Source organism: Vanellus vanellus (genome assembly GCF_965231255.1).
Source record: "Vanellus vanellus genome assembly, chromosome: 14".
NCBI classification, from domain to species: domain Eukaryota; kingdom Metazoa; phylum Chordata; class Aves; order Charadriiformes; family Charadriidae; genus Vanellus; species Vanellus vanellus.
Genome location: NC_138919.1, coordinates 2,207,579 through 2,340,933, shown reverse-complemented (window position 1 = coordinate 2,340,933; position 133,355 = coordinate 2,207,579). Strand labels below are relative to the sequence as shown.

General features: G+C 58.5%; 5 protein-coding genes and 1 pseudogene across 8 annotated transcripts in view; all 6 read left to right on the top strand.

Moving 5' to 3' along the window:
- Window positions 1–3,049: 3,049 nt before the first annotated feature.
- Window positions 3,050–5,504, top strand: NME4 (NME/NM23 nucleoside diphosphate kinase 4; the record flags this gene model as incomplete). The annotated part of the gene is made up of 5 exons (XM_082490639.1): window positions 3,050–3,140; window positions 4,783–4,913; window positions 5,012–5,113; window positions 5,189–5,301; window positions 5,376–5,504. 5 exons carry the CDS (start codon window positions 3,050–3,052, stop codon window positions 5,494–5,496), a joined length of 558 nt encoding a protein of 185 aa, XP_082346765.1. The 3' UTR covers window positions 5,497–5,504.
- Window positions 5,505–8,480: 2,976 nt separating this feature from the next.
- On the top strand, window positions 8,481–15,619 carry DECR2 (2,4-dienoyl-CoA reductase 2). 3 transcript variants are annotated; one of them, XM_082490605.1, is made up of 9 exons: window positions 8,481–8,619; window positions 8,757–8,825; window positions 9,294–9,345; window positions 10,887–11,022; window positions 11,441–11,565; window positions 12,465–12,558; window positions 12,828–12,932; window positions 13,531–13,719; window positions 14,282–15,619. In XM_082490605.1, the coding sequence occupies exons 1-9, from the start codon at window positions 8,522–8,524 to the stop codon at window positions 14,572–14,574; spliced, it is 1,161 nt and encodes a 386-aa protein (XP_082346731.1). In that variant the 5' UTR covers window positions 8,481–8,521; the 3' UTR covers window positions 14,575–15,619. The 3 variants fall into 3 exon arrangements, with proteins under 3 accessions (XP_082346731.1, XP_082346730.1, XP_082346729.1); XM_082490604.1 differs by having other exon boundaries at window positions 8,482–8,619; window positions 14,540–15,619; XM_082490603.1 differs by having other exon boundaries at window positions 8,506–8,619; window positions 13,531–13,748; window positions 14,540–15,619.
- Window positions 15,620–59,649: 44,030 nt separating this feature from the next.
- Window positions 59,650–105,121, top strand: RAB11FIP3 (RAB11 family interacting protein 3). The gene is made up of 13 exons (XM_082490281.1): window positions 59,650–59,721; window positions 76,430–76,617; window positions 79,688–79,861; window positions 84,055–84,189; window positions 87,760–87,795; window positions 90,522–90,615; window positions 92,335–92,438; window positions 95,106–95,246; window positions 96,317–96,398; window positions 99,093–99,230; window positions 100,113–100,268; window positions 100,652–100,792; window positions 102,379–105,121. Exons 1-13 carry the CDS (start codon window positions 59,653–59,655, stop codon window positions 102,490–102,492), a joined length of 1,572 nt encoding a protein of 523 aa, XP_082346407.1. The 5' UTR covers window positions 59,650–59,652; the 3' UTR covers window positions 102,493–105,121.
- Window positions 105,122–108,806: 3,685 nt separating this feature from the next.
- On the top strand, window positions 108,807–121,208 carry SEPTIN12 (septin 12; the record flags this gene model as incomplete). The annotated part of the gene is made up of 11 exons (XM_082490679.1): window positions 108,807–108,861; window positions 111,901–112,953; window positions 118,010–118,210; window positions 118,869–118,997; window positions 119,126–119,207; window positions 119,312–119,449; window positions 120,013–120,130; window positions 120,214–120,309; window positions 120,401–120,497; window positions 120,707–120,758; window positions 120,859–121,208. 11 exons carry the CDS (start codon window positions 108,807–108,809, stop codon window positions 121,001–121,003), a joined length of 2,166 nt encoding a protein of 721 aa, XP_082346805.1. The 3' UTR covers window positions 121,004–121,208.
- Window positions 121,209–122,170: 962 nt separating this feature from the next.
- On the top strand, window positions 122,171–123,034 carry MYADM (myeloid associated differentiation marker; the record flags this gene model as incomplete). The annotated part of the gene is made up of 1 exon (XM_082490832.1): window positions 122,171–123,034. One exon carries the CDS (start codon window positions 122,171–122,173, stop codon window positions 123,032–123,034), a length of 864 nt encoding a protein of 287 aa, XP_082346958.1.
- A 2,614-nt stretch (window positions 123,035–125,648) lies between these two features.
- LOC309677871 (cytoplasmic phosphatidylinositol transfer protein 1-like) overlaps window positions 125,649–133,355 on the top strand; it is a 9,203-nt pseudogene continuing 1,496 nt past the window's right edge. The window contains exons 1-8 of the transcript XR_014270596.1: window positions 125,649–125,738; window positions 127,134–127,252; window positions 128,464–128,612; window positions 131,316–131,598; window positions 132,294–132,365; window positions 132,482–132,577; window positions 132,685–132,840; window positions 132,953–133,016. The product of XR_014270596.1 is annotated as a cytoplasmic phosphatidylinositol transfer protein 1-like (transcript). The remainder of the gene's footprint in view (window positions 125,739–127,133; window positions 127,253–128,463; window positions 128,613–131,315; window positions 131,599–132,293; window positions 132,366–132,481; window positions 132,578–132,684; window positions 132,841–132,952; window positions 133,017–133,355) is intronic.

Genomic DNA, 133,355 nt, shown 5'->3' with positions numbered 1-133,355 from the left:
CACAGGGGTTCTCCTGGGCGCATTCATAGATGTGGAGTCCAAGCGTAGACGGCTGCACGTGGGCAAGTGGGGGTATCGGGAGGGGAAGATGGAGTGTGGGGAGCGCTCGCGCCGCAGCTCCTCTAACTATGGTTTTGTAAAAAAAAAAAAACAAAAACCAACCCAAAACCCACCATCCTGTGACGCCCATGTTTGCTGTTTGGAGATAACGCAATGCTGTTTGGATAACCTCCGCGCAGAGCTTTGCGTGCAGGCTGGCTGAACTGGGACCAGTTGGATGTTTGAGTTTCGTACCCCTGCAGTGAGCAGCTCGAGGGGAAAGTTGCACGTGAACCGGAGCTCAGCCCGCCGAGGACGTGCCTCACCCGGTACAGGTCCTTGCAACCGAGGGCTGGGAACCACGTGCCCGTCACCTCTGCCGCCAGCGAAGACCAGCGTGAAGGTGGGGGATGATCTGCCACCCGAAGGGCACCGAGCTCTCCGCCAACCAGAACCTGCACCGGGAGCACGTGGCGCAGAGCAGCCAGCTCTGGAGTGACTCCAGGCACTTGTCTACACTTGAAATTTGGGAGTCCTCCTTTTTCCTGGTGTATGAAGACACGGGGCAGGCTCCAAACCTGTCCACGGAGCCTCTCCCTCCTCCTGAGCTGCCACCCTGGTACCTCCTAGCCGCAGTGGGGGACAGCAATAGCTGTCACCTCTCCCACTCCACACCCCGGCGGTGGCTTCCTTCCGAGATGGGCTGAGGGAACGCCACGTGCTCCGGGCACGGCATCCCTCTGGGCTGGTTCTTGCAACACGTTTGGTTGAGAGAGGGTGAAAGTGCACATTTTTCCATGTTTTTTTTTTTTCCCCTCGCTGGTCAAGGGCAGCGGCTGGAAGGTGGCCAAAGCCCAGACTGGAACCCACCAGCCCCGCGGCTAAAAGCTGATTCTCCTTTGCCGGCCCCGGCCCCCGGGGTGAGCAGGGCAGCGCGCTGGGTAAATATTGAAGGGCACTGATTTCTGTGTATGTGACGGCCTTAATCTTACCCAAAGAAACCCCTTTGTACCGTCAGCCACTGGAGAGGGGCCGTTCCCCCCCCCCCCCCCCCCCCCAGCCTCCCGTTTGCGTGGGTGCCACCGGCTTCTGGCCAACAAGAAGTCCATTTTGGTAAGAGCTGGGGCTGTCTGTGCCTACGGAGAAGCCACGTGGCGTGGTTTTTGCAGCCACGCTGAGTTCCTGGGAAGCCCCTGTGTGCCCCCCCCCCCCCAGGCTGTGGCTATCGGTAGCCCCAGTCCCTGTGCTTTGTGGGGCCAGGAAGGAAATCAGAAAGGAGATGTGGGGATCAACTCATGTTGGAGACAGGGTCAAGTCAGCCCTCGCAGCCATGTTAATCCCTCCGGGCATGTTCCTCCGCTCATCCTTCAAATTATCAGGGGTTTAGAAAACGGGCTCGAAGCGATCAGGATTTTCCATGAACTTGCAGATATTTTAATAGCAATGTTGGCGTCGAGCTGCTCTCCCAAGAGGTCGGGAGCTCAGTAACGAGCGGTGTGCCAGCGTGTGGGGTCTGGGATTGGGGCTTTTTCCACCTGTGGGGCCGCCCATGCCCCTGGGGAGCAGGCACAGCTCCCTCACTCATCTAATTCAACCCTAAGGAAAACTGGAATCTGTGCTGGAGCGGTGCTGGGATGGGGAGCATCCTTCTCCTGCCTGTCGCTGCTTCGCATACTCCCCCTCTTTTCTGCCCCCTTCATCACAGGCTGGCGCGAAGGAGGGGACCCTGCTGCTTCTGTCCCTGTCACCTCTGCCTGTGCCGGGCTCATCCCTCTCCCCGCAGCCTTCGGTGATGCTTTAAAGCCAATGGGGCTTTGAAGTCCCCCCCCCGGGGCCTTGCACCCCCTTCCCAACACCCGCTACGCATCCCAGAGCGGGGGTACCCCCCTGGGTGCTCCCCCCACCGGGCTACCCAGCCCCCAGCTCAGGCTGCCATGGGCTCACCCGGGTCCAGACCATCGGGACAAAGCACAAAATAGATCTGGGTTTTGGGAGGGTCTGAGGGTGGGTGTCACCCGTGGGATGGGCGCAGGCTCTGCTCCCACGGTGGCAGGGCTTGGGGCTCAGCCCTGCCAAGGGAATGGCTCGCTCTGTGCCAGGGGATGCTCCCTATCAGCATGTTCCATGCTGGGATGCTCCGTACCTGGGATGCTCTGTGCTGGGGGAATGCTCCGTGCCAGGAGGATGCTCCATTCTGAGGATGCTCTGTGTGCGGAGGATACTTTGTGGCAGGAGGGGATGCTCCATTCTGGGAGGATGCTCAGTACCAGGGATGCTCCGTGCCTGTAGGATGCTCTGTTCCAGCAATGCTCCACACTAGCGATGCCTCATGCCGGGGATGTTCTGTACCTGGGATGCTCTGTTCTGGGGACGCCCTGTACCGGGATGCTCCATGCTGGGAAGATGCTCTGTGCCCGGGGTGCTCCGTGCCAGTAGGATGCTCTGTACCAGGGATGCACCGTACCAGGGATGCCCCGTACCGGGGATACTCCGTGCCGGGAAGATGCTCCATTCCAGGGATGCCCCGTACCGGGGGTACTCCGTGCCGGGAGGATACCCTGTTCCAGGGATGCTCCGCACTAGGGATGCCCTGTACCGGGGATACTCCGTGCCGGGAAGATGCTCCATTCCAGGGATGCTCCGCACTAGGGATGCCCCGTGCCGGGGATGCTCCGCGCCGGGAGGATGCCCCGTTCCAGGGATGCTCCGCACTAGGGACGCCCTGTACCGGGGGTACTCCGCGCCGGGAAAATGCTCCGTTCCAGGGATGCTCCGCACTAGGGATGCCCCGTACCGGGGGTACTCCGTGCTGGGAGGATGCCCCGTTCCAGGGATGCTCCGCACTAGGGATGCCCCTTACCGGGGTGCTCCGTCCAGGCGCGGCGGCCGCCCGGTCCCGGCGGCTGCTTTAAGGGGAGGGGCGGAAACCTGACCCATCCCCGGGCTCGGCCCGGGCCTTTAAAGCCTCCGCGGGGCGGCAGAGCCCCGCCGCGGCCAGGTCCGACCCGCCATGGGCTCCCTGGGGCGCTGCCTGGCCCGGAGCCTGCTGCGGGGGCAACCGGGCCTCAGCCGCCCCCCCGGGCCCCGCTGCTACGGCTCCGGTGAGACACCGCCCCGGCCCGGCCCCGGCCCCGGCCCCGGCCCCTTCCCCATCCTGTCCCTGGGCACCCCGTCCCCATCCTCGTCCTCCCCTGGGGACCCTGTCCCCATCCCTGTCCTGCCCTCAGCCCCTGTCCCCATCCTGTCCCTGGGGACCTTGTCCCCATCCCCATCTTGTCCCTGGGGACCCTGTCCCCATCCTCATCCTGTCCCTGGGGACCCTGTCTCCATCCTCGTCCTTCCCTGGAGACCTTGTCCCCATACTCATCCTGTCCCTGGGAACCTTGTCCCCTTCCTTATCCTGCCCCTGGGGACCTTGTCCCCATTCTGCCCCCATCCTGGCCCCGGGAACCTTATTCCCTTTCCCATCCTGGCCCCGGGGACCCCGTCCCCATCCTCATCCTGCCCTGGGGACCTTATCCCCATCCTCGTCCTGGCCCCGGGGACCCTGTTCCCATCCTCATCCTGCCCTCAGCCCCTGCCCTATCCTGCCCCTAGGGACCCACTCCCGATCTCTGTCCTGTTTCTGGGCACCCTGTCCCCATCCTTGTCCTGTCCCCATCCTGTCCCTTGGGGTTCCCGTCCCCATCCTGCCCTCACGGTGCCCGCTGCTCCATCCCCTCCCAGTGACCCCAGTGCCCCCAGTCCCTCCACCCCGGGGGCAGCCCCCCAACAGGGTGTCCGACTCGTGGGCTCCTTCGCTTCTCCGTGGTGTGTGTCAGCACCGGGTTCTCATCCCGCGTGTCGGGACGGGGCAGAGACCGGAGCTGGTGGTTCCCCTGGCACCGTCCTGCGAGTCCCGAGGGTTTTGGTGTCCCCAGGGCCGGGAGGGGACAACCCCTGCACCGTGCCCAGGGATGAGCCACGCGAAGCCGGGCCACATCCAACAGCATCCAGAAAAGCGGGTGAAATCGTGGGGTCTGCTCCCCGCCCGGCACCGGGGCCAGCTCGGCGTCCTCCGTCCCTCTCCCTTCCTCGCCTTCCTGTCCTCTTTCTCTGGCGGACGGGATGTGCTGTCCCTTGGGGGACTTCTGTCCCCTCCTGCTAGCGCGGCTCCAGCAGGGCCAGCGGCGGGGACGAGGGGGGTGGCGGCGACACCGGATGGACACTGCCGTCCCACGGTGGCACGGGTGACGGTGATGCCAGATCCTTCCCTCCCACGGTGCTGCTCCTCACCAGTGGAGGGCTGTGACTGGGAACCCGCTTTGTGCCAGGGTGGGGGGAAGCACCCGAGGACCCGCAGGAGCGATGGCACGCGGGGTGACACCGTGCTGTGGGGACATGGCAGCGCAGTGCGCTCAGCTGAAACCAGAGCCACGCTGGGTTAAGGAGTGTTTCCCACCCGTGGACGTGTCCCCAACGCCCATCAGGGCTTTGCAGCGTGTCCCTCACGCCCCTACCAGTCTACGAGACACCGCTTGGCTGGGAGGAACACAGCCCCGGGATGGGGGGACACAGCCTGGGATGGGGACAGGGGTGGGGACAGGGTCACCCCGCAGCAGCCGCTGCCCGCCGGGACCGAGCAGTGACCCGTAGCACCCCGAGAGCAGCGTGGGGTCCCACTGCCACAACCCACGTTCCATGTCCGGTGGTGACCCGTGCGCCACGCTCAGCGGTGACGCTGACCCCTCCATCCCCGCGCAGCCCCCCCGGAGCTGCAGGAGAAGACACTGGTGCTGGTGAAGCCGGACGCGGTGCAGCGGCGGCTGGTGGGGGATGTCATCCAGCGCTTCGAGCGGCGTGGCTTCAAGCTGGTGGCCATGAAGCTGCTCCAGGTACCCGTCCCCCAACCCGGGGGGGAGTCCTCGCTCCCTGTATGCCACCCAGCTGGCTCAGGGGGGGTGTCCCCACTGTCACCTCACGCTGCCCGCAGGCGGACCGGGGGCTCCTGGATAAGCACTACCAGCAGCTGCGGCAGAAGCCCTTCTACCCGGCGCTCCTCGCCTACATGACCTCGGGGCCGCTGGTGGCCATGGTGAGGGGACGGGACAGAGGGGGTTTGGGGGTGCCGGGGGGGGCCCGGGTGGCTCAGGCGTCTCCTGTCCCGCAGGTGTGGGAAGGCTACAACGTGGTCAGGTCCACGCGGACCATGGTTGGGGACACCAACTCGGCGGCGGCGGCGGCGGGCACCATCCGGGGGGACTTCAGCACACACGTCAGCAGGTAGGGGCGCGGGGGCGGGGGATGCCGGCGCTGGCACCCCACAGGGCCACGGCATCGTCCCCGTCCCCGCGCAGGAACGTGGTGCACGCCAGCGACTCGGTGGAGACGGCCCAGCGGGAGATCGGCTACTGGTTTCAGCGGGACGAGCTGGTGGCCTGGGAGAGCGGGGACCGGGACTACATCTACGGGCCGTAGGGTGGCCCCGGCCCCGGGCGGGACCCCAGACCCACCATAAACCCCAGTGCCTTCAGCCATGGCTCCGGTCCCCTCCCTTGGACACCGCTGGGAAGCGCCATGGGGCTCTGGGGGGCACTGGGGAAGGACTAGGGGGGGGCACTGGGAGGGTACTGGGATGTCCCTAGAGGTTACTGGGGCATACTGGGAAGCTCTGGGAGGCACTGGGGTGTCCCTGGAGGGTATTTGGACCGTACTGGGAATCTCTGGGAAGCACTGGGCAGCTCTGGGATCCTGTGGGTTGTCCCCAGAGGTACTGGAATGGTACTGGACAGCTCTGGGAGGCACTGGGCTATCCCTTGGGGAGAACTGGGATGGATCTGGGAAGCACTGGGATGTCTCTGGGGGGGCACTAGGGTGGCACTGGGAAGCTCTTGGAGGCGCTGGAAACGTCTGGGAAGCACAAGGCTGTACCTGGAGGGCACTGCATGGTACTGGAAGATCTTGGGTGAATTGGGACGTCCCCAGGGGGCACTGGGATGGTACTGGGAAGCTCTGGGAGGCTCTGGGCTGCCCCAGAGGCACTGGAACCTTACTGGGAAGCTGCGGGAAACACTGGAATGCCCTCAGAGGACACTGGGGTGGTACTAGGAGGCTCTGGGAGACACTGGGGTGTCCCTGTGAAGTGCTGGTGTGTCTCCGGAGAGGACTAGGGTGGTACTGGGAAGCACTGGTCTGTCCCCAGGGGCCATAAAGGCAGTACTGGAAAGCTCTGGGAGGCACTGGGATGTCCTTCGGGGTACTGGGATGGTACTGGGAATCTCTGGGAAGTACTGCACAGCTCTGGGAGGCTCTACGCTGTCCCTGTAGGCACTGGAGGGCTCTGGGAGGCACTGGAAAGCTCTGGGAGGCATTAGTGCAGTATTGGGAAGCTCTGCGAGGCACTGGGAAGTTCTGGGAGGCACCGGGCTGTCCCCGGGGGCACTGGGATGGTACTGGTAGCTCTTGGATGAACTGGGATGTTCCCAGGGGGTACTGGGACAGTACTGGGAAACACTGGGGTGGTACTGGGCAGCTCTGGGAGCCTCTGGGGACAGCCCAGAGGCACTGGAACCATACTGGGAAGCTCTGGGAAACACTGGAATGCCCTCAGACGACACTGGGATGTTACTGGGAGGCTCTGGGAGACACTGGGGTGTCCCTGTGAAGTGCTGGTGTGTCTCTGGGGAGGACTAGTGTGGTACTGGGGAGCACTGGTCTGTCCCCTGAGGGCATTGGGGAAGCACTGGGCAGCTCTGGGAGGCAACGGGCTGTGCCCAGGGAGCACTGGGGTGGTACTGGGAAGCTGTGGGAAATACTGGAATGTCCTCAGAGGATAGTGGGGTGGTACTGGGAGGCTCTGGGAGACACTGGGGTGTTCCTGAGGGACACTGGGTGGTACTGGTAGCTCTTGGATGGACTGGGATGTTCCCAGGGGTCAGTGAGACAGTACTGGGCAGCTCTGGGAGGCTCTGGGCTGTCCCCAGAGGCACTGGAATGGTACTGGGAGGCTCTGGGAGACACTGGGGTGTCCCTGTGAAATGCTGGTGTGTCTTTGGGGAGGACTAGTGTGGTACTGGGAAGCACTGGGATGTCCACAGAGGCCATTGAGGCCGTACTGGAAAGCTCTGGGAGGCACTGGGGTCTCTAAGGAGGACACTGGGGTGGTTATGGGAAGCTCTGGGAGGCACTGAGATGTTCCCAGAGGGTACTGGGGTGGGACTGGGAAGCTGCGGGAAATACTGGAATATCTTCAGAGGAGACTGGGGTGGTACTGGGAGGCTCTGGGAGACACTGGGGTGTCCCTGTGAAGTGCTGGTGTGTCTCTGGAGAGGACTAGTGTGGTACTGGGAAGCACTGGGCTGTCCCCAGGGGCCATTGGGGCAGTACTGGGCAGCTCTGGGAGGCACTGGTCTGTCCCCAGAGGGCATTGGGGAAGCACTGGGTAGCTCTGGGAGGCACCGGGCTGTGCCCAGGGAGCACTGAGGTGGTACTGGGAAGCTGTGGGAAATACTGGGATGCCCTCAGAGGACACTGGGGTGGTACTGGGAGGCTTTGGGAGACACTGAGGTGTCCCTGTGAAATGCTGGTGTGTCTTTGGGGAGGAGTAGTGTGGTACTGGGAAGCACTGGGCTGTCCCCAGGGGCCTTTGGGGCAGTACTGGGCAGCTCTGGGAGGCACTGGGATGTCTATGGGGGACACTGGGGTGGTTATGGGAAGCTCTGGGAGGCACTGGGAAGTTCTGCAGAGGCACTGGTGTTCCCCTGGAGGCACTAGATGGTGCTGGGAGGCTCCTGGAGTCACTGCGATGCTCTGGGAGGCACTGATATGTTCCCAGGGGGCACTGGTGTGGTACTGGGAATGTGTGGGAAAGACTGAGCTGTCCCTGGAGGCACTGGGGCGGCACTGGGATGCTCTGTGAGGCACTGGAATGTCCCTGGGGGGCAGTACGGTGGTACTGGGAAGCTCTGGGAGACACTGGGCTGTCCTTGGGAGGCACTGGATGGTACTGGTAGCTCTTGGGTGCACTGGGATGTTCCCAGGGGACACTGGAACCCTACTGGGAAGCTCTGGGAGGCACTGAGATGTCTCCGAGGGGCACTTGGGAGTTACTGGGCAGCTCTGGGAGGCACTGGGCTGTCCCCGGGGGGGCACTGGACGGTACCGGTAGCTGTTGGATGCTCTGGGATGTTCCCAGAGGCAGTGGGGCGGTACTGGGCGGCACTGGGAGGCACTAGGATACCTCCGTGAGGGCCGGGGTTGACTGCGCTGTCGCTGTCTCACCGGTGTGTCACTGGGGACACTGGGCGGCGCTGTGGGACGCCGTTCCCGCCCTGCGCCGTTGCCTGGCAACGCCTGTCGACGCCTGCGCATGCGCATTGCCCGCTATGCGGGCGGGACTTCATCTCCCGGCAGACCTTGCGCGGCGCGCGCTCCCGGCCTGCTCCGCGGCGCGGCCGCCGCCGGTCACGCTGCCGCTGGCGGTGCGGGGGGGTATCGCGGCGCCATGGCGGAGAGCGCAGCAGCATCCCGGCCCCCGCTGGACGTGGACACCGACGACTGCCTCCGCGAGTACCGTCACCTCTTCAGCCCCGACCTCCTGGCGTGAGTGCCGGGGCGCTGAGGGGCAGGGCCGCGGCCTGGTGGGGGCAGGGCCTCCCGCGGCCTACGCGCTGGTCGGGGCCGCCCAGGCCGGGGGCCGTGCACGGTGCTGGGCTCTGAGCGTCCCTTTGTTCCCTCAGGGGCCAGGTAGCGTTCATCACTGGCGGCGGCTCAGGCATCGGTTTCCGTATCGCCGAGATCTTCATGAGGTACGGGGAACCCGGCGGGGCTGCGGTCGGTGGGAAGCGGTGGCGGGAGAGCGGCTTGCCCGGCCTCTTCGGGCGCCGGTGGGACGGAGCGGGTAGAAGTTTCCCCTCCCTTGAGGCGGCTGTGGTAACGGGTCTGAGGAGAGGGGGGGTGCAAAGCCCCACAGAGCCGTCATGAGAGCTGTGGGCAGGAGCTGCGGGCAGCCCTGCCTTTGGCAGGCTCTGGTGGTTCGTGGGAGCGCGGGAGGCAGGGGCTGGCACTGTCACAGGGCTGGGATAGGTCTCTAGTGCGCTGGGACTCTCGCGCTCTTTGAGTCTTGCAAGCCTGGAGGAGCAGCAATGCCTCCCCTGCAAGGGCGTTGTGTCACCTCCCACCGCTCACCCACTAAACTCCTGGTAACCCTCCGTGGTCCGAGGTGACTGCGAGGAGCTGGCCCTGTGTGATCCTTCTCACCAGCCCCTTCTTTGCAGGCACGGCTGCCGGACGGTTATTGCAAGCCGGAACCTGCAGCGAGTGTCAGAGGTGAGTTCTGTGGGCTCCAGTGGGACAGGCAGGCAGAAGGGAGAGCTGTGAATGCCTGGAAATCCTGCCCTCTCTTCTGGCTGAAGCTGGGAGCCCTGGGAGTAGTGCAATGGGAGAGGTGGCTCACCTGTGCTACTCTGTCTTCTCTGAATGCTCAGGCACGAGCAGGGAGTGGTGATGGGCAGGATGGGTGTGGGTTTAGGGTGGGCTGCACCCACTGCACCTCACAGCAGAGGTCAGTTAATCGTGATGATACCTTCCCCTGGCAGCTTTGGGAGTGTCTGTTTCAGGTATCACATCGCCTTTTTGTTGATGACACAGAAACCAACTGTGGTGAAGGTTTTTCAGCAGGGAAGCGGCACAACCCAAGGTCAAATGTGAATCTCAGCTTCAAGTAGGGCAAGACCCCCTTGTCCAAAGGTTATGTGGGTTGAGATGGGTACTCTGAGCCCCAAAATCTCAGTTACATTGCATCTTGAGACGGAGGGGAGGACGCGGGTCTGGAAAGCAGTGACTGTATTAGACTGTAGCTACCCTGTGGATCAGCTGGGCAGAACAAACACCCACCCCTGCGTGTCTGACCCCGGGCTGGAGTTTGGCTGGTCACGGTTTCTGTTCCTCGCCGTGACTTGTGCTGCAGTCTCAGGCTGAAAGCGGCTGTGAGAGAGCTTTGCAGCAGCTGTGCGTGGAGTTCACTGAAATATAATAAAGATCAAAATCGGCACTTGGGAGTGAGCTGGCATGACCCAGCTGCCTCCGGGTTGGGGTTAGTGCTGTCATTTCACATGCTCATGTGCCAGAAAACAAGCTGCAAAGCTCAGCAGCTTTTCAGTCCTCAGGGGCTGGGGTCTTCTGAGTACACAGGGGCTGCTTGCCCAGGCTCTTGATGTTCAGTGTGTGTGTGTGCTGGACGGGGCTCAAAGCTCAAAGTGCCTAGCGAGCCCGAGCAAGAACATGGAACGTTGCTGGGTGTTGCTGAGTTTGCATGTCCCCTGTGCTTAATTTGCTGGGGAAAGTCATGCTCTTAACACCACCTTGGGGGTGGTTTGCGGCAGAGCTGGCCCACTCTGCCTCGCGGGCAGACTGGACAACTGCTGGTCTGCGTTTGCTCTTTTGCCTACTGACATTTTTGGATCTAAAGGTTAATTATGTCTGGGCTCATGCCAAAAATGTCTTGTTGGGGTCCAACCTTTGTACTTGCCCTGCAGAGATGTTGCTCAGGGTGTGCTGCGGGCATGACAGGCCGCAGAGATAACTGGGCTCAGCCAGTTGTGGCCTCGGGGCCAGCCTGGTGTTCAACTAGGACAGGACATGCAGGAGCTTTCTCTGGCTGCCCCAGGGCTTTAGCTGCAGGGTGCTGCCCGGCTGAAGCTGGCCGTGTTTAGGCAGGTCTCTCCCCCGCCCACAGTGGTTGCTGCGTGCTGATAGGGACATGGCTCCTACCTGACTTCTTGCACACCTGTTATGTGGTCTGGGTCTAACCCTTGCAGAAGGAGAGAGTTTCAGAAAGAATTTTACTTCTCTCTGTTTTTTTTTTGTAGGCTTCTAAAAAGCTGGTGGCAGCCACAGGCCAGCAGTGCCTGCCTCTGTCCATAGATGTCAGGCAGCCCCAGACCATCGTGGCAGCGGTGGATGAGGCGCTGAAAGAGTTCAAGCAGATTGACATCCTCGTTAACGGTGAGCTGCTGGAGCAGGCAGGGGGAAGATTGGGTACAGACTCACTGCTAGGAAGGGCATTTCCCTGCCTGGCGGTTGTGTTTCCTTAGTGTCTGGCTTCTGCTGCTTTGGCCTCGAGCATCTAGGCAGCCCCTGAGACCGCAAAGGGGACAGTCTCAGAGGAAGCAAAGAACTGTTCTTAATGTGTGGTCATCCAATCACCCCTGCTCCCGCTGCACAGCACCCTCCCGCCCTCAGACAGCTGTGCTGCTGGGCACCCAGACCTACAAGCTGTTTATCCCCTTATCAGGGCTGTTTCCATGTGCTGTCCGGTCTACCCAGACAGTATCGCTTGCCGTCCCTCTCGCAGAATTTCCCTGAACCTGCCCGATCTCTTTTGGCCCCGTCCTGACTGTACCCTCGGCTGCTTTTTCTTCAGGTGCTGCGGGAAACTTTCTGTGCCCAGCCAGCGCCCTGTCCTTCAACGCCTTCAAGACAGTGATAGATATCGACACCATTGGCACCTTCAACACCTCCAAAGTCCTCTTTGAGAAATATTTCCGAGTAAGTAGAACAGGAGCCAGAGGACTTGCTGGGAAGGCTCCTGGTGGGCACGTGGTTAGTGTCAAACGAACCAGACTTTGCTCCTGAGAAATTCAGGGAAGTGCGAAGGGCAGAAGGGATGCACAGCACCCGTGTACCCAGGGCCGTGCTGCCGGGCCTCTGCCACCCACCCTGCTCAGATGCAGCCCCTGTGCAGGAACTGGGAATCCCACCTGTCCCTAGCCCTGGGTCTTTGGCTGTTGTGGCACCTTTCCATGCTTAGCCACCTGCCGGGAAAGCAGCTGTGATCTGCGGCTCCTTTTTTTGTTCCTCTGCTTTCCCTTGGCCTTTGTGTGTCCCCTGCATTTCCCTCCGCTCTGGAAGGGCCCCGCTGGCTGCCCCAGCTCAGTGAGACCAGGTGGGCAATGCAGCCTTGGTGATGGGTTAGCAGTATCACAGTATCACAGTATGCTAGGGATTGGAAGGGACCTCAAAAGATCATCTAGTCCAATCCCCCTGTTGGAGCAGGAACACCTAGATGAGGTTGCACATGAAGGCGTCCAGGTGAGTTTTGAATGTCTCCAGAGAAGGAGACTCCACAACCTCCCTGGGCAGCCTGTTCCAGTGCTCTGTCACCCTCACTGAGAAGAAGTTTCTTCTCAAATTTAAGTGGAACCTCTTGTGTTCCAGCTTGAGTCCATTACCCCTTGTCCTATCATTGGTTGCTACTGAGAAGAGCCTGGCTCCATCCTCATGACATTCCCCCTTTATAAACGCTAATAAGATCACCCCTCAGTCTCCTCTTCTCCAAACTAAAGAGACCCAGCTCCCTCCTAGCCCATCTCTCTTGTCCCACCACTCTCTTACGTGACCCCTTGTGCTGCTCCCTGCCTAATGCCACATCTCCTTTTCTTCCCCAGGATCATGGTGGGGTCATCGTTAACATCACGGCAACACTGAGCTACCGAGGGCAGGCCCTCCAGGTGCATGCTGGTACTGCTAAGGCTGCCATAGGTACCTAAATGCTCCTTGCTGGGGCTCTGCGAGCTGTGTGGGGCCAGTAAGGAAGCCGGTTCTTCCCAAATGTTGGGATGGGAAGATGTCCGTGGGAGAGGTGAATATGAATCGGTGTAGTTACTAAGTGCCTGAGTTTGGGATGAGGCTCTTCTCTCCCCGAGGGCTCTTTGCTCTTGGCCAGAATCTCCTGTGGCTTTTTGGCCCCTAAAAAGCTCCTGGAATGGCTTTGCTTTCCATTTCTTATTCCTATTGTAATCCTTTCCCAGATGCCATGACCCGTCACCTTGCTGTGGAGTGGGGACCCAACAACATCCGAGTGAACAGCTTGGCGCCAGGCCCCATTACAGGCACCGAGGGCTACCGGCGGCTGGGTAAGACAACCCGGGGCTCCTGTCTCTGCCTTGGTGGTGGCTTGCTGGTGTCTGTCTGGGAGGGGACCGTGGTGGACCACCAGTGCCATGCAGTTCGTGGGGCGTGTGATGCAGCCAGGGCCATTGCTGCTGGGCACAACTGTCCCGTGACTCAGCTGGCATGTCTCTTTTGGGGGAGCAGCCCTTCCCACATCCTCGGTACCTCTCAGGGCACTGATTTTTCTGTTGACTGGCTGCTTTCTGTGCTCTCTGACACCATGATGTAATGTGCTGTCCCAAAACTCAGCTTGGCCAGTTGCCTTGCCTGATGATGTAGCTTTGGCAGTCCATCAGCAGTGTGCTAATTCAGCCCTGGAAGCTGGGAAATCTCTCCGAGGTCCTGTCTTAAACTCCCCGTTGCAGTACAAATCCCACCGCTGGGTTTGAGCTTCCCTCCTTTAACTCTCTTCTCAGGCTTTTGTCTCTGGGCTGTCCCCAGGGCTGTACCGGGATCTCATCTAGGTTCCCTGGGGGATCTCGGCACACCCCGTGCAAGACAGGCAGCAGCGGTGGGTAGGTGGTCCCATGGTCCTAGCTGACTCTTTCTTCTACCGCTCAGGTGGGAGATTTGCCGAGGAAGCAAGCCAGTTCGACACGATCCCCCTCCAGCGCGCAGGAAACAAGACTGAGATCGCCCACAGCACGCTGTACCTGGCGAGCTGCCTTTCCTCCTACGTGACGGGCACCACCCTGGTTGTGGATGGCGGGAGCTGGCTGACCTCTGCCAACAACTTCCCCGCCTTGCTGGGTATTGCTTCATCCTCTGCTAAACTCTAGGTGACGTGCATTTCCCCCTCTGTGGGATTAGAGCAGGGCTCGTGTCGGAAACCCTGTTGCCCCACGGTACAGGGGCATGGCTGCCATACCGACGGGTATGGCATTACCTCCTTTAAGTGCCTTGGTCACCTCGGACTGGTACCAGGCTCTGCCCCTCCTGAGGCGGCTGCGTGGCGCGTACCGTGTTGGGGAAGAGGGGGCAGATGCTGGGTGTCAGGGTCTCTGGGTGAGGGCAGCCAGGCCAAGTCTCGACTTGGCAATGCTTTTGTCAAGCTGCCTTCTGCTTTTGGGAAGGTGGAGCAGGGTCACCCCCCAACTCTGTTGTCAGAGCAGGCACCAAGCAACATGGGGAACATCTCTTGAGTCCTTGTGGACAGTCCTAGGAGTGATTTGGGAAAGAGAACTTGCTGGGTTTTTCCTCTAAGCCTGCGGTTAGCGTGGTACCTCTTGTTGTTCCTGCTGGAGGATGCTTGTCTGGACACCTCTGAGTGTCCCCCGAAGCGATGCGGTGCCTCTTTTCTGTGCCCCACCAGCAGGACTGGGCACAGAGAGTCCTGACAGCTTCTGCTACCCCTTTCTTCATTGCATGAGTTACTGCAGCGTGTCTTGTGTTGCGGTTGAGCTGCACGCAGGACTCGTGTTGGCTGCATACGCCTGCAGAGGTGGGAAGGGAGCTGGCGCCTGGGGCCTGGTGCTTTTTGGGAGAGGGGTCGCCTTTCCTTCTCTCTCCCCCTGCATGGGTCCAGCCTCCACGGGCAGGACTGTGTACCCACCTCCCTGCTGTCTTGCAGATTTCTGGGCTGCAGGAGCAAACAAAAATCAATGATGGACAGCCTGGGATTGACCGATGGACAGAAACATGACCGAATGCTGCTGTTCTGGGACATCTTGGGGTGACGTCTCCCAGAGTCGGAGCCGATAACTGGTGGTGGTGGTGACGCTGCCGATCCTGCCTCCGCCTGGGGGAGGGAGCACTGGGGGTGCTGGGCAGGGAGCACCCCCATTCTGTGCCGTTACTTTCTTCTGAGCTGACGTGGTGGAGGGCGCAGGGACAGCCCGGGGTGTGCCAGGCTGGGGTGTTCACTGCCTGTTTGTGTCTCCCTCCGAGTTACTCTTCCTGGCCTTTCCCGAGTCCCAGGCAGTGCCGCCTGTGGATATCTGTCCTCTTCCTCCCCTCTCCCCCATCTCAGCCTGAGAGCTGCCCGAGACCCCCAGCAGCAGCTCCTTTTTGGGAGGGGGGAATAGTTCAACCTGTCCTGGGTTAAGATTGGCCTTGTGCTGGGGGCAGCTCTCAGGGCAGGGGGGAGGAGAAACATGGACCAAGCTGTCCCCTGGTAGGGGGAAACAGCCCCGTCCCCTCCGGGGGGGCTCTTGGATGGAGCAGCAGTCATCCACTGAGCAGATTCAGCTGGGATGTCCCTGTCCCAGGAGCAGAAGTGGCGCGAGGTTGAAGCCCACCAGAGCTGGCTCTCTACTGCTGTGGACCGTGGCACTGTATCTGTTGGGAGCCCGAGATGTCCAGTTGTCTGTCAGCGCCCCCTCCCCCCTCCCCCGTCTGTCTGTCACGCTGGTTTCATGCTGTCCCCTTTTCTCTGTACAGACACTACAGCTGAGGGTAAATCAAGGGCTAGCTGGAATTTGGGCCTTTTCCGTGCAGGGCGCTGGGCTGCTGGAGCCAAACGCGTCCCCGGTGCCAGCGCCTCAGGAGACACACACTGCTCGCGTGCAGCCGCCTCCTGCTGCTGACGGCAATTTTTAAGCTTATCCTGAATTCCACGAAGCTCGTTTTCCTACTTGTGATTGCGTTTCCTACTTGATTGTAGCCTTGCCAGGTTTTGCTCCTTCCTCCAGGCCACGAATAAAGAACATCCACCCTGAGCTGCGATGCTTCCCGTCTCTTCGCCTGCGCGGGGGCTCGATCCGCAGCCTCTGACTGTTGGGAGCTCGGGAAGGTTTGCGTGCGCTCCTTGTCCTCTTGAGAGGGTGGAAAACCACCATTCCCACTAGCAAAGCCTTGTGTGTCCCCAGTTCTTGGTGGCAGTTGGGCCATGGCACCCTAGAACCATGATGGTGTTTGGGGAACTGCCACCTCCTGGGCCCCAGATGGCTCTGGGGATGTGGTTCCAGCAGATGTTTGGTCCCTCAGCAGAGGTGCTGAGGGACTCGGTGAGAGATGTGCTGACCCCTTCAGAGGGGATGGGGTGATTGGACTGGGATCTGGGATTGGAGCTGGATCCTTTGCCCGGGTGTCTCCTGGGATTTGCCTCCAGCCACAATATCCCTCTTTCCCCAGATAACAGGACAAAGTGTTTTCTCCTGGAGAACGTACTTGTGTGATGTTTGTTGGTCCCAGCTGCAGTCTTCTCTCTCATCTTCATCCCTTGTTCTTGGGAAGGTCCCACGTATTTTAACTGCGTCTTTGTTGAACCACTACTGAACGTGTTGGGGACTGTGTGTCTGTCCCTGCGTGTAGTATCAGACGTGGTTCCTCCTGGAGGCTTAGCTTTAGCCGAACCCCTGGCAGCCCCTCGGTGAGGACCGGGGGAGACACGGAGACACTTCACGGGCTCCAGTGGGGAATCGGCACTGTGACGTGCTGACCTTGGGCTGGGGGGACACGGGGCAGAGGTGGAAGGGAGCAAGGTGAGGTTCTCGCCTTCCCTGCAGCAAGAAGAGCTGCACAAAGGGAAGATGCTGCCAAACCCAGGCTGTGCCACGCTGCTCCGGGCTCAGTGCTGAACTGGACTCCTGGCCCAGCTGCTGGGGGGGCCACCCCATGCGGTGAGGATGGCTGCCTGCCAGTGTGTGGAAACCTGTGTGGTGGCCACAGCCTGGGGGTGACAGAAGCAGGGGAGAGCTCCTGGCCCTGTGGCCGCTGAGGGTGGTAGCCTGGCCGTATGTTACTGGCCCCAGGGGAAGGAAGGAGCTCCAAGCCCAGTCCTGACCTCCTGGAGCTGCAGGAAGCTACGGTGGGTTGCAGAGCCGCAGCTCGCAGTGTCAGGCTCGTCTCCAGCCCTGCCGGCGCAGTGTCCCCCCTGCCGGGGTGGTGGCAAGCACAGGCAGGAGACCCGGTCGCTTGAGCTGTCTGGAAACTGGGGGAATTATAATGCCGAGGGGATTTTGCAGGGGATGGTTTAGGCAGATGTCGCCCGGGGAGTGTCAGCCGGTGCAGCCGTGAGCGTTCCTCCTGTGGGACTGAAAAACGAGCACATTCCCACCCCGGTGAGCTTTGGGGATGGCTACGATGAGAAAAAGGGTTCGGAGCGGAGGTGTCAATCCTTCCCAGCACCGGCCTGATCAGATGGGAGTGTGGGGGAGTATTTTTTTTCCTCCTTCCCATCCGGGGATGCTGCTGACCTCCAGCTTTTGGGGCTGAATGTGCTGGGGCTCCCCAGCTTTGGGAACCGTGCCCCAACCCGGCTTGTCCTGAGATGTCACACGTACCCATGGCCCGGGCAGGGTCACCATGGCGGGGATGCTCAGTGACACTCCCCCCGCCCCCCCCCCCGGTGGGATGCACAGGACCCGCTTTACAGTGGTCCCCAGTGTGTAGCGACCTCCGGAGGGGTGCACTGCCCCCGGTGCACGGTGACATTCCCCCCAGTGGGGTGCACAGGACCCGCTTCACGGTGGTCCCCAGTGTATAGTGACCTCCTCTCACCCCCCCCCCTTCCCCGAAGGGGAGCGCGGGTCGCACGTGCTCGCGCGCCGCGTGGCCCCTCCCTTCCCGCGCCGCGCCCGAGCCGGGGGCGGGGCAAGGGGCGTGGCGTCCGCGCGTCCCGGCGCCGCGTCGGGGCGGGGTCGGCACTGGCAGCCGAGTGACGTCAGCGCCGCGGCTACTGCGGCGGGTGCCGGGTTGGATCTGGCAGTTCGCCGCGGGCTGCCCCGGAGCGGCGGCGCGGGCGGGCGCGTTTGTTTATCGGCGCCGCCGCAGCCGCCGCCTCCCCGCCGCTGCCGCCCCGGCTGCGAGGAGCACCGCGTTCCCCCCGGCGGGGCTCGGAGCCGCCGCTCCCGGTCCGGCGGGGCGGGGCGGGGCTGTGGAGCCGCCCCCGGTGGCGGCGCGGCGGGCGGGGCCGCCGCCGCCGCCACCTCCTCCTCCTCGCACAAAGCCGTGTGTCCGGAACGCGGGCGGAGCTACCGCTGGAACCGGCACCGGCATCGCCGCACCCGGTTACCGGCACCGCCCCGCCGGGCGGCCGCGATGTGAAGGGGTGATGGCGGCGGGGCATGGCTGCAGGGCAGCGGCGGGGCGGGCGGCGGCGGCGGCGGGCGCTGAGCGCCGCCGGTGAACATGGAGCCGCGTCCGCCGGCGGCCGTGCCCGAGCCCCCGCTCCCCCGGGGGCCGCGGCGGGACGGGACGGGGCCGGAGCTGGAGCCGGGGCCGGAGCTGGAGCCGGCTCTCTGGGCACCTGAAGCCGCCCAGCCCGCCCCGGGGCCGCCGCCGTGGTCCGCACGGGAGCAGGGGGACTTCCCGGCCCTGGAGGGCCCCACCGAGCCCCCGGCCCGGTGCGAGGAGGAGGAGGAGGAGCCGCGCCTCCGCCCCGTCTTCGACGCCCTGGACCGGGATGGCGACGGCTTCGTGCGGGTGGAGGAGTTCGTCCAGTTCGCCACGGCCTACGGCGCCGAGCAGGTGAGGCCGGCGGCTCCCCGGGGCCTTGCGCCCACCCCGGGGCCCGGTGAGGCCTGCGGGGCCCGGCCAGGCCCGGGCCTCCCCTCACACCTCGGGCCCGGCGGTGGGTGTCCGCGGGGCTGTGTGCCCCCCGCCGGGCGCTGGGTGTGAGGCGAGGTGGCGGTTCCCCGCGGCGGTTGGCGTAACCCAGCGGGGAGACCTCCATGCCGGGCCTTGGGTGGTCCCCAGGCTGCTGAAGGGGTGGTGGTGGTGGGCCAAGGCGGCTCCTGTCAATGGCGGCAGCCACGGGAAGAGCCTTTTAACACCGGCAAAGGCGGCGTCTGGGTCGACCCGGGTGAAGGGCACTTGTGGGCTGGAATGGATGCAGGAGGTAGGGATGGAGCCAGGCCAAGCTGGAGCTCGCGTTTTCCTGGTCCCGATCTGGTGGGAACAGAGCATCCCAGGGGCGCCGCTGGGAGCCCGCATCCCTTTCTCTTTGTTCTCCATCGGCAACACATTTAGGTTTGTCTGAGCAGCTGCCGGGTGTTAGGAAGGGACCAGCAGCCACATCCCGACAGCCCAAGCTGCTCTGTGCCCTTTTTGGCTCGCTGCTGCGGGTCCCTGCGGGGGCTTGCTGGCACCGCGCTGGGCATGCAGGAGCTCGCTTGTTACGGGCTTGACCATCCCGAATGTGCTTTTTTTTTTTCCTCCCCCCTCCTTTCTGCTGCTTTGTGCCACGGTGAGGTTGTGTTTCCTTGCAGCAGATCAGATGCGATGTAATTTGAAGCTGCCTGGTACGACCCAAAATGGAGAGAGCTCCAGCAGCGTGCCAGGGGATGGAAATGAATTTGTTGATATTTTTGTACCTTGGCCTGTGCCGGCGTTGCTACAAGAAAATAGGTTTATTTTTTAAGGCGTGCAGGTATTGTTAACGAAGTTTCTATGTTCTCACCCAGGAGATCTGCTTTAATTCTCCAGCTGTAGCTGCTATGCCTGCATTAAAGTGGCATGACAAAGCAAATCATCGTGTGTGAAGGAGTGTTTTGGTGGAGGATGATTTTTTTATCTCTGTCCTTGTGGTATAAACACCTTTTAAAGACAAAATAGTGTCATTTCTTTTAGAAAGCACCTCTGTACAGTGGAAATATGTAACTTCTTTGTCAGTTGATTGCTGGTAATAGACACTGTGTGTGCAGACGGCATCGCTTACTGCCTCGTTGTGTGATTAACCGGGTAGCGTCATGGCACAGGGGGGGAGTTACGGGATCATCTCGGCAACATGCTGCCGCGTCTGCCGGGTGAGAAAAGCTTTATTCAACATAAAGCCTCTGACTTGCACCTTCCTGCTGTGGTCCAGGCGCTCTGTGCCGCTCTCGTGTGTGTGTGTCCTGTTGCCAGCAGAAAAAGCAGAAGCGGTCGGCCCATTCACGTCGGCGTGCGAGTCGCTCTGCAGAGGCTCACAGACCATGAGCGCGATGGCCATCACCTTGGGGCACAGTGGGGGCTTACTGGGGGACCCTTCGCCTTAGCGTGCCTCTCCCTGCGCATTTGGCATGGAGCAGCCCAAGTGCATGGGAAGTAAGGGCCAGCAGACTGTGTATGCATGGCCGGTGGATCCGGCGTTTGGTAGTGCCGGCAGCTTGCGTGGCTGAGCCCAGACCTGCTGCTCCGGCCCCGTGCAATCGCCTTGTGCTTCGATTCCGATGTGGGAATTGTGCCAGCGCTTCAAAGGTGCGACGGTAAAGTGCTTGGAGATCTTGGCCTGAGGAGTGGTCGCGAACTATTGAGGTTTCTCCTAAATGCAGCGGGGCGTCCAGGGAGCTTTTGTGCCACTAAAAGCTGTCGGTTCATACGGCCCCAGCTTAAAGTGGATGTCTGCAGGCTTCTTGCCTGGCTGTCCCTTTAAAGTTTCTTGTTCCTTCCCACTGAGCCCAGCTGGTAGCTGTAATGCTGTCCATGCTGAAAAATACATTATGCTTTTTTATATATGTTTATCTTCAGCAAGAGACTCGTATAGCTAGCGCTTGGCGTGCAGAACAGTTGTCTCTCGGTACAGCAAGTGCTGAACACCCTGGCGAGGTTGATGTGACAACGGCTGCGCCAACAGGTAATGGGCACCTCAGGGACGCAGCCTGGGACCTTTTGCAGAGGCATGCCAGAAGCGGAAAAGTCATGTTTGTGATGTCGCTGCGTGCAAGAGGACTTATTGCGAGCCTGCAGCTTAGAAAAGCCAGAAGGCGGAGGGGTTGGTGATGGGGTCTGTAAGCTCCCAGCAGGTGCGCAGAGTAATACAGGGAGGAGGAGTTCTGGGGAAGTTTCTTCACCTATTTTGTTTTAAGCAGGTGTAACTTGGGCGAAAAAAACTAGGTCTTTTGAAAAATAGAAATCCAGCTCAGGTGAAAGTTAAAGGATAGGGAACATCACCAGGTGGGTAAAATAGTGTTAAGATTACTAAAAGGAAACTTCAAAAGTAGGAAGTCCTACTACTACCCGTAGTAGGACTGGAACTGGGATGCTTGCAGGAGAGGTGCCAGGGTTTGGCCGATGAGGGTATCGGGTAGCAATCGGCAGGGAGTTAACGAGGAGCAAATTCCAGTCGTCTTACTGTCCTCTCTTAGGAAGAGGAGGAGGTAACTGCTTCCTCTTCTCCCTGTCCTTCCTCCCGGCTCTGCCCACAGGGGTGGATGCGCGGAAGGTACGCGTGGGGTGGTGGAACAAACAGCTAAATTTAGGCACAGCAAGTCATTGCAGCCAGCTGATTCATCTGAGGGTTTGGAGAGGGTTGAAGGGTTAAGGAAAGCATTTGTGTGTGTATAACCACATGTACTGGGGAGCTGGAGAGCAGCAAGTGTTGTCTTTAGCATTCACTAAAACACCAGAGGCGTTTACGGGCTACTGAGCTCAGCGTTGTCGGATTATTTGGCTGAAACGATCATTAGCTAAATGTCAAAAGAAAGAGACCAACTGGCATTTTATTCTATAAAAATGACATGGTTGTGAATGTCTGTTGTGATTATTTTTTTTTTTATATATGTATTTTATTTTTTATTTCTCTGCATGATGAAAACCACGGGTAGAAAACCTGGGGAGGTGGCGGGGTTGGTTGGGTTTGTTTGTTTTAAGTAGCTCGGGTTGTTGAGTGACTGTCCTAAAGAGCTTCATGGCTGTGGTGTTGGCAGTGCAGTGCCGGTATGGACTAGAAGAGATGAAGGCATGGAAATAAATCTAAAGGCAGTTGGTTTGTCCTTCTGTGAAACGATGGCAGTGGCTAGGGATTGAGGCTGTTGCCTTCAGAAGAAAGGATGATGCTGAGGTCCCAGCGGCTGGGGATGACACCCCTAGATAGGGGTAGCTTTGAGCGGAGAAGACACAGCCGTGTGACTGTCAAACACGGACTATCGTGCCGCTTGAAAAGCTTGCTGGGACCCATTATATGCTCTGTGGACTGTAAACGAGATGTACGTGGCGGGGGAAAGGTCTTGAGGACGGCTTGACTCCGTGCAAAAACCTCTAGACCGCTCGCTAGTAGCATGTGAGGCAGTGTCTAACGGTGTTACGTTTTTGTTGTCTCCTTTCCCTCCCCTTTATTGCCACCTTTCACCGGGGATCTGATGTTCCCTCGGAGCCTCTGTGCGTGCAGCAGCGGCGGAAGGGGCTGCCGCTGGCTGGCCCCGAAGGCTGGAGGAGGAACGTTGGTTTGGACGGCGAGTCGGGAAGTAGAGGCACACTTGACGTGACTTTTATGTCACCTTGTAAAGCGAGGGAGGTTGCATCTTGGAGTTCTGCGGGTTATACAGAACCAAAGGCCGCTGCGCGATGTTTTTAAAGCAGCGCATACGTAATTTGTGTTGCCTGTTGGACTGTTTGCAGTGTGCCTGTCCGATTGCGGTGACAGAGGCCAAGCCTTTCCGCACTGGATTTGGTACCGGCTAGAAATGCAGGGTCACGGCAGGGTGGCGGCGAACCGAGTGTTTGGGAGGCATGAGGAGAAACCATCCTGCTGCTGGCATCTTGGGTTGTGTTGTTGGTTTTGGTTTGTTTTTTTTTTTCTTTTTCCTTTTTCTCTTTTGATCTAGAAGACAATCGGAGGTGGAGAAGCCTCTAACACCGCATGATCTCGCTGCCTCTGCTCAATTAAGACAAGTCCCAGAGTTTGTCTAACCTATTTTCAAAGGCTCCAAGCTCTATGGCGTCTCAGTCCTCTGACAGACACCTTCAGCTTTTATTTTTTTTTTTCCTTTTGATGATCAGCTCAAGCTTCGTTTGTTTTGCTTTCTTTAACACTTACATCGCCCAAATCTCTGTCCTTGACTACAGCCTTCCTCTGCCCCAACGTCAGCTGTCCTCAACCGAGCTCTCCACGTTCAGCTTTACCCTTTTCCCTGCGGGATGGTTTTTGCCGCTTTTTCCCGGGTTTGTTGTGCTTTTCTGACCTTTTCAGCTTGGTGTAATGAGGTGCCCAGCCCGAGCTGGGTGCTGCGGAAGGAATTGCGTTTTGGGGGTGGCAGGTGTCACCCCAGACAGGGGCTGCAGAGAATCATGGGGTTCGCTTTTTATCTTTAAACAGAACAATCTGCAAGATTTGGCTATTACCTTCTGGAACGAAGTCTGCATAGTGTGAAACCGCAGTTTTTTAGTGGCTCCCCGGCCCGCCGGTGAATCCAGGCTTCTTTTTCCTGCTTACCTCTGATGGATCCCTTGGGAATTGCGCACAGACCCTGGATCAAATCCTCCTTACCTCCAGCGTAGTCTTCTCTTGGAGTTGCTGACATTGCATCTGATCTTGGACGCCCTCCCCATTCCCCTTAGTCTTCTCCCACTTCCCTGTGAAATCTGATAGTTTGAATCTCTGTCACGAGGAAACCTCAGGTTTTGGGGGTGTTTTAATCTTTTTTGAGGGTTCTTACATCCTTTGAGCAGAAGAAATACTGGGCTTTGCCTCTAAAGAGATTTCCAAAAGTATCCTGCATGGATTTTCCGGCCACATAAATGTGAGTGAAGCCTTAAATTGTCTCCAATGGTGCTGCTGCTGCTGCACCTTCCGCAGCGTTTAATTGCTGTTTAACTTTGGTGTCTGTTGTTGAGAGCGGAGCTGAGATTGCGGTGAGGCTGAAACTGTGGGTGTATGACCATTTGAGCGTGCCTGCGGACGCGCTCACGTGGATGTGTGTTTTGGAAGAGGAGCGGATCTGAAATATTTTGCTTGCTTTGACCAAGGGCCCAGTTTTTCACCGTAGAAATTCATGGCAAAGCTCTTTTTTTTTTTTTTTTTTTTTTTTTCGTATCGCTGGGTCAGGCGTGAGCCCTTCCTCACCTCAAACACCGGGGCTGGCTTGGCTGGGAGCAGATCCCGGCGCTCGCTCTGCCTCTTTCAAAGCATGTTTTATAGAATCATCGAATTTAGCACCGTTAATAACACATCTGTATTCTGCGGGAGCTCCAAGATGGGAGTTTTTCTTTCTCCCTCTGAGAGGAAAAAGCTCCGGAGCCAACATATTTCATGCAGTGTATTCTGGGCGAGGTGGTTGCCGCTTAGCTGAAAATGGAATTTGCAAAGAAGTTTATTCATTTGTAAATGTCCCAAAGACTCCGCTGAAGGCGTGATTTCCGCGCTCCCGGGATTTTGCTTCTCCTGCTAAGCTTTGGCTTTAAGCTTCTCGAAGGCGTCCCTTCTCGGAGCGGCTGGGAAGGGTTGGGAGCGTATCGTACCGCAAACAGATCTTTTCGATGATATGCTTTATACTTAACATTTGCAGCCGTAATCAGATTGACGGCTTATCCGGGCTGGATGGAGTCTGGCAGGACCGTGAATACTCAAAGGCATGGTTTGTCTGCATGGGCTGGGAGGAGGGAGGCGACGGTAATTTTATCCCAGCTACTAGTTTATTTGAGAAAACCTTTTTTGTTTTTTTATTATTTTATTATTTTTTTTTTTCTCCTTAAGCTTGAGAATGCAGCTATTGCTGAGCGGCGTGTTGCTTTATTTTAATTACAGATTTGGATAAAAGTTAAGATGTGTTTCTGGAATTTGAGATCGTTTCTGCGAATAAAGAAGCGTTCTCCCCTCCGCTTCCCAGAAAAAAAAAAGAGGAAAAAAAAACAAAAAACCCCATGAGTGCCACCTTCGTAGCGCTGGCGAATGCTGCGGGCGAGGAGGCAAACGTGGGATTGCCAGGGAAGCGGGCTGTGGATGTGGCACCCAGTAATCCCCGGCTGGGAGACCAGTTTGTACTGGGTGAGCGCTGCCAAAGGCTGGGTCAGGAGCCCTGGCCGGGGCAAAGGACCCCATCTAAAGGTTTTCAGGGTTGTTCTTTTGGGGTTTTTTTGTTTTTTTTAAATTATTTATTAAAAATGTTTGCGAGGGCTTTTTCCTGGGGTGGGTTGTTTGTGTTTTTTCTCATGCAATAAAAATTCTTCCAAAGTTTTGGGTAACCTTTGCCACGCGGTGCGGGGTTTCCCTCTGTAAGGTAGAGGCGGATGCACGAGAGGCTTTCTGCCTTCTGGGGAGCAGGATATTTTCTAAGGCTATGACTAATAAAAAATTGGATTGGGGTCATCCTAATTAACTGACTGGAATGTGCTACTGCACCGCAACGCGGTGATTCGGCTCTTTCAGAGTCGTTTCGACCCGGTGCTGCGTATAACTGAGCGCTCTCAAAGCGCTTCAGCGTTGCTTATATCATTATGTAGCTCAATACAGCCAGTAATTGATAGTCATTACAACAATTGCCTACATAATTTCTCTCAGTTTTGTTCCTGTTTTCACTTTCGTTCGCCGCTTCTTGTCAGACCAGATCCTCTTTGGACTTGGAGGCTTTTTTTTTTTTCCCCCCTCCCCTTCTGGCTTTCAATTTTGCAAAAACATTAGCCACAGCCTGTGGCTCTGCTTGGGCATGATGATCTACTGGGCCACCCTCACTGGGACCATCGGGTTCCCAGTGCTAGAAAGCTGCTGGGACAGTCTGGGATGGACCATGGCTTTCCCTATTTCTCCTGCCTGGCTCCATCCTTCCAAAATCCTGCTTGGGTTTCTGGTGTTAGGGCACAGGACGGGTTCCTCCACGTGAGCTTGGAGTGAGCAACACCGGCCCTTCCCTCTCCTTGTTTGCTTAAATTCAAACACCCGTGGAAAACGTGGGTCCAACGCTGCCAGACTGGTTTTGATGAGCTTCTCCAGCAGCGGTGTTTCACCGGTTCATCTGGTGTGCTGCAGTCAGGGGAGCGCGGTGCCGGTTGGGGACACGGCAGAAGGAACTCCGACAACCTGAAGCTTAAAATGCCGTCTTACTCATCGGGTCCGAGCCCGTGGCTTCAGCCGGAAGGCGCGTTCATGGGGCGGAATGGGATTAAGTGGCGATGGGAGATCTCGCTACTGTGTTCGCAGCGCGAAGCGTGCCTGCCGACATGGGCAGCAAATTTGGCCTTGGGGGAACTCTGCGTTTTGTACTCGCGGCGACTCTCACCGCTCCCACATGCCGAAAGCGTTTTTTCCCACCTCCTCTCGGACTGTAATGCGTATTCTCAGTGCTGCGTTAAGCTGCCCGGAGCCGCTCTCCTGACGGTGCTTTCTTTGCAACATCTGCAGTACAGCTGTTGGCTTAACTAGCCCAACCAAGCCTGTGAGACACACTCATCCTTCTCTAGCTGTCTGGCAGACCCCCCCCAAGCTCCTCTCAGCCTTCGTTTTTCCACTTTAAAAGCATTGCGTCTTTCATTTCCCCTTTCAAATGAATCTTTTAAGAGGATGCTTCTGCCTAGAGGAGGTCTGTGCCGTAGTGTTGCTGGTGGCAGCAGGTCTGTGGTGGCCTGTGCGTGGCTGGTGACATGGGTGGAGGGCAGCAGGGCGGTCCAGGCATGGTCGGGGCGTGCGATGATGGCGAAGCACGCGTGGGATGCTGCCGAAGGCTGATGCTTGCCCCTGGTGCCGCTTAGCCGTAGGTCCTGCTCTGAGGCTTCCTGGTGGACACAGGACTTTAAGCAACCACAGTGGTGGATTTCATAAAGCATAAAAATCACTGCTTCTTAATATCTTGGTGTGTTTCTGTTTGATAGCAGGAAGATCCTGGAATGCTTACAGGCTCAAAGGGAGCTCATACTCCATATGTGTGTGGTGGGGTCACAGTTAATATCGGTGGTGCCTGGCATGAACCTTGTTTTGGGAACCCAAAACACCCAAGCCCAAAGAATAGCCCTGAAGATGGAATGGGGCAGTGGAAATGCCAGCTTGGGCTTTCGGCACGGCTCTGACTTCGTCAGAAATTGTCTCTTCTTCCCAAACTTTGGTTCGTCATGAGGTTTCCCCTTCTCTGTAGTCTCTGCTGGAGTCGGTGTGGGGCAGAGAGTATGTTATTAATGGCTTTATGGGCTGTCGGGGAGGAGGGAAGAGGAGGAAACGCAACCAAGGGCAGCCTCGGGGACAGTTTCTGCTACCAAACTGCTGCTACCGCCAAGCTCGAGTGGATGGCGTTTGCTCCGCAGGGGAAAAGCAGGCTGAAGGTGAGTTTAAGCAGAACCCAAATCGGTGTAAGTGGCGGCAGGTACTTCCGCAGCATGCCGCTGGTGCGGTTTTGGGGCTGGGCTGGGCTTTTCCTCAATGGAGGTGGGGAAGTGAGAGCCCCTGTGAGCTGTAGGTCTGGGACGGGGCTCCACCGCTGCCGGCGTGCGGCTGTGAACATCCCGAGGTCGATGCCTCCTTTTAGCCCGGGCTTTGGTCAGGGTTTTTCCCCTTCTCTAGGGAGAAAACTGCTCTTAAAGCGCAGGGAGATGTGAGGAGGCAGCTTGGTGCTCGGTGTGCGCCGAGTGCCGCATCTCCCCGTGCAGCTCTTCATGTTGTAAAAGCAAAAAAAGCCTTGAAATAGAAACACCAGTGATACCAAACTGCAGAATTTGCTCGCTGAGTGTTATCTTATTTGAGGCGACTAATTAAGCTGAAGCAAGCAATCAGGCAGCAGTGGTGGTTGATGCGAATTTGAGCACTTGCTTAAATGACGCCAGTTCTGGTGTTGCCTGTGTGTGTCCTGGCTCTGGTGTGTCCCCGGCGCTGCAGGGGCCACCAGGGTCCTGGCATGGAGCTCCAGTTCTGGAGCCCCCAACATAGAAAAGACATGGACCTGGTGGAGCAGGGCCAGAGGAGGCCCCGGAGATGCTGGGAGGGCTGGAGCCCCTCTGCTGGGAGGACAGGCTGGGAGAGTTGGGGGGGTTCAGCCTGGAGAAGAGAAGGCTCCGGGGAGACCTTTAGAGCCCCTTCCAGTGCCTAAAGGGGCTGCAGGAGAGCTGGGGAGGGACTCCTTACAAGGGCAAGTAGTGATCGGATGAGGGGGAATGGCTTTAAACTGGAAAAGGGGAGATTTAGATGAGATATGAGGAAGAAATTCTTCACTGTGAGGGTGGTGAGCCCCTGGCGCAGGTTGCCCCGAGAAGCTGTGGCTGCCCCATCCCTGGAGGTGTTCAAGGCCAGGTTGGACGGGGCTTGGAGCAACCTGGGCTGGTGGGAGGTGTCCCTGCCCAGGGCAGGGGGGTGGGAACTTGATGATCTTCAAGGTACCTTCCAGCCCAAACCATTCTATGATCCTATGGGACAGTGAGAGCTCCAGGGATATCCCGTGGTGCTGTAGGGGAAGAGCGGTGCTGCTGTCCCTGTTCCAGGGGTTGGTTGCAGCTGGTGGCCAGGCTTTGTTTGCAGGCTGAATGTCCCTCTGTTAGGTTACGTTGTGAGCAGCCTGGTAGCCTCCTGATTTTATTTGTTATTTTTTAATAATGCATTGTAGATTTTTCAAGAAAAAAAAAAAAAAAGAGCTACTGTTCCCTCTGCTACAATACCCCTTGGTGAAATACCAGTAGCAGTATGTTGAGGTTGAGTCACTGCTGGTTCTGGAAGGGGTTTTCAGTTTGCAGACTGCGAGACTGTTCCTGCGTATCCTCTGCCCTGAGAAGGAGTAAAACCGAAGGGTGAGGACCTGGTGCTGGGAGCCACGTAATCTGGCAAGACTCAGCGGAGCCGACTGCCGTCAGCCCTGTGGAAAATCCATTTGCCGGAGTCCGATAGGAAACTCGGCTCGAGCGACATGCGCGGGAGGTAAAAGGAGCCCAAACCAACAGTTTTTAGAGACCAGAAGCTGTCAAAGGCAGGAAAGAGGTGGTGAGCGTTTGCTGCGGTGGGGTGCAGGGCACGATGCTGGACCGGGGATCCACGCGGCTGCTCCGTGGTTCTGCGGTCCCCAGCAAATGCGGCGTGAAATTTGGGGCTGCTTGAGGGGCCCTTCTCCTGCTTGGGGAAAGTATAACTGTTGAAAGTGAAACCCTTCTAATGGCAAAATAATGTTCAGTTCCACTTTGGCTTTAAAAGCTGCTCAGGACGCTGTGGCTTTCACCGCCACCTCTACCTGTGGAAGGATTAAAAAGCGTCTGTCGTCTCCCTTTTGCGTGGCCACGTTCCGTATTTTTTCCCGGGGAATGGCAGTTCTTCACCCTGCTCGCTCTATGTGCGTGAGGACATTACAGCTGGGGAAAAAAAAAAATAAAATTTGGATATCCTAGTGGAATTTTTTTTCCCTATGCCTGCTAAATGGATGCAGTGACTACTATGGAGATTTGGGACTACTGTGCTGGCAGGAGCACAGCAGAAGGATGCAGAGAGCAGAAGCATGGCTTGTGGGAGGCTCCTTGCCCTGAAAGGACCAAGGGAGATGCTGGAGACCTTGGGGTGTGACAGCGGGGTGCTGGAGACTGTGGGGTGCTGGAGACCTTGAGGGGCGACGGGAAGGTGCCGGAGACCGTGGGGTGCGACGGGAAACTTGCTTTTGGACTTTGAGCATCCATCCCTTGGTGGCATGGTGGGGGCAGGCTGACAGTGTGGGTGGCGTGGCAGAGGTGTAGAGGATGAAGGAGGGATGCTGGTGGGAGAGGTAGGACTGAAAGCCCAGAGCACAGAGGCATGTCCCCCTCTGAAGGGTAGGTGACTTGGCTGCCGGCCTGGCAGAGACCTGCAAAGCCCTGGTGGAGCGTGGGGAGCAAAATCCAGGGCTCTTGTTGCTCCTCTCCTTGGAGGAGGTGATGGGTGCTGGGCATGGTGAGATACCCGGGCACACGGTGGCTGCCGGAGAAGCATTAACATTGTCCTGGGTGTGTTTTTCTTGTTGTAGCAAGGCTTGTGAGCCCAGTGCTTACAATCCCACCCAGATGTCCTGGGCTTCCCAAGCTATGCAGTGCCATCTCAGCCTCTTCTCCCTTCTTCTGAGCCTATAAACCATTCTGGGCATTCCCACCACCACCACCTCCTCCTCTCTGGCACGTCTGCTTTGTGGACTTACCTTTGCACAAACGGCCCTTTCTGAAGGCTGTGCGAAAGGTTGCCAAAAGGAGGGAGATAATTTGGAGCAGTTTGTAGGAAAGAAATGAGTCTTTATGCTTTGCTGGTCTCTGAATCACGCTTGTTTGCGTTACGATAAACTTAAATTTTGACAGTGTGGCAGGCTCAGCCTGGCTGGGGGAGGCGAGGTGGTTCTCTCGCGCCGGAATATCTCCCGTTTTCCTGTGCCTGGTCAGGGACAGGCTCGTGTCTTGCACTTACCTGGACGCCACCTCTGCGCCCCGAGCAGCTTCTTGTGCTCCCCAAATTCCCAGGGTTTGCGAGTTAAGGGGCAGCAAGTGGCATCTCTCGCTTTCATGGCTTGCTTCTTCGTGCATCGGCAGCGATAGGTTCCTCCTGTTTCTGGTTATTCTGATCTTGTTTTAGAGATTATAGCACGTACCTCGTATTTTGGAGAGGGTGAGTTAGTACAAGCAAGTCCTGAGCTAGTGAGTGGGTTTACGCTGGAGTATGTCCTGGGGGTTTTTGTGCTGTTTTCTAACCTGGTTGGGAGGAAATAGAAGCAAAAACGGAATTTATAAGCCCAGACAGCGCCTTCTGTAACCAAACCGCCCCCATCACAGAACTACCCGGGTTTGTTGCAGGGGACTTTACAAGAAACTAGACCAAGCACTGCAAAACGTTCAGCATCTTAAAATGCTTTGTCTTCGGCGTGTGAACTCCTGGCACGTTTTATTGGGTTGCTTTTTTTTTGGCTGTTGGGATCAGCTGTGAAATCCTGCGTAGGTTTTCCGCCCCGCTTCCGTGCTCCGGCAGGACGCAGCCGTCCTGACGCAGCCGTCCCGCCTGCAGCCCCCGGGGTGACTTCGGTTGTGGCGCTTGGCTCTTCCTCCAAAAGTGGCTCCAGCCTACGTTAACGGGTGCGTTTTATATAAGAAGTAACCTAGCACTAAACCTTTTCTTTTTTTCTTCTTTTTTTTTTTTTTCTTTTGATCCAGTCTCCTGCTTCTGGGCTGTCTGTTTGGAAGGGTGAGAACGAGTTTCCCGTGTCATTAGAGGAACAAAAGCTAGGAACAAAGCCTGCGAGGTTTTGGAGGGCGGAGGAAGAAAGCTTTACAAGTTTCATTAAACAAACGAATATGTTTATAGTAGAGCGTCACTGCTGGAGCCTTTGAGCCTTTAGGTAGTGACAGGAAATGTGAAACACTTGAGACAAATGCAATAAATTTGGATAAACCCATTGAAGTGTAACTTAGGTTCCTCTTGATGTCTCCAAACCGTCCTTGGAGTTGTTTCTTTAAATTTTTTTATGCTTCAGTGACAACAATTGATGGACAGTTTGAAAATAGTCATACTTGATGTTTGAGAACACACTTAATAGGACAAAGCGAGGCTCTGGAAACCGTGGTGAGCATAGAGGTATTACGGCTGCCTGCAGATAAACCTTGGAGCTGGTGGGGTTGGTCCAAAAAAATCCTGTACTCACGCCTGTTAACGTAGTACAGACCAGAGGGATTTCTACCAGCAGGTAAAAAAAACCAAAACCCAAACCTACTGAGCGTGAGTGATGTGGGCTGGCAGAGACATCCTGCCGTTCGGCCCCACGCTACGCACCGAGTGTCTGGCTGGATGCACTGATTTGTTCTGGTTTCTTGTGAGGGTGGGCAGGAATGGTTTGGGTCCTCTGGCTTTTCTGGCTGCCAGCTCTTTAAAAACAAATTCTGGCTTCTCCTTCCTGTTGAATTTTGAGCGTTGGAAGGAAAAGCGTTTCCTTTGCACGCTCCCCGATGCGCGTGGCGCTCGGCGGCTTGGGGAGCGAAAGGCAGGAGACTTTGCTCCTCTGCATCAACTTTGGGTTGCTTCTTGGTTCAGGGTTAACTTGGAGACTTCTTCCTTCCACTTCTAAAAAGGGAAAGTAATACTTTGCCGGGGATGGAATTCTCTCCTGTTAGTTATGTATTCACGTCTCTCTCCGCTGGTATTTCCTGTGCCTGCGAAGAGCCCGCTGACCCTGGGGGAGGCTGGCGAGCAACATCCTGCCTCCTGCTTCAGGGCCAAAGTCGGCCGGGTGCAAGGCTGGTGTAGAAACTGCCCAAAGTAGGTGACACGCATCAAAAAGTCGATGGCATGCTGAGCAGCTTTTGTCTTGGAGGAACAGGAGGAAGGAGGATTTGTTAGGCAGTCGGACGTGTTGAATGGTGAGGATATCATCAACTGGAGCAGGTAGGAAAGGAGGGGAGAGTGTTCCCCTCGGGGAACTTGCTCAATTTGTTTCAGGGAAATGGTTGAGCTGCTGGAGCTTCTCCCCCCTGGTTTGTGGGCGATTCCTCTCCCGTTCCAGTTCTTTAAATACTTGCAGGCCGATGGAGAAACATGGGAGGCTTATTCCCTTTTTGCCTTACGTAATAGGCTTCATTATTTCTTCTGTAGCAGGAAGAGAGGAGAATAAACCAGGCTGAATCTTCTTCTCTTTCTCCTTCTCGGAAAGATGTCTCGATTCTTGGTTTCGGGTACTAGACTGATAGCAGAGGGCCCTGCGGTGTTTGAATGCCCTGGGACTGAAGTGACAGCGAGGACGGGGGGGATCTGTCGAGTTAGGGCGCGAGGTTAGGGATGGACGTTGCAGAAAGCATCTTCGCCAAGTGTTGCTTGTGGTGGACCTTTAAAGAGAGACTTGACGAGACACAACCTGCCCGTTCATCTCCTCCTGAAGCTTCTGAAGAGGCTCCGAGCGCAAGACGCGCGCAGCAGCCCTGGATAAGTGCCACCGCTTGCAAAATAAATAATGCAGCTCTCTCGCTGCTTACTCACAATTGACCACCGCTTCTCCCTGTAATGAGATCTGCTCCCTTGAGGGTGTTTTAAAGGTTACTTAATTAGGTGTAATTGCAGCAGAATAGAAACCTGCTCTGGGGTTCTGCCTGCTTTCTGTAGTGCCAGATCCTTCAACAAATTACAGAGCCGGTTCCTATAAACATTGCTGGAGCCAGCGTAATCCTGAGTTACCAATTTTCCACTCAGCCTGCTTGTTTACATTGACGATGCCGTAGAAGTGAAGCGCTGGAAAGGGTGTTCCTGGCTTTGGGATCGGTGCGACCGCGGTCCAGATCACAGCAGCAGTCTGGGAAATACGTCGCGTGAAGCAACGTCAAGTTACGCTCGCATTGTCGGCGTGTTAGTGCTCTCTCAGCACCCAGCACGGGAGGGGATGGATGTGGGTTTAGCCCAGACAAATGCTGCATTAACGGGGATCAGTTCGTTTCAGCTGATCGCGTCGTAACCCATTGATTTAGCGACGGCACAATCTAAAGAGAACGGCTGTATAGGGACAGCTCTGTCTTTGGCAAGTTGCACGGCTGCTCCGCTATTTGGCTGCATGTTTGCACATTTCCCAAAGATAAAAAAAATACGACTACTCCGACTTCTGTAATTAGCATTTAAAAAATATTGCTATTTGTTTTCTTGAAAGGATGGGGTTTAGCTTTGAGAGGCAAAGTGGGTTTTTATAAACAAATAAGTACATTGGCTCGTACCCTTCGGTTAAAACGCGGAGGGTAGAGATGCTGCATCCACCTTTGCGTAACCACAAGAGATTTTTACGTTGCGTGCGCTCGCTCTGTTAAATTCCCCTTCAGGCCAAAAGACCTGGCTAAACGCAAAGAGGAGAGCATCTGGCGTTGAGCCCTCTCCTGCACTTTAGAGTGTTGCTCGCTAAAAAACCCCCTCTGTTGGGGCAGTTATGCCAACGTGGCACTCTGCTTTCTCTCCACTTGAGTTCAGGGATTGTGTGACTTCGAATACTGTTTTTTTTCCTCCCAAAGATAGAAGGTGTTGAGAGCAGCTTTGGGCTTCTTGCAGACAGAAGAGGGTGGTCAGGGTTACGTGGGAGGTGCCTGGATTTTTGTGTCCTGTCTCACTCAAGCAGCCTTTGTGGACCCCTTTATACCCAGAGTCGGTCTGGACCTGGTTATTCGACGTAAATGAGTTTCCTACGTTTAAAGCTCCAAGACCCACTGCGTTTTTAGGACATTTGTGGTCCTCTGTTTTGTTTGAAACTCCCCAGGTTGTAAATTGGTGGAGAAAGTGTGCTGGTACATGCTGGCTACTGGCTCCTGCATCCTTCTTGAGACCCTTCTTATTGGTGGTACGAAGGAGGCGAGGGACTGCTGGACACGGCAGAGTCTCGTAAACCAGACTCTGCTGCAATCCTTCAACTGAGGTGGATTGAGCAGCCTTTTTTAAGGCCAAACAGAAGATCGAGGCTGGCTTCGGCCGTGTTTCACGTAGCGCGGAGCCTTGCACCGAGCCGGGCAGAGATCCAAGCGGCAGAGCGTGCGGGCAGCGAAGGGGAGCGCGGTCCAGCCGGAGAAAAAGAAAAGCAGAGGCCAATAGAAAAAGCTTCAGCATTGGATTAAAAGTGAAATTTTATTTTCTTTTTGTAGTGCTTCAGGGTCCACGTCCAAGCCGAACACCCAGAGGCGTGGGGAAGGACGTCTGCGTGCATCGCGCTTAATCATGCAAAGCTGATTAAACAGCTATGTAAATGTTTTGGAAACCTTTCTGGCCTGTTAGCAGAGCTGGTGAAAGGCTGCAGTGACTCTCTTCCCCTTGTCCCTGCCCGGGGTCCTCGCCCACCGAAGGGCTGGCTGCTTTCCTTCCGTAGACCCATCCTCAAAGGCACCAGGTGGAAACTGGTCCTTTGGAAGCTGATGCTGAAGCTGCAGCTCTTCTAGAGTGGACTCTGCTGCCTTGCCTGCTCCTGCCTCACTCTGTGTTTAAATTGTTGTTTTTTTTTTTTACGGGGGGGAAGAGACAAGGGTAAGGTCCTCAAACCTGTTAGTCTCCTGTAATATTCCATTGAGGCGAGCAAAATTTCCTATTGATAAATAGTTTGGGAAGAGGTGGTAGTAAGACGTGTGTGGGACTGGTGGGGGTTTGTGGGAGGGGGCTGTGAAGGTGGCAGGGGCAGAAGGTCTCCCTGTTCTTGTTTCATCTCTCTGTAGCGGAGCTCTGCTCTGCTTGAGCCGTGCAGTGGGGTGGTCTTTCCCTGCCCCGGTCCCTGCCTTGCGACCTGCTGACATAGTCATAGAATAGTTTAGGTTGGAAGGGACCTTGAAGACCACCCAGTTCCCACCCCCCTGCCCTGGGCAGGGACACCTCCCCCCAGCCCAGGTTGCTCCAAGCCCCGTCCAACCTGGCCTTGAACACCTCCAGGGATGGGGCAGCCACAGCTTCTCTGGGCAACCTGCGCCAGGGGCTCACCACCCTCAGAGTGGAAAATTTCTTCCTATATCTAACCTAAATCTCCCTTCTTTCCGTTTAAAACCATTACCCCTCGTCCTATCACTCCCGTCCCTGATCAGGAGTCCCTTCCCAGCTCTCCTGGAGCCCCTTTAGGCACTGGAAGGAGCTCTGAGGTCTCCCCGGAGCCTTCTCTTCTCCAGGCTGAACCCCCCCAACTCTCCCAGCAGAGGGGCTCCAGCCCTCCCAGCATCTCCGGGGCCTCCTCTGGCCCTGCTCCAACAGCTCCGTGGCCTTCTTGTGCTGGGACCCCCCGAGCCGGAGGCAGCACTGTGCGGGGGTCTCCCCAGAGCAGAGCGCAGCAGAGGGGCACAATCCCCCCTCGCCCTGCTGGCCACGCTGCGGGGGATGCAGCCCGGGATGCCGGGGGCTCGCTGGGCTGCCAGCGCACATCGCCGGCTCGTGGTGAGCTTCTCACCCACCAACACCCGCAGGTCCTTCTCCTCAGGGCTGCTCTCCGCCCAGCCTGGATTTGTGCATGGACATCTGCACGTTCACGTCGGGGAGGGTTGTGGGCACAGCCCGGCTTGCCGAGCCTGGCAGTCGGAGGCAGAGGGGCCGGTAACCAGAGCCGCTCAGGATGTAGACGTGCGACCACATATTTTCTCTGCCCACCACAACCTCCTTGCTGGAATGTCGGCCTGAGGTGGGGGTGCCCAACCCACCCTCGTGCTGAGCAGTTGCTTTTAAAGCTCCAGTCCGAGTGCCTCAATACTCACTTTTTAGGTTAAAGCTTTGCCTCTCTGGAGAAATCGTTTTTCAATAAGTGAAATGCGAATGTGTTTTTGAGCTGCTCACAGGTAACTGCTGCCATCAGGCAACAGGTTGGCAACAAGTTCCCTGGTGAAGGTCTTCCTCTGGTGGTTGTGTTAACGGTTCATCTGATGCGTTGGGCTAAAATCAAGGCCCAGCCAGCAATAAGCATGCTACGTCACCCAGTTCAAATCTGGACTGGGCTTAGTGGTTTTGTGGACTTTTTCCTGGATGGGCTGGTCTGTCCCTGTTGATTGCTCAAGTGGCCAGAACAATGCTGAGCCAGATGCCCAGTTCCACCAGTAAGTCTCTGGCATGTTGTTCTTTATCTGGACAGGTTTCTTGGTGCCTTTTTAACAGCCCTCTAGGTTCTTTGTGCACATAATCCATGTGGTTGGTCCCTTTGGAGAGTAGAAGTCATCTGTTGAGCAGACCGGATCTTCACCCTCGACTTACCTCGTCTCTTGTCCAAGTAATGGAAGACTGAGGCGACGTGCGGAATCCTTTCCAAGGAAAGAAGGGAGCAACTTGAAGGCAAAAGCATCTGTCTTTGCTCATCGCAGCATGTGTGAGGCTGCAGGTGCTCAAGTTCTTGGTGGGAGCTGCAGCCTGCTTGCTGGCCTGCCTCGAGTGTTGGGGGATATTGTGTTGTGAATATGTCAGTGTTGATTCCTCCTCTCTGTCTCCTTTGGATTTGCTTCTGGAGTTTGTGGAAAGCAGTACTGAAATGCCGCTTTATTTATTCTCGCTGTGGTATCGTCATACCATGGCTTGGAGGACAAGACGTGGCCCTGGTGGTATCTAGGCTGGAAGCGTCATCCCCGTGAGACACCATACGACCGCAGGAGCTGAGCTCCACCGGCCCTTCCTTTAGGGGTGCCTGACTGCTCTGGCCACTGGAAAACTCCCACCCTCGTTTCACCCCATAGAAGAATTTCTTTTTGGAAGCCGACTCAGCCCCAGTCTCTGCCAGAATACGGAGGAAAACTTCTGGCAGGCTCAGGGGTTACGAGGAGGGTGTCCGCTTGGCCAGCGCAGCCCTCCCTCCCTTCGCAGATCAACGCTTCAAACGAGCACAGGGGAATATGTTGTTCTGCTGGATCCATCTGCTGCGTGGTGGAGACGTGGAGCATCCGTAAGGTAAAGAGAAAAGGCCGGGAGCTTCCTTTTCCTTTTCCTCTTCCTCCAGCCTGCTTAACAGGGCCACCCACTGCTGGGGAATCCCTCACCTCCCTGGGAGAGCCTCTCATGGTGTGCCTGCCCAGCCTTTGCGTTAATTTGAATTCGGAGCTGTCACCGGTGGCTCAGCTGAGGCTCCACGTCGCTCGCTGAACTGATTTCCCTGCGTGGAAGCGAGGGAGCTCTTTGAGTTGTTGGTCTGTCGTCGATGCCAGATGACCTCCCTCCTCCTCCCCGGTCTGCTTCCCTCTCCATCACCCTTAGCAGGAGAAATCCCTTACGGACTCATCCCAGGAGCTTGTTACGGCTTCGGTCCAGGCTGTGCCTCGTCCCCGGCACAGGGGTAAGCGCGGCCCCTTCAGCAGCTCTCGCCGCCGGTTCTGCTTCCGCAGGTTTGTGTCTGTGCTCGGCTTAAAGCAGATTGACTTGCGGTCATTGAAACCTCTTGCTTTCCACCGGGATTTATATCAGCTACTTAAACCACGTCATCCTCTCTGACGTGTTAATGCTCTGTATTTCTAGCTCCTCGCTCTTCTTCGGGAAGAGTTTATAAGCAGCTACAAACACAACCTTTATTTGGAATATTTCTTGTTGGCCAAAAGAAGGTATCTCCCCGTGACTGTGGTTTATATCCACCTGTGTTTAGTTTAATGCTGGAGTTTGGTAGAGCGTTAACTTTTGCTTTTGTGCTAATAGGCGTGCGGCGTTACTACTCCATTCTTGCAGATTAGTCTTCAGCTAAAAGCAACAAATCTGTGCCTTCAGAACTGCCAAGGTTTGCTAATCTAAAACCGTTTGAGCCATAATTCTTGTTGTTATTTCTTTTTTCCATCTGGCCTAATAAGGTAGGGATTTTAGCCTAGTCATGGAAATGGAGAAAACTTGCAGCCACCACCCAGGAGTGAGACGCTGGAGCTGTCCTTGGCCGTTCCCGATGTTTTTGTACGGAGCAGGGAGCGAGCTTCAGGAGCTTGCAGCCCTGGAGGCGGTGGAGGCTGGCTGTTCGGGCGCTGGTGGGCACTGAAGGGCCTGGGCAGGGATGTCCGTCCCCTCCGGCATCTCCGGCTCCCTCGCTGGGCGTGCTGGGAGATGCTGGGCACTGACCCGCAGGACACAGCCTCTGCGCTCCCCGGGCAGCTTCTCGCAGGGGCTGCGGGGACCAAGCAGGTCTTCCGTGTGCCGTGAGCTCTTCTGAGCATCAGTGGCCACTCACACTCAGTCTGGCGATGCTGGCTCAATCTGGTATTTAATGATCAGAGTTCTTTTTAAGCCGGGACAGCAAATAGAGGCAGGTTTGGGTCAGCACAGATGTGCCAGAGTGGGCTTGAGTTTCGTGAGTTGCTTGCCTTTTGTTTGTCTCTGTAATGTCAGGGTTGTGAAATTTTTAAGAAACATTTCCACTCATTTCCCCCCAGAAATTTGAATACATAGGTGGCTCTTTTGCATAAGCAAAATACTTGCCTGGCTGCTCTGTGTTTTTTTTGTTGGTTTTTTTTTTTTTTTTTTTTTTTTTTTTGCATGAGAGGTGCCTTACTGGGGTATTGGCAGGAGGGCCGGAGGCTGCCCGCACTGCGGCAGCGCTGGGAGCAGCCCTGCCCGGCGTGTCCCGCGTCTCACCGTGGCCGGATCTTTACAGAAACTATACTTGGGAGCATGTCGTGATAATCACTTACAGGTTCATCGAGTCTAATTAAATGTCACTTGTGTTTCTGTTATCTGTATACACAGATAACAAATTAAGCTACAGCTTTTGAACTCAAAGAAGCCGCCAGATGCGTTTACCGGAACCGACACGTTCCTGAGAGTTATTTTTATTAATCTAAAATGCCTTTGTTTAACGTACGAGAAGCCTGACTCATCCAAGTCATCGTGTGCCGTTTGAGTTCAGCCGTTTTTGTCGTCTGTCTACCCAAAAAAAGTTCCCCAGAAAACTGGAAAAGGTGCGTGTGTTGTCTTCTCCCCAGCGGGGATGGAGTGAGCCGGCAGGCGGGCAAGCCTGTGCCGTGCTGGGCCTTGGGGATTCCTCTCCTGGCAAGCGCGTAGCGGCACAGCCGAGTGGGTTTTATACATCTCCGTGGTTTCCTCCGTGCCGGCAGCGTGCTCACCGCTGCTGCGGGGAGGTGGGATGTCCGAAGCGGAGCCGTCTCCTGCCTCTCCCCATCCTGTTCGAAACCACGTGGACACGCGGGTGAACAGCCCTGAGTGTGTCGTAGATGTGATTTTTATTTTTCCTATATAAATGCCGACCTGGGTTTAAGAAAAACAAAATCAAAGCAAGCAAAGCAAACCCCCTGCTGATGCGTAATGAGTCAGGCAGCTCTGAGCACCGTGGCTGGGCTGGGTTGTCCTCCTCGCCCTTAGATGGTTAAGTTTCCTCTTAGATGGGAGGTTTCCTTCCCTGGAAGCTGAGGTTTGGTGAGTCACCATCTTTTTTTTTTTTTTTTTTTCCTCCCCAAGAACAAACCAAAACCGAGAGATCGCCCGAGTGAGTCAAAAGGCAATGGGTTGTGCTCGTGAGAACTGAACAAATCCAGCACTGCAGACCGCCTGAAGGCTTCTCCTGTGCCTTGGCTCCGGAGGAGGAGGAGAGGTGGATGTGTTTGGCGGGGCCAGGGCAGCCGTGTGGGCAGCCTTTGAGTACGGAGCTAATTGTGCAATTCCCTCTTTCGCCTCTTACACCCTGCTCCCTGCTGGGCTTGCTTCTGAGCCGAAGGATGCGGCTCTAAAATACACAAAGGTGCCTCAGTATCTCTTAAAAACAGGCTCCGCGTTTCTTTTTAAAGCAGGAAAAAAAAAAAAAAAAAACAAACGTCTGATCGTCTTCGCTTGCCAAGCATCGGTGGTGTAAAGGGTTTTCTGAAGGGCAGGCTGCTGGCAGCGCCGGAAGGGGGGAACCGAATGGACTTTTCCAAAGGCTTTGGTTGGACCACGAGGAATGACTTCGGTTTGGCCCTCAAACTCCCGCCTGTTCTGCTCGAAGTGCCCAGATCATCCTCGCCAGGTCTCGCCCATGTCCCTTGCTCCGCGTGCGTGCCTGCTCCGGCACCCGCATCCTAATCCTCGCTAGCTGACGTGATTCCTTCCCCCCTCGGGCATTGTCTAATTGTGAAAATGTTTCAATTATATAGCCTAAATTTGTAACGCGGAGCAGTTCATTATCACTGAATCCTCTTAATTGGGCCCTCCTACTGGGCAGCCTATTACTGAGTTTTCCCAATTAAGATAGGACCTCTTTAAAAACCATAAAAATAAACAAATCCCTGGCGGAGAAGGACCGCATTGCAAGAAATACTGCCCTAACTTATGTCTCAAGACTAAGCAATAGTTTCAGCACCAGCCAAGTACTAATTAACCCCTCTGTACTGATTACTTATGTTCCCTTCAAGGAGAACAGCCGGAGTTTGGTGTCGATTTAAGAAATTCACTTCTATTAGCTCAAATCTTCCTCGGAAGGAGGAAAAGTTTGTTACAAGGTGTTTCTCTGATGGAAGATGCGATGTGGGTAACGCTGCTTTTGTGGTTGCAGGTGAAGGACCTGACCAAGTACCTGGATCCGAGTGGACTTGGAGTCATCAGCTTCGAAGATTTCCATCGGGGGATCAGAGCTATCAAAAATGGAGGTGAGTTTGCCGCTGTGCTGCGAGGGAGGACAGGGCGACACCGAGTTTTAACGCCGCGTGGGTCAACCGAGCTGAGAAGTCGCTTGACAAAAACAAGCTGGGGTTGGTCAAAGTCACTATTCTGTGTTGGGAGGAGGGCAAGGGGGGACACCGGTGCGTTTCATAATGGGGTCGGTAAAGGTGGAACAGCAGTTGTGGTGGTGGTTGCGTGTTCTCCTCTTTATCAGGAAAGTTCCTTCCCAAACGTACATTGGAAACAGGGGGGGGAAATCCCTTGTGGTTTGGTGTCTGTTCTCACCTGTGGTTTCATGGGGGTTCAAGAAGAGCGTGGCCAGCAGATGGAGGGAGGTCATCCCCCCCTCTACTCTGCCCTGGTGAGGCCACATCTGGACCACTGTGTCCAGTTCTGGGCTCCCTGGGTCAAGAAGGACAGGGAACTGCTGGAGAGGGTCCAGCAAAGGGCTACAAAGATGATGAGGGGACTGGAGCATCTCTCTTATGAGGAAAGGCTGAGGGACTTGGGGCTTTTCAGTCTGGAGAAGACTGAGGGGGGATCTTATCAACGCTTATAAATCCTTCAAGGGAGGGTGCTGGGGGGATGGGAACGGTCTTTTTTCAGTGGTTCCCGGTGACAGGACAAGAGGCAATGGGCACAAATGTGACCATAGGAAGTTCCATCTAAACACGAGGAGGGACTTCTCTCCTGTGCGGGCGGCAGAGGCTGCCCAGAGAAGGGGGGGGGAGTCTCCCACTCTGGAGCCATTCCAAACCCGCCTGGATGTGTCCTGTGCCACTGCTGTAGGTGCCCCTGCTCTGGCGGGGGGTGGGACTGGGGGAGCTCCAGAGGGCCCTTCCAACCCTGACCAGTCTGGGATGCTGTGATTCTGTTTGCTTCTCGGAGCGACTCTTGGCTGACACACTGCTGGAGATGTCCATCCGTCTGTCTGCTGTAGAGCGTAACATCTTCCGAATGCTGGGCACTGATGCATTTGCCTTCACTCCCAACTATTCGGAAGATCAACATGCTCAGATGATTTCTGGCAAGAAACACGTTACACGAGAGCTTTGAGCTCGCTGACTGGTCGGGAATCTTTAACCAGGCCCCCGACAATCCCCGTGTTGCTCTTGATGGGCTTATTGTACGCTCTTCCAGAGCAATAGCTCGGGGAAATGTGAAGTCTCTTTCTGGCTGGTTGGCGTTCAAGCTGCTTTGCTGTAGAAAAGATGTTGTTTGTGGGGTTTTGTTTTGTTTGTGGGTGTTTTTTTTTTTTTTTTTTCAATTTTGGATTCATCTCTAATATGAGTGTTAGAGGGTCATTTGGGGGCAAGCGTGTTTTGAAGGACAGGGCGTGAAAAATATTGAAAGCCGCCTGCTGAGCAGATGTAATTTTAAATGTGGAAATATTGAATGATCGCACTTACACGTGAATCGGTTCTGTTGACAGCAATGCTGATCCCAAACTTCGGCGTTGCTTTCACGCAGCCGTGAACGCACACCGCCTTAGCCCCGCGCGCCGAGCGTGCTTCCGAGCGCCGATACGAGCGGGGAGGTGGAAAAGACCGAGTGATTACTCCTATACGAACCACGTTGTTTCACGAGTAGACATCCCTCGAGGTAGAAGTGACTTCTGGTTTTCTCAGTCATCCATCCCTCCTCCTGCTCCCCTTTCCCACCCCGCAGTTTATTCGTCCTCGGGATTGGAGCGTTTGCTGGCAGCTCCCAAGGTTTGGTGGTTGGTGTAAGCGCGAGGGTGCAGCTGATTCCCGTTTCTCGGGATGCAGGAGGAAACGCGGCGTGCTATTAATTTGTAATAAATCGCTATTGGAGTAGAGCGTGTTTGTGAAAGCTCTGGCTTGTGTTTCTCTTCAATAATTCATCGCTCTGGTGTTGGGTTATATTAATTGAATGGAAAAAGCGGATCCAGACAAAGCTTTTAGCATCCCTATTTATTCAACTTGAAAGAGATTGATATGTATTTATTACAGCGGTTCAGAAAGGCAGAGCTCCCTAACATTGCGCAGCATGAAACAGCTATAAAAGAAACCCAGGACGGGGTACAGAGAGAATTTCTTTGAGTCTCACCGGCCGAGCTCACGTTGAAGTGATCTTGAGGATTTGCTGCTGAGACAGTCAATATTGATCATCCCTTTGTAAAGAAAGAAAAGGTTATGCTTGCTGCCGGGTGGCCCTTTTAACGAGGTTTTGTTAATTAGCTTGGCCTATTTTTAGCCAGAGGTCATTCTGTCGCGGTTCTTGGTACTCCGTAGTTTTTTGGTCAGTGGCTGAAGTGAGACCTGATGTAAGCCTGCGCCCCGCAGCGTCTGTCTCGGTGCGGGGAAGGGTTTATTTCTGAAGACGCTCCGCTTTTCTCTCCCTCTTCCCCCCTCTCTTGGAGACTGTCTGTGACTTCACTCGAGCTCGTACGGTCTCGCTGGGCAAACAGAAGGCGCAGTTACAAAACGAGCGAAACTTTGCACAGTCCTTTCCTTACGACCGCTTTCGTGTTCAGTTGGCCCTTACGGCCATGGAGGATACGAAACTCCCCGGTCCTATCCCGGCGCCAGCGGTTCGAGCTATGTTCCTGCTGGCTGAGGAACACGCTGATTTCAGGACTCCTCGAACTCGCCTCCGCCTTCAGCGCGCAGCGAAGCGCCGTTTAACCACTCGGACAGCGGTGAAAGCCACGATGCCACCTCTCCGCTGCCGGGAAACAACGCTCGGCTCTCTGCTGCTGTAACCTTCCGCCTGCCCGGGTGACGGTGGCAGTGGCGGGGAAGGAGCAAAGTCACTTGCGTGCTACAGAACCTGGATTTGAGACTTTAATGAGGCTCTTTAGCCTGTTGCGGCTGACTTATCTTCTGTTTTTCCCAAGGAGGGGACTTAAGATGAAAATGCAGTCGTCGTGTGTGTGTGTACATATATATTTTATATATATATATATGTTATTGCCATTAGAGTGCTTCGGGCGGTGGTATCTGGAGGGCTCGGGGGGTCTCCCCTGTGCGGGAGGTGGTGACCCCGTGACTCTCGGGCGGTTGGGCTCAGTTCTCAGGCGCAGCTCCGAGCCGATTGCCGGGAGCAGGCTGGCATGGGGACCGCAGGGGACAGCCCGGCCTCGGGCGCGGGGAGGCAGGCTGAGACCCTGCTGGGACAGACGCAGCTCCTCGCACCCTGCTGCGTCCCAGCCCTTCTCGCTGGTGGGGTGGGGTGGCTGCTGGGCCATCCTTGTCCTCCCCCCGTTCCCCGAAGCGGGTGGTTTGCCCGCTCTGTGGGAATGGTGCCCGGACAACCGGCCAGTCCTGCAATAGGTAATTAGCAAAGCAGAGGGGCAAACCGTGGAACAAACCTTGTTGGTGAGTCGGGGGTGGAAAAATAACTCCAAAAAGTGAGATTTTAGGGCCCTGTATTGTATATAAATACAATTTTATATTGTATCTAAAACTTGGGAAGCTGATAATGTAGTGGAGGCAGTAATGATTTGAATTTGAATAATTTGAAGGAGGAGAGTATGTGAAAGAGCATGGTTAAAGAAGCCAGATAAGGTGGAATCCACAGCCAGGGGGAAACCTGGTGCACCTGCCTACCGTCGGCAAGATCCAACAGGACCTCTTTCCAGTCACCCTGCAGGGGAAAAGAAATGGGGAGCCGGCACGGCTGCTGCGTTTGTTGTGCTTAGAAGCTACAGCTCATGAGGGATCTTCTCTGTAAGAAACAGGTATGAGGGGTTGTACGCAAGGCGCTTAGGAAGCTCAGACCAGGAGTAAGATCTCTCTTTGCGCGGGACAGGGGGTGGGGGGGTGGTGTGTATAGTTCGAAGCCAAGGTGCCTGGACCAAAGAGCAGCTCCAGTCTGAGCGGGTTGGATGCAGGAGTTGGATGCTGGAAGGGGAGTGAGTTGGCAATCCCAGAGTCTGGGTGGTATCAGCCACAGCTGGATGCAACCAAACACCACGGGTTGGGCTGGCGAGCAGATTCCTTTCTTTGTCAGGATATTTCAGAACCGTTTAAGCTTCAGACACCCGCGTTTCTAGACGCCTCTCAGCATCCAGTAGGACATGTTTAACGTCTCCTCTTTGTAGCACACCCGTGCTTTCACTCCAACTCAAAAGCAGTAATGAACAAGGCGTGTAACCACGCTCTGAACAGCTGTAACATCTGTCTTCCCCAAAAAAAAAAAAAATATACAACCAACCACTAGAAACAGGCTCTGTGCAGGTACCCTCCTGCCCGCAGGGGCAGTGCTGTTGGTGTCGGTTGGAATAACCGCTGCGTCAGGGAGGGGAAGGCGCGTTCCTCCCAGCCGCCTCCATCCCTTCTGCCTCGGCTTCTGATCCCCGAACAAAGGGGCCCCTGTGCGTCGAGAGCAGACAGTGCGTCCACTGAGGAATAGATGCGTTCACGAGCTCAGGGGAGGGCCTGAGGATGGAAATAGTCAAATTGTATTTTTTTTTATTATTATTATTTTTATTTTTTTTCCAAATGCTTCAACTGAAAGAACTTTGGATTTGGGAAGATGGAAAATACAGCTCCAGAGCCAACACCCAAACCTGGAAGCTATAAGGGAGTTCTTGTTTGCAGGGACGGCAGGAGCGAGCGGGGACGGGACTGGGGGAGACCCCTGGCAGTGCTGGCTTTGAGGGGGGAGTAACTGGTTCGGGTGTAGACCGCCATGCCGAACGAATGAGCCGCAGCTCAGTGGGGATAACCCCTTGGGGGGAGTTGAATAAGAGGTATTCAGGAGGACTGCGATCATCTTCCCGAAGGCATTTGCTGGGTTTCCAAAGGACAGGCTGAAGGGGAAGGCGCAGGGCTGGGGCGGGTGGAGGGCAGGGTGGTGAACAACAAATAAAGGGCTGGCTGGTTTTGGCAGGCGGCTGCAAAGAGCCCGTGTAAAAGCAGCGTGCCGTTGCTAATTGGAGCTGGCAGCAGCGTGAACGGGAGTCGGTCGCAGGTTTTTTTTGTGGGGCTGCGTCACTCGGCTCCCCGAAGCAGCCCTGGGAGGGTTTCGATGGGTGTATCCTCGGAGCAGTGGCTGCAGTTTCTGCAACCGGCATTCCGTGTCCCGAAATGGTTGGTGTGTTCCTGGTAGCCGAATGCCGAATTGGGAATTTCTTGAAAGGAAAAACAAACCCCCCAAAAAAAACCACACGTATCCAGGCCTCCCCCGGGATGAAGGCTGTGAGCGTTACATCCTAAAAGCTTATGGCCAAGAGGGGGAACTGCGCATCAGTTCTCAACACCGGATCCGAGTAATTATCCTTATTGCTCGCCCCCATGCAGGTCGTGCTCTCCATCCTCGCTGCCAGGGGAGCAGCAACGTTCCCTGCTCCCGCACCGCTGACTTGCTGATCCGGCGTCTCGGAGACGCCTCTGGATCTGATAGCGCTTAGACGGCATCTCCGAGCCCATGGCTTTGGGTACCCCTGAACCGCTTAGTGCTCGTATGAGTCTGTTAGATAGCACGTGGTGGCTCTGGATTAATTTCTGGAGAGCCAGGCTGGCTGCTGCCCTGGTGACACGGATCTGCTAGGGCTCCGCAGAGCGTTGGAAGGTGCGGAGCGTGTTGGATATCTGGCTCCGTCTGGTAACATAAACCGCCGTTTGGTTTGTGTGTCGTTCCGCCCCCCCCCCCCCACCTCCCTCCTCTGTAGGATCTGCATTGCAGATGGCTTTTACTCCGCAAAATGCAAGCTTTCCTTGCACGGGGATAATTCCAGAAACCAAAGCTTGCGTTCCCTTACGTGCTCCCAATCCAGTAATTATTTCTGAGGCTGCGTTTGTGTGCGTCTTCCGTGGTCTCTCTTCCAGACCGACGCTGGAAATATGGTGGTATTCGCAACAGGCTACTGCTGACATCTAAGCAGGCTGTCTCGGTGGGGGTACCCAAGCCCAATTTATTATTCAAGGCGTTTGCTTTTTTAAAAGGAAAGTCTTCGCTGAAGCTTAGCAGATGGAAGGAGGGCTTGTGTGCGCGTTTGACTAAACTCGGTGAGTATCTGGCACTGGTACGAGCGCTTCCTACGTTCCCATCAGATCTGCTGATCTCTTTATTCATGCGGCATTGATGCAGCGAAGACTTTTTCCCCGCTGATCTTGCCGGTTCCTCACCCCGGCTTAAACCATCACCGATTAGGGAGGCAGCTCATTTGATGGCTGAAGGTAGGACAGATGCCTCCTTGTGTACAGCTGTCGTTCAGGGAACAGGGACTGCTGTGAATGGGAAATCAAGATTGATTCATCAGCAAGAATAAACCCAAAATTGCTCTGATTATATCTTCTGCATTTTATTTTATTTTTTTTTGTGTTGCATCTTGCTCTGCTCTGCCGCATATATATATCTCTATGTACTATATGTACTGCTTGTTGGGATAAGGAGTTTATGAAGATGAGTGTTAATTCTGCCCCTGAAAGGAGTGAAGACTTAAATGTGGCTTTAAAATTTATATGTATACTTGAAGAAAACAAAACAAAAAAAAAATCCCCCTACTGTTCTTTGTAGTGCTGTTTGTAGATGAGAGATCTCATCCCTGTAGGGCAGAGGGACGCTCGTAGCACCATTACTGTGCTTTTTAAGTTCGGAGCCCGCATCATCTGTGACCCCTTCTGCTAGGGACAGAAGCAGCCAAGCCTTTCTTGGAAGTACTGAACTTGTTGGGTTGGTTTGTTTTTTTTTTTTTTCTTGAAATAGTGGTATTTAAACGCTTGTCTTGGAAACCACTGGGCCTACCCATGAAAATGCGCGAGGGTTGTCTGTTGAGTCTGTGTAACTCTCCCTGCTGGCAGGGGATGGGGAATTAGGAGGGTGCGCGCTAGTCTGTGATGGAGGTGAGCCGCTTTGGTGGTACCCTGCGGTCCAGATGGCCTGAGGTCTCTCTCCATCCCTCTCCTGCAGTGGCATCTCTGAGAGGAGAGGGTCGGAGGGGGGAGCTGGGGGCACTGAGGCACTCTTTTGTGATAGGGATGGGATGGAGGTCACCTGCGTGAAGGCACAAACGGCTGAAGAACCGAGTCCAGCCCAACTTTCATCCCCAGAGGCTGTTCCTGGGTGAGCGGAGGACACAGGAGAAAGCCTCAGGGCAGGCGGCACTGGGGTGTTTGCTCTCTCCCTCCAGCCCACATCCCACTGTGTCTTTGGAGAAGAAAAGTCAGTCTTTTGCTCCCAGGAGCCCCAAAATGCCGCACGGCATGAGCAGCTCCTAGCCCAGCCTCAAAGACGGTGCCTCCTCGCACGCCTGTCGCCAAATCCCTTGTTATCACACCTCTTGAAACAAGGGGACAGCCGTACCACTTGGATGCCTACCGCTGCGAATGTAGCTTTGTGCTCCATGCTTGTATCCCAGCCGAGGGGGCTGGAGGGCGAGGAGGAGGATGAGGATGCTCCTCGGCTCACCCGCGGCCGCCGTGGGGCAGGGAGCAGCTCTGCCACCTCCGAGAGCAGCAAAGAGACGGGAGGAGGTCAGTGCACGGCTCTCCCGCTGCACGCGCTTATCCTCTGTTTTGGAATGCTTTCACGCTGGAAAGGATAAACTCCAAACTGGCTCAACTGGGAGGAAGGCTATTTACTTCTTAAAAGCAAAACCGGGAACAAAAACACCACCCGCAAAACTATTTATCTCCGGCCGTGCAGCTGCCAGGATTCCGCAAGGTTAACTCTGGCGGCAAACTTTCCCCGCGTTAAGCGGGAGCAGGGAGATTTGGATGAGTTCCCTGTCGAGGCGGGAGCGGCGTCGGCGGCGAGCGGGGAGAAGATGCTTCTCAGCTGCGAAACCCGTCCCGCTGCCGAGCTCCGGAGCAGCACCGCACAGCCTGCATCGCCCTTGAGCTCTTTTTTGAAAATCACTATTTATTTCTGCTGTAATATGCTGGGGGAAGGACTGGGATGCTGGGGGAAGGACTGGGATGCTGGGGAGGGGTGAGGGGAGCGCTTCTGGCTCGCTGTGGCTTTTGTTTTTTTTAAATTTTTTTTTTCTTTGGTTTGCGTTTCTCTTGTAATTTATGTAAACGATGGGTTTTATTCATTTTTATAACTTGGCAGCTGGGTGAAGGGTTACATCAGGGATGAAGCTGGCCCGCTCCATGTGCGCCATGCCTGAGCAGGGAGCGTGTCTTCCCAAAAAAAAAAAAAAAAAACAGCCTGGCAGATGACATACTGCATTGACCTACTTTCAGGAGAAGCGCAGAAGTGGCGGAGAAACCATGTCCGTAGGCCTCCTCGTGACTCCGGGGATGAGAACGGCGGGGAAATTGCTCCAACGCGCTGCCGTAAAACCGCTGCGAAGGCTCGGCAGCCCTCGGGGCTCCCGGGGAACGGGGGATTGGCACGAGCATCTCTCCCATTGCGAAGGATTCTTTCTTTGTGAATAGTTTTGAAGCGTACGCCAGAACAATCTTGCCGCGGCCGGTCACCGTCACGGCGTGTAACGGGCTGCGGGTCCAAAATCCAGGCGCAGTTCAAAGCTGCCCCTCGCTTGTCGCCGCAAGCAGCTGCCCTGCGATTAAATGCCCGAAGCATCACCGTCTGCACACGATTCCTTTTGAGGGGAAAGCATTAGCCAGATCTCTCGCAAATCACAGCAGATTACACAGTGGACGGACTTCTGTGTGTCCCGATGAAGTAAAATCAAGGACACCTGTGGCTGCTTAAACCCTCAGACCCTAACCCAAGCCTGGGGTGAGGTTAAATATCAAAGGAAAGGCCTAAGTTTGACACCCAAAAGAAAATTAATTTCTCTGGCAAAGGAGAAGGAAAAACTCTGCAGGGACTGCCTGTTTTCTTGGGGAGGTGGTCAGTATAAAAATAGAGAGCCGTGTTTTATTAGAGCCTCGGAATGATTCTTAGCACAGTCTCTTCTACGGGGATGATGACTAAAAAGAAAACAAAGGCGACTTCAGTTAGAAAATAGATGTTTCTCATCGTCCATCTGCCTTCTCACTATTTCTCCATCGTATGTTTTATTTTCTGTGTCGGGAGTACGCCGTTTCGTTCCACATCTGCTGCTGTTAATGCTTTTGGGAGACGGGGCTAGCCTGCGGTTTGGGGAGCGCGTGGGAGGAGGCTGGGCTGAGCTGGTGGCTCCAGATGGGTGGTGGTGGCGGTGGTTTCGGTCCTGCCTGTTTTGATTTCTCAGGTTTGGATGTTAGCTCCGGAGCGAGGGATTATTGATGCTCGGCTCAACCCAGGAAGGTGGGAAACGTCTCCTCCGTCCTCGGCGGAAAGGTCTGGCCAGAGATGGGGCAGGGTTGGCTTCCCGAGCTTTGGGAAAAGAAAGCCGTCCTGCCTCTGCACCAGCAGGCAAGCCAGAGCCGTCAGACCATTTCTCGTTAGGAATCCAGTCAATCTGGTGTTACTAATTGAAGGGGTAATTACTCACCTACGACTTTTGCTCCTCCGAGAGCCCTGCTCGGCTCTGTCCCAGCCTGGAGGCTTGTGACTCTGCGGTGAGCGTACCCTTGCGACGCCCTGACAGATTGATGTGGCAAAAGCTCTTTCTTCTGAGCGTTTCCCGGTCTCGCTCGTAGCCAGGAGAAGCTGCGTGTGATGGGGCTTTGCTGGGAAATTGGTCCTAATTGCAGAACCGCTGGGTTGGGCTGTGAGCAGCGGGTGGGCTCCGGTGGGCATCCCCTGTGGTGAGAGAAACCTTTCCTTGGTGTTCTGCCTAACCACAGCTCCCTTCGTCTCAGCCGTGTGTCCCTCGGATGTGTTCCTCCTCGATGATCTGTTTTTCCAAGTGTGTACGGTCCAGGACTGCTCCTGTAAATCCATCTAGCCACTGGGCAGCTTATTTCTCTGTCGGATAGGAAAGACTCCCGCTAACGAGGTGACCTGTGCTGAATTCGCCCATTAGGGTTTCACAGGACGGCAGTGAAGGACTACTGGCACCCGTTGCAGCCCAACGCCTGCACGGCAGGACGGCTTTGCTCCTGTGCCGCTCTTGCGACTTCGAGAGCGGAGCTGTACCGAGTCACCGATTCGCCTTCTCCCATCCCTTCTCCGCTTGCTTCGTTTTGAAGCCCGTTTTGTTTTGCGTGTAATTTTATTAACGCAGTCGGTAGTTACAGAGAGGTCAGCAGAGGTCATGCAGCGACTTCTAATAAAAACGGAGCTGTTTAGGCGGTAGGAACTGTGCAACATCATGGCTGCATCCCCCGCAGCGTGGCCAGCGGGGCGAGGGGGGGGATTGTGCCCCTCTGCTCCGCTCTGGGGAGACCCCCCCACGGTGCTGCCTCCGGCTCTGGAGCCCCCAACATAGGAAAGACAAGGACCTGGTGGAGCGGGGCCAGAGGAGGCCCCGGAGATGCTGGGAGGGCTGGAGCCCCTCTGCTGGGAGGACAGGCTGGGAGAGTTGGGGGGGTTCAGCCTGGAGAAGAGAAGGCTCCGGGGAGACCTTAGAGCCCCTTCCAGTGCCTAAAGGGGCTCCAGGAGAGCTGGGGAGGGACTTTTTCCAAGGGCACGTAGGGATAGGACAAGGGGGAATGGCTTCACACTGGAAGAAGGGAGATTTATTTAGGTGAGATATGAGGAATAAATTCTTGACTGTGCGGGTGGTGAGCCCCTGGCGCAGGGTGCCCCAAGAAGCTGTGGCTGCCCCATCCCTGGAGGTGCTCAAGGCCGGGTTGGACGGGGCTTGGAGCAACCTGGGCTGGTGGGAGGTGTCCCTGCCCAGGGCAGGGGGGTGGGAACTGGGTCCTTTCCAACCTAAACCATTCTTGTGATTCTGTGTTTGTAACATCTCATCTCCTTGCTTCCCTTCTCAGAGATCTCGTACTCTGGATTAAAAAGGTCTAACGCTTCTGATACAGTTGTATTCCTCAGCTGTCCTCCTTCCACCTGCAGGAGAGTGGTCAGGCACGAGTAACCGTAGTGGATTCTCTTCTCGCCAACAAAATGTAACCAAAACCCTTGAAAACTGTCCGAGTGAGTTTTATTAAAAGTTTATATCCCCGGTAATTAAGTCAGCTTTGAACGAAGCGCTGCTGATCCCTGCTGGTGCCGGCATTGCGTAGGTCGTGGGTTTGGAGTGCTGCCTGAAGTCACTCGTATTTTTGCATCGTCTTGATAACGGCAGGAAGGGCTGTCAGCCTGCGCCATGTCTCTGACACCGTCCGCCTCGCTTTGGGGAACCTTATGTTGGAAAAAGGATTAAACCCCAAGCTTATCGGACCCTCCTCCATTCCTTTGGTTTTCTTTGGGCAATGTTTCTCCTACAGAAGCCAGTTGGAGCAAAAAGCACTTTAAAAAGTACAGCTCCCCTCTCCTTCAGCGATGCGTGGGACACAGTTTGGCTCATTTTTAGAAGGGATTTCTTTTGGCAATATGGAGTGTTGGGGGGGAGAAAAAGGGAAGGGTATTCGATGACGTGAGCCTTCAGCAGCATTTCCCTGTGAATCTGCGTAGCTTTCAAGGGATCTCGGAGGACGGGGGCTCCAAACAGCTCTGCTGTGGCCAGCAGCAGGAGGGCAAACTGGCTGCAGGACCCTCACTTGGAACAGCCAGGACGTTTTTGAGCAACACAACCATCGTATCTAAGAGATGGCTCAGAACTGTGACATGCCGCACTGGGAAGAATTCTTCCTGCAGGTGTAGTTTAACATCACTTCTTCTGTATTTTCTTTCATCAGTTTCTCCCCAAACTCAGGCTGAGCTCTGGTCGGGATGTGGCCTCTGATCTCAGACTCGCCCGCTTTATAAATAACTGTATTTAGTTTTCACTCATGGGTTTTTTTGCAACTCTACCTGTTGATCTCAGAGCTGTGGCTGGAGTAGGAGGTGTCTGTAGTCGTCGGCCAGCCTTGCGGTTCTCCCGTAGATCACGCGTTGCCCGAAGGCAGGTGGGATGTTCGGATCCAAATCACTTGCCGGGGCTCGGCGATGGCTTTGAAAAGGCTTTTAGCGTCGGCTTTGCGTTAGTCGTCCTCAGCTCGTGGTGTGAATAGCGGCGGGGGGACAGGAATGGCAAGAAGACCTGCGAGTGCTGAATGGCAAATACTAACGTCGGCATGTTATGACTTGTAAGTGCTGTAGGTGTCGAAAGGACTTCTTTTTAATGCCGGGGGTTGTTCTGCAGGCAAGCTGTGCCTGGATTCACGCGGGCATTGCATTGCCGATGAGATTTAGCGACGCTTGAAGGTAAGTACGCTGTACGCCGCACGGGGTTGGAAGCCGTGAGCTGGGGAGGGCTGAACTGGCATTAACTGTTATCTTGATTTCTCCACCAGCTTTGAGCTGGAGCCGGTGTGGAAGGCTGAAGTGCTTCATGGTGGGACGGTGCCATCCAGCTGGTGCCCCAGCTGACACAAGGGGCCTCGAATGAGTGGGCTGAGAAACGGTTTTGTTTCAGCCCATGTTATCCGGTGTGTCAAAAACCCCGGTGCATCCTGGCTCCTGAACCAGGGTTCTCTTTTTAATTTTATTTTTGCTCGTGCGGCCGTCTTATCTAAGAGGTGCCACTTGTCTTCTGTGTTCTCCTGCCCAAAGTGAGCTGGGTGTGTAGCATTTAGAAGAGTTTCCACTTGCATCTATGGAAACGCTTGACAAGAGACCGGCTAATGGATGTCCCAAAGGTTGCATCTACATTGAGCGTACTCTGGGAAGCTAAATTAGGATGTTATATTGTTTGCATAGTTGCGTGCACTCTTTTCAAGAGGTCCTGCCTCGGTCTCTTCACAGAACAGGGAGTAAAGGTGTTGGCTGCAAAATCCAGCTTTGTTTCCTGAAATACAGACTTGTTGAAAGTAGAAGCTAGAGTGAAGGAGACAGAGGATATCAGGAGGTCCCCTCACCGGGGGAAGTTGTGCTATTTTGGAGGTTTAGTCTCTCAGCCTTTTGCTGCTTGTTCGTCACAAAGTGGATCTGAACCGCTTGCTGGTGGCCACAAGCCTGCTCCTCGTTTTCCGCACCTCCAGCAGTCAGCCTTTGTTCTTCCAGTCTGGAGGAATTTAAACTGGTCTTGATGACTAGTGCTCACTGAAGCCGGCTGAAATTGCTGAGAAAATGAAGAACGAGGACTCGTACGTTAAACTCAAGACCAAATGCCACGTGTTAGCGGTGGCTTCCTGTCTCTGATCCACCTGTGTCACCGCGGCGGAGGCAGCAATGCTCATCTCGTCTCCGAGATGAAGTGAAGGCAGCTAGATTTTATGCTTCCAAAGCGCTCGGATGATACCGTGAAGTTAATTCTTTTCATTGTGCCTTTAGATGGTGTGTCTCGACAAAGCTTGAGGGCCTGCACTGTATGAAGAGGATCAAAAGGAATATGCGATAAGTACCAACCCATGAGCAGTGATGTTCGAGAAATGAGGGACTGCTAAAGCGCATTAGCTGAGAGGGGCTCAGATGAGGGTTGTGTAAGCAACCTTAATTCTGACGCTGCCTCTTGGGAGCCTGAGCTTGCCACTCGGTTATTCCCTTCGTGTAATTTTTGGTTGTAAACTGATAGTCTTCACTAAGTGCTCCCGGCCCGTTGTCTCATTGTGGGAGGAGTCGGCAGGTTGAGTTACAGGAAAAGCAGATAGCAGAAAGCTGCTCTTTCCAGCTCTGGTCAGTGCTACGGCTTTGTGTGCGAGCATCGGACTAAAAACGTACTCCTGGATCGCTTACGGAAAGCGGAAGGGTGGATGGTTGGACTGGTGCTAGCTTTATCCTGCAGTGACCAACAACACACGGGCACGTGAGCTTAGACCCTGAGCTACCTCTGAAGATACTGGACAGTGGCTTCCTCTCCGTCCCTTTGCTTTGGATGGAAGATGCTCCTCGATGCCAGTAACTCTTTAATGCTTGGCTGCGTGGCTTTTGCCACCTCGCTTTCAAGCGGCGTACCCAGTAAGGGAAGACAGTTTGTATCAGTTGAACTCTCTAAAGCCAGCCGTAACTTCGTCTCGCCTTTTTTTTTTGGGGGGGGGGAGCTGTTTTGTTTTGTCCCGTTCACGCAGGTTCCTTGCCCTATTCCTGCGTTGAGTAATTCAGGTCTGTTAGCTGCACATAATCCATACTGTTCGAATCACTTTGAGTTTGTGGCTCTGTGGCTTGCAGCGGTATGTACAGTCTGTGTTGGCAGATGACTTAAATACTTCTGAAAGGCTGTGTTTTTCTAGGTCATTCCTATATGAAGCCGATAAAACTGGCTCTGTTTCTGACCTGTGTCGCTACTGTACCCACAGCTCTTCACTCAAGGTGCCTTTTCACTGAAATCCTGTCTTCTGAAAGCAGTTTTTAGAATCTATTTCAGGAGCCTTCTCTACCCCGGGACTTCTGTTCCTCTAGCTCTAGGGCTATCTTACGTTTCTTGAAAAGCCCGGCTTCCTATTGCCCTTCCAAGCCCGTGGGAAGCACAGCGGTTCTCCTGCCAGCACAACGAGACGGCGAAGGGTGCGTCATCTGCAGGAGCTCAGCACGCATTCAGCCCCACGAAGAGCCCAGGACCCGTCCTGCTTGTGCTCCAGCTGCATGTGTGTCCTATGTCCAGGAGAAATCTCCGTGCGGCTGACTGTCTCTGCTGTTGGCCGTGCTGCTCTTTAGAGTTGGCCACTGGCTCCAGAAGCTTGATGGACACCGGAGGGAGGTTGCCCTTGGCTTCTTGTCTGCATAAGACAAGAGCAAATATTCCCGTCAGTGGGAGAACACACAGATGTGTTTGGACAGAGATGGTCCTCATCAGAAGCTTTACATAGCTGTGTTTGGATGATGATTTTTTTTTTTTTTTCTGAAGCACTGGGAGGAATCGGGACGTCTTAAGAATAGAGGGAGATGCAGGATTTAGTGCAAAGCCGTAAGTCAGCAAGAAACGGGGCAGCACTGGGGAAAGCAGTAAATTAAATGCGTGGGGGAAAAGAAAGTGCTGTGACTGAGCGCACTTGCAGCCAGAGCCTGTATGAAGGCGTATCTCCATCTCCCACGTAAGCGGTGTGGTCAGTGCAGTGAGCTTGGAAGGTGATCATCTCGGCGGGCTTTGAACGAGCACGCACCGGGCAAGAGGAAGCTTCGAAGCAGGGATAGGAGAAGGTATCAAAGGGATGCTGCAGAGGCCTCATAATAGACTTAATCTGCTTTTTATATTTTATTCTTTTTCCCCCCAAATCACCTCGGCATCACTGGATGATATGCGTGCCTGGTCTTACTGGTTACAATCGCTTGTGGAAATTCTACATGGGCCACGTTGCCCCAGTGAAACTATGCTGCCACAATAAGCCAACTGAAGCTTTATCCAGATGCCTGGTACCCTGCTCAAGTCCTCCAGTCAAATCAGTGCAGTTAATTTAGGAAAAAAAAAAAACCCTAGCATATAACTTAGAGCTTCTTTGCAGGGAGATTGTTGGGCAGTAAGGCTCCCTGTAGGGGCTCCTGGAGCCCGATTTTTAGCTTTGAGACTTTTGGCTGTGTGTGGAGCTAATGGGACTGGCAGTGGGAGTGAGGGATAGAGCTGAAATCGGAGGGAGAAGCTTGTCACGGACACCCGGATGCAAGGACAAGAGGGAGTCCCTAATGACATCCGCATCTCCGCTCAAAATCCCAGCTTTTGCCCAGTGTTGGAAAGAGGTGACTCTTAAGTGTGCTGATCACATCGACTCCCAAAGAGGAGGAAGGAAAGAGGTCAAGTGAAATCAGGGATGGGTGTAAGAGATGGAAGTGTGCTTTATGGCGCAAGGGGCACGGAGGAGGGGATGTGAAGGAGAGTAAGGCATCAACTGGGATTTGGGTTTGAGGTCCAAGGGGGAGAGCGGAGGGAATTTGAGCATTTCTGCTCACCATGTGCTGCTGGACCAGTGTCGTGCAGTGCTACCACTGGTGGCCCATGGCCATCCTCCTGCGTTGTGGGGGGGAAAACAGCTAGCGGAGCCCTTGGTGGTCTTCACGTAGGGAGTGCCGGTTGAGCAGCAAAGGTCTCTTGGGTTTTTTTGGCTCTTTCGGACAGGAATTTGAAAGCTTAATGCAGCCTATTGTGCTGGAAGACTTGCAGGCAAGCTCTCCATGGCAACTCTCCCTATACACAAAGCACCATATGGCTTTTTCAGAGGGGGAGGGAACGAATCGAGCAGAAAAGTCAACCTTTGTGGTGATGTTTGTCTTTTTCCTCTCTGACGTGGAGCATGGGGAGGTGGAAACACGGTGTGCTGTCTCCTGGGCACGGCTTCTGCTGGTCGCACCACCAGCGAGGGTGCAGGTGACCTCTCAAACGGTCTTCCCTTGCTTTTTACGGTGGAGCTTGCTGTGAAAATAAGCCTTGCCCGCGCAGAGACATGCACACCCCCCCATCCTCTTTGGGCTGCCTGCTCTGCAGACAGATGGAGCAACCAGTCTCACGTTCGCCCCTCCACCAAGAAACACCCGGAGGGCTGGGAAGGCTCCAGGAGCAGGCGGTTTGGGCAAGAGCTGGACTGGAGGCAGCTGATGTTGGGGAGCTGGTTGTGCGCTGTTCGCCCACGCTTTACACCCCTGCATCTGAAGGGAACTGGAAGCCTTCACTTGACTGTAAATCCTCCTTTTTCTAGTCTTTTTGGAAGGAGGGAGCAGAATAAATATCTTTATCTGTGTCTGTAGAAAAGCTGGAAGCTTTTTCTGTGTTATTTGGAGGGGGGAGGAAAAGAAATGATAGAGGAATAAGCAGAAGGGAGCAGCTTGTGCCTGGCTCTGCCACCTTCGGGGTGCTCTGTGGTTCCCAGGGCTGCCGTGGGGTGCCACCAAGCAGCGCTGGAGGTGGCCTTGCAGGGTGGGCACCGGTAAGGCTGGCTGGTTTGCCCGGCAGTGCCGGCGGAGGTGTGAGATCAGGCAGCTGGAAGTACTGGCAGCTGCCCAGCACCCAGCTGGTGGGCTGGAGCATCGCCGCCGTCGGCTCTGGGCTTCAGATGTGCCGCAGATGAAGCGTTTGCGCTGTGCCGGGGCGTGCTCGGAGGCTACGGAGAGCAGAGCTGTCGCCGGGGCTCACGCTGGGTGGCACGTGCTGCGGGGCACTGGACCAAACCTGTGTCCCGGTGAGCTGATCCGGCTCTTTGGATGCTCCTGTGCACATCTCTGGAGGTGGCCATTGCCTGCGTGCTGCGGTCTGTAGTCGGCAGGACACGTGGTTGGCTGTCCCCTCCGTTTCGATGATGTGACACGGGTTCCCTCTCAGGAGCACTGTTTGGTTTTCCCAGAAGTGGGCAGAGGCTCCTCTTGGCGAGACCCGCTCTCAGGCGCTCCCATGGCTTTGCAGCCAGTGGGTCGCCGTCCCCGTCCCCACTGTCCTCCCTGCTGTCAGCAAGGAGGTTCTCAAATTTTGGGATGGGGACAGGGATAACTGATGGGAAAACTCCTGATTGTAGGCTCAGATCTGCTGGTGGGGACAGTATCTTAAGATACTTCAGGGCTAAACCCATTAGAGTAGGAGGTGGCCTGAGGCTGCTTTGCCTTGAGCAATGTGCTCGGGCAGCAGCGTTTTCACGTGCATCTCTCTGCCTTCCTCCAGGGTTACGTGCCGGAGCTCCGGCAGCTGGAAGCACAGCTCGTAGCAGCCCCGGTGCCGCGAGCGGGCGATATTGAAACCATAAATTGTGAACAAGAGCACCTTTCATCCGATGGAGCCGTGACCCCACCGTGTGCTTACTATAGAGCACAGCATCGTATACTGGTTTCTGTGAAAGCAATTTGGCTTATTCCTGGGTTTTGATTTACAGTCTAACCCCCCGGGAGCACCAGACCCAGGTTAGGGGAGGGCTCGTTTCTCGGTGCCACGTGCTCAGCTTTTCCCACCCCCGTGGGCTGCTGGTACCCATCGGGTTGGTGGTTCCAGTATCTCCTGGGGCCCCGACTGTGTTGGGATGTAACGGTCAGCCAAAAGAGGTGCTTCGGGGGTTGTTTGGATGGGATGGGTGTTGCTGCGAGCCCAACTCCTTGCTCTGTCCTGTGCCCTTGACTTTCCACTAGCCGTACAGATCCCTTAATGAAAAATGGCTTTTTCTTGATAATCTGGAGATGGACGTGAAGCGGGAGCCCTGGCTGTGACTATAGAAGGGATATAACCTTGGAGGGAGGCTGCGTATGATCCCGTTTGGGTGACCGTGCCGCTGGGCTGCAGCGAAACATGCCATCGCTTGACGTGCCCCTTCGGTTTGGACTCGAGCCTGGGCGCCGTTTGACCCGGCTGGGAAGCCACCGGCCCGCGGGAGGCAAAAAGCAGACCCTGCTTCATAGCTCTGCCTCGAGCAGCCGTAAAAGGAAAGCCTGTCCTTCCCCAAATCCAGGACATTGCCCGGCTTTCCGAGGAGCACCGACAGGGAGTCACCCCTCTGCTCGGCCAAGTTTATCGACATCAGACAGACCTAGCGCCGCAACGCTCGCAGCTCCAAGGCGTGTGGTTTTGAGCCTGCTATTTATTTTGGGACTGCAGCATCTGATCTTGAGTTGGCGTTTCCAGCCTGTGATCTAGGTCGTGTGCTGGATCGGGCATTAGCTGTTGCTTGAAGGAGCACGGGGAATTTACGCTCCCTTCCTCGGTTGAAGGGGTCGGAGAAATGCCGATCCGCTCCGCTGCCAGATGGGTGTTTGGGGGTGGGAGGAGTAACGTGGTTTGGTTTTTAGGGGTTTTTTTTGTGTTTTTTTTCAAGAAAAAACAGGTTTTTTTAAGAAATCTCCTTGAAAACCTCCTATTTTCCTGTCCCCCTGTGAGGATGGCTGGCCACGGGAGGAGCAGTAGATGATAAAAGCTTCGGTGCAGCCTGCTTTCTCTGCGGTTCCCATGGTAGTTGGCTGTCACACATACATCTAACGTATTCCCTGCCCACAGCAGGATTAAAGCCTTCTGGGAGAAGAATAAGAGGATGCAGGAAACGGAGATAGGGAAGAAACCGGGAAAAGGAACGGAGACCATGTTGGGGTAGGGATGAATCCGGGCGCTAGCCCTGTCGGAGCGGCAAGGGACCCCATAGGACCTCTGCCAAGGAGCAGCCGTCCCAACTGCCCTCCAGCTGAGGTGGTGGTGGGATGCCCGGGAGCAGAAGTCCTTTCTGAAAGCTGAAGGCACCGGTGCGTGCACAAGGGAGTTCTTGTCCTTCTGCTGTTGCGTCTCCCAAAGCCGTCCTTCGTTTGAGGGTGCACCTTTCCTTGTGGTGATTCTCTTCCTGTTTTTCTTTTCCTCTGCAGATCCCGACAGCCAGTTGTATGATATGGGATATACCCCTGAGGAGGAAGCCCCGGCCTGTCCTGATGAGTTTGATGACTTCGTCACGTTTGAGGCAAGTACGAGCGCTGTTAACTCTTGCAAATGTCAGCTGCGTCCAGCGGGAGGCTTGAGCAGGGGGGGGTTGGCTTGGGGGAGAAGAACATTTGCCACGATAGGGCTCAGGGACACTTCACGTGTAGTAAAGACGAATCCTTTAATCGGATGGTGAGGATTTGCGCTAAGCGTTTGGTGCTGTTTAAGTTAAAATCGGTGGTCAAGCAAAAACCCACGCTAGCGCTGCCTTAGCACACAGAATTCCAGAGCCCGGTGCCCTAGGTGAAAGAGGGAGATCCTTTTTGCGGTGAAATCCCAACAACGTGGGAAGGGCGCCTGCTGCTGTCGTGTTTGTCTCGTTGCTGGAGTTCCTGGGTTTGGAGAACCTGGGCCTGATTTTGAGACGGACCAACCAGGAGCCTGCCTGAGAGGCCCAGCGGAGCGGTCGGACGTCGGCACTTGGTGCTGTTTGGCCAGTAAAAGGCAGAGCAGAAGAGAAAAATGTGTATTTTATTTTGCGGGGGGGCTCAATCAAGGATGCTTATCTGACATGGGTTGTTTTCCTTTTATTAAAGTTATGGCTCCATCCCTCCCTTCCTTTCTGCGTTCCTTAGCACAGGAACGTATCGGCATAACGTTCCGTATCCGTTTTCCCCAGCTAGAAAAGAGGCTGCCGCTACGGTGACCTGTCCGTGTTTGGGGGCTTTTGGGCTTTGCTTGGTTGGCTTCCTCCGTTCCTGCCCTGTGCCTTCAGCCTGGAGCAGAAGGTGCCGCAGGTGCCTTCAGAGCAAAGGGCCGGCTGGCTCCTTAGTCCCATGTGGAGACCGAATAGCTTCCTTCTGCTTTTCCTTTCCCAAACTTTCCGCTTCAGGTTTTTGACTCTTATGTCTTGGTACCCTGGATTTTTTTATCCCACAAATTGTTATTTGCGAAGGGACTCCCAACCTCCTTTATATTTGCGTGCAGATATATACGGCTTTGCTTTGCGTAGTCTGTAATACGTTATTTTGGCCTTGTGACTTCCCCAGAAGGCTTTCAGGGGGCGTATGGAGTATTTTTCCTTCTGAAAGATAGTCACGAAAGCCAGCGGTAGCTGGATGGATGGGGGACAGGAGGGTGGGAAGGGAGATGGGGTTTCATGTTCTTTCTCTATCTGGTACATGGTCACAAATGGGCTTTTTGACCTCTGGACGGAGCGGTTGAGAGGCGGTGACAGTCCGTGTCGCAGCGCTCGTGCAGGCGAGGGCTTTCGCTTTTTTTGCTCCTCAAACCTGCGTCAAGGGACGATCTTCTGAGATGCAGAGCAGGGATGTTTTCCAAAGGGCTAATTTAACATAGACGAGCTCTGTCAGCGCTGCAAGCTATTCTGGGCAGGAATACCAACAAGGCGGGTGTGTGCCCCGCTGGGATGAAATACTGCTGCTGCTGGGCCGTCGTTTCCTTGAAATAACAAGGTGACCCAAAGGAAAAAAGGTGACGAATCCCGAAATCTCCTTTTCGGAGAGATGCAAATGGATTCTTATGCTGAATTTGGGGTAATCGTCCAAAGATCAGAGCTCTGCCGGTGTCTACATTTAATATGCCAGGGAAGAATTACCCTTGTTGTCTTGGATACATGGTTCGAAATAATTTCCAGCCTGCAAGGATTTCGGAGAGGTTCAGCAAATGAGAATAGGATGGAGAAATACCGCTCAGCGTTGCGAGTGTAAAAATAAATTGCTATCTTGGGGCGCGTGGTCTTTTTGTTCTCGTTCAGCTGAGCAGTGAGCTCCCAACGTGTGTTTCATTCCGCATGTCCTGTAGTGCCGTACCTTGAAAAGCTGGAGTTGTTTCGGGGAGGGGGGAAGGTGAGAGAAGCCGTGGTACGAAGCAACCTGCTGGGAGCAGCAAAGGAGCGGTTTTCAGCAGAGCACTGTGCTGCCCCGCCATGCAGAGCTGTCTGCTGCTGGGGGGGCTCCAGCAGGTCCTTCTTCCTTAGGTGCAGCAGGGAGCTGCTCTGGAAACCGTTAAGACAGAACAAATGGCCTTTCCCAATATATATCCTACCTTGCTTGGTTCCACCTGGAAGAGAGAAGGGGGGAAAAGCATCCTTCCAAGAGCAATGGTGGTGCATTCCTCCAAGCAGACCTCCCACACCACCAAAAGTCATAGAATGGTTTGGGTTGGAAGGGACCTTGAAGATCATCCAGTTCCCACCCCCCTGCCCTGGGCAGGGACACCTCCCACCAGCCCAGGTTGCTCCAAGCCCCGTCCAACCTGGCCTTGAGCACCTCCAGGGATGGGGCAGCCACAACTTCTCAGGGCAACCTGCGCCAGGGGCTCACCGCCCTCGGAGTGGAAAATTTCTTCCTGTTATCTCATCTAAATCTCCCTTCTTCCAGCTTGAAGCCATTCCCCCTCATCCTATTGCTACATGCCCTTGGAAAAAGTCCCTCCCCAGCTCTCCTGGAGCCCTTTCAGGCACTGGAAGGGGCTCTGAGGTCTCCCCGGAGCCTTCTCTTCTCCAGGCTGAACCCCCCCAACTCTCCCAGCCTGTCCTCCCAGCAGAGGGGCTCCAGCCCTCCCAGCATCTCCGGGGCCTCCTCTGGCCCCGCTCCAACAGGTCCATGTCTTTCCTCTGTTGGGGACTCTAGAGCTGGAGGCAGTACTCCAGGTGAGGTCTCACCAGCATAGAGTAGAGGGGCAGAATCCCCCCCCCCCCTGTGACCTGCTGGCCACACTTCTTCTGATGCAGTCCAGGATAGGGTTGGCCTTCTGGGCTGCGATCGCACATAGCCGGCTCATGTTGAGCTTCTCGTCAATCAGCACCCCCAGGTCCTTCTCCCCAGCGCTGCTCTCCAGCCATTCCCCGCCCAGCCTGGATTTGTGCTGGGATTGCCCCGACCCAGATGTAGGACCTTGCACTTGGCCTGGGTGAACTTCATGAGGTTGGCACGGGCCCACCTCTCCAGCCTGTCCAGGTCCTTCTGGATGGCATCCCTCCCCTCCAGCGTGTCTACCTCGACGCACACACACAAAAAAAGCAGTTTGTATTCTCAGATGTCCCCATTTCAGACCTGGGAAGAAGGTGCTCAGCGAGCATGCAGCTCTAAAACTTGCCTCTACGTGGGACCACCAGGCAGCTAAACAGCTTCTTTAGCACGACGCCTTCTTTCTCAGCCCCCAAAACGCTGCTGGGGGACTTCAGGCACCGGGTGAGCTGCCCCCTCCCCTTGCTTTGGCAGGGGTGAAGGAGCACAGCTAGCTTTTCTCCTCTCGTGTCGCATCGGAGGACGTTTGAACGGTGAGCTGAAGGAGAGGCGCCGCGTTTGCTGTGCCGCGGTACCGAGCGTAATTGCGGTTGCTGGATGCGGAGTATCGGCTGTGGTCCCACTTAAACCAGCGCAAAATTGCGGTGGCTCGAGTGCTTGGCTCTTACAAGTGTCGGGGCCTTCACAGAGAGCTTTTCTCCTAAATGTTTGTTCAAACAAGTGTAAACAAGTGCTTTAAGCGGTCTAAATGGAAACGTCTTCTCTTTGTTAATAAGGTTGCTCTTCTCCGTGAGTCATCCCATCTTCTGGCGGCTGGCACCAGAGCCAGCTGAACATCTGTGGAAAACCCTGAGTGCCCGGGATTGGTATCTCTCAGCGAGTGTTTGCTCTATGGAGAGAAGAGCCAACATTTGCACCTTCCAGGAAGGGCGTAAAAACTTCTTGAAGGGGCCAAGGTCTGAACTTTGACGCTTCACGCCGGGACCTTTTCAATGTCGGATGCTTGACGCACCCCAGACACCGAGCATCTGATGGCCAGAAAAGGGCTATGAAGATGATGAGGGGATTTGGAGCATCTTTCTTAAGAGGAAAGACTGAGGGATTTGGGGCTTTTTAGTCTGGAGAAGAGAAGACTGAGGGGGGATCTTACAAATCCTTCAAGGGAGGGTGCCAGGGGGACGGGAATGGTCTTTTTTCAGTGGTGCCCAGTGATAGGACAAGAGGGAACGGGCACAAACTTGAGCATAGGAAGTTCCATCAGAACATGAGAAGGAACTTCTCTCCCGTGCGGGCAGCAGAGCACTGGCACAGCTGCCCAGAGAGGGGGGGAGTCTCCCGCTCTGGAGCCATTCCAAACCCGCCTGGATGTGTCCTGTGCCACTGCTGGAGGTGCCCCTGCTCTGGCGGGGGGTGGGACTGGGGGAGCTCCAGAGGGCCCTTCCGACCCCGACCAGTTTGGGATGCTGTGCTTCCACAGTTCAGCCACTGGTGTGGCTCCTGACGTGGCGCAGAGCTTTTGCCTCTTGTTGCACCTTTCCAGGTCTGTCCAGCAGCCAGATCTGTCTGTTAAACCAGTTTCAAAGAGGATTTCTGGTTGCGTGGCTCCGCTGAGACAGCGGCTGGCAGGGGATCGGAAAGGCGGGAGCCTGAGTTCCTGCAGCCACTGGGCTTCTTGTGCCTCCAGCTGTGCTTGCCCGGGCATCGCGAGGCATCGCAGTCCCTAGCGTTCCGCTGTCACGCGGCCGAGAGGAATCTCATCCCCTGTCCCCTCCGGCTCCAGAGCGGGGAGAGCATCGCCTCGCCGGGGTGACCTGCCCGCCTGCAGGTAGCGTGTTTCTCCCTGACCCAGGTGGAAGCCTGGAGGATGCGGGGCAGCCGCTTTCTCCTTCTGCGGGGAAACGTCACCGATAAATGATGACAGCGATTTTGGCTACCCTGCTTTGCAAAAGGAGCTTGGAGGCTGTCTGTCCAGACACCTGAGTCCTCGCCTGTTTTTCCCCAGGCTGGGCTAGTGCGGCTTTGCTGGTGACTAACTGGAAGGTAGGAGTTCTCCTCGCCTCCCTTGCAAGCTCCCATGAAGCTCGTGACTCGCTTCTGAGGTACACGGCCTCGTTTGCAATGCCCTGGGAGGGGGAAAAGGTGAATTTGGACTTAGCTTTCTTGATGCCTGCTGTGCCTTGCCCTAGGACGAGGGCGCTCTGTCCCCTCTGCCCTGGCTCCTGGGGGCAGGTGGGTCTGCTCGGGCGATGTGGAGCGGGAAGGCTGACTCTTCCAAAAAGAGCGCAAGCCGCAAACATTCGGTGTGCTGCTGGATTTAGGCTGGGATTGAGCATGCGCCCCTCTGCTCTTCTGAGACCCCACCTGGAGCACTGCGTCCAGCTCGGGGGGTCCCAGCACAAGAAGGACATGGAGCTGGTGGAGCGGGGCCAGAGGAGGCCCCAGAGATGTTGGGAGGGCTGGGGCCCCTCTGCTGGGAGGACAGGCTGGGAGAGTTGGGGGGGTTCAGCCTGGAGAAGGGAAGGCTCCGGGGAGACCTCAGAGCCCCTTCCAGTGCCTAAAGGGGCTCCAGGAGAGCCGGGGAGGGACTTTTTCCAAGGGCATGGAGTGATGGGATGAGGGGGAATGGCTTCACACTGGAAGAAGGGAGATTTAGATGAGATATGAGGAAGGAATTTTTCACTCTGAGGGCGGTGAGCCCCTGGCGCAGGGTGCCCAGAGAAGCTGTGGCTGCCCCATCCCTGGAGGTGTTCAAGGCCAGGTTGGACGGGGCTTGGAGCGACCTGGGCTGGTGGGAGGTGTCCCTGCCCAGGGCAGGGGGGTGGAACTAGATGATCTTCAAGGTCCCTTCCAACCCGAGCCATTCTATGACTCTGTGGAGGTGTGTAACCTGGAGGAGAGGCAGAGCCGGTGCAGGGCTGTGCTCCGTAACGGCTGCCCGGGAGCACACGGTAAAATAGCACAAACACCTGTTTTAGCCGTGGGAACTTGGGCCAGCAAGGTCGTCAAAAGGCCCTTTTTTAACCCGCAAAACAGGGCGGCCGAAACCGCTGAGGGTGAGCGGCGCGGGGGCGGCGGGGCAGGCGGTGCTGTGCGGTGCTGTGCGCCTTGCGCAGGGCTGTTGCCATCTGCTGGGCGGCCGCTGCGGCTCTTCTCGGTAGCAGCCGGGAAAAACGCGCCGCGCTGAGCCGTGCACGGTTGCGAGAGGAGTATTTTGGGGTTTTTGCAGAACAGCAAGGCTAACCGGGCAGGCACATGGGCACCCTGCAAACCTTGCCTGCCCCCCAGGCATGTCCCCTCTGGCTAAATGTCACAGTGGGAGTGGATGTGGGGAGTAGAATGGTCCTTGGTGAGGTCCCACATCTCATTTTATGCACTTTTGGGAGGAGGGGATGATCCTGGTTCTCTCCAACCTGTCTGTCCGGAGCTGCAGCTGGAAGAACCGTTGCCTGTTAAAGTTGGACATTTCTTTTAACGTGGAGCGATTGAACGTAATGTTTCTTGAAGGGCAAAAATCAGAATGGGGTAATTTTAAATTCAAGTTGTTGCATTTTTCCCAGCTGCTCAGAGTTTCTGCACGGGGGACCGGAGGCTCGGAGGGTTCCAGCCGTGCGCTGGTAACACAGAAGCTGTTGCTGAGGGTACGTGGCATAACCGCAGCTTGGATGGGCAGGACCCGTTCCCCGCAGGCATTGGCTATGGTTCCTCGTGGCTTGTCTTTTGCAACGAGCCCACGTGGGGTGGCTGTACTCGCTGTCTCTCCTCCTGGTAGCCCAGCGGACCTCCTGAGCCCTCCTTTCTTATTACCGATTATTATTTGCCTTCCCTTAAGGCAGAGAGAGTTTTTGGAGTACGTGTTTTCTGCCTTGGCGGTGGACCCGCTTTGCAATCCTCAGCAGTTTACGTGAGGTTTCTCCTCCTCTGCCTCTCCATACCATCGTCTCCAGCGGCTGCGTGTCTGCTAGATGTCAGCTGGCCCGAAAAAACGGGGTTGAGCTTTGCAGCCTTCAAAGGCAACGTGCCCCCGAGCTGCCGGAGGGGCTCGCAGCACCGGGGCAGACCTGGGGTTCAGCTCGCCGGCGTCTCCGTGGGCTGTTCTCTCATTACCCTAACGCGGGCATGAAGGTCCGCGGTCCTTTTGCCACGCCGGCACTGCTGTACCGCCGCAGCGGCGGTGGGGATGGGAAGATGGAGGTGAGAGAGCAGCGCGTGAAGACTGCGGCTCTTCGCCCTTCGGCTCAGGCTTTCTTCACCGGTGTCGTTCCAAGGACCGTCCCCAACGGGATTCTCTTCACAGCGTTGACCCGAAAGCATCGTCGTGTCCGAAGAAAAGAAAATCACAAATCCCTCTCTGAGTCAGCTGCTGGAATTGGTGTTAATTTTGTCGTTAATTGGTTAATTTTGAGCTGCTGTGCTCAAAACCTCATAGGTGGCCGGAACTGCGGGCTGTGAAACCTGACGGACGTGGTTTTACGTCTGTTCATCTCTCCCTTGGGGAAGCACGCGGAGCCCTGAGCAGTGTCCCCAATGTCCCCAAAGCCTTTCTGTTGCGCAGCTCGAGGTGCGAAGGGAGCTGCCCGTCCCGTTCACACGTGCGGAGCACGTCTTTCGCAGCCAACAAGCGAACAGCCTGTATCATCTGTATATCGATTAGGTACAAGAAAATACAGTAATCAAATTACTGAAGTTGCTGGACCGAACTCCGAAATCGGTCTGCGGTGACAACGTTGGAACAAAAAGCTTGAAAATACCGAGGAAATTCGTGTGTTGTAGTGTGTTTAGAGGAAAGGATGGGAGTGTAAATCAGGCACGGACGTCCCTGAAGGCGGGACCGTAATTCAAGGATACGGTGAGAAATTTCTTTGCTGGTCCGAAAGGATCGTATTTGGAGTGTTTGCCTTGTGCAAGACAGGTTGGAAGGAGTTTGGAAAACAAAGACCTTGAAGCCTTATCTTGAACCGCCGGCGCGGTGCGTGGGGCGGAGAAACGTGGGAGCTGGACCGCAGCGCACCATCGGCAGCATCAGGATGCGGCCAGCGAGCCAAGCAGCGGTGGAAGCAAAGGTGACTCAATAAAAGTTTGAAAAGTATAAATCTGGCGGTGGTTGGGGTTTCCTAATTAGCTTTGCCGTGACTTCGGGCTCCTCCAGCGGTGCTGGATGTCCCCTGAGGTCTTGCAGCACGCGCAGAGGAGCTGAGAGAGCAAAAGGACTGCGCCCTGTAGATCCGGACAGAGCCGGGGGTTAAAGTGTAATTCCCCCGCTGCCGTGCGTGTTACCGGGAGAACTTGCTTCGGTTTGGGTTGGTTGTTGTTTTTTTTTTTTTTTTGGACTCAGCCCAGAAGGTCAACTGGTTATCGAGGTGCAGGAGGCTTCCAGGCAGTGTTGCTGAGTAGCAGATCGTGCGCTTCGGGAAGGACGTGGCCCGGAGGAGAGCAGGGAGAACCCGGAGAAAATGAGCAAATGTGATTTGTGAAGGTAATGGAAAGAAAGAATTTTATTTATGCTGGACAGGCACCGCTGAGGGAGTCAGCCTGAGGCTTGACTCGTGTGAAGTGTCTGCGGAGAGGAAGCAAAAGCAGGTAAAAGCCTCAAAATTTCTGGGTTTCAGCGGTGCGTTGCAAACCGGGCGCAGTCGAGGACTTCGTACGCCGCCGGCCGCCGCGGGGAATGGAGGGTGCTGTGGATCGGGTCACCTCGCGGCGCTGGCTCTGCCGGAGCTCCTGTGTTTGCGCAGAGCAGCTGCTTGGGTGAGGGCAGCAGTGAGGTTGGTGTGTTTGTAAACTTGGTTATCACCCGTGACCGAAGCCCCAGCCCGTCTTTGAGGGCAATATATTGTCATCGCTTATCAGAGATTGCCGTTTGAGTCACCCGAACGGTGATTGCGATGCCTCGTCAGTAGCAAAGTGCTCCTCATCTTTCCCTAGCGAGCAAGGTGAGCTTTATTTGTTTCTATTTGTGGCTATAAGGAAGGAATTTGTCATTTAGTGCTTAAATATTCACCAGAAATACCGGGAAGGATGAGGTAAGCCCCGGAAGCCTCTGTAGGTCCTCTTCAAAATTAACCTTTTGAATTGGTGATGGTTTGGTGGGAAGAGAAGGCGTGAGTGTACCTGGAAGCGGGGCTGACCCTTGCGTGGGGCTCGGTAAAGCGTGCTTTTATTTCGGTAGTCGCCTAAGCAGGAGGGCTGCGGTCACACGGCGGCGGGGGAGCCTGCGTTAGCTCGCCTCTCCTTATCGCGGCGGCTGGGAGGTCGGGAACAAAAGGTGCTCTGTTCGGGACCGGCGCTACGTCGGTAAGCCTTGCGCCCGGCGTCTCCTGGACTTTGCTTCCCTCCTGCCTCGGCAGAAGCGGCCGGCAGCTCCCGGCGGTGCACGTTCCTGGAGCTGGATTTGACTCGGGCGAGGAGGCGATGTGTCCGCAGGTGGGTTTTGAGGGCTATCACGAAACGAGGAAGGGTTGGGTTTCTGAAGGGAGGCACATCTCCGGCTCGGGGACCTCTCTGAGCCCCGGAGGTGCTGGGAAGAGGCAGGTCGGGCATCCACCCAATGCTATTTGGTGGTGTGTGCAGCATATTTCGAATCAGAGAATGGTTTAGGTCGGAAGGGACCTTAAAGCTCATCTAGTTCCACCCCCCTGCCACGGGCAGGGATACCTCCCACCAGCCCAGGTTGCTCCAAGCCCCGTCCAACCTGGCCTTGACCACCTCCAGGGATGGGGCAGCCACATTTAGGAGCCGTCTTTCCACTCCCCGTGGTCCATGGGGGGTGTGCACACAATGGTATCTTCGTAGCCCTCTCTGCCTTGGTCTTGGGGGAGCTGGGCTGGGACAGACTTTTGGGGTGCTGAGGACAGTCTGCAAGATCTGACGTCTTGTGAGTTGGTTTTTGGTTTGGGGGCTTTTTGGGGCTGTGGGTGTTTTCAATTTGCCCCGTCAGATGGAGTGCGGCTCTCTTGCCCAGCCTTGAGGTGTGTTATCGACGGCAGCAGCCTCTAAACCCAATTCCAGGGGCTGTGTTGTGACATTTGCCTTCACCCTAGGCTGCGCGCAAGCTCCCTGGCTTCTCTGAAAAGTGGACGTTGCCCAAATACTTGGGAAGAGGCAAACGTTGTGGCTGAGAAGTCGGTGCCTTCCTGCTGCTGATGACCCCCGGTGTGGGACTGCTCGGTGGTGTTTTGGGTTTTGGCTGCCGGCGCCCAGAGGCTGAGCTGCCGTGGGGCATCACAGGGCTTTTTGAGGGTGGTTGTATTAATGTGGGCTCAGGTGGAATCATAAACCCACCTCAGCCTTCCTTCTCCCTGGCTTTAAATCGATACAGAGCCAATTTCAGTGCAGGTTGTCTGCCGCGAGACTGGGCAGGCGCATGTCCCCGGTAGGCTGATGGTGCCACAGCACTGTTAGCCGTGCCGGGCTCGGCATCGCCGGCTGGGCTACCTCTGCCGTACCCCGAGCAGGTGGGATGCTCTTCATCTCTTCTCCTTTCGGAAGGAGCCTGTCCTGCAGCCGCCGGGTGCGGGTTTGCGGGCGTTCGCGGGGCTGTGCTCCGGGCAGGGCTGCGTTCCCAGCCTCCGGAGCGGCAGGCGAGGGTGTCCTTGGAGGGTGGGTTTTGTAGCCGCTCCGTCTCCCCCTGTCTGTCCCGTGAGCAATCAGAGATGGTATTTATCATAAACAGGCTCGCGCTTGCTGGGAAAACAGCGTTGTCGTTCCGTTTCCTCTTCCCCCCCCACCCCCCCGCTTCCCCTCCCAAGCTTCCAAGAACAGCAGAGATTTGGGATGCCGGGACGGCTCTGGGCACGAGCCCTGCAGAAAACGCTTGGGAAGAACTTCCCCGCGAGCCAGACTTTGCTCTCCTCTCCGAGGTCTCCTCTGTAGCCTTACCAAAGCTTGGGCTAAAGCTTCTCTCCATCGCAGACCAAAGCGCAGACCTTGCAGGTGACTCCCAATACTCTTGTTTCAAACTCAAATGGCTTTTTTTTTTTTTTTTTTTGTAATCGATTTGGTTTTGCAGCACATTACAACATTTCATCAAACGGTTGTTACTCAAGCAATCAATGAACCGCTGCTGGAGAAGTCTCCTGAAGGTGGTTCGTCGTCTCGCATGTTTTCATCAGGGCGCGTTACGTCACCCCGATGCCCATTTCATCCATCTATTTCCTTCTCGAAGCAGGAGGGATCGCCGCCGGGCTTTCAAATCCCTGGCGTTTTGCCAAATGCCTCTAAAATGATCCAGAGATGTGCCCGGGTGGCCTATGTCCTGCTCAGCCAGGGCAACCAGGTCCGGCACTGGGCGAAATACCGGGTGGAGGGGTTGGGAATGGTTGAACCATGGTGCTGGTTCGGTTCGGGGGATCTCTGCGTGTGTGTGTCCTGCTTTTAAGGTCTGAGGTTTACCTGGAGCATCTAAGGGTATGTTTTATTTGAGGAAAAACTTAAAATACGCTCATATTGGTGACACCAACCCTGTTCTGAATGTAGTGGGGACGTTCCTGCTGGGTCCCCCGGGCACTTGCAGCCTAACTTGGCTGTCCCAAATCCACGGACATCTTTATCGTGTTGGTTTTTGTTTTTTTTTTTTTTTTTTAAATCTGGAAAAAAAACCCCAAACTTGCTTACTTCCTTCCTGCTCACAGAAAGGCAAACTTGGCTGAACAAGGGATGTGGGGGGGGGGGGGAGGAGGGGGGGGTAAAAGGGTCAGTGCACAAACCAGCTGTTCATGAGGCCATAAAAAAAGAGCTTTTTTTTTTTTTTTTTTGTGACCGGCGGCTGCACCTTTGCCCAGGGCAGAGGGGTTTGGTTTTGCTTTGCTTTATCGCACGTTTGGTAATGCCTTACCTAAGTCCCCACGTTTTGCCTGTCTCCTCCTCGCGTCCTTTCTTGAGGTTTAGTTACTTAATCTGCGATGAAATATAAAGCAAAGTTCGCCACGCTCGTGCTCGGAAGGACTTTGTTTACAGTTTCAACTGCCTCTTTAACTCATTGACCCATTAGGTTTAATTTTAATAGGGCTCTTGTTTTTGAGAGTTGGGTTGAGAGTTGAGCCTAGACTCATCTAGGCTGGTACTGCAGGAGGAAAAAAACCACCTTATTCGCTAAATACAAAGAAAGTTTGCAAATTGTGGTACAGATCCTCTTTTTCTAAAAAAAAAAAAAAAATAAAAAAATAAAAATCAATAAATCCCTGTGCATCCTCGGTGTGGCTGGAGGAGGATGGTTAATGTGCTGCTCTGGTGGCTATTTTTCGCTCTCAAGGGTCACTCCCTCATTCAGCCTGTCCCTACCGGTCTTTCCCATCAATAAAATGTTTTGTGACAATTTCATAGAATCATAGAATGGTTTGGGTTGGAAGGGACCTTGAAGATCACCCAGTTCCCACCCCCCTGCCCTGGGCAGGGACACCTCCCACCAGCCCAGGTTGCTCCAAGCCCCGTCCAACCTGGCCTTGAACACCTCCAGGGATGGGGCAGCCACAGCTTCTCGGGGCAACCTGCGCCAGGGGCTCACCATCCTCACAGTGAAAAATTTCTTCCTCATATCTCATCTAAATCTTCCCTCTTCCAGCTTGAAGCCATTCCCCCTCATCCCATCACTCCATGCCCTTGGAAAAAGTCCCTCCCCAGCTCTCCTGGAGCCTCTTAAGGCACTGGAAGGGGCTCTGAGGTCTCCCCGGAGCCTTCTCTTCTCCAGGCTGAACCCCCCCAACTCTCCCAGCCTGTCCTCCCAGCAGAGGGGCTCCAGCCCTCCCAGCATCTCTGGGGCCTCCTCTGGCCCCGCTCCACCAGGTCCATGTCTTTCCTATGCTGGGGGCTCCAGAGCCGGAGGCAGCACTCCAGGTGAGGTCTCACCAGCATAGAGTAGAGGGGCAGATTCCCCCCCCCGTGACCTGCTGGCCACACTTCTTCTGACGCAGCCCAGGATAGGGTTGGCCTTCTGGGCTGCCATCGCACGTTGCCGGCTCATGTTGAGCTTCTCGTCAATCAGCACCCCCAGGTCCTTCTCCCCAGGGCTGCTCTCCCTCCGCTCTTCCATTTGATAGATAAATCGTCTAACTAAGGGTACTGAGGTGTTCCGATGCCCTGAGCTGTTGAGCTCCGGTTGTGCTTCGCGTCGACAGGCTCGGCAGTGGGAACCGCAACAGACTGGGGTTTAAATCAATTTACTAATGGGTTGGAGTGTTTTGTTGTGGGGGGGGGTTGTTTCTTTGCAATAGGTGTCTTTAATTTGTGTTCATTATAATACTCCAATGTATACTTCCATTTAAGCTTTTCCAGTAGGAAGGGTGGGTTTTTTTTAAAAAAAAAAAATTACGAAAAGCCTCAAACAGACCCAGCAGCGTTTACTTTGGAGTCTGCAAGCAAAATTATTTCCAGTTTGGCATTAAATCTTTTTTTTTTTTTTTTTTTGAAACGGGCGAAAGGTATAACCCTTCGAAGGCTGCAGAGAAAGCTGCCGCTGTGGACGGCTGCTGTCACCTCTTGAGCCCTCTCCGCTGCGTAGGGTCCCCGTTGCTTCCCACCCGGCAGAGCCGCACCATCCCAGCACGAAGCGCCGTCACCGCTGCGAGGGGGTTTTCCCCCCCCCTCCCGCCCCCCAAAGCAAACCACAACCACTGTTCCAACACAACGCTGAAGCCTGGCTTCTCCTAAACTCAGTATACGCTGCAAATAATTTGGAAAAGCGCTGGAATTGTCCGAGCACGCCTTCCTGCGGATGGCTGGAGAGCTGCCGGGCTCAGCTCGGGGATGGTGAGATGGTCCTCGCGTGTCCGTGAGCGAGGTGGCACACCAAACCTCCGCTTCCAAATCTCCCTCCTCCTCCTCCTCCTCCTCCTCCTCCTCCTGCTCGAGCGTTAAGAGCCCGACCGGTGTTTCTAGGAAGGGCAGCATAAATCCAGTAAAGCACTTAAGCAAGTCCCCAGCTTTAGGTAACTAAGTAGTCTCACTGGATTTCTGCTTTTTAAAGTGGGTGGGGGTTTTAGGAGGCTTTTGTTTTTATCTCGAAGGCTCGTGAAAGCCGCCTTCTCCTGTGCTATGGGTGACGTTCGCTGCAGCAGCCTCTCCTCTGTCCAAATCAAATTCACTTGAACAACCCCATCGTCTCCTAGTGATGAGTTTAGACTCCGGTTTTGTGAAGTTTTGTCATGTTTAACATCAGGGTGGTGTGCTAGAGTGATGCTGGTGTCCATAACTCAGGGTGGGTCCCTGAAAGCTGAGCCAAGCTTGCAAGAGGGGCTCCTGGCTTCATCCGTCACCCTCTGCCTGTGCTCGGTAAGCGCCGGGGCTGATCGTAGAGTCACAGAATGGTTTAGGTTGGAAGGGACCTTGAAGATCACCCAGTTCCCACCCCCCTGCCCTGGGCAGGGACACCTCCCACCAGCCCAGGTCGCTCCAAGCCCCGTCCAACCTGGCCTTGAACACCTCCAGGGATGGGGCAGCCACAGCTTCTCGAGGCAACCTGCACCAGGGGCTCACCACCCGCACAGTGAAAAATTTCTTCCTGATATCTCATCTAAATCTCCCTTCTTCCAGCTAGAAGCCATTCCCCCTCGTCCTATCCCTACATGCCCTTGGAAAAAATCCTTCCCCAGCTCTCCTGGAGCCCTTTTAGGCACTCGCAGGGGCTCTGAGGTCTCCCCGGAGCCTTCTCTTCTCCAGGCTGAACCCCCCCCAACTCTCCCAGCCTGTCCTCCCAGCAGAGGGGCTCCAGCCCTCGCAGCATCTCTGGGGCCTCCTCTGGCCCCGCACCACCAAGTCCATGTCTTTCCTCTGTTGGGGGCTCCAGAGCTGGAGGCAGCACTCCAGGTGGCGTCTCCCTAGAGCGGAGCAGAGGGGCAGAATCCCCCCCCCCCCCGTGACCTGCTGGCCACACTTCTTCTGATGCAGCCCAGGATAGGGTTGGCCTTCTGGGCTGCGATCGCACGTTACCGGCTCATGTTGAGCTTCTCATCAATCAGCACCCCCAGGTCCTTCTCCTGAGGGCTGCTCTCCAGCCATTCCCCACCCAGCCTGGAGTAGTGCTGGGGGTTGCCATGCTGATGAGAGCACTCGGCAGGGAGCAGTGCTATGGTTGTTGACTCGGTCGCTCTGCTCTGCTCCCCAGTATCCAGGTAGGACAGGAACTGCTGTTGAGCAGTTCTCCATCCATCCCTTTAGGTTTTTCAGAGCCACCTGGGCAAGTTCTTGCTGTCCCTTTTTGACCTCACGTGGGTTGGGGCAGCCTGGGAATTCGTGGGCAATACGAAATGAGGCGTTGGTCGTGTCTTGAGCCACTTCGCAGCAGTGAAAGCTGCAGAAGTTCTTTGGGGTGTGGAGTATTTCCCCGAAAGAGGAGAATGAGGCTGGCGAGAGCAGCGTTTGCGAAGTCTAGGCAACACGGTGGCAGGAGGACCTTTGTCTCTTTTGGTCTGGTGCTCTCCTTGCCGTACAGATACGGCACGTGCCATAAAAGCCGCTCTTCTACCGGACACCAACGTCTGCCGCAATGAGCAGGACTATTCCGTCCTGCCACCTACGTACCCTGCTTTGAACAAACAGCTCGAATGTAATTTTTTTCAATCCGCCGTCGCAAGCACGGTACGTCTGTGTTTGCTTTCCAGCTGCTGTAGCACAGGGCTTTGCGAAATCCCGTTTTCTTAAAAATCCTTGGAGAAAGCGCTGAAAGCAGGCTCTGTGGTGCTCTCTGGCAGAGGCAGAGAGGTTTTGCTTCGCCCTTGGTGCCCGCGGTCCGAAAGCTGCTGCTCTGCCCCGCCGCCGTGCTGCGGGGGGTGCCGCCGGTCCCGCCGCAAGTTTCATCCCGTTGGGGGAACTCCAGATGGAGCGAATGGCTTTTCACGAGCATCTTTTTTTTTTTTTTTTCTTCCTCTTGAGGTCAAGGCAGGAGGGCTGCCATCCCTCTGCCCGACACCTCCGGTGACAGGGGATCAGCTGGAGCTCAGCACTGGCAGATCCCACCGCGGTTTGAGATCCCGGAGCCAAAAATGATGCAATTTCTTCGAAGGCGCGCTGGGGAAATCCCATAAATGCTGACGCTTTGATGGGCATCCTAATCCTTTGATTGCTCCATCCTAAAGGAGGATGTTTCTTCTAGCGCTGCCGCGGCTCTCCTCCGAATGCGGGGATGGTTCCGGGCTCAGCACCGCGTGTGTCCAGGGAGGACCGTCCCTCCCCGCGGCGTACGAGCAAGCGGGCAGGACCGAAGAGGAACTGCCCGAGGGGCAGAACTGGGAGGAAAACCCAATCCCCCGTGCTCGTAGCGTGGTGTCTTAAAAACCAACTCGTGCTTCTTTCCCAAAGCCTCCGGCGGGTAACGGATGTGGGGAAGTAGCGCAAATCATTCAAGGTGCTGTTCCAGCAGAAGTGGGGTGATTTGAGTGTCCTGCTGAGGCCCCCCCTGCCAATTAGATGCCATAACGAAGATTTATGAATCAACTTATTTGCTGTTGAGTGATGGAAGGTGCCCTCGTGTTATTAGAAGGGGGTGGAGGGGAAAGTGCTTTAAGAGCTAACGGGTAGTTTTGAAGGGGGGGAGAGGGTTCAGATGAATAATGTGTCCTCCTAAAATGGAGTGGGTGAAAGCACCGGTGGTCAGAAGCGCTGAGTGAGCAGCGGGTAATCCCTCCCGGACTTGACAAATCCATACTCGCTTGCCCCAAAATCTCCCTCTGCCTCTTTTTTAGGATATATTTTTATAATCTGTTTGCCAAACCCTGTTGTTGCAAAGCACGGGGGGCCCAAAGACGGTGGTGCACCGCGGGGCGGCTGCTCGATCCGTGGACCTGGAGATGGTGCAGCGCCTGGACGTGGGGTACGGCTCACGCTGGTGTTGGGAGGTTGGATTTCTGCGCTTAGAAATGCGACGCAGCCGTAATTAGCTGTCCCGTACGTGCTTTGTCCTGCTGTGCAACGAAACCCCATAGCCACAATATCTTATTTTTTTTCCTCTTGTGTGTTTTTTTTTTTTGTTTTTTTTTTTTGTCCTACCAGGCAAATGAGGTGACCGACAGTGCTTACATGGGCTCGGAGAGCACGTACAGCGAGTGCGAAACCTTCACGGATGAAGACACCAGCACGCTAGTCCATCACGAGATGCACGACGAAGTAGAAACGGACAGTGCCATCGACTCCACCGTGCACTCGGAGTTCACGGATCCCATCGAAGAGCCGGAGCATGGGTGAGTTGGGAGCGAAACTCACCCCGCAGGGCAGGAAACTTTGGCAAACTGGGAGCAGGCGAGGACCGAGGGAGAGGCAGCCCCGAGGATTTAAAATAAAGTGGGCCGAGTCTGTCTTGCTGAAACTGGTTGGTTTGTTCTTTGGAACTTCACGCAAGACCAAAAATAGCTCTTCTTCAAGAATAATGATAATAATTAGACCGCACCATGTGTAGGCTGTTTTGGAGCTCAGCCTGGCAGTCTCTTTGAGTTAATCGTTGCTTGCCTTGGGAGAACTTCTGTACCCTCATTAACATCTTTAACCTCTAAAGTAAGTTCTCAGGTGATCCAAACACCTGAGATACTCGCTGTTTTTAATCTATCACTTAAGCCAGAAACGCAACGTATAATTTTCAAGTCAGGAGGGGAACTCGTCCTATCCTTGTTTTTCCTAAACACGCGTGCGCCCTTTGATCTGCCACCACCTCCTGTAATAACTAGTTTAAAACTTGCGCCTGGAGCACAGAAACGTGAGCTAAGATCATCTTCCCGGGCTCTGAACCGCTGCTGGCGAAACTGCTCCTGGGCCTGCCTCCTTTCTTAGTTTTCGCAAGAAAAACGGGGTTTTTTGGGGTGAAACTGGGATGCTGGCAGGCGGGAAAGGAGGGGGATAACTCCTTTAAATAGTGACCCAAGAGCACCAATCTGCTCCAAAACCTCTGAACCGTCGTCGCTTAAGCTCTGCTAATACACAGAATTTTTCTGGCCAAAAACGCGTCGCCCAGGCTTGGTGCCGTGGTGGGTGCTTTACAGTTCCTATTGCTTTTAAAAAAGCACCGGGCTTTTCCCAAATCCCACCCCCCAAATATCACATCCTGGGGGGTGGGGGGGACACATCGGAGATGCAGTGAGCGGTCAGTGCTGCTGGGCACTCGGCTCCGGGGCTGAAAGGGTGCTGCGGATTAGGGAAAAAATGGGATTAGCTGGCTCCGGCTCTCCTCGCCCGAGCGCGTTCAGCTCAGTGACAGTTAAATCGGGATATAATCGGCTGCTGAGCTCCCGAACCGCTGAGCAGGAGGTCTCCGGAGCGGCCATGGCAGCCTGCGTGCGTTTTCATCCTCTGGGGAGAATGCCGTGCCTCGGATTCACCTGCCTGTAGGTACAAAATATTTCGCTTGGGATTTTTGGTTGGCTTGTTGTTGGTTTTTTGGGTTTTTTTTTTTAAGATGAGGTTGTTCTCGAGGCTTCCCTGCTATTCCCAGTGTGGGCTCGGGAAGGTCGGGTGTCCTCCGGGCGCTCTGTCCGAGCTCCGGGGGTACATGTTGCCGGGTGCGTTAAATGTGCGCAAATTCCAGATAGCGGGGGGGAAAAAAAAAAAAAAAAATCAAGGAAAAAGTTCGTTTCGCTTCAAGATTTGAGTCGGAAACCTCTGGAAGTGTATTCCCAAGTGGTTTTAGTGCCGTGGAAACCCCCGGTAGGACAACAGTTTTACACCTGTAGTGCCCAGAGCTCTTCCAGGGGACAGTCAGCGAGCACGAGCAGCTGGTGGACGGAACCAAAGCCTCGACGCCGCTTTTCCGTAGCTGTTGAGGCTCAACAGACTCCCAGGAGGTATATACGAAATACTCCTACTATTTATAGCCCGAAGCATCCCTGGCTGAGGGGTTTCCAGGTGCCTGATCGGATCTGCTTCTGTACGGTCAAACCCGCAGCCCCGAATCGAGAGATTTGGCCTCGGGTTTTGCTCACCGGTTACAAATTCCACCCCCTGCCTTCTATTCCCGGAAAGATTTCCGATGCTTTCGGCGGCGGCGGTCCGCTGGGTGCAGCGTGCGTCTGACTCGCCGCCGGGGAGGACGGGCTCCCGACGCATCCCGCGGCGGGAATAACGGCGCTTCTCCGGCACAGGAAGAAGATGTGCGGATGCCCACGAGCTGGACCGGACTTGTATGCGGTTAAACAGAGATCCGCTGCCGGTTTGGCTGCAGGGTTGACATGTTGGTTTTTTTTTTTTTTTTTTTATTAACAGGATAAGGGCAAATCCTTCAGATGGTGCAGGGTTTTGTCATAAATGGCTTATCTGTAATCTTTTTTTCTTTCTGATTTAGTACAGCAATCTAGTCATAGCCCCGTTTTCCCTCTCCCAGCCAGTGGATGAAGATGGGGGCGTAGCCTGAAATAGCGATTTTTATAGTAATGGAATCTTTTGTTGTTGTTGTTGTCAGCATTGAATTTCGGAGAGGAGAGGGGTTCTATTCCTCCCCCCCCCCCCCAAAAACATACCTGTGGCTCGTAGACACGTGGGCTGATTTCACAGCCTGGTTCTTACGAATCCCCTCTGGTTTTTCCCCTCCGGCTTAATTTTAAAACCTCTACGGTCCTGGGCAGGAAAGTCCTCAGAATGGGCACGTTCTGCCGTGGGGGTTTGACTTCGTACAACGCTTCGCACGTGGAAAGACGCTTCGAGAAGCTGTGACTCCTGCGCTGAGCTGTGTCCCCTCTCCGAAGCCAGGGACGTCCCGGGACCTGTGCTGGATCTGTTCAGGGTTTAGGCTGATGCTTCACACGCTACAGCCCTCTGGGTCCGGTGTTAAAAACACATGAAACGGTGTTCCCCCTCCTCCCCGGGATTGGCACGAGCGGGTACAGGGTTTTTCCAGCAGGAAGAGGGAAATGGGCTCCTTCGTCTTGCCGGGGGGCTGGCGCTGCCGGGGTGGGCAGCTGCCTGTAAGCACCCGGGATTTGTGTCATGGAGGGGGGGGTGTTACAGTGTTAAACCGCGGTGTTGGGTTCTCGATAGGATTATACAGCGAGCGTGAGCCCGGCGTGAAGGCTGACGGTGTAATTCAAAACGCATTTAGGGGGTGTTTGGGCCACGCCGAGCAAAAAGAGTCGGTTTGCGGTGAAAAATAAATTGATAAATTGCCGCCAAGTTCCCGGTGGCGCCCTTCGGCGTATGAGGCCGCGGGGCTGAATCGCGTCGTAAGGAAGAGCTGCCGAAACGGGGGAGGCGATTTTGGATGGCGGACGTAGCCTGGGCAGTGGGGCTGCGGTGGCCGCCCTCTAACGTTCTTCCTCTCTGCTGCCGCAGATCCCATCCGCACGACCTGCCCCTGGGCTCGGACCTCAGCCACTCCATCGTGACGGTCATTAGCGGAGAGGAGCATTTTGAGGATTACGGCGAAGGGAATGAAGCAGATTTGTTCTCCGAGCGCTTGTGTAATGGGGAAAGCAGCTTTAACAGCTCCTCGTTCCTCTCTCCCAGGTAAGGCTCGGCGCTGCGCTGGCCGCGTTTTCGCCGGTTTCGCTTGCTTAGCGTCTTTGCCTTTGTGGGTGTGAGGTTTTTCCTTGGGGTTGGCACAGCAGTCGGCCTGCAAGAGGGAATTCCGGGCAAACTTTGGCTACGACGGGATAATCTGCTGGGAAGTGGAAGAGGAGACTCCTCGCTCAGTCTTTCCTTTTCCTGAGCAGTGCCCACTCTCCCATCCAGAGGCACTGGTGCCCGGCAGCAGGGGGAAGAGCAGTCTGTCTTTCACACGCGTCCAGAGCAGCATCACCTTCCCACTCCTATAATTTAGGGATGTGGCTCCACGCAGAACCTTCCGGTGGAGAAAACCACCGTGCAGCTTTACCCTCGGTTCCTGTTGGATGACATTGGTTGTTTTTTTTTTTCTTTCTTTCTCTCTTCCGCTTGTATTTTTGGCTTTGAGCTGATGCTTGGTTGGATCCGCCCAAGCTGCGGCAGCCTCCCTTCTCTAGGCAGCCTAAAGGGATGCGCGGAGCAAGAAGCGGGCTGTCGCGTTTTCCCGCGCCCCTGGCGTTAGGGTCTGCAACCCGGCGAAGGTTGGCTTCCCAGCCCCCGCGGGGTGAGCTGAGGAGCTGGTACGACAGTACGAAACCCCGTCAATACTTACTTTCTAAGGGAAAAATGTAAAAACTGGAACGATCATCTGCTGCTGTGGCCCACAGAGCACCTCTGTGATGACAGAGAACACCGGGGACGCGTTCCTCCATCGTCTCCGCGCGAGGCAGGAGAGGTCCCTGCCAGCCGCACGCTTCTGTTGAAGAACATACTTTTTTTTTTCCCTTTGGGACGATACACGTTTGTGACTTTCTGCAGCAGCATAAACTTGTTATTACTTTTCTTTGTTCTTTTTTTTTTTATTTTTTTTTGCTGTCTGCTTTTCTACCATCTTCCCAAAGCCCTTCGTAAAGTTTGGGCTGGTCTGGTGGCAGAGGGCTGACGGGGAAGAGCTGCTGTCACATCTCCGCACCGACGCTTTGCCGGGGGTCAGGGCTGACTTTTTTTTTTTTTTTTTTTTTTTTTCTGCTGGTGCAACAGCAATTTTGAAGACGTTGACTAAACCCGCAATAGGAGAGCGTTGCTGTAAAAGCACGCCCCTAACCCCCCGTTACGTCAGGAAACGGGTGCTCCAGCGCTTGATGCGATGGGATGCCCTTCAGCGGAAGGGACACGTCGCCCGTCCCCTCTTTTCCTTCGATTGCTCCGCGCAGAAGTCCCTGCTACGGCCGTCTGTCCTGCTGCGGCAGCAGAGGAAGCGCTCTGGGATAAAAACCAGCCTTAGTGTTCGTTTTGAGTTTCTCTTTGAGTCTGCGCCCCCGACCTAGTCCAGAAGGACCCAGTCCAAGAAAATACTCACCTAAAAGAGCTTTGCAATCAGTTACGCTTTTTCTTTAACGTCGCTTCGCGGCTCCCAGGTTATCTCCACTCCCAGGGTTCAAATCTTGCTCTGCCAGGTCACCGTCTCCCCTCCGCTGCTCCGTCTCTTTGGATCTTATCCGCCACGTCGTGCTCTGCAGCATCTTTCCTCTGCCGGCAGGGCTTCGCTCGGCACGTGGCCGCGCAGCTCTTGCTGGTTTACGCCGCAGACTCGCTGCTGGTGGCTTGCTAGGGAGGCAGGCTGCGGGTAAACCCTGCAAAAACTCCGGAGTTAAGAAGGCGGTTCTGTTGGAAACGGAGGATTCCCTCACTCCTTTGAGGTCTAGCCCTTACCTTGGGTTATCGTTGCGTGCGTGAAGGTCCTCAGCTGATCGTTCTCTGAGGTTGTGCTGTTTTGCTGAAGGCGGCCCTGCCTCCCCGCTGCGTTCAAACGTAGCGAAACCTTAAAGAACTACAGGACGTCTCTGGTTCAGGCTGAACGGGGGGCGTTGGCTGTGGGTTGAGTACGAGGAACGCTATCGCTTGTAAACAGTCACATCGCCGCGCACCCTTTCCGTGTTACGAGAGTCCACAAGTGGGAATAACGTTGGCAAATCTTCCTGCCACAGCTCCGGAGGTGAACATCCTTCACCCAAGAGCCTTCAGGGAACGCTATGGAGTATTGCGTTTTCCCGCTTAGTCCTACTATGTGTGTTCCTTCCTCTTGGATTGCCACCTCTTCCCTGGCACGTCCATCCGGTAAGAGAAGTCTCTCTGCCGCGCTCGGTGCCACGTGAGCGGCGACTGCCGGGAAAAGCTCCTCGCGCGCACCCGTTTCGGGGCTGCGTCGGTAAGGCCCCGCTGACCCGCGGAAGACGAACGGTACCCCCCCGAGGTGGAGGGAGGAGGCGGGAAGGCTGCACGCGCCGCCTTGCCACGAGGGGTAGGTTGGGGACGCCCCGAGCCCCCTCCACGCGGTGGAGCTCTCGCCCCCTCCGCGGGCAAGCGACCAACCCAGCCGGAGGCCAAGTCTGCCCGCGCGCCCCCGAAGAGTCGCCAGGCTGGCCCGTGGGTTCTCCTCTACCCTTCTTTCCCCGTTTTGATTAATACTGGCGAGATTCGGGTTCGCGCCTCGCCCAGGGATGCGCGCGGCCGGGCGAGCCGTGTCTGCCCGCCGGCGGCGGCGAAGGAGACGCGGCGAGCGGGGCTGACGAGCAGGCGGGCGCGGGGACGGAGCCCGCCAACGGCCCCGTCGCTTCTTCCACGTGCCGCAAAGCTTCTCTCGCCTCTTAACCCCGCGCAAAGCCTGAGCGACTCAACTGACTGCTGGGTCCAAACCTGCCCTTAGAGGATCGGGGGAGTGTTTTTCAATTTTTTTTTTTTTTTTTTTTTTCCCAGGAATGGGAAAAGATGAGCAATTCGGCACTTAGCGTTGCCCAGTTGCCTGTTCTAAGGGGGCTCGGAAATACTGTACAGACGGCACAAACTCAGAGGCCTGACCCTGGGGGTGGCTGGGCTGGTGACACCCCACTGCCACCGAAAACGCGTCAATGAGGGGTTATGCAAAGGTGCTGGAGCCAGGGGACCCCTCCGGGGCTGTCCCGGGCGCTCAGCATCTCCTGGGTCAGGACTTGCCAGTGTGGAACTGTATCACGGGGTTGACTATAGCCCTTTCCGATGCCTTTTGGTTTTAAGCTCGCTTGTGTTTGCTCACACCTTTACCTGTCTGTCTTATTGAACTGCTTTGGTTTTTTTTCACTATTAACCTTTCTTTGATTAAAGTCCGTGGCTTCCAGAAGCGTGGGGTTCCCCCCACCCTCCCCCCGCGGGAAGGATTTGGCCCCAAAGTGACGCCGACTCTTGGCTCTTGGGAATCCCTTGGCCAAACTCTGTCCTGCCCAAGTCACAGCAGGTGGGGGAGATGGTTCGCCAAGCGTCGGTGAACGCCTCGGCAGCTTGCTTTCCACGTCGGCACCCAAAAATGAAACTCTGAGCGGACCCGTTAGCTCCCCGGGCTGTTAAAGTCCCGTAGACCCCCACGTCGCCTTCCCAAATGACCTTCCCCACTGTAAGGCGACGCTGCTGCTTAGCTGCACTGTGCTTCGCTTCGTAGGAGACAGCCGATGAATCGCAACCGCCGTTTTTGAATTTAGCTTAAAAGTGGAGCTCTTTGCCGTAAAAACCTGACTCTCCGCGTTACCAACGGTGGGTGCGCAGCAGCCCCCATGCTCTATTTTTAAAGCATCCCGTCGGAAAACGGTGCCACCCACCAGAGGATTCGGCTCTCGCTCCCGGCGCCCGATCCGGCGGTGCGTGACTTGGGTCTGCGTTTACCCGAGGCAAACCCAGGAGCGTTGCTGGAGCCTCCCGACACCGGGTTGCTTGGCAAATCATATCGGAAAATAAACTTTACAGTCCCGTAGGTTTGTGGAAAGCACGCACCGTGCCTTTCCGGGGGTCTCGGGGAGGGTGGGGGGGTGGTGGGGGGGGATCCTCCACGAGAGCCGGCTGGCGCAGGGGTTTGGAAACACGGGCCGAGCTCGAAATCTCTGGGAGGAGGGCGGTGAAAGTCCTGCTAATTTATAGCAACTCCGTGTTCGCTGCCATTTGGCTTCTAAAATCAAGGCGGGGGGGGTGGCCCAATCCGCCCTATCGTTTTTAACGGCAAATCTTTGTATCTCGCGCCAAAAGCTCCCCCCCACCCCCGGCCCCAACGTACCCTCAGCTTGTGGAAGCCACGGATGAAAATCGCCCCTGTCTGTTCTGTCCTGTTAAAATGACCCTTGTGATTTCTCTAGCGCCAATCCGCTCGCTGCGAAACTGCACAGCATTATCGCAGATGAAGCATTTGAGTTTTACTGTAGCCAGTGCCACAAACAAATCAACCGCCTCGAGGATCTTTCTGCTCGCCTGAATGATCTTGAAATGAATAGGTAATTGGGCTTGTGTGTGGCCGTTTCACTGTCGGGGATGAACGTTCTGGAAGGGAAGACTCTCCCAGTCTCGCACAGCTTTCCTTTGCTGGTGCGTTGTCCTGGTTGCGAGAGGGGATGAATTTCGCCAAAGTGAGCCCCTCCAGGCGCTAAAGGTTGTAATGACGTTATGGAGGGTGAGCGGAATCATAGAATGGTTTGGGTTGGAAGGGACATTGAAGATCATCGAGTCCCATCCCCCTGCCCTGGGCAGGGACACCTCCCACCAGCCCAGGTTGCTCCAAGCCCCATCCAACCTGGCCATGAATACCTCCAGGGATGGAGCTTCCATAACTTCTCTGGGCAACCTATGCCAGTGCCTCACCACCCTCAGAGTGAAAAATTTCTTCCTGATATCTCATCTAAATCTCCCCTCTTCCAGTTTGAAGCCGTTCCCCCTCGTCCTATCCCTACATGTTTCCCTTAGTCTGAGCCACGGAGGCTGACAGACGATGAGAGTCTTCCCTTCTGCTCTGGGCGCCCTCTTTGCATGTCCTGCTGAGTGGTGGGTCCTTCTCCACACTCCGAGTAATGCAGTCCTTACGTCGGGACTTGTAGCCGTGAGCCGATCATGTACAGTATTTCTGTCACCGAGGAAAAGCCTGCCAGGTCTTCTGGCCGGTGATCCCCGGCACGGAGACACGCCCGAGTTACTGGTTCAACCTGGAAGGGCAGGTAGAGCCCGTCCTCCCGCTGCAGCAGGAACCGGGAAACATCAGCTTGCCTCTCTGTGGGACCTCTCCTGCAGACGCTTTCGCTTTGCACCAGTAAATTCTTGTTTCGCCCAGCTTCGCCAGCTGCCCGCCCGCCTCCGTGCCACCACTCGCCGGGTAGACGTGATAGATGTTGGGGCCTTCGCGTAGGAACTTCATGAGCTTTTTTGAACGTGACGTTTGAGATCTACCAGCCAGCGGCCGGTGGGGAGGGATTTCTATTTGTTTGGTTGGTTTTTTGCAGACCTGTTTGCATCCCTCTGAGCGGAAGGATGACGGCATTAGTAATAATCGTTCTTCTCGCACCTGGTGGGCTTTTTCAAGCCTGGTTTTTGGTCACGGTCTTGGTCTTTTGTCCGTCCTCTACAAGGACGGGGTGACACGGGAGCTCTCCTGGGCTGTCTAGCTATATGGGAAAACAAATAGCAGCTTGACCAGCCATTTTTTAATGGAAAAAGTACTTCTCTCCCTTTTTCTTTCTCCGGTAAAGAGTTGCCTTTGCTGTTGGAGGCCTTGAGGGTCAGCGACAAGTCTCAGGTTATGTAGTTTTTAAGCAGAATCCTGGACTTCCCTGGATGCACCGGTAGCCCCGCTCCATTTCAGGCTTTCTCCGTCAAATTTACCTGCAAAGCTGAAGTGACACCTCGGAGCCTCCCGTGATGGACAGGATTTCCAGAGGAGGTTTCCCCGTCCCGTGGTGTCGCGGTGGGAATTCCGTAAGTTTTGATTTAACACGTGCCCTTTGGGCTCAGGGCGAGTAGGTGTGGTTCCTCCATCCGCTTTCAGGGTTTCCCCGTGTAGAATTTTGCTGGGAATTTGGTCCACCCACCCGATGGAAGGGGCTTTGCCCACCCTCTCTGCGATGAGGACATGAGAGGTGTCCCCGTGTGGCACGCAGGATGTGGCAGGACCTCTTCTTTGCTCCCAGCATCACCAGCAACGCCAAGCCCTCAGTGCAACGGGACGAGTCCTAGACTGTGCTCCTAGACCACAGGCGAAGAAAGCAGCAGAAACTGGACCAAATTCTGGGCCAAGCAGCCTCGTACTGTGCCTGGGAGGCAAAGCCTGAAGGCACCCGCTCCGGAGGACGCCAACAGTGGGGGTGAAGCCCAAGACACCATGTAACGGCCTCACTTTTGGAGGCTGTGGGCGTATACGCGGCGTTTTACGCTTGGAAGAAGGTTTGGAGCCTGGTCCCGGCGTCGGGACACTGCTGCCTGAGCCCGCGGCGGGGCAAGGCAGGGAAGAAATCCGCCAGGAGCTTGCGATGAACCGCTTTTTGTAAAAGTACGTTTTGTTTTAACGCCCTTGAAGCAGAGGCGGTGTGTCTCATCCCCTCCGGAGAGGCCCGCGGGTGCCGGCGCTGCTTTCCGATAAGAGAAAAATATTATTTTCTCTCTCTCTCCGGCGCTGGGGACGTACGTGACTCGTTCCAATTGGTGGCAAACACGAGGACCTGACCTCCTCCCCTCGGGCGGGCGCTGAGCGTCCTTGAAGCCCGGCCAGCAGCGGCTCTTGCGCTCCTTGGGAATCCGGGCTTTGACACGAGGGCTCGTAACCCCAACAACAGCCCCTGCTCGGTCATTGTTGGGGTTTTGTTGTTGTTGTTGTTGTTGTTTTTTAAAAAAGAAAATTATCCTAAGCTATTTTTAATTCCTCCTTCTAAGAATTAACATAATTGTTGCAGCTCTGGGCAGGAATGAGCTCCCAGAGGATTTTTATTTATTTATTTTCCTTTAAACCGAGCTAAGCACCGGCGAATGCCATCGCTGCTTCTCCGCGCAGGCTAGAGCCGTGCTTGCTGTCGCCATCCAGCGACGATTTCCGTGGCCCCGATGCCTCCCGGTGGCATCTGTTTGACAACAGCGCGTGTTTGGGTGAAAGACAAGAGATCCAAGCCCCGCTTACTTCGCTGCATCCATCGCCGCCGGAGGACTGGAAGGAGCATCTTAGCAAGTAGCCATTTCTCAAAAAAAAGCCTTTTTTTTTTTTTTTTTTTTTTTTTTTGTGTGTGTGGTTTTTCTCAGCGGGGAGAGCCCGCAGAGCCCCAGGCGCAGGGGAACGCACAGACCACGGCTCTTCGTGCCCTGGGTCACGCTGAGTGTCAGCTATAAAACCTGACCGCTGTGGTATGGTGGCAGCCGGCTCAGGCATACACGGAGCCAAAAGTTGAGCTCATACCCCTCCCCAGTGGTTATAACAGTGCCCGCGCTTAAAAATCCATAAAGGGACACCATCAACAGCTCCTAAAAATCTCTGAGCTACGAGGAGGCAGCGACTCTCCGGTGATCCGGAGCCAAATAGCGAGAATAATCTTTGGGCGAAGCGCGAAGCGGCGTGCGGAAGGGTGGAAGTGCCCCGTTGGCGGGGAGGAGGTGCTCCGTGTGTCCCCCCCCCCCGCCGCCACCGGGCAGGGGAGGTCACGGGGTGGAAGGAGGGGTGGCAGGAGGGCTGGGGTGCTGCGGGACGCAGGAGACGGGGCTCGAGCTGCCGTCTGCTATTCTTAGCGCTTTCCCTTAGGGATCGGTTTTCAGGACGGGGATCAGGCGGTGAGAGGACACCGGTGCTGGAAGCGGTGAGGTTTCCCTGCGGCGTTAGTCCCTTCGGTCGGTTATCACCGCGTTGTTCGACGACGTGAACGGTTTCCTCGCCTGCCGTCCGCCGGGGGTGGCCGTGCCGCGCGGGAGGTGCATGCTGCCCGGGCGCTCCCCTGCCGCGGCGAAGGATGTGCCCCGGAGTGCTTAAAGTTTCCTGTTTTCCCTTGCTCTCTCCGCTGTCAGCTTTCCTAACTCTTTCCTGTTTTTATTTCGTTCCGCAGTCCGAATAAACGACTCTCAAGCAAGAAGGTAGCAAGGTAAGCTCCGACTCGTATTGCCGTTTAGCTGCCGGGACCGCGGAGGGAAGGTTGTCGAAATAAGATTGCGGTTGAATTCTGATAAGAGTTTGCCATAGCTGGTTTTTTCGGAAATGGGGTGGGTTTTTTTTTTTTTCACTCCTGCACGCAGCTCGGAGGCTGGCGTCAACCTGATTTCTTCCGGCACAGAATTAGGGGTGCTTTCCCCCAGCTCCATCCTGCCAGTGCCTTAGTGGGAGGCACGTGGAGTGGGGAAGGGGTCCCTGGAAGGGCACGTCCCGCGGGGCTGTCTCCTCCCCAGCGTCACCGTCGTGTGTCTCTAAAGGACTGGACGGGGCTGTACCACCCGCTCAGAGGGATTTCTGCAGCACCCCAAAAAAGCCGGCCGCTTTAGCCAACGCTCTTGGTTCTCTTTCACTTTACTCAGCGTAATCCTCAGCGCTTGACTTCGCCGGGGCTCGTTCGGGGGCTTTGGGGAGTTCCCGGGGGGCGGCTGCAGGTAACCCCCACCCTGGGCTTTAACGCTGTGTCCTGCGGGACCGTCCCGTGTGGTGCCAGTCGCCCTTTCCTCGTGGGTGTTTTTATCCCTGCCCGCGCAGGAAAAGCCGCGGGGTTCGTTCTGAATCGCTGGGGCAGAGGGTCCATCCCCTCTCCGTGCCGCCTGGTGTTCATCTTTCCTTCCTCAGCTTCACCATCCCTCCTCTTCCCGTGTCGTTGTGCATTTAAGAACATACCCAGGCTTATCTTTAACTGTCCCGCCTGCCTCTGCCCGGCTCGGGAGGGAGATTGCCCTCCCCCGTTACTGGGTTTCTCTTTGCTCGTTTCCGAGCGGGGCAGAGGTGCGGCAGAGGCATCGGCAGCTCGGTTTGGGTGACGGCGGTACCCCCGTGCCCCGCCACTCGGGCTGCTCCCCGAGCTGACCCCAGCCGCTTCTGCACGTCTCTCCCTCCCGGCTGTGCTCTCGCACCTTTCCCTTTTCCGCTTTTCCCCGCGGTCAGCAAGTCTCCCCTGGCACCGTTTCCCCTCCTGGCGAGGAAGCGGGTCCTTAATGTTACATTTCCTAGTTCCATTCATCTTACTTTCTAGATCTTTGTTAAAAACCCCGGCAGGAAAGAAGGGTCGAAGGCAGCAGCCTGTCCCCAGCTTTCCTGGTTTACGTCTGCTTTTCATCCCGTGTCTGGGCAGAGCGAACGCGGGGAGGACTGGAGTTAAACTTTTGGGGGGTGGAGATGCCCTTTTCTTACGGAGGACCGAACCCTCCCGGCCCTTTGCGTTTGCAAGATGCTTTTCTCAGACTGGGACTTATGGGGCTGAGTAAATAGTGGTTAATTCGAGAGCAGTCGAGTGTGGTTCATGATAACGAGAGAGATAAGAGGGGTTTGCTGCAGAGTAGAGCCAGATCCTTCAGCTCAGCCCAAAGCAAGCCCTTTGTTGCGGATACTGTAATTACTGAATAATACCAAAGCATTCGCTTTTAGGAAATTGATTTTATTTTGGTAAGGGCTCTTTTCCTGATTTTTGTTATCCGGCTTCCTGCTTGTGCCAAGAAATCTCAGCTGCTTAGGCCCTGTTGTGCTTGGCGTGATGTAAATGGCAAATGCGCCCGAGACTTTAGAATCTAAATATATACACTCGGGATGAGGATGCAAAATAAGGCTGGTACTCGGCTGTGGTCTCCTCGGTAAATGCCAGTTATGCTTCATGAATGTTTGCAGGAGCGTATTGTGTAGCGGGGTGAATTTGAGAGGCCGAGTTACAAATTCCTTGGAAAAAAAAAAACCAACTGAGGTTCAAAGAGACCTCTGTGGTTTTCTCATTCCCCTCCTGCTCCGAAGCGGTGCTGGCTTCAAAGGTCTGTGAAACTGCTCATCGTTGGAGTGGCAGTGGGAGAGCAGAGTGGTTTTCTCCAGGTGGCATCTGCCTGGGGTTCACGGAGCTGGAAGGCAACCACCCCTCCCCGCGGCAATAGCAATTTCTCGTGCCACGAGACGACGGAGCTGATCCGCGGCGACACCACGAGGATGTAGCGCAGATCAGCCCCTCCAAGGGGTGGCCTTTAGATCGCTGCGGACACCGACGTCGCAAGGCCTTGCTAATGATTAGCTCGCCCGCCGCTGTCGCGGCGAGGTGGCTCGGGGTGTTTCACAACAGGTTCAGGGTTTTTTTTTCTTCTCCCCTCCCTCCCCTTACACCCGCTGCCTCCCCTTCTTATTAACCTTATCAGCTGCTAGAGCGGTGTACTCTGTCCTTTGCTGGATAACGCGCGGCCCGGGGGTACCTTCAGAAAGAAAGAAAGTGAAAAGAACGAGCTCTTATCTCGTCCCATTCCAAAGAGCGAGAACGAGCGATCATAGTATGAAGTCCCAGCGGCGTGTGTCCACGTCTGCGCTGCCCTCGCGGGGCGCGTTCCTCCGGCCGGTAAGCAGCCGCCCGCTCAGCCCCGTCAGCCGGCCGCACCGAGGCGGTGAGCTTGTTGGAGAACTTGGTGGCGAGAAGGACCGCTCTTCTGCCGGGGACCTGCTCGCGCCGTCCTTTGCTGTAAATCCTGTGGCCCAAGAAGGAGCGGTGCTGTTAAATCCCCTTGGAAAAGGAGGTGGCAGCTGAGGAGGGGAGAGAAGGGACCCGTGTCTTGTAATAGCACTTGTCGTCTGGAATTGCCGCGTCCTTGGGATGTTGGCTCTGATGTTGGCGTTGCTGTGGGTTGGGGCGGTTTGTCTCTGTTATAGGCAGTTGCACCAGACGAGCGCCCTGTCCGTGGGGGTGATGGAGGACTCATACCGGGATACGCTGGAGTGTACGGAAGAGGACATCACGGACAAGGTAAGAGCGATGCCGTCTGCTCTATCCCGGAGCACGTAGTGGCTTGCAAAGCTCCGAGCCCCCCAGGCGTGGGGGAGTGGGGGGGGACACACATACGAAGCCCTCCGCATGGAGGGGATGGAGAAGGAGGAGCGCTCCGAGTTGAATCGCAGAGGTCCTGCGTTGAGTCAGGAGGTGGCACCGGTGCCTTCTCCTGGGGATGGAGGTGTGCTGCCCCCCCCCCCCCCCCCTTGCAGGGAGGGGGGGTTCCCTCCGGCTCCCCGGGAGGAGGGGGTAGCTGTTTGCAGGCTGTATTTTCGCTTCTGCTTCGCGTAATGAGAAGTTCCCAATTTCTGCTTTTCTGAGACGAGCAGTCACCTGATGCCGAAACAAGGGCTTCCTTTCCATGGCACACTCTTGCCGCTGCTGCTCGTGCCATCAGGATAGAAAGCCGATTTTGTGCTGGTCCTGTTGGGTTTTTACTGGGGTGGTAGGAGAAAAGGGCAAGGCGGGAGCTGGGCAGGAGCACGAGAAAGCTTTCCTTTTAGCTCCACTAGGGAAAAATAGCTAAGGGAAAGCGGGAAAGGCAAAGATGGGTGAGTTGTGGCTTGTGTAAGCATTTGCCGCAGTCCCGAAACTCCTTGAAAATGGCTTTTTAATTCTGGAATCACTATTAATAGCTGCATGGAGCAGCACGTGAAAGATAAATGCATACGTGTGTGGCTGCACTTGGATATAATTATAATGCATCGAAAAAAAAATGCATATTTAAAAAAAAAAAACACGTTGTTTTTCCAAGTCTGAAAGTTGGATAAAACACTCGCGTTCCTGAAGGCGTCTGGCTCGGGAAACCGTGTATGCGCTTCTGCGGAAGGCCTTGTGTCCCTGCACGTTTCTCTTTTTAACACACTTGCACGTGGCTTGCCCTTCTCCCCGCGGCGATGCTTCGGGTTTTGCCGACACGCTCCTCGTTGCCTGCCTTTTGTCGTTGTTCTTGTATGGGTATAAATGGGGTTTTGGGGACCACGAACTCTGTCCTTCTGCGGTTCCCCACCCGCCCCCTACTTGTGCTTGAGTGGGAAGCGGAGGGGCGCTCCCGGCCCCCTTTGCTCTTCGAAGTTGGGCACTATTTAGGGAAAATGAATGAAAACGCAGACAGCTGAAATAAGCCCCGTATAGGTACAGGGAGACAATACTCATCTCTGATCCTGCCCCACCAGCTAGCGTTGTTTCATCCTACGTGACTTTATTTCCGTGTCGGCTGTTGCAGTCCGGCTTTCGGCTTATCCCCAGCCTCAGGGCTGCGCTTGGACGCAGCAGAGCTCCGGTGGTCCAGCCGGCATCCCTCTGGCCCTCCGCGTGGGCTTTTATCCCAGAGAGTTCGACGAAAGGAAAGAGTGAAGTCTTTGGCCGTGTAGTGGTACGGGGGAGACATCAAAAACTGAGAAACCCGGGGGGGGTAAAAAGATGCTTTAAATCGAGGCGTGGCCACCTGATTCCAGTGGCAGCCATCCGTTTTTAAGCAGCGATGGCTCCTGCGGCTCAGGCTGCCATGTGCGGTGAAGAGCCGGGACGCAGGTGATGCTGGGAGCTGCTTCGGGGTGACCGGCTCTGACTCGGTGCCACAAACCAGAGGCAGCCCCAAAGCGAGTGCTCTGGAGGTGGTGGGAATCGCTCCGGCACTTGGGGCCGCTTGACCCAAGCGCTGAGTGACTGATCCTCCCCTCTCTTGTCGCGCAGGTGGTCTTTTTGGAGAAGCGGGTGACGGAGCTGGAGAAGGACACGGCTGCTAACGGCGAGCAGCACAGCCGCCTCAAGCAGGAAAACCTGCAGCTCGTGCACAGGTAAGGGAGCCCGGCTTGTGCCATGGCCAAAATCCGGCTTAGCATCACCGGGGGTGACTTTATTACCTCCTACGCCTGCTGCGGCACCCAGTGCCTTCCCCCTGCACGCGGGCAGGAGCTGCTCCGGCGCTACCAGAGCGCGCGGGGTGAGGAGGCAGCAGGGGAGGAGAGACACGGGAGAGAAAATAGCAGGGAAGCTTCACAGCTCTGCCCTCGACGATCCCACACTGCCCTGGTCGGGGTTAAATCCAGCCGGGGTTCGGGCTGCCTTCTGTGTGTCCACCCTGAAAGGTCTCTCCGGAGCTCTGGAGCTCCAGGGGTTGGAGGAGCCCTCAAACCGGGGCTCGTGCTCCTTGGAAAGATTCCCATTCGAGGAGGAGAACACACTCGCTCCATGTGGACTCTTTCTGGCCCTTATTTCACCCGTTAGATCTGGGCGGAAGGTACATCTGGGTCCCTACTACCCGTCTCTGCCCTCCCAGTAGCCAGCCTGGATCCCGTTGCTTTGGGATCGTGGCTGGGCTGTAGCCCTTTGGATCCCGTTGCTTTGGGCTGTAGCCCTTTGGATCCTGTTGCTTTGGGATCGCGGCTGGGCTGTAGCCCTTTGGATCCCGTTGCTTTGGGATCGCGGCTGGGCTGTAGCCCTTTGGATCCCGTTGCTATGGGCTGTAGCCCCTTGGATCCTGTTGCTTTGGGATCGCGGCTGGGCTGTAGCCCTTTGGATCCCGTTGCTTTGGGCTGTAGCCCTTTGGATCCCATTGCTTTGGGATCGCGGCTGGGCTGTAGCCCTTTGGATCCCGTTGCTTTGGGATCGCGGCTGGGCTGTAGCCCTTTGGATCCCGTTGCTTTGGGATCGCGGCTGGGCTGTAGCCGTTTGGATCCCGCTGCTTTGGGATCGCGGCTGGGCTGTAGCCATTTGGATCCCGCTGCTTTGGGATCGCGGCTGGGCTGTAGCCCTTTGGATCCCGCTGCTTTGGGATCGCGGCTGGGCTGTAGCCCTTTGGATCCCGTTGCTTTGGGCTGTAGCCCTTTGGATCCCGTTGCTTTGGGATCGTGGCTGGGCTGTAGCCCTTTGGATCCCGTTGCTTTGGGATCGCGGCTGGGCTGTAGCCCTTTGGATCCCGTTGCTTTGGGATCGTGGCTGGGCTGTAGCCCTTTGGATCCCGTTGCTTTGGGCTGTAGCCCTTTGGATCCCATTTCTTTGGGATCCTGGCTGGGCTGTAGCCCTTTGGATCCCGTTGCTTTGGGATCGCGGCTGGGCTGTAGCCCTTTGGATCCCGTTGCTTTGGGATCGCGGCTGGGCTGTAGCCGTTTGGATCCCGCTGCTTTGGGATCGCGGCTGGGCTGTAGCCCTTTGGATCCCGTTGCTTTGGGATCGCGGCTGGGCTGTAGCCCTTTGGATCCTGTTGCTTTGGGATCGCGGCTGGGCTGTAGCCCTTTGGATCCCGTTGCTTTGGGATCGTGGCTGGGCTGTAGCCCTTTGGATCCCGTTGCTTTGGGATCGTGGCTGGGCTGTAGCCCTTTGGATCCCGTTGCTTTGGGCTGTAGCCCTTTGGATCCCGTTGCTTTGGGATCCTGGCTGGGCTGTAGCCCTTTGGATCCCGTTTGATGTAATCGCCGCCTTTACTAATCTGGCAGGCTTCTCTCTTCCAGCGGCGTGTTTACCCTCGGCAGATAAACCCGGCAGGAGTTTATCTATAGGGCTGTAAGACTGTTAAGTAACAATCGTGTCAGGGAACCGAGCGATGCAAACAGAGGTTCCTCTAAGCCCCCATGAACTTTGCAGCCAGGGAAACGTTTTCACTTCAGCAGCTTGGCCCAGAAGTGTCAGTCGGCTTTTAATCAAGCAAAGCCCCACGTGTGCTCCTTGCCGGTTGAAGAACGGCTTCATCGGGCAAAAACCTTCCCCACCTGCCTGCGCGAAGCCATTGCGTAAACTCCAGCACACCAGCCGCCGAGCGAACCTCGGCTCTTGCACCGCTGCTGGGGTTGGTGGGGTGATTTTTTGGGTCTAGGGGCTTGGGCTACCTCTGCCTGCTCCGGAGGGCAGGTAGGACCTCTGCCCTGTCTGAGCAAACGCGGCCACCGCCTGCGCCGTCACCGTCTCGGGACGGCGTGGAAATTGCAGTTATGCCGGCACACAGAGAAAAATTGATCGGCAGATCCCATATTTTTTTGTTGGGAAAGTGAGAGAGTGAAAAGGGAGGAGGATCGGGATGAGGTTCCCGGTAAGCAGCTTGTTCTGGGTGATGCTGTGACCGTGACCCACGGGTTATAAGATGATCGCTGGGCTTTCACGCTCACCTCACCCCCTTGCTGGCCTCCCACTTAAAAAGGGGTTTGATGCAGCCTGGAGACTTCAAAAATTAGACAGAGACATGTACCACTTGGATTATTTTATTTGACTGTCGTGTTGGTCAGCAGGAGTGTCCATGGACCGTCTTGCGCTCCCACTGCATCTGCTGGGATGAAGTGAATCCCTCGTACACCCGCTGCGGTGGGTGCGCATTCCCCTGCCACCCCGCTGTGTTTCACCGTCTCCTTCTCCCAGTTATTCTGTGGGGTGGGAGAAAAGCTGGGAAGAGAGTTCGATCCCTCCCTTGGGACGGCAGCTTGCCGGGGGTGACCCATCATGAGAAGCTAATCCTCTCTCTCTCCTCTCCGCAGAGCAAACGCTCTCGAGGAACAGCTGAAGGAACAGGAGCTGAGAGCTGACCAAACCCTCCTGGAGGAGATCAAGAAGCAGAGGGAGCTGCTGAGCAAAATGGAAAGGGAGAAGAGCATTGAGATTGAGAACCTGCAGGCCAGGTGGGGCTGGGGCAGGGCCGGGTGGTGGCATGTCTCCTGGAGCCCCACGTACGCGCTGGAATACATGTACAGGCTGACGCTTTGCAACCGCAGCCTTTGGGGAGCCAAAGTGCGGTAGACAGTGAGTTTAACTTGGTTAAAGTCATAACTAAAGTCATTATAAACACTGCGTCTTGGCTACTTTTACCTTCGTTCCTAAATCAAGCCCTTCCCTGAACCTGCTCTCAGACTCTTTGTTTGAATTTCCCTGATGCGGTGTAAATTAACCGCACGTTCTCCGTCCGTGGGGCTGTCCCCACACTGCGTGAATGGAGAGGTGGTTTGTTCGTGCTTGTTCCCATGAATGACCCATGGAACTACGTTTGATGCTCAGATGTTTTCCACCTTCATGGCAACAGGCAAACGTTGGAAGAGGTGTCAGACAGGCAGTGTCCCGGACAGGATGCTTCGTGCTGCCTGTTGGCTTCCAAAGGAAAAAGTGCTGTGGGAAAGGGTTCATTTATTTAACTTTTTTTTTTTTTTTTTTTTTGTTGATGGGGTGTTTATTGCTGCTTTTCCAGAGGATTTTCCTATTGTTCAACCCTTGCAGTAAAATGAAGGCAGCGAGAGTTGTTTTTTTTTTACCGGGCTTGTAGTAGGACAGTTACCATGAGAAATGGATGTGACTTTGCCTGGAGAATGCAAAGCTGAATCCCTCTCCGAACCCTCTTACTCTGCCCAGGCGATATGTCCGCTTTTTGGTGCCAAAGGCTGAGGCTCACCCGTGGACCGATGAAGCCCTTGGCCTAAAAAATAGAGTTGGACTGGTTGAGGAGGGCATGGCACTGGGCAGCGGACTCACCACAAGTTGTGCGGATGCCCCTCTCTTTCCCCTGGGAGTAGAAATAGTGGAAATTTCAGTGGCCAGTCCGGCTCAAAACCGCGACACGGGGTTTGCTTTGAAACGATAAATCACTGCCGGCTTGCCTTCGGCCGGTCCTGGGTTTAATATTCCTTGCGACGTTTCAACCGAGATCTCCTACGCTTGGGATGTTTGGGTGAGTTTCTTACGCGTCTCTTTGCTGTCGCAGGCTGCAGCAGCTGGACGACGAGAACAGCGAGCTGAGGTCCTGCGTCCCGTGTTTAAAAGCCAACATCGAGAGACTTGAGGAGGTGAGGACCGCGTGTGCTCGGGGTGCCCGAGCCGGAGCTCTGGTTTTGGCTTCTCCCGCGGCTGGAGCTGAAATTCGCAGTTTACACGAAGGGCTTATGCGAGATCTGTTTTATGTAACGAGCAAATCGGCTTCTTCTGCCTTCCATCCCTGCAGACCTCGCCTGGGAGCTGAGCTACCCCGTACCGCTATCCGTGCAGGTTCCCGCTGTTTGCCTTGGAAGCTGGGATTAACAAACCCCCGAATAAATCTCTCTGTGAGAGCGCAGCCTGCGGGAAGCAGAGCCGCAGGGTGCAGCGGTGACAGCCCTGTCCTGGCTGGTTAGGAGGGGACTCGTGCCCTCTTGTGGAAACTTGTCCCCATCCCGGTGGCTGCAGCCCGCAGCGGGACAGTCGGCTGCAGGGGAGGAAAAGGAGCGGGCGTGCTTCATCTCCGCGTCCTGCCCGGGCACATACGCCCTCTCTGGGATTTTCGTGTTGAGTCTTCAAAGCGTTGTGTTATCTCCCAAATCCTCTCCCCTCTCGCCCTGCTCAGGATTCAGTGCTGAGCGGCTGCTGGCAGGACGGGGTGAGGGGCTTGCCGAGGTGCCGCAGTCATAGAGTCACGGAATGCTTTAGGTTGAAAGGGACCTTGAAGATCATCCAGTTCCCACCCCCGCGCCCTGGGCAGGGACACCTCCCACCAGCCCAGGTTGCTCCAAGCCCCGTCCAACCTGGCCTTGAACACCTCCAGGGATGGGGCAGACACAGCTTCTTGGGGCAACCTGCGCCAGGGGCTCACCACCCGCACAGTCAAGAATTTTTTCCTCATATCTCACCTAAATCTCCCTTTTTCCAGTTTGAAGCCATTCCCCCTCGTCCTATCCCTACGTGCCCTTGGAAAAAGTCCCTCCCCAGCTCTCCTGAAGCCCCTTTAGGCAGTGGAAGGGGCTCTGAGGTCTCCCCAGAGCCTTCTCTTCTCCAGGCTGAAGCCCCCCACCTCTCCCAGCCTGTCCTCCCAGCAGAGGGGCTCCAGCCCTCCCAGCATCTCCGGGGCCTCCTCTGGCCCCGCTCCAACAGCTCCATGTCTTTCCTATGCTGGGGGCTCCAGAGCTGGAGGCAGCACTGCAGGGGGGTCTCCCCAGAGCAGAGCAGAGGGGCAGAATCCCCCCCCATGACCTGCTGGCCACGCTTCTTCTGATGCAGCCCAGGATAGGGTTGGCCTTCTGGGCTGCGATCGCACGTTGCCGGCTCATGTTGAGCTTCTCGTCAATCAGCACCCCCAGGTCCTTCTCCTCAGGGCTGCTCCCCAGCCATTCTCCGCCCAGCCTGGATTTGTGCTTGGGATTGCCCCACGGGCTGGACAAGATCCTCAGTTTTGGAGAGAATGTTGGGTGACAGACTGGTAACGTCTGGTACAAAGGGTACGCTTTGTCCCTGTTCAAGCTTGTGGCAGATGCAAGATTAAAATTTAAGTGATATCAAACCTCTCCGCCCCGCTGAAGGCCCTCAAGTGTTTCATCCACTCGCAGCCTTCGAGCCTGCGGGAGAGCGCTGCGGCTCCATCTCTGCCCGACGTGGCCACGATAAGGTGGTCCTCATCTTGCCGAGACCTTTTAAGCACAGCGCGTCGAGGCTGGGGGTAGGAAAACCACTGCGGATCGGAGGATAAATTTCCCGCTTAGGTGTGTTTCGGCCCCGTGAAGTCGGTTTTGATCCTTAATCTCTCTGCAGAGCAGTGCTGCTTTTCTGCACAGTTAATGGGATTAACGAGGAGGGAGAGGTGCAATTACTGCCCCTCCCTGCCGAGAAGTCCTGCTCGTGACCTGCTGTCTGAAATCGGGATTTCGTGGTCAGCATTGCATTTTCTGCTGACGCAGTGCTTTTGGGGCTGTGCTTCGTGGTCCGGGGCGCCGGAGCTCTCTCTTCGGAGCCGCTCTTCAACTCTTCGTGGTATGGGCCGACCAGCACCGCCTTCGCTCGGTGGCAATTTTTACCTTTCTGGAAGGCAAAACCTTTCCTCGTGGGAAGAGCCGGGCTGGAAGCTGCCAGCTTGGGGAGGAGCTGAACTGGTCGTGGGCAGAAGGGTGCTGCTGTGCAGGGAAGCGTTTTTTTAGCTGCCGTCTCAAATGTTCGGACAGAGCTTTGAGCGTAAGAAGGGGACAGAGCTGGGCTGTATGTTTTACATCCCGCCTTGAACTGGTCATACTCCTCCTCCTGCCAATCCTTGATTAAATTCTTTTCTACCTGAAACGGAGAACGAGCATCCCCAGAGCGGCTTAAGATCTCGGATTTTTGGCTTTTCTGAAATTCAGACCAAAGGAGCTTTATGATTTAATGTCTCTTCTTGGCCTGTAGCCTCTCTGCTGGCCGCAGTCCTGCCCAAGCCACGTCCCGCGCCAGCATCCCGCTGCCCAGAAAGCTGCACGAGTGCGGATATTTGCCGGCGTGCCTTTATTCTCGAGTCAGCTCTTATAACCTCTCTCTTAGCGGTGCTGTTTTGGCGTGTGGCTCCTCTTGCTGCCGCCAAAGCGCTCGGGCTCTGAAGCCCTCCGACAGCAAATGAAATCCCAGCAGGCAGAGCATCCGAATGCGTCAGCGAGAAGAGCCTTCCCCGCCGTGCTCAGCGTGCGCCGTGTCCTTGAGCGAGCGGGAAGAGCCCTGGCAGCGCCGAGCGAAGACGGGCCCGGTGACCATCGCTTTTCGTGTCGTTACAGGAGAAGCAGAAGCTGCTGGATGAGATCGAAGACCTCACCGTGCAGCTCACGGAGGAGCAGGAGAAAAAGAGGAAGATGGGGGACAAGCTGAGTCAGGAGAGGCACCAGTTTCAGAAGGAGAAGGAGTCGACGCAGGAGGTGAGTGGAGTCCGGGCCGCCTCCCCGTCCCGCTGGCCCCCCAAATTAGGGCTATGTGGGGAGGCTGGCCTCCTCAGCCTCTCCAAAAATAGATGTAACTGGAGGATCTAGTCCTGCCTGGGCAGAGAGAGATAGTACAGCAGTACAGCTATAGGACGTCTGTGGCTTTCGCCTGCGTTAAAATTCAGCCGAGTGTCTCTGCGTCTGCAAACCCCGTGGCACTGTGCCGCCACGGTCTGTTCCCGCGGGCCCCGTTTCTCTTCCGCACCAAAGGAGCGGCGGCGGAAGCACGGTGACGATGGCACGTGGAGCCAGCAGGCGATTAGCCAGGCGGGAGGAGAGAGGGCTGCCGGGCTGCTTGGGTGAGAGCTGCCAGCTCCTCTGTGCTTGGGGGGTAAAAACCCAGACCCCCTCCTGCCCCTTCCAGGGGTCTGGGGTTGGTGATTCCACCTGGGGGCTCGGGCAGGGCTTGCTGTTGCGAGAGGAAAGGAGCTTTGGACCTCGAAGTGGAAATTATTGGTGTGCTGAGAGCACTCCGGTGTGAGACGGGGATTCCCAGCGCTGTGGCAGGAGGGAGATGCCCCAGCGGGTGCCCACGTTGCCGGGGGGAGGACGTGTCTGCTGCTGCAGACCCGGAGCTGGCATCTTTGATGCTCCGTCAAAGTCCTTCCAGGGCTGCTCTCATGTATTTAAGTAGCTCCCCCTCTCTGTTCCTTGGAGGCATGGGGGAGGAAGGAGAAGCCGTGTGCACCCCCAGAAAGGGTCTGTTAATCCTGCAGTCGATGGGGTCGCTCCCAGCTGGGGATCCCAGCCAAGACCAGCGCAAGCTGTTGGACTTGCAGGGGATGTGGCACTCAGTTGTCCCCTTCCCTTGTGCTGCAGCTCATTGAAGACCTCAGGAAGCAGCTCGAGCACTTGCAACTCTTCAAACTGGAAGCTGAGCAGCGAAGAGGCAGGAGCAGCAGCATGGGGCTCCAGGAATACAACAGCAGGACGCGGGAGACGGAGCTGGAGCAAGAGATCAAGCAGCTCAAGCAGGTACGTGGGGCTGGGCGGGGAGGGAAGAGTCTTGGCTGCTCGGTCTGCAAAAGGGGATGCCCATTCCCTGACACTGAGGAGGGCTCCGTCCCGAGGAACTGCCCCTGGATCCAGCAGCTCGCTCTCCTGGGACAGGAGAGGTTGGCTCCTTCCTCTGAAGGACAGCATGTACACTCAAGAGACCTCTTCTGCTGTGTCCCCTGGATCTCCCCAGCATATCCCGTGTTTCTGGAGGTTTTCCAGGCTCTGCCCAGACTGTACGCTGTTCCCAGTGCTGTGTGAGCAAGCTGCTGGTTAGGACAAAGCCCCTGCCTTCCCTGGCCGGGTCTGCTCTGAGGGGCACCACATGCTTCAGCGGCGTCTGGTTTGTCTGTTGTGAACAGGATAACAGGAACCTGAAGGAGCAGAACGATGAACTGAACGGACAGATCATTAATTTGAGCATCCAGGGAGCCAAGAACCTCTTCTCAGCCTCCTTCTCCGAATCCCTGGCAGCGGAGATCAGCTCGGTCTCCAGAGACGAGGTACGTGCCGTGGGGTACCGCTGCCCTCATACCGCATCTCCCCGGGGTGACTGGTGCGTCTCCTCTCCCCTCAGCCCACCGAGGACCCGGGAGGAGCCGACGTGGCCCTGTCTGTGGCACAGCTCGCTCCCAAAATTCACTTGAAAGCTGTCGTGAGCGAAGACAAACCCACGGAACTATTTGAAGAGCTTGCAGGGCTTCCCCTGCCTGCCAGCCCTCCTTCCTGGGAATAGGGGAAGCTGCTGCTTCCCGATTTGCTGATACCGGCAGCTCCACTTTGCCCTGTGATTGCCTTCCCCTTGCCGGGACGGGCCAGCCAGCACGGGCTGTGGCTGTCTGTATTTGTCTTAAAAAGGATCTTAAAGATCTCGGCTTCTCTGGCACGCGCTCGCCCTGCTCCCTGCGGCTGTGCCCCGGATACGGGTGTGCGAGCCCACGTTAAGCGGCAGAATTCTCTCTTTTAGACCCTGAGAGGTGTAATGGGCAAACACGGCTGTTTGGGGGGAGGGGAACAAAGGGAGATGCGATGCTCCCCGCTTCCTCCAAGCTCCCATCTGGCTGAGAAACTGAGGAAGGACAGGAGTGAGCGGGTCCAGCAGCTGAGGGGCATCTCCTCCTCTTGGGCCAGAGCCCTCTCAAGGAGGGAGAACGACTTGGGGGGAGCCCCAGAGACACCGGGATGTATTCCTCTACCAGTTGGGCATCTGGGCGCCGGGCTCAGCGTGCCGTGCCTGCGCTCCCCACCTCCTCTGGCTTCTGTGGCCGAGCACCCGTTGGCGTGGTTTGGAGATCTGGGGATGGAGGAGCATCTGTCAGGGGGAGACCCAGCTTGGGGGTGAGGTCATCCCACGGGGAAGGAGGAGAAGGGAGTTCAGCCGGAGGTTACTGAGCCTGTAAAAGTCACTGCCTCCAGCTCTGGAGCCCCCAGCATAGGAAAGACATGGAGCTGTTGGAGCGGGGCCAGAGGAGGCCCCGGAGATGCTGGGAGGGCTGGAGCCCCTCTGCTGGGAGGACAGGCTGGGAGAGTTGGGGGGGTTCAGCCTGGAGAAGAGAAGGCTCCGGGGAGACCTCAGAGCCCCTTCCAGTGACTAAAGGGGCTCCAGGAGAGCCGGGGAGGGACTTTTTCCAAGGGCATGGAGTGATAGGACGAGGGGGAATGGCTTCAAACTGGAAAAAGGTAGATTTAGGTGAGATATGAGGAAGAAATTCTTCACTCTTGAGGGCAGTGAGCCCCTGGCGCAGGTTGCCCCGAGAAGCTGTGGCTGCCCCATCCCTGGAGGTGTTCAAGGCCAGGTTGGACGGGGCTTGGAGCGACCTGGGCTGGTGGGAGGTGTCCCTGCCCAGGGCAGGGGGGTGGGACTGGATGATCTTCAGGGTCCCTTCCAACCTACACCATTCTATGATTCTATGAACTGGTCCCTGGCAGTAACGCCGTGGATCACTAGTACGTGGCCAGGGACAGCCCACGCCAGAATGAAGAAGGGGGGGAAACCTCCGTGGGTGCACAGAGCCATGAAAAACCCCCTCTCCTGTCCCCGAGCAGCAGCAGGCGGTGACCGCTCACTCCCTTTCTCCCTCCCTTGCAGCTCATGGAAGCAATTCAGAAGCAAGAGGAGATCAACTTCCGCCTGCAGGATTACATCGACAGGATCATCGTGGCCATCATGGAGACAAACCCCTCCATCCTGGAAGTGAAATAAGGGCGGGCGAGAGCCACCGGCTGCGCGCTTGTCGATGGGTGTGGATTTGGTGCTCTGAGAGGATAAAGAGGGACTCGAAACGTCTTTGCTCTTGATGAAGGCACGAGGAAGCATCGCGTCGGATCGGTGGGTGAATTAACCAGCGGACCAGGGAAAAAGAAAACCAGCAGCGAGGCTTTGTTGTCTGACTCCGTTTATTTTGAAACCCTTCTGGTTTTGAGGGGTGAAAGGGAAACCCGGAGAAGAAACACAGGCAACGGACAGCTGGAGGAAGGACCTGTACGGGCCCCGCTACGCGTCAAGCTGGGAACTGTCCTGACAGCGCCGTCAGACCCTCTGGTGCGCGGGGAGCTGTAAGGAGAGGGTTTCTCTGAACCGCGGGATAAACGGGACGGAGAAGGACACGACGGAGCTGACGTTTTCCCTTGCTGCCCTGTCCAGCCCCAAGTATCTGCTTTGCCAAAGTGTCCCTGACACACTCGCTCACTGGGGCGGATCTGGGAAAGAGGGAAACGTGGCCTGGACGTGTAGAGGTGGTTGGGTTTTTTGTTTTTTGTTTTTTGTTTTTTTTTTTTTTAATTAACTTAATGCAAATGCCCTCATTCAGCTGGTGCGGTTAATCCTTGCCCCGCCACTTCTGCTCGGGAAGGGGTTGTGCGCGGAGGAGCGCCGTCCGGCTCCTCTCTTCTCTCGCCGGTGGCGGAAAGAGGCCGGGGAGCGGCCGTTTTGGGGACAGGGCGCGTCGGCGCGCTTTGTCACCTGCCTCCTTATTTATTTCTTGCTCTCTGTGGCTCGCTACCGTCGGCACGCCTTGGCGGTTCGCGGCTCCGCTCGCCCTTCTTCCCGCTCCCGGCTCTTCTGCTGGCCGCCGCGGGCTCTTGCGGGCATCCATGGAGCCAGGCTGGCTCAGGGAGGAGGACACGTCCCCTTCGGCCCCAGCTGCAGACACACGGGTGCTGTCTGTCCAGCCTGCAGGGACTCGGGGGAAAGGCTGCGACTCTTTCGACTTGCACTGGAGGCTGCTCCGTGGCTCCTTCTCCCCATCCTGCTTTGGCTCGCCCGGCCCAGCGCGGGGGGCGCGCAGTGGCCGAGGGTGGTCAAGGGTCAGGTCTGGAGCCCCGGCGGAGAGGGTTGAGCTTTCCACCTTCCCTTCCCAAAGCTCCCTGGCCTGGGGACGGTGGCCTGCGCCGTTCCCACCCGGAGCAGGGCTCTGCTGGTGATAGCTGCGGTCCTGGAGGGAGAGCCCGCTCCGCCTTGCCTTTCCCCCGCCGCTTTCCCTGCCCCGCGGCAGGGGACGGAGCCGCTGCTCTCGTTTCTCAGCCCCCGGCATCAGCCCGGCCTCAAACCTCTGCGCCGTCGGGGAGAGGAGACCGGAGAACGCAACAGCAGCTCCCCTGGGAAACAAAAGCCATGTTTACATCGGACAGCTTTTGGCTCGCCGGCACAAGCGGCCGTGGCGTAGCGTGACCTCGGGGGGAGCAGCCGCTTTAACCCACCCGCTCCTCTCCGGCTCCCGGGAGGAGGCAGCCAGCGGAATCCCAAGGATCCGGCTTCCTTTAGTACTCCAGACCCCAAAAAGCCGTTCTTTTTCAGGTTTTAGGAACGCCAGGTTGGCCTGGAAAGAGAAGCCGCGGCGATCCCTTGGCCGCCGGTGGGGGGGAGGGGGGGGCTGCCTGCTCCTCTCCAAAACGCTTCCACGCACGCGACACGTGGGCACATCTCTCTTCCCACGCTGGCGGCGGTGGTGGAGCGGCCACGTCCCCCTTTGTCCCCGGAGGGTGCCACTGGCCGGGAGAGGTGGCAGCTGCCGCAGCCTTAGTCCATACTGATTGGGGGGGGGGGGGTCACCGGTGGCTCCCGGGTCCCCTGCGCTGCCGACGCCGGAGCCAGCCGAGCCCCCGCCGCCATGACCCTCCTTCTTCCACCCATCGCCTCTGGGTGCTCCATCCCCTCCCCGTGGCCTTGTGCGAGTGGGGAAGAGCCCCCAAAAACCTTGGGCGAGGGGGACGCCCAGCCCTCCCCCGCCATCCGCTCCCCCTCCCTGCCCCGAGTCCGCGGGAAGAAGCCACGTAATGTACATTTCCAGAGAAGTTTCGGGTGTAAATCAGTGTATACTTGGAGAGGGAAAATTTTTCTATCTTGTAGAGTAGGTATTTTTATAGAATGAAGGTTGATCATTTTTTTAATACTTTAAAGAAGAGAGAAAAATGTATCTGTGTATACACAAAAGCATATATATATATATGTATAAATATATAAATATCGGAGATCTGCCTTTCTCGACTTGGGATCACGCGTCCCCAGTTCAAACGATCGTCACTTTTTTTTTTTTTCTTTCTCTTTTTTTTTTTTTTTTTTTTTTTCCTGTCGCTCACAAAGAGGTACTGTAACTGTAAATAAGCACCGGGAAAAAAAAAAAAAGTTTTAAGCAAACAAAGCACTGACTTGCACATTCACCATGCTTTAAAGTCCCTATGGAAAAACAAAAACAAAAACTGTACTTCCCAAAAATGTTCCTCTTCCCCCACCGGTATGTGAAGGAAGTTCCCCCCCCTCCCCCCCCCCCGAAAAAAAAAAAAAAAGAGGCAAAAACAGTATTGTCTTAAACGATGTATCAATTCTTGTCAGATTAAAAGCTGTTACTATTCCTGCCCGGAGACCTTCTTTCCGCAGGGGCAGCTCGGAGCATCCCGAGCGTCCGAGCATCCAAGCATGGGGCTGGATGGGAGTGGATCTGCCCCAGCCCTGATTTTGGGAGGGGGGGGGGGGGGGGGGAAGGAGTTTGGTGAGGATGGGGGGAGGCTGGACCCCGCTGGCTCCGGAGGGGTCAAGGTCAAAGGGAGCCAAAACCTCTCCGTGGGTGGGAACCGGGGGCGGATTTGCTGGTGGGCACCACGTCTTGTGTGTCCCCCCCCCCCCCCTCCCCAGGGTGCCCCCCTTTCTCTGGGGGGGTCGGAGGATGCTGATACGGGGCCGGGCTGTGGCTCAGCCCCGGCGGGGACACTCTTGGGCTCTTCTCCAGGTGAGGACATGGGAGTTTTTCCCCTTTTCCGTACCGTGCCCACCACCCCCCCGGAGCACTCAGCTGCTCTGCGCCGCTCTCAAAATCCCTTAAACGCTCTAAATCACCCCACTAAGCCGCTCCACACCCCTCTAAGCTCCCCTCCGCCTCCTCCCAGTCCCTGGAAGCCGCCCCAAAGGGGCTCCTAACCTGCAAAAATACCCTCTCGCCTCCTCGATTGCTTCCGCGTGACTCCGAAACTGCTGCTCCGAACTCCTCCGAGCAGTCCCCCGGACCTGCTGCCGTGAGCTCTCGAGCACCTCTGCGTGCTGGGAAATGCCTCCCAAAGCGCTCCCGAGTTCTCTAAAACGCCCCAAATCATTTCGCGCGCCTCCTCCGAGCTGCTCGAAAACATCCCAGAGCGTCTGGAAAGCGCTCTACGCCCCTCTAAGCAGCTCTAGCCCGCGCCAAGGTTTCTCTAAAACGCCTCGAAAACCAAAAATCCTTTAAAAAAATGCCTCCGGAAAACTCGACCTCCCACCAGCTGGGAGCGAAACGGGGCGAACGAAGGGCTCCGGGGGCGCTGGCGCGGCGCTGGGTCGCTTCGAGGAGCTGTGAAGCGCCTCTGAACCGCTCGGAGCTGTGGAAGGACGGACCTTCGGGCAGCGCCGAAGCACTTGAATTGCTCAAATGAGCTCTCGGGATCCTCAAACCGGCCCTGAAAGGCACCAAGGTGCTAAAACGGCGTTGGAGGGGCTCGAAGTAGCTCTCAAAGTCCTCTAAACTCTTCGAAAACTCCTTGAAATAGCTCAAACCGGATCATAAAAGCGCTCGTAGCAGCTCTGAAGCGCTCCGAGCCTCCTCAGAAATGCCTCGAGTGCTCTCCCACCCTCCGAAAGGGCCCCCGAAATTCCTCCGCGCCTTCCGAACGTCCCTCTCGGCGGTGGTTAACGTCCCTAAACTTCGCCAAACTGTTGGGAAAACCACCCTAAAACCCCTCCGGCGGACACCGACGAGGCGGAAGCAAGCCGGTACCAGCACCACCCTGCTCCGAAACTCCCCCAAAAATACTCGGAGCCTCCCTGGGGAGGGCTCGAGCTCTTCTGCGTGTCCTCTGAAAAAGTCTCCAAATGGCTCAAAATCTCTTTGAAGCAGCGGCGGAAAAGCCCTAAAGCTCTGAAGATCTCCGCGTCCTTCAAGAACGGCTCTTGAAGCTGTTCCGAATTGCCCTTCCCCGGCACGGCGGGGGCTTGGCAGCTCCGAGTTATTATCTATTAAAAAATAAAACCAACCCTAAATGCATTTAAATAAATATGTTTCCCATAGGGTTAGAGATTTGGGGAGCTTTCGTAGCCCCAAAACTCCTCGGGGGCAGCGCGGAGCTGCATCTGAAACACCTCTGAAGGTCTCCAGCTCCTTCTCCCCTCCGTCCCCGTGGGATTCTCTGGTTGGGGACGGGGGGAACCGGCAGGCACCGAGCACCGCGGTGGCCGACCCTGGTTGAGGTGCCGGGGGGGGGGGGGGTCCAGCCACTCCACGCCGGCTCCTGGTGGCCTCCCCGCTGCTCTCGGTGGCCAGGCCGCGGTGCTCGGCGCTTGCAGCCCCGAAGGGGGGCTGTGGGGTGCTCCCTGTCACCCGCCAGCTCGTCACGGCCACGAAAGGACAAAGCCACCGGGGGAGCAGAGCTGCTCTTCCCCAGCTCGCCCTGCATCCAGCACTCGCCACCTCCCGCACCCAAAAAGCCACACGATGGCTGGTGGTAGCCCATCCATCCCCTTCCCCGGGGAGCCAGCGGGCACCTTCAAACAGCCTCAAAACTTGGAGGGCCACCACGGCCGCATCCCGCATCCCTCCACCCCCCCCCAGGTGAGGATGCCATGGCGGGACCGGATCTGGCCGCGCTCCCCCAGCCCGGAATGTTCCGCAGCCGACGGGTGGCTTACTGGTGGCGAGGAGCAGAGCGCGGGCGCTGCGGGGGACTCCCCCCCCCAACTTTGCAGAAGGGTTTTCCAGCTCCTTCCACATCTGCTGCCCATGATGGGGCTGGGATGGGGTTAACCCCTTGGCGGCCGGGGTGGGAGCGGGATGGATGGTGCCCCCCCCACCCCCACCCTGAGCATCCATCCCATAAGGTCTAAGGGGGGGCAGGCAGGACCCCCACCCCGCTGCAGGCGGGAGCACCCGGGATGCTGACGGGGAGCGTGCTCCCCTCCAGCCGGTCCGCAGGGATGCTCCCGGACCCCAGCGTGGGACGCAGCTCCCCCCACCCACCCCCCCCGCAGGGACAGCCACACCAGGGGACGGTAATAACACTCGGGGTGAACAACACCCCCACCCCCACACCCCCCCCCCCCCCCCCCCCGTCCAGCCGGGAGGCAATGATGTGGTTTTCTCTCGTTCCAAGCTGGAAATCCCTTTGCTCAAGCCTGACTGCCCCCCCCCCCCAGCCTTCCTGGGACCCCCCCAGCCTGACTGGGACCCCCCCAGCCTGACTGGGACCCCCCAGCCTGACTGGGACCCCTGGCATGGCCGGGACCCTCCCCCAGCCTTCCTGGGACACTGCAGCCTGACCGGACCCCCCCCTTCTCCCCAGGCTGACCAGCCCCCCCCTGCCAGCCTGAGACCCCCCAGCCTGACCAGGACATCCCCCCAGCCTTCCTGGACCCCCCCGGCCTGCCTGGGACCCCCCCAGGCTGCCTAAGATCCCCCCAACCGGCCTGGGACCCCCCCACAGCCTTCCTGGGACCCCCCAGCCTGGCCGGTACCCCCCAGCCCCGGGGGGGGGGGGGGGGGAGCGGGGGGGCACAGGCAACCCCCCCCAAAAGCAGAAGCCGGGTACACCCCTAGAACGGGGGAGCACCCGGGGGGGGGGGGGGGCAGACAGGCGAACCCCAATCGCTGCCATCCGCGGGGGACACACACACATACAAACGACACATCCCGCCACCCCCCCCCCCCGCCCCCCCCATCCCCCGGGGGTGTCCCGGGCCGGCGCAGAACCGAGGGGCTGCAGCATCCCCGTATCCCCGGGGCCGGTGGAGCCCGGGATGGAGGGGGGGGGGGGGGGGTCCGGCCGGGGCGGGGGCGCGGGCAGCACCTCCCCCCTCCCCTCCCCCATCCCCTCCCTCCCCCCCCCCCCCCCCCCGGTCCCCTCCCCCTTCCCCTCCCCGCCGAGGGCAGCAGGCGCCGTCCCGTCCCGTCCCGTCCCGGGGCTCGGCGGGTTGAGCAGCGGCTCCGGTCCCCCCCCCCCCGCTCCCCCCCCCCATGCGGGTGTCCCGGGTGGGCGGCAGCCGCCGGCGCCCCCCGCCCCGCCATGGCCCGGCTCTCCGTTAAGGAGCACCTGGACGGGATCCTCTCCGACTTCGAAGGTGCGGTCGGGGCTGCGAGACACCCCCCGGGGGTGACCCCCCACCCGGGGAGGAGGGGCTGCGAGACACCCCCCCCCCCCACTCGGGGATGGGTAATGGGGAGGGGGGCGGGGGGGGATGGATGCTGCTGGGACTGGGCGGTTTGGGGGGTGGGATGCTCCCCCCAACCCTCCCCCAGGGGCTGAGCATCGGGGGGGGGCTGCGCTGTCCCCCGTGGGCTCGGTAGCGTGGGGGGGGGGTGTGTGGGGGCGTGTGTGTGTACCCCCCGGGGGGCTGCGCGTCGTGGGGGGGCTGCGCATGGGAGAGAGATGGGGTGCCCCCCCCCCGACGGACTGGGCATGGGAGGGGGGGGCTGCGTTCCCCTCCCCCCCCCAACCCGGGACTGGGTAGACTGAGGGGGTGTCCCCGGGGGCTGCGCATCGTGGGGGGGCTGCTCTGCCTCCACCCCCCCGCCCCTCCACCGGGGGCTGCGTATGGGGGGGGGGGGCCCGACGGAGCGCACCATGGGGGGGTGCGTGGGTGCACTCGGGGGGGGGGTGCCCGTGGGGTGGGGGGGGGGTGGGGGCAAAGCGCTTTCAGGGTGGGAGAGGGCTGTGTGTTTGCACTCCCCCCCCCCCGTATTCGTGTCGTCGCCCCCCCCCCCGGCGTGGGCGTGCTGCGACCCGTGGGCCGGGGGCGGTTTGTCGTTCTCCCGCCCCCCGATTATCCCCGGCCGCTTCCCGGGGGGCCGAAGGGGTGGGGGGGGGGCGGGCGGCGAAACCCGAGCCCGGGGCTGCTGCTGCTGCCCTCGCCGGGGAGGAATGTGTGTACCTACCCCGGGCACCTTAACCCCGCCGCTGCCGGGCCGCCCCCACCCCCTGCCACCCCCCATCCCTGCCATCCCCCCCCCCTCACCCCCCAATCCCTTTGCCACTCCCCAAATCCCCCTGTCATCCCCCCCACCCCACCTTCCCCCCCCCAATCCCCCTTCCTGGCCCCCCATCCTGACGTCCCACCACCCCCTCTAATCCCCCTGCACCCCGCATCCCTGCCATCTCCCCCCCACCTTACCCCCCCCAGTCCCCCGTATGACCCCCTACCAGCTCACCCACCACCCCCTCTGATCCCCTTGCCACCTCCCAAACCCCCTGCCACCCCCCATCCCTGCCATCCCCCCCCACCTTACCCCCCCAAACCCCCTGCCACCCCCCCATCCCTGCCATCACCCCCCCATCTTGCCCACCACCCCTTCTAATGCCCCTGCCACCCCCCCAAACCCATTGCCACCCCCCCATCCCTGCCATTCCCCCCCCACCTTGCCCGCCACCCCCCCAAACCCCCTGCCACCAGCTCACCCAGCACCCCCTCTAATCCCCTTGCCACCCCCTAATCCCCCTGCTGCTACCCCCCCATCCCTGCCATCCCCCCCCACCTTACCCCCCCAAACCTCCTGCCACCGCCCCATCCCTGCCATTACCCCCCCATCTCGCCCACCACCCCTTCTAATCCCCCTGCCACCCCCCCATCCCTGCCACCCCCGCCACATCCACACCCCAATCTCTCTGCCACCCCCTAAATCCCTCTGCCACCCCCCCATCCCTGCCATCCCCCCCCAACTCCCTGCCCCCCTCCCCCCCCCTCACCCTGCTCCCCCCCCCAGTTCTGCCCATCACTCCCTCTGGGACAGCCAAAGCCATGGGTGAGGCGGTGACCCGTAACCAGGTGCAGGTTTGGGGTGAAAGGAGGCATTTTGGCGTGCCCCTGGTATGGGGAGGGGAGGGGGCTGCTGTCCCCATGGCCCCCCCCGGTAGCCCGGCCGGCGGAGCGGGGCAGGACCGGCCGCGGAAATACCTGCCCGGAGGAGAGCTGTTATTAGCAGCGCCCGCGCCCCGGCCCCTGACCCCTGCCCAGCCCCGGGCCCACAGGTGAGCTGGGAGGTTGGGGGACGGACACACGGACACAACAGGGATGGGACCCCCACCGTCCCGCTGCCCCCGGCGCTGCTGGCAAGCCGGGGCGGCAGCCACAGGGCCGAGGAAGAGGAGGGCGAAGGCGGCTTCGTGCCGGCGGGTGCCGTGCCGGGGCAGGCTGGTGCACGTGCCGGCGTGGCAGGGCTGAAGGGGCACAGCGTGGGATGTGTCCCCCCCCCTCATCACCCCCTGAGCCTCCCCGCCGGAGGCAGCCACCCGCCGCTTGGCAGCGGGGGCGAGGAAGGCTGCCCGGCGGGAGCCTGGCCCCCCCGCGCTCTGCCGGCACCAAACGGTGCCGCTTCGGCGGAGCTGGCAGGAGCGCAGCTCCCGGGGGTGTGGGGGGGGCACAGCCGGGTGGGGGGCAGAGGGCCCCCCACTGCTGCCACGCAGCCAACGGCTGCGCCGGCGAGAAGCTTTGTGCCGGAGCCAAGCGCTGTGATGCCCACGGGGTGGGGTGGGGGTGGGGTTGTCCGTGTGAGGGGGCCCATTCGCACCACCAGAAGCGCCGGGACCGCGGCGTGAGCTCGTGGTTGCCGTCACTGCTGCGTGGGAGGCATGGCCGCAGCCTCCCGCGTGGACTGTAGCGCTACTGCGGCGCGTAGCGATAGCTCCGGCCTGCCCTCGCCATCAGTAGGCTTCAGGGTTAACGCCCCGTAATGGGGCAGGAATCCTTCCCGGCACAGCTGTTTGGGTGGATGGAGAGGGAGAGGGTCGAGCGGGGGGATCCGGTTACTCAGGGCCGGATCCCTTACAAGGAGGAATAAAGCGGGCAGTGTGCCGCGCGGGGAGCCGGCGGCACCGGCTGGCCGGGCACGGATACACCGCGGGGAACGATGATAAAAACCGCGGGGAACAATGCGGCAAGAGCCACGGGGCCACCGGCGCCGAGCTGCTTTCCCATGTGGGACACGCTGACAAACGGCCCTTTGGCACCCGCCTGCGTGGGGGGCACCTCCGGGTGCCGGCGCGGCACAGCGCGGCACGGCGGGGGGGTCCATGCCCAGGGGTGGCCATGGGGACGGCTGGGGTGGCGGCAGAGCCCAACGGGTGCCACTCTCATGTCGCCATCTCTCTCTCTCTCTGTCCCCAGCGCTCAAGAAATCGTTTGAGGCGGAGGATGGGGACGAGGCGCCCGGCTCCCCACCGGTGTCCCCGCTGCCCTCGGGCGCCGGCGAGAGCCACCGGCACTGCCACCCCCCCCACTCGGGCACCACCAGCAGCCCCAGCCCAGCTCCCAGCCCTGTGCTGCATGGCCGCCTCAGCGCCAGCCTCGCCGCCGGCCGCCCCAACGGCACCGCCGTCGCCCGCGTCGCCTCCTTCCAGACCCAGCGGGGTTTCGCCGTGGGGCCAGGCAGCGACGGCGAGAGCCTCCGCAGCTCATCCTCCAGCCTGGAGAGTCCGGCGCCCACCGGACCCCCCCAGTTACCGGTCACCCCCCCCCGGGCCACCAGCCCCGGCCTGAAGAAGGTCCCGTCCCACGGCAGCGTCTTCCCGGCGGAGCTGGAGCATCCCCTCCGTGGGGCCGCCGCCAGCCGCGGCTCCTTGCCGGCGCTGGACCTGCACATCGCCGAGGAGCCGGGGATGGGGACCCCCCCGCTGGACCCCCCACCGTGGGGCACCCGGAGCCTTCCAACCCAGCCCCACGCCTGCCAGCCTTCCTCCTCCTCCTCCTCCTCCTCCTCGCCGGCCCCATGTGATGGCGCCGAGGCAGCTCCGGGGCTGCCCACGCTCCCCGAGGGGCCGCGGGGGTGGGACACGGCCCCCCACGTCCTGCACCGGCCGCAGCTGAGGCTCAACCTCGGCGCCAGCCCCGGCTCGCCCCACCGGCCCCCACCGCTCCCCCGGGGCCAGGGGGAGGCAGCCCCGGCCCCGGTAACCCCCTGCCCGGGGAGGGCTGTGGGGGTGCCACCGCCAGCGGCCCCCCAGGCCGCCCCCTTCAAGCTGGTGTCCCAACCGCAGACGGTGCAAGTGAGCTCCCAGCCCGCCTTCCTCGGGGGGCTGGTGCTGGTGCCGGCCGTGGGGACCCCGGCAGCACCCGGAGGTGTCGGCAGAGCCGGGGCGAACCCCCCCAGCACCGGGCTGGCGGGGCCATGGGGACCCTGCGCGGCAGCACCCGGCGAGGCTGCGGTGACGCCGGAGCACGGTAGGACTCACTCCTGTCCCCTCTCCCCACCAGGACCCCCTTGCTGGTGTTGCCAAACCCCCTCCCCCCCACCCCGGTGACCCCCACTGCTTCCAGCCGCCCCGGCGCTGCCGATGCCATGGAGGGTGTTGGCACGGGGCCATGGTGGCACCGGGGGACAACGCGGCCGGGATGAACCCCACCAGCTCCCTCCTCCCCACCGGTGTTGGGGGGGCTGCGGGGCGCCGCCGGATGCCGCCCGGCGCGTGGCGCGTACCGGGGGGGTAAGGGAGGGCCCACACGGCACGCAGCCGAGCACGGTGCTGGCAGGACTCCCGGCCCACCCGGCCCCGGGGTGCCTGGCGAGCTTCCCGCGCCGCCCCGGCGCTAATCGTTTTTCCCCGGCGCGGGGAGACAGGTTGGGACACATGTGGCCCATCGGCGGCAGCGCCGAACGCCGGGGCCCCGGCGCGTGCGGGCTATCGCCGCGATCTCGTTCCGCGTCCAGCCCTTTCCTCCCCTCTCACCCCTCCTCGCCTTGGCACGGGGACCGATCCTGTCCCTCCCTCCCCGCGGGGGCGGAGGAGGTGGCGGGGGGCCAAGGTGCGCCGGGGCGTGCTCGGCGCGCGCCTCGTGCCGGCGGGGAAGGACGCGGGGGCTCCCCGGCACAGCCCGTGCCCTTCGCCTCCCACCGCAGCAGCGCGGGCGCTGCCGAAGCCGCGCTCGTCCCCAAGCACGGGGCGGGGGACCCCCCAGCGTCCCCCTTCCCGGCGGCTGCTCTGAGGAAGGCTGGAGGACACCGGGGTGGCCGGGAGACGGCCGCCGCCGCCGGCGGTGCTCCCTGTTTAGGTGCTCGGGGCTCATTGCCCGTCTCGCTGGGGTGTCATGAGAGCCGCCGTCGCCGGGCTCTAAGTACTGACGCCGGTGAAGGCATCCATACATCTGCTCCGGGCTGGGTGAATCATCCCCCAGCAATGCCCGTGGCCGCGCTGCCCGGCCAGCCCGGCCGCCGCGCCGCCCCGCCGGTGGCCACGGCACTGGCCTGCATGGAGGGGACGGTGCTCAGGGTCAAGGCAGGGTGGTGGGGACACAGGGGGACGGTGCTCAGGGCCGAGCCGGGGCGATGGGGACACGGCAGGATGGTGCTTGAGGATGAGCCAGGGTGATGGGGACATGAGGGGGCGGTGCTCAGGGCCAAGCCGGGGTGTTGGGGACACGGGGAATGGTGGTTGGGGCTGAGCCGGGGTGATGGGGACGTGGGGGGACAGTGCTCAGGGGCGAGCCAGGGTGATGGGGACAGTGCTCAGGGCTGAGCCCGGGTGATGGGGACGTGGGGGGACAGTGCTTGGGGCCAAGCCAGGGAGATGGGGACACAGGGAACGGTGCTCAGGGCCAAGCCAGGGTGATGGGGACATGGGGGGACAGTGCTCAGGGCCGAGCCGGGGTGATGGGGACACAGGGAACAGTGCTCAGGGCCAAGCCAGGGTGACGGGGATATGGGGGGACAGTGCTTGGGGTCGAGCCGGGGTGATGGGGACACAGGGGAACGGTGCTTGGGGCTGAGCTGGGGTGATGGGGACATGGGGGTACGGTGGTCGGGGATGAGCCAGGGAGATGGGGACACAGAGGGACAGTGCCAGGACTGAGTTGGGGTGATGGGAACAGCAGGGGGACAGCGCTCGGGGCTGAGACAGAGTGGTGGGGACGTGGGGCGACAGTGCTCGGGGATGAGACGGGGCACGGAGGACATGGTGGGGACAGTGCTCAGGGATGAGACGGAGTGATGGGGACACGGAGGGACGGTGCTCGGAGCCAAGCCGGGGTTTGGCAGGGCGGCCGAGCGTGGCGTGCCCGGGCTGCGGAGCGAGCGGGGCGCGAGCCAGCGGGCAGCGTGTGGGCACCGGCTGCCCTGCAGATGGCACGGGGCTGGCAGGCGCTGCCCGGGCACTGCCGTTTCTCTGCCAGGAAGAGGTGGGGACGTGCCATTTCCCCTCTTGGGAAGCCACCGCACGCCCCCCCCCCCCCCCAGGGTCACTGGCACCCCGTGGGGCAGCGTGGCACGCTCCATCCCGCTCCCCGTGGGAGGAAGCAGCGAGCGAGCCGGCGGCCGCCGCGTTTCACTTCCACGCTGGGTCGCCCACGCAAAGCCCCGGGCAAGGAGGAGGAGGAGGAGGAGGAGGAGGAGAAGAAGGAGTGGAGGAGGAGCTGTGGGCTGCAGTCACCCTCCCTGTCTTGCACCCCAGGAGCCATTTGGCCCCGGTGACCAGCTCTCGGCGGCGGCAGCAGCCCCGGCTCCGGCCGGCTCGCCCAGGTAGGGATGGCCATGGCGGCAGCGGGCAGGGTGGCGTGTGGGCAGGGGGACGCTGCCACCGGGGCAGGATGAACCCCCTCGGTCCCCGGTCCCCTGCGGGCAGGCGCAGGGTTTTGCCCGCCGGCTCACTTCTGCTTCTGCTCGCCGCCAGCCCCGTGCCGTCACTCCCTCCCGCGCCACAGCCGGCCGGGCCGGGATGGCTCCGGGTCCCGCCACGGATGGGGATTGTCACCGCTGTCCCTTTGGGTTGCGTTCGGGGCTGGGAGAGGCACCGGCGTTTCTGGGTCAGGCTCGGCCGGACGGGTAGAGCGGGCGGTGAGCTCCTCGCCGGTGCGGTGGACACCTCTCCCAAAAATCATCTCATCCCCCAAATCCTCCATCCCTTTGCCGGAGGGGCCGGTTCCTTTGTGCCCACCCCATGCTCGGTTCGGCGCGGTGCCGAGCAGCCGGGCCGGGAACTCCTCTCCAAACTCATCCTCTCCCGGTGCCCTCCACCCCTGGAGCCTTATTACAGGCTTTCCTCAGGGAACCGGCCAATTAGCCCCGCATCGGTAATTAAATCCATGGAGGAGACCACGGACCCGGGATTACACGTCCCTGCCTGGAAAATTAAGAGCATCTTTAATGAGTCCTCGAACAGGTCTGGCTGCAGGAGCCATTAGCCCCGGAGGCGCGCGGTGATGCCGAAGAGCTTCCACGTGGCCGCCCGGCTGCCAGCCGTCGCCGACGGGTGTTTTCGGCAGCGAGGGCAAGGACACGGCGCTGGGGGCGGGATGGAGGGCGGGGGGGGGGAGTGGAGGGGGCTCGGTAGTTGTGGGTGCAGCACCCAGTGCCGCCACGCACCCCGTGGGCCGCCCCCGTCGGCTGTTTGTGTCTGCGCGGCGCTGCCGCCGGCGCGGCACGGGGCGACGGGTGACGGCGGAGCCACTGCGTGGGTGGCTGGCAGGGACTGGGGGGGGGGGCAGTGCTGGGTGGGTGAGACCCCACGGGAGCTTGCCCCCTTGCCAACGCTCGGGCCACCCCCTGGATGGGTGTCACCACTGTCACCAGGAAGTCCCCGGCTGTTTCGCCACTTCCGAGGAACACCCTGACCCACAGCGGCGGGGGGGGGGGCAGCTGGGACACACGGCACTGCTGTCCCCAACCCTGTCACCTCCTCAGTTGTCCTCTCATCGCCCCGGCGAGGCGGTGGGTTTGCACCCACCAGTGGGCACAGGATGTTGGGTGCCCCCCCACCCCCCCACCCCGGGGATGCTGTTGCCGTGGCAACGGGTGTGTTTGGCTCCATCATCTCTTGGTACCCCCACCCCTCCCGGGGCTGGCTGGAGCAGGACCCTGCCCACATGTGCCTCGTCCCCAGGCTGCGTGGCACACGGCTGTGGCCTCAGCAGGAGGGTGGCTCGGGTCCCTCGGCCACCGGCAAGCTGCCGCTCGAGCCTCGCCGACGCCAAAAACCGGCTGGCACATATGTGGCAGGCAGGGATGCTGCGGCGTTTTGGGGGGGGGGGGGGGGGACACACGGACACGCAGGCGCTGTGGGGCATTGCGGCAGTGGGGTGGGTGACAGGGCCACCAGCCCTCACCCCACTGCGCCCATGCCGGGCACGGGTGCTGTTTGGGGATGGGGGGGGGGGCACAGCGCAGGGTGGTCCCCGGTGCCAGGGAGCCGGTGGGTGCCAGCGGGGATGGTACCCACAGCCCAGCGCTCCTGCTCCCCTTCGGTGCCACCGCAGCCACCCATGGGGGTGATGGGTGACGTGTGGGGGTGGGGGGGGGTCATCCCTGTGATGGGGTCCTCACCTGTGCCGGCCTGGCTGGAGGCTGAGCGGTGCCGTGTGCCGGGTGGGCACATCTGGGTGGGCACCTTCTCCCACCCCACCGGGCAACTGGGGAGCTCGGCGCCGGGGCTTGGCTGTGACGGGGAGGGGGCTGCTGGGGGAGGGTGGGAGGAGGGAGAGGGGGAGGGATATTGCCATATTGCCATACTGGTCATGTGTGGGAGCGGCAGCCCCGCCAGAGCCGGCTTTGGTGCCAGCCGGGGGGTTGGCTGCGACGCTGGTGGGGATGGGGACGCTGATGGCGCCTGGGGGACACCCTCCCCACACCGTAGCGGGGTGCTGAGCGGCGGCACTGCGGCGCTGAGGTAGGACCCGAACAATGGCCGTGCTGGGCAGGAGGAGGAGGAGGAGGAGGAGAAAGGACGGACTCGGGGACCCCCCGACGCTGCCGCACAAAGGGCTGGGGCAGGCGCGGGGCGCTGGTGACCCCCCCAAGCTGGGGCACCCTCTGGGCACGGTCCCCCCGGGGCGATGCCCACGCGCGTCCCCAGCACTGCCTGGGGACGATGTGGGGTGGCACATCCTACCCTGAGCCCGGAGCCCCCACCCCCCCCCATCCCCGGGGGTGCCGCAGGAGGTGGCCTCGGCGTGGGTGGCAGCATGGGCCGGGCGAAGGGTGCCGGCGGTGGCCGCCGTGGCTCGTGCAGCCGCCTCGCAGAGCAACGGGTGGCACGGCGGGCGGGGGGGGGTGGACAGGGCACAGCCACCCCCGGGATGCCACCGTGACCTCGCTGTCCCCCTCCGCCTGCGGGGTGCCGGGGGGCCGGCGTGCCCCGTTGCCATGCCGAGCCTCACCGGCTGCCGGGAATGTGCCGGGGCTGCGTGCCCGCCGGGGCGGCTGCTGCTGGGGCAACGGTGGGGGCGGAGGGGTGGGCACCGGGTTGGGGAGGGGGTGTCTGGGCTCACCCGCCGTCGCCCACCCATGCAGGGAGCAGCCTGGAGCCCGAGGAACGCAGCATGGAGCCGCCGGCCGTGCCGGAGGAGGAGGAGGAGGAGGAGACGCCCCTCACCGCGGCGTCCGGCCCGGCGGGTTGCCAGCTCTTCGGTTACGTGGGAATCGAAGCCGTCCTGGACCAGATGAAAATCAAAACCATGAAGATGGGCTTTGAGTTCAACATCATGGTTGTGGGTGAGCGCCGGCCGTGGGGTTTGGTCCCGGTTTTGGGGCGGGAATTCCGGCTCTGATGCCGCCGGGCTGCGGGAGACGGTGCTTTTATGGGATTCTAAGGGATTTAAGCAGCAAAAAACTGAAGAGGAGGAACGTCCCATCCCTGATAGTGTAGCCGTGCTGATGGGCGAGCTCATCCCAACTGCCGGGATGCTCCCGAATGGGTACCGAGGGGTTATCATCCTGGGGGGAATAAATTTATTGGGGGGATAAAGTGGAGCTATTCCAACCTCTGGGATACTCCCAAATAGGTACCGAGGTGTTATCATCCTGGGGAATAAATTTATTGGGGGGGGGGGGATAAACTGGAGCTATCCCAACCTCTGGGATGCTCCTGAATGGATACTGAGCTGTTATCACTTTGAAGGAATACATTTATTGGGGGGGGGGGGACACGACACACCAAACCAGAGTTATCCAAACTTCCAGGATGCTCCCAAATGGGTACCGAGGTGTTACCTGGTTATCACCCGGAGGGAATAAATTGATTGCGGAGGAGAAACCGGAACTATCCCAGCCTCTGGGACGGTCCCAAATGGACACTGAGGTGTTATTGTCCGGCGGGGGTGAATTTATCATGGTGGGGGGGGATAAACCGGAGCCGTCGGTGTCCCCACAGGGCAGAGCGGGCTGGGGAAGTCAACGATGGTGAACACCCTCTTCAAGTCCAAGGTGAGCCGCAAAGCCTCGCAACCCAGTCAGGAGGAACGCATCCCCAAGACGGTGCAGCTGCAATCTGTCACCCATGGTAAGGTCACCACCATGGGGTCGTGTCCCACCAACCATGGGGAGAAGCAGGGTGGGGGGGAGGTTCTGAGGCCGCGGACACTTCTCCCTGATGTTTGGTCCCCACTGACCCACATCTCTGCTCCATAGTCATTGAGGAGAAGGGTGTGAAGATGAAGCTGACGGTGACGGACACACCAGGTTTCGGGGACCAGATCAACAATGAGAACTGGTAGGACGCAATGGGGTGCGGCATCCCAGCTTGGCGGGTGGCAATTTTTGGAGGGGGAGGGAGGGTTTGAGCTCAGATTCTGTCCCCCAACTCCTCATCCTCAGCTGGGACCCCATCATCAAATACATCAACGAGCAGTACGAGAGGTACCTGCGTGAGGAGATCCTCATCACCCGCAAGAGAAAGATCCCGGACACTCGGGTCCATGGCTGCGTCTACTTCATCCCCCCCACAGGCCACTGGTGAGTCCTCACTCACAGCACCTGAGTCCTCACTCACAGCACCCATGGGTGCTCCCTGCTTGGTGGTGGGGTCACCCTGGGGTGATGGTGGTGTGAGTCACCCAAGGTGATGGTGGTGGGGTCACCCAAAGGTGATGGTGGTGTGGGTCACCCAAAGGTGATGGTGGCGGGGTCACCCTGGGGTGATGGTGGTGGGGTCACCCAAAGGTGATGGTGGTGGTGTCACCCTGTGGTGGCGGAGTCACTCTGGGATGATGGTGGTGGGGTCACCCTGGGGTGATGGTGTCACCCCAGGATGATGGTGGTGGTGTCACCCTGGGGTGATGGTGGTGGGGTCACTCCAGGTTGGCAGGGTCATCCCAGGGTGGCAGGGTCACCCTGGGATGGTGGTGGTAGGGTCACCCCAGGGTGGTGGTGTCACCCCAGGATGATGGTGGTGGGGTCACGCAAAGGTGATGGTGGTGTCACTCTGGGATGATGGTGGTGGGGTCACCCCAGGGTGGCGGTGTCACCCCAGGATGATGGTGGTGGGGTCACCCTGGGGTGACGGTGGTCTTTGGCAGGCTGCGCCCGCTGGACCTGGAGTTCATGCGGCGGCTGAGTAAGATTGTCAATGTGGTGCCGGTCATCGCCAAAGCCGACACGCTCACCCTGGAGGAACGGGCAGAGTTCAAGCAACGGGTGAGGACAGGTCCCCGAGGGGCTCCCGGGGTGCCTCGTGTTGTCCCCCCCCCCAATCCCAGCTCAAGCCCCGTGTCCCTCAGATCCAGGAGGACCTGAAGACCCATGCCATCAGCGTGTACCCGCAGGAGGACTTTGACCAGGACCCTGATGACAGGGTGCTGAACGACAGGATTCGGGTGAGTGCTGGGATCAGGGATGCTGCCGTCCCGGGGTGGGGGGGGGGGGATGGCAGCACTCCAGGGCGAGCGTGTTCCTCTGCGCCGGCAGGAGAAGATCCCCTTCGCTGTGGTGGGGGCGGACCAGGAGCACCAGGTGAATGGCAAGCGGGTGCTGGGCCGCAAGACCAAGTGGGGCATCATCGAAGGTGAGCGGAGCCCCTTGGCACCCCCAACCCTCCCCAGGTGCCCATCCATCGGGGGGGTGGGGAGCAGCACCCATGGGTGCATCCCTGCCTGGGGGGTGCTCTGGTGGTAGCCGGAGCCAGGCGGGATGCGCCCCACCGGTGTCCCCCTGCCACCCTGCCCTCCTGCCTGCCCCCTGCCCGCCCGCTGCCCGCTCTGCCTTGCTTTGCAGTGGAGAACCCAGCGCACTGCGAGTTCCCCCTCCTGCGGGACCTGCTGATCCGGTGAGAGGGTGGTGGGGGGGGGACAGACAGGGTGCCAGCACCCCACGGTGGGGACGGCGGCGGTGGGAACGGTGACTTGATGTCTTTTCGCCCCGAGCAGGTCCCACCTGCAAGACCTGAAGGACATCACCCACAACGTCCATTACGAGAGCTACCGCGTGCGGCGGCTGAACGAGAGCAACCGGCCGGCGCTGAGCCCCCTCAACGGGCTGCCCGGCAAGGGGGAGGGTGGCAGCGACCTCTGAGCCACCATGTCCCCCCTCCCAGAGCTGCCACTGGACCCCCATGGCCGTGCCCATCCCCTGCCCACCAGTCTGTGCCCGGACCCTGCCTGGGGTGAGGAGCTTCCCGAGAGCGCCGCGTTGACCCGCGTTGTCCCCAAACTCCAACCGTGGGCACAGACACCACCCCCCCCCGGACCCTACGCGGCATTAAAGGTCAACCCGGAGCCTTCAGCCTTTCGCCGTCATCATCCTCCCGCCGGACGCCCTGCTGCTGACGTGCCACCACCCTCCCGTGCTGCTCCAGCCGATGGGGCCGTGAGACGAGACACCCCTCCCCGCCGCGGTGCTGCCGGGGGGCCCGGTGCCGGCACCAGCCGGGCAGCCCAGGGAAGTGGTGGTGCTACCAGCAAAGTGCCGGTGGTACCGTGGGTGACCGGGGCGGGCAGTGTACCGGTCCCCTCCCCGCAGTCACCTCACCCACCCTGCTGGGTGGTGACGGCAGCTGGCAAAAGCCGGACTTTGAGCCGCTTATCGGGTGCCGGAGGTGCCAGAGATGCCGGGAGGGGGTGCGGAGGTGCCACCTGGAATGGTGTAGGGGTGGAGGGGGCTACACCCCAACCACTCCCCGCTATGGCACCCCCTTACCGGGGGCACTGGGTGCAGCCCCCCCCAAACCCCTCGGGCGGCCCCCATGGGTGCTGCCCCACTGGTTGCCGTCCCCGGCACGGTGTGGGGATGGAGGTACCGGGGTGTCCCCCCCTCTTCCCCGTCCCGGTGCTGCCGGGGGGGGTGGGGTGGGGGGTGGCTGAAAGGTCCCTTTGTGCCTCCCGCTGTGGGCAGGGCTGGGGCACAGTGCCAGGACGGCGGCTTCCCCCCCCCACCCCCCCCCCCCGGCATCACCGCGAGCACCGGCACCCTTTGCCCAGCCCTGCATTAATGATCCACCCGCCCGCGCCGCTGCCACCGCCAGCCCCCAGCAGCCACCCCGGCGAGCTGTGCGCGGTGGCGGTGGCGGCGGCGGTGGCGGTGGTGGCAGCAGAGCCGGGGGTCCTCGGCACGGGTGGCTCGGGGGGGCCGGCGGCTCCCTGCCCCGCGCCCCACCCCTCCGTCCCGGCACCCAGATAAGAGCGGCTGCCGGCGGCACCCATTTCCCGGTGCGCGGCGTGGGTGGGATTGCTGGCCGGCACCATGGCTGTGGCGACGGTGAACCTCCGTGCCGTGACCTCCTGGGTGGGCATCGCCCGGCTCTGTGCCATCGTGCTGTCCTGCACCGCCTTCAGCTTGGTGGCCTCCACGGGGGACTTCAAGACCGCCTACGGGACATGGTGCATGTTCACCTGGTGCTTCTGCTTCATCGTGACCCTGCTGGTCCTCGTGCTGGAGCTGCTGGAGCTCTACCCCAAGCTGCCGCTCTCCTGGGATGACTTCACCTCGGCTTTCTCCATGTTGGCGGCGTTGATGGTCTTCACCACCTCGGTGGTCTACCCCTCCACCTTCATCGGCAGCCCCTGCAGCAGCTTCTGTGCCCAGAAGGCCGTGGCCACCACCGCCTCCTGCCTCTGCTTCCTCGCCTACGCCCTCGAGGTGGGGCTCACCCGCGCCAAGCCGGGGGACATCAGCAGCTTCCTCTCCACCGTGCCTGGGCTCCTCAAGGTCTTCGAAGTCTACGTGGCCTGCCTCATCTTCTCCTTGCTGGATACGTACAATTTTCAGGCCGGCCTGCAGTGGTGCGTGGCGGTCTACTCCATCTGCTTCATCGTCACCTTCCTCATCATCATCTTCACCATCGGCCGGTGCCTCAGCTACATTCCCTGCCCACTGGAGAAGATGCTGGTGGGCTACAACGCTCTGGCCCTGCTGATGTACATCACCGCCACCATCCTCTGGCCCTTCTACAACTTCAAGGGCCGGAACCGCCCCAACCCCTGTGACAGTCAGTGCCCTTGGAACAAGCACCTGGGGGTCACCTTCCTCACCATCTTCAACCTCATCGCCTACTTGGTGGACCTGATCTACTCCACCAGGATGGTCTTCATCAGGGCCCCTTCATAAGGGCTCCGGGTGGCCCCGGTGGGGCGAGGGGTGGCGGGACACGGCTTGATGCCGGTGCCGGTGAGAGCTGCCGGAGGAGCTGAGGAAGAGGCAGGACGCCTCGGAAAGCTCCTTCTCCCCGCGCCGGAGTGGAGAGCCACGGGGTGCTCCTGGGGGACCCCAGTGCAGGGGGGGACCAGGGTGCGCCCAAACCCCTGGAGCTGGAGGGTGGGGGGCAGGGGGGGCTTTGGGATTAAATTGGGTCATTTTTCACTTACTTCTGCCTCCTCTTTTTTCCCCCTTCCCGGCTTTCTGTGGGATCCTCCCCAGCGGCGTGGGGGGCTCGGGGGTGAGAAACTGGGGGCAGCACCAGCAGCACTGGGGGGGGGGGAGAGGCACTGGCAGTTCCCGGGGGGGGGGGCACTGGGCTTCAGCAAATCTTCTTTTCTCCTCTTTTGTTGACTCGGCACCGGAGTGAAACAGGGCATGACCAGGAAAAACCCAACCCGGATGGTTTTTGCCTTGGCACCCGCACAGGACCCTGCCGAACTGGTTCGGGAGGAATGTGGCTGCTGGGAGGGGTGGGGGGGGCGCTGAGAGCCCGCCAGGCCCTTGTCACCAGCACCGTCGGGTCCTCCTGTCACCACCGCTGTCACCCCAGCGGGAGCCCCGCTGGGTTTTGGCTGGGCAGGAGCCCCGTTCCTGCTGCTTTACCCCTTGGGGGGCTGCTGGGGAGTCCCCTGCCCGGGGGGACACAGGGCAGAGGGGTGACTGTCACCCGGTGCCACCAAGAGCTGGGGGTGCTGAGACATGTCACCGGGAGGACGGTGGCCCTGCAGGGCAGTACACCAGGAAGAGGGCAGGCAGATAGGGACCGGCGCAGGCAGGGGAAGGTGTGCCCGGCGGGCAGAGCTCCTGGCACGGTGCTCCCGGATGTGGGACGGGGCACCCCGGAGGCTTTTGGGGCCACCGTCCCCAACCCGTGCTGCTCCCTCTGCTGCTGCTTGCCCAGGCGCTAGCCACAGCCTGGGGCCATCCCTGCTGCCTTGGGGTTGCCGGGGCTACGGAACATGCTGGGGTCCATCCCCACTGCCTTGGGGCTGCCGGGGCCATGGGGCGTGCTGGAGCCCATCACTGCTGTCTCGGGGCTACTGGGGCCACAGGACATTTGGGGGTCCATCCCCACTGCCTTGGGGCTCGCTGGGGGCTACGGCCAAGGTCCCCGCCACCACCACCACCAGATGGCACACACTGGTTGCCCCAGCGGGATAAGAGCCTGGACCCAACCTTGGACACCACATGGCACCCATGGGTGCCATGGTGCCTGGGCGAGCGGGGCTTCTGTGCACTGTGCCAGGGTCCCAGCACCGCTGGTGATGGCAACACCAGGCGGCCCGGTGGGTGTCCCCTTCACCTGCTCTGTGTCCCCACGGCGGTCATCACCCCGTGACCGCGGCACCCTGGCACCGCATGGGCTGCTCCCCTGCGCCCCGGGCAGCGAGACCGGAGCGTGCCGCGGTGCCACGCTCACACGGTTCGGCCTTCGCCCTCCCGGCAGTGCCAGGGGAAACCACACCGGCCACGCTCAGCCCGGCCCAGCACCCCGGCGCGGCTATTTTTAGCGCCCCGGTTGATTGAAATTCATGGAGGAAAGGGACCGGGGAAACACAGTGATGAGTTGTGGCGCTTCGTGCCGGTAACATGTTCGGCTGCGGATGGCACACGGGGAGCGGTGAGGCGGGGGAGCAGGATGCCGGGGGGGGGCAGTGGGGTGCAGCGTGGATGCTGGGGGTAGGTGTGGGGGGGGTGGAGGTGCAGGAAGAGGTTTGGGGGAGTCCCAGCTCCCCGCACCCGGCTGGGGGGAACAGCCCAGCGGGAGAGCCCGGGCTGGGGGGCACCGTCGGGGCTCTGCGCCTGGGGGAGACACCGGGGCATCCTAGAGATGGGGCACACGGTGGGTGCTTGAGGGTCACCAGGAGCACCCCAGTGTCGGTCTGTGCCGTGCTGGGAAGTCCCAGTGCTGGTGTGGTGCAGGTGCAGCGCCAGTGCGGTGCGATGCTGGTCCCAGTGCGGTGTGGTGTGCTGCAATGCCGGTCCTGGTCCCGGTTCCTGGTGCGGTGCAACGCCAGTCCTGGTCCCGGTGCGGTGTGGTGCAACGTCGGCCCCGGTTCATGTGTGGTGCGGTGCCGGTGCAATGTCGGTCCTGGTCCCGGTCCTGGTACCGGTGTGGCGCAGCACCAGTGCCCGTCCCAGTCCTGGTCACGGTGCCGGTCCCGGTGCACTGCAGTGCCGGTGCGGTGCAGTGCCTGTGCCAGTGCCAGTGCCAGTCCCAGTCACGGTCCTGGTCACGGTCACGGAGCCGGTGCCTGTGCGGTGCCGGTCCCTGTCCAGGTGCCGGTGCCAGTGCTGGTGCCGGTGCTGGTGCCGGTCCAGGTGCAATGCCGGTGCCGGTGCAGTGCAGTGCCGGTGCCGGTGTCAGTGCAGTGCAATGCCGGTGCCGGTGCAGTGCAGTGCCGGTCCCGGTCCAGGTGCAATGCCGGTGCGGTGCGATGCCGGTGCCGGTGCCGGTGCGGGTGCCGGTGCATTCCTCCCCCTAGGGGTCGGTGTGCCGCGGCGCGGGAGGCGGTGCGGGAGGCGGTGCGCTCCTGCGCACGGCCCGGGGCGGCCGGGGCTCGGCGGCGGCGGCGGCGGCAGCGGCGGGGAGCTGGCACCGCCGCGGGCCCGGGTGAGTGCGGCTCGGGGGCGGCGGGACCCCCCCCCACCGGCCCCGCGGGGGATGCGGCGGAGCGGTGGGGAGGGGGCGGCGGAGTCCGGACCGGGGGGAGCGGTGCCGGTGCTGCCGGTCCCGGCCCCCGCTGTGCCCCCCCCCCTTCCCCTCCCCTCCGCTTGTCCCGGTAGAACGGTCGGCCGGAGCCTCCCTTCCCTCCCCCCCCCCCCCCCCCCCAGGGATGTGTCCGTCCCCCCCCGCCCCGGGGCAGACCCGGACCCCCCCGGGTCGGTCTGAGCCGCCCCGGTGCTGGGATGGGGCAGGGGACGCGGTGGCCCTGGGGTCACCCCCTCCCGGGGTGTCCTGTTGGGGTCCCCGGGGTGTCGTGTCGTCCCCCCCCCCCCCCCCCCCTTATCACACCCGGCCGCATGTCGGGGCTGCCACTGCCCCCCGGCCCGGGGCTGCGGGGTCCCGGGGCTGGGGGAGAAGGTCCCCGGGGGGGGTTTCAGGCTTCCCACAACCCGGCACCTCTTCCCTGTCGGCACAGTGACCCTGTGTCCCCCAAGGACACCCCCGTGTCCCCCTGTGCCCCCAGAAACACTCCCGTGTCCCCAGCTGGACAAGCTGCCCCCAAACAACCCTCCCCCCCCCGCCCCCTCCGAGGCCTGATCCCCCATTCAGGGTGACTGCCTGGGGGGATGTTCATGTCCCCTCCCTGTCCCCTGGGGGTGGGGACCACAGCCGGAGCCCCCCAAGCTACTCCCGTACCCACCCTGAGCATCCCCAGCCCCGACCGGAGCAGGGACCGGGGGTGCGAGCGGGGCAGCCTGGCAGTGCCACCGGCCAGGACGGGTGCTGGGGGGTAGCCCCAGGGTGGGGGGCACCAGCTCCAGCCCAGGATAGGGACAGAGATGTGACATCTCACCAGAGATGTGACCCTGGGTGCTCCCTAGGAGCAGCCCCCCCCCCGGAGCAAGCCAGCGTGTGGGTGCCCAGGGGTGGGTCCCCATTAGCATTGGCACATCTGACCCCATCCCACTGTCCCTGTGACCCCCTCGCTGCGCTGGCCACCGCAATCCGGTGGGGATGGGGCACCCCGAAGGGGTGGCACCGTGTATTGGGGGGACACGTGAGCTCCAAGAGAGCTGCCTGGGGGTGCGGGTGTCTGCCTGGCAGGGAAAGGGTTAATGCCAGAGGAGTTTTGGGGTGCCGGGGGTGTCCCCAGCCTACACCCGGGCTTCTCCTCGCACCAGTGACCTCACGCCACTGCCATGGCAACGGCTCATGAAGTCACCGGTGCCGAGAGCGGGGCGGCCGCCTCGAGCGTGGGGTGATGGGATGGGAGCGTGGGAGGCTGCCGCGCGCCGTCCCCCACCTCTCACCGCGCCCTCCCCCCCTCCCGGGTCCCCCCAGAATGAGCTGTGCCCCCGCCAGCGCCGACGCCTCCGCCTGACCCCCGTCCTGCCCACCCTGCCCGTGCCACCATGCTCATCAAGGAGTACCGCATCTGCATGCCGCTCACCACCGAGGAGGTGAGTGGGGGACAGCGGGGGGCCGGGGGGGCCGCCTGTGCCCCCGCAGTGGGGTGACAAAGGAGAGTGTCAGTTGGGAAGAGGGGTACAGAGGTGGGGGGAGCCCCCAGCCATGAGTGCCAGAGCCTGTAGGGACCCCCCGACGGAGGGAGGGGTGGGTGGGGGTCCTGTACTCACAGCAGTGGGGTGCCAGGGGTTGGGTCCCTGCCCAGAGAGGGGCTGGGGGACGCCGCGGTCCCCTTAGCCGTCCCTTTGTGGCACGGCTCATGGCAGGGACCGTCTGCCCTGACCGAGCCGCCGAGGTGGGCTTTGGCCACAGCCGTTGGGTTCGGGATGCTCCGTGCCAGTGCTGAGCCATGGTTTGGCACCCCAGGCAGGGGGGACATCCCATCCCTGGGCACGGTGACCTTGGGGAGCCCGACGGCAGCACCGGGGGCTACTCAGAGTCAGCCTGGCCCCGGGACCACCAGGCGAAGGGCACCGGGGGTTTGGGTGGCCACGAGAGCCGGTGCTGGCGCTGAGCACGGGCTTAATCCCGGCTCCATCAGGGAGCCCGAATCACCGCCAGCAAACAGCGGCGATAGCCGGCAAACAGCAGCATCCCCGGCCAAAGGTCGCTCGTGAGCTCCCGTTTCGGGGAGCCGCAGTAAGAGGTGCCCACGCCGGGCAGCGCTCAGCCTCCCCAGGGCGCCGGTTTTGTGTTCGCGCCTGGGGAAGGTTTCCAGCGAGGGGCGATAAGATCACGCTGGCGGTTAGGGTGATGGATGGGATCTTCAGCGGAACAATAAAACACTTATCGCGCCACCGCATCGTCAAATACACACACGTATATATCTATATACGTGTATATATATGTATCTGTCTATGTGTAGGTATAGTTTTGCCTCGCATCCCGGGTCTCTCGCTGGGCAGAAAGCCTCCAGGCACCCTGCAAGGCACTCGGCCACCGGGGAAGAGCAGGGAGGGCAGGATGCGGCCCTCGCTCGGGCGCTGGAGCAGCCCAGGGACAGGGGGATTAAGACAGGGCGCCCCGAGAGACCCCTCCCCGCTGCACGGCTCTGGAGGGGGGATCCGTCACCTCTTTGCTCCGTGCCTCAGTTTCCCCTCTCAGTGGGGTGGCTGGAAAGCTATTAATCCCCTCCCGGGCGCTGGGTTGGGAGGGTGCTGGGGCAGGGGATGGCAGCGCTGAGACCGGGCGCTGCGGTTCGCAGTACCGCGTGGGGCAGCTCTACACCATCAGCAAGCACAGTCACCAGGAGAGCGAGAAGGGCGAGGGCGTGGAGGTGGTGAAGAACGAGCCCCACGAGGACCCCGTCCACGGCCCCGGCCAGTTCACCGAAAAACGCGTCCACCTCTCCAGGTGAGGCTGCGGCTCCGGCAAAGGGTGCTGGGTGGGGAGGGGATCCCGGCTCCGTGGGGCGGCACCGCGGCGGGGGAGGGGTTGGGCAGGTATCCCCCCCCCCCCCCTAAAATCCCTGGGGAACGTCCTTTCCAGTGGCTTCGACACCCTGCAGTGTGGCTGCACCCATCTTCCAGGGATGGACCCATCTTCGGGGGGTGTACCTATCTCTCAGGGTCCACCCATCTCCTGGGGTGCACTTATCTTGGGGGGCTGCACCCATCTTTGGGAGGTGTACGTATCTCTCAGGGTGTACCTATCTCCTGGGGTGCACTTATCTTGGGGGGCTGCACCCATCTTCAGGAGCTACACCCATCTTTGGGGACTGCACCTATCTCTCAGGGTGCACGCATCTCCTGGGGTGCACGCATCTTCAGGGGCTGCACCCATCTCCCAAGGTGAATCCATCACCCAGGTTGCACCCATCTTTCGGGGGTGCACCCATTTTGGGGGGCTGCACCCATCTCCCAGGGTGAACTCATCTCCTGGGGCGCGCTTATCCTGGGGGGCTGCACCCATCTTTTGGGGGGTGCACGCACTTTTCAGGGCTGCACCTATCTCCCAATGTGAACCCATCTTTCAGGGGTGCACCCATCTTTGGGGGCTGCACCTATCTCTCAGGGTGTACCCATCTCCTGGGATGCACTTATCTTGGGGGGGGCTGCACCCATCTTTTGGGGGTGCACACACTTTTCAGGGCTGCACCTATCTCCCAAGGTGAACTCATCACTCAGGCTGCACACATCTTTCAGGGGCTCACTTATCTTGGGGGGGCTGCACCCATCTTTTGGGGGTGCACGCACCTTTCAGGGCTTCACCCATCTCCCGAGGTGAACCCATCACCCAGGCTGCACCCAGCTTTTGGGGGTGCCCACATCTTCAGGGGCTGCACCCAGCTTTGGGGGCTATCTCCCAGGGTGCCCCCACCTTCCTCGGGCTGCAGAGGGCTGCACCCATCTCCTGGTGCACTCCCTAAAGATGGGTGCACCCCTCTCCTGGTGGGCACCCATCGCCAAGTACCGGCGGGCGCCCCCACTTGCAGCGGGGCGATGCCCAGGCTGCTCTGCCCGTCCCTGGGGGTGTCCCTACGTAGAGCCCCGGGTGCCCCTTGGGCGGCCGCTGGCACACGGCACCGCTGTCCCCGTGTCCCCGCTGCCGGCTGTGGCACAGCCGCTACGCGGGCATCGGGCTGTTCCGCTGCCGCGGCGTCGCTGGCGTGAGACGGGTTATTTTTAGCTGCAGCGCTCACGATTCCCCTCTCGGGGATGGTATTTATAACACCCGCAAATTAATCAAAACCCACCTCCTGCCGGCTCCCCTGGGGGCCTCATCCTGCCCCGGGGAGCGTGGGCAGCCATGGGGGTGCTGGGCAGGGCAGGCAGGGGTGTCTGGGGACAATGGGGACACCCTGGGGTCTTGGAAGGGGGTCTTGGGGAAGGGGTGGGGGTCCTGCAAGGGGGATAGGGGTGCTGGGGTGGAGGTGAGGGTCCTGGGGAGGTGGCACAGATCCCTGGGGGGGTCCTGGGGTGCAGGTGATGGTCCTTGGGTGCGCCCCAAGGTGACGGTCCTGTGGAGGTGGCAGGGGTCCTTGGGGGGGGGTCCTGGGGTGTAGGTGATGCTCCTGGGGAGGTGGCAGGGGGTCCTGGGGTGCAGATGAGGGTCCTGGGCAGGTGGCAGGGGTCCCTGGGGGGGTTCTGGGGTGCACATGATGGTCCCAGGGGGGTGGCAGGGGTCCTTGAGGGTTGCTGGGGTGCAGATGAGGGTCCTCCTGGGGAGGAGGCTGGGGGTCCTGGGGAGAGGATAGGGGTGCTGGGGTGGAGGTGGGGGTCCTGGGGAGGTGGCACAGATCCCTGGGGGGTTCCTGGGGTGCAGGTGATGGTTCTTGGGTGCGCCCCAAGGTGACAGTCCTGGGGAGGTGGCAGGGGTCTTTGAGAGGTGTTCTGGGGTGCAAATGAGGGTCCTGGGGAGTTGGGTGAGGGTCCTGGGGTGTAAATGAGGGTCCTGGAGAGGTGGCAGATGTCCTTGGGGGGGTCCTGGGGTGCAGATGAGGGTCCTGAGGAGGTGGCAGAGGTTCTTGGGGGGGTCCTGGGGTGCACATGATGGTCCTAGGGAGGTGGCAGGGGTCCTTGGGGGGTGTACTGGGGGGCGTACTGGGGGGCAGATGAGGGTCCTGGGCAGGTGGCAGGGGTGCCTGGGGGGGTCCTGGGGTGCATGGGGAGGGGTTGTGGGGTGCACATGAGGGTCCCGGGGAAGTGGCAGTGGGTCCCGGGGAGGTGGCAGGGGGTCCTGGGGTGCAGATGAGGGTCCTGGGCAGGTGGCAGGGGTCCCTGGGGGGGTTCTGGGGTGCACATGATGGTCCCAGGGGGTGGCAGGGGTCCTTGGGAGGTGTTCTGGGGTGCAGATGAGGGTCCCAGGGAGGTGGCAGGGGTCGCCGGGGGGGCACTGGGGTGTAGATGAGGGGGCATGGAGGGGTGCTGGGGTGGAGCTGAGGGTCCTGGGAAGCAGGTGGGGTCCCTGGGGAGGGGACGGGAGTCTGGGAGCCGGGGCTATGCTGTGGGGAGCTGCACTCAGTGGAGCAGGACCGGGTGGCACTGGGCAGGACTGTGCCCGCTGGCCGTATCCTGCCCTTAGCAGAACCCCCGTCCCACCGCGGTCCTCCCACAGCAAACTACCGAGCTGGGCACGGGCGGTGACCCCCCGCATCTTCTACATCACGGAGAAGGCCTGGAACTACTACCCCTACACCATCACCGGTGAGCCCCGGGCAGGGCGCGGGCACGGGCACCACCGGGCACCCTCACCCTCCCCGGCGGCGGCGCTGGGCTACCAGGAGAGCCCGGCTGGTGGCCGCTTCCCGGTCTCACCGCTCCCTCTCTCCCCCCGTGATGCCACCTGGCGATGCCACCCCATGATGCTGATGTGCCACCATGTCCTGGCAGAGTACACGGTAAGGAGGTGGCATGGGGGGAAACTGGGCCCTTCCCCGGCGCCTGGTGTGGCCAGGGAGGGGACACGGGGGTGGGTGTCCCCTGGGGGTGGGTGATGCTTGGGGTCACATCTTTGGGGGTGGGGATCCCTTGGGGTGGGTGTCCTTGGGGCTGGGGGTCCCTTAGGGCTGAGGGTCCCTTGGGGTGGGTGTCCTTGGGGTTTAGGGTCCCTTGGGGTGGGTGTCCTGGGGACTGGGGGTCCCCTGGGGCTGAGGGTCCCTTGGAGTGGGTGTCTTCAGGGCTGGAGGTCCCTTGGGGCTGAGGGTCCCATGGGGTGGGTGTCCTGGGGACTGGGGGTCCCTTGGGATGGGCACCCCTCGGGGTGGGTGTCCGTGGGGCTGAGGGTCCCTTGGGGTGGGTGTCCTGGGGACTGGGGGTCCCTTAGGGCTGGGGGTCCCTTGGGGTGGGTGTCCTGGGGACTGGGGGTCCCTTAGGGCTGGGGGTCCCTTGGGGTGGGTGTCCTGGGGACGGGAGGTCCCTTAGGGCTGGGGGTCCCTTGGGGCTGGGGGTCACTTGGGGTGGGTGTCCTTAGGGCTGGGAATCCCTTGGGGCTGGGCATCCTTGGGGTGCGCATCCATCAGGGTGGGCATCCTTGGGAGTGGGCATCCCTTGGGATGGGCATCCCTCGGGGCCACCTGATGGCTATTCCCCGCAGTGTTCCTTCCTGCCCAAGTTCTCCATCTACATCGAGACCAAGTACGAGGACAACTGCGGGGACAGCGAGAACGTGAGTCTGCACCGCAGCTGAGACCTAGCAAACTCATCACGGGGTGGGGGACACACACGGGACATGAGACACACACGCATGTGGCCGGCACCTCTCACCCTCCCTTCTCTCCCCAGATCTTCCGCAGCGATAAAATCCTGGGGGACCACGAGGTCTCCTTCCTGGACATCGCCTTCGACGAGATCCCCGAGCGTTACTACCGCAGCCTGGAGGTAGCATGGGCAGGGATGGGGGATGCTCCCTGGGGCCACCACCTTGTCCCCCATCCCCGGGACGGCACGGGGGGCTCACAGCTCTGCTCTGCCCCTACCGTCCCCAGGACCCCCGTTTCTTCAGCTCGGCCAAGACGGGCCGGGGGCCGCTGCGGGAGGGCTGGCGCCAGCACACCAAGCCCATCATGTGCTCCTACAAGTTGGTGAGCGTCAAGTTCGAGGTGTGGGGGCTGCAGACGCGGGTGGAGCAGTTCGTGCACAAGGTGAGGGGTTTGGAGGACACCCAGGCCAAGGTGGGGGGGACACCGGGGGGGGGGGGAGGGAGGAGTAGTGAGAAGGTGCTGACACCACCACCCCCCCCCCGGTGCATCACAGGTCATCCGGGACATCCTGCTGATCGGGCACCGGCAGGCTTTCGCCTGGGTGGACGAGTGGTGCGGTGAGTCGGTGGGGTGGGGGACACGGTCCCCTGGGGTGGCCTCGGACCCCCGAGGCGGGAGGGGGCTGTGGGTTTAACCCACCGATGCCACTAACCCCCACGGGCAGCTGCCGCCGCTCTTCCACCGGCTCCCCTGCCTGCACCGTCCCTGCCCACACCCCTGCCTGCGCCCCCGCATGCTGCCCCCCCGCCCCCCAAAAAGGCTCAGCTTAAGCATGGCAGGGAGGGAGGGGAGCCCCCCGCACCCCTGCCTGCGCTGCCTGCACCCCCGCTCTGGCAGGGAGACACGCCGCATGCGGACACACGGTGGGGGGGGACAGGGCCGGGAACCGCCCCCCC

Coding starts and splice junctions, on each gene's coding strand:
- DECR2 (XM_082490605.1), top strand. CDS start 8,522: ATGGCGGAGAGCGCAGCAGCATCCCGGCCCCCGCTGGACGTGGACACC. Junction 11,023..11,440: donor GATTGACATCCTCGTTAACG/GTGAGCTGCTGG, acceptor CTTTTTCTTCAG/GTGCTGCGGGAAACTTTCTG. Junction 13,720..14,281: donor CAACTTCCCCGCCTTGCTGG/GTATTGCTTCAT, acceptor GTGCCCCACCAG/CAGGACTGGGCACAGAGAGT.
- RAB11FIP3 (XM_082490281.1), top strand. CDS start 59,653: ATGGGATATACCCCTGAGGAGGAAGCCCCGGCCTGTCCTGATGAGTTT. Junction 79,862..84,054: donor TCCTCGTTCCTCTCTCCCAG/GTAAGGCTCGGC, acceptor TGATTTCTCTAG/CGCCAATCCGCTCGCTGCGA. Junction 92,439..95,105: donor AACCTGCAGCTCGTGCACAG/GTAAGGGAGCCC, acceptor TCCTCTCCGCAG/AGCAAACGCTCTCGAGGAAC.